This window comes from Poecilia mexicana, unplaced genomic scaffold (genome assembly GCF_051168715.1).
Source record: "Poecilia mexicana isolate PSO_F unplaced genomic scaffold, ASM5116871v1 scaffold_9, whole genome shotgun sequence".
NCBI lineage: Eukaryota > Metazoa > Chordata > Actinopteri > Cyprinodontiformes > Poeciliidae > Poecilia > Poecilia mexicana.
This window is the reverse complement of record NW_028263378.1, coordinates 20,390,097-20,534,275: the sequence shown is the minus strand read 5'-3', so window position 1 is coordinate 20,534,275 and position 144,179 is coordinate 20,390,097. Positions and strand designations below refer to the sequence as shown.

At 40.0% G+C, this 144,179-nt stretch overlaps 4 protein-coding genes across 7 annotated transcripts in view; 2 read left to right on the top strand and 2 right to left on the bottom strand.

Moving 5' to 3' along the window:
* The window catches only part of polr3g (polymerase (RNA) III (DNA directed) polypeptide G), a 3,722-nt gene extending 1,064 nt beyond the window's left edge, over nt 1-2,658 (top strand). Inside the window, exons 3-8 of the mRNA XM_014988702.2 lie at nt 709-838; nt 1,340-1,405; nt 1,488-1,544; nt 1,628-1,695; nt 2,059-2,181; nt 2,259-2,658. Coding sequence (XP_014844188.1) covers nt 709-838; nt 1,340-1,405; nt 1,488-1,544; nt 1,628-1,695; nt 2,059-2,181; nt 2,259-2,348 — 534 coding nt within the window. The 3' untranslated portion in view covers nt 2,349-2,658. The remainder of the gene's footprint in view (nt 1-708; nt 839-1,339; nt 1,406-1,487; nt 1,545-1,627; nt 1,696-2,058; nt 2,182-2,258) is intronic.
* Nucleotides 2,474-7,058, bottom strand: lysmd3 (LysM, putative peptidoglycan-binding, domain containing 3). Of its 2 annotated transcripts, none has more exons than XM_014988700.2 (3): nt 6,975-7,058; nt 5,032-5,308; nt 2,474-3,989 (listed from the first exon to the last, which is right to left on the bottom strand). In XM_014988700.2, exons 2-3 carry the CDS (start codon nt 5,296-5,298, stop codon nt 3,300-3,302), a joined length of 957 nt encoding a protein of 318 aa, XP_014844186.1. In that variant the 5' UTR covers nt 5,299-5,308; nt 6,975-7,058; the 3' UTR covers nt 2,474-3,299. The 2 variants fall into 2 exon arrangements, with proteins under 2 accessions (XP_014844186.1, XP_014844185.1); XM_014988699.2 differs by having other exon boundaries at nt 6,899-7,019.
* Nucleotides 7,059-28,864: 21,806 nt separating this feature from the next.
* On the top strand, nt 28,865-122,216 carry adgrv1 (adhesion G protein-coupled receptor V1). The gene is made up of 94 exons (XM_088008962.1): nt 28,865-29,050; nt 30,387-30,536; nt 33,274-33,369; nt 33,569-33,667; nt 33,749-33,862; nt 34,716-34,946; nt 35,125-35,462; nt 35,542-35,812; nt 37,510-37,836; nt 38,285-38,461; nt 38,583-38,806; nt 40,092-40,218; nt 40,955-41,140; nt 41,277-41,457; nt 41,674-41,837; nt 41,940-42,063; nt 42,185-42,445; nt 43,377-43,503; nt 43,645-43,868; nt 43,964-44,698; nt 45,911-46,284; nt 47,984-48,163; nt 48,572-48,752; nt 48,878-49,071; nt 49,190-49,319; nt 49,593-49,673; nt 50,645-50,784; nt 50,875-51,240; nt 51,335-51,578; nt 51,847-52,062; nt 52,170-52,385; nt 52,470-52,714; nt 52,810-52,991; nt 53,853-54,351; nt 54,444-54,750; nt 54,882-55,091; nt 55,975-56,105; nt 56,303-56,402; nt 56,491-56,670; nt 56,785-56,948; nt 57,437-57,524; nt 58,458-58,536; nt 58,625-58,763; nt 59,211-59,352; nt 59,801-60,066; nt 60,178-60,353; nt 60,494-60,621; nt 60,705-60,886; nt 60,997-61,143; nt 61,235-61,315; nt 61,438-61,702; nt 62,708-62,830; nt 63,425-63,647; nt 63,750-63,954; nt 64,043-64,189; nt 64,333-64,588; nt 65,396-65,598; nt 65,685-65,861; nt 65,962-66,144; nt 66,241-66,420; nt 66,592-66,756; nt 66,847-66,967; nt 67,176-67,299; nt 67,406-67,544; nt 67,668-67,850; nt 67,986-68,221; nt 68,307-68,455; nt 69,191-69,389; nt 69,519-69,738; nt 69,827-70,066; nt 70,146-70,295; nt 70,382-70,602; nt 71,152-71,431; nt 71,543-71,686; nt 73,114-73,285; nt 73,429-73,570; nt 73,658-74,226; nt 74,318-74,581; nt 74,931-75,048; nt 75,167-75,338; nt 75,428-75,670; nt 76,944-77,351; nt 77,746-77,918; nt 78,016-78,262; nt 78,427-78,566; nt 80,248-80,408; nt 80,596-80,696; nt 95,787-95,903; nt 98,345-98,523; nt 102,680-102,837; nt 108,599-108,720; nt 114,987-115,172; nt 117,760-117,937; nt 121,306-122,216. The coding sequence occupies exons 1-94, from the start codon at nt 28,865-28,867 to the stop codon at nt 121,422-121,424; spliced, it is 18,612 nt and encodes a 6,203-aa protein (XP_087865088.1). The 3' UTR covers nt 121,425-122,216.
* Nucleotides 122,217-136,969: 14,753 nt separating this feature from the next.
* The window catches only part of arrdc3a (arrestin domain containing 3a), a 7,667-nt gene continuing 457 nt past the window's right edge, over nt 136,970-144,179 (bottom strand). For 2 of the 3 annotated variants that reach the window (XM_014988691.2, XM_014988692.2), the window contains 8 exons: nt 143,889-144,179; nt 141,694-141,775; nt 141,426-141,573; nt 141,235-141,337; nt 140,836-141,092; nt 140,213-140,369; nt 139,990-140,132; nt 136,970-139,890 (listed from right to left, as the gene is read on the bottom strand). The exon at nt 143,889-144,179 is cut by the window's right edge. In XM_014988691.2, the coding sequence (XP_014844177.2) occupies nt 139,822-139,890; nt 139,990-140,132; nt 140,213-140,369; nt 140,836-141,092; nt 141,235-141,337; nt 141,426-141,573; nt 141,694-141,775; nt 143,889-144,168 (1,239 nt within the window). In that variant the 5' untranslated portion in view covers nt 144,169-144,179 and the 3' untranslated portion in view covers nt 136,970-139,821. Of the gene's footprint in view, nt 139,891-139,989; nt 140,133-140,212; nt 140,370-140,835; nt 141,093-141,234; nt 141,338-141,425; nt 141,574-141,693; nt 141,776-142,970; nt 143,865-143,888 lie in introns of those variants that run through there. The other variant, XM_088008960.1, reaches the window with a different exon arrangement.

Below are 144,179 nucleotides of genomic sequence, written 5' to 3'. Positions count from 1 at the left end.
TTTTATCTTTTACATGTTTTTTTTTTTTCCACACTGCACGGATTATGTTACTGTAGATCAAGGTGCTAGTCCTAAACTAGAGGCCATCATTAGTATTTTAGCTAGCTCTAGCTTTTTAGCTCGTTTTAGCTTATACACTGCTGCAATCTTACAGTTTAGCTTTGTAAACGGTGATCTGCATGAATTTCTAATACTCTTTGGGTGTGATTTCTGCATTAACTGAAAGTTTTCACTCTTCTACAGTTTTTCCCTTCGCGTTTTTGAAGGCTTTTGATTTATTCTGCTGCTTCTGGATGTTTCTTACATTTATGCAGTTGCCTTCGAATGCTTCTGAAATTTTCACTAAAAATATTCAGCTTACAGCATTCACACTGCATTTGTGCAGGAAATGCAAACTTTTGCCGTTTTATATTAAGGCCTAGGTTTGATTGTGAGAATCCCGATTTTCCCATTTGGAATTTGGATTCCTGAAGATCTTTTTGCTAATATTTCCAACTGCAAACTTGAAAATGTCAACTTCCTTGTAAAACGTTTAAGCATAATTAAATCTAATCAATAAAAAGAAAATCAAGCTCTCAAAAGCTAAAAGGTCATTTCACTTTTTTGCCGTTTTTGTGACGCATCTCAACAAAGTCATGTCGCAATACTTTCTGAAATGTCTGTACCTAGTTATGTTTTCATCATAAGAAAATATCTCAAATTCTACAGAACACAGACTTTAAACCGGTTCCACTGAAAGTCGGTGAAGACGAAGACTACATGCTGGCCCTGAAGCAGGAAATGAGAGGCGCGATGCAGCGGCTGCCTCACAATATCAAAGCACAGTCCGGCAGAGCAGGTGAGGAGCAGAGTGGTCCATTAGTGACCTGACGTCTCTGAGAATTTCTGTAGGAAAACAATTTGGACTGGTGGAAGGGAAGCTAATGCAGCTTTTATGGCCCAAGACATTTAATATGGGTCACATCAAGGAAAAGGGAAAGAGCATAATTCTGGCAGCATTGAGTTATGGCTGCCATCTCAGCTTGCAGTTTTAATCAGATTTCTTTGGTTTATCGTTACAAGCATTTCACAGCTACTGTTTTGAGCAAGTAGTTCAGTGTTTTATTTCTAAGTGTTATCAGGTGAATTGAGCTCATGAAGCCACAGGGCCTCACTTTTTCCACAAGTGAAAGCGTTGCGAACAGGAACTGAAGATGCAACAGTAAGAAATGCTGCCGACTTTTTAAATTACAGGCCTAATGGCCTGGGATCGATAATTGTGTTAAACACTTCAGATCTATGGTATGACTTTGCAGTTATCTCAAGACAAATTGAGGTTGCTCTTGTGTTTGTAAAACAGACGTGGAGAAATACACGGAGAGATACCTGAAGCACAGCCAGATGGATGATGAGACATGGACTCCAGGTTAGTATATAACACCACAATGCCAAAAAATGACCAGAAATGAAAAAATAAACAAATGTATTTATCTTTCTTGGTGTCTTAGACTGGAACCTTTTTCCAAAAGAACTGATGCCTCGGACAAAAAAACCTCGTAGAAAAGGTACGTTAAAGCCGTCGTGCGTGTAACAGATTTGACTTTGCGACTAAAACATGGACGTCTTTTTATATATTTCACTATTTCAGTCACTAAGAATAAGAAGAGTGGAAAAGGTTCAAGCAAAGAGGCAGCGGATGTTTTGAGCAAATTAGATGTGAGTTTATTTTCTTTTCCTTATGTCTACCTTTTTTGTGGGCTCTGAATTTGTGCAATGTTCACAAAAAAGCTAAAAAAAAATGGAAAGTTTCACCGTTTATATGTTTCACTGTTTTTATAATATAGATTAAAGGCATCATAGCAAATTTGTATGTCACACTTTAAAGTTATTAAGGTTGTAAACTGCTTTAAAACCCGCATATAAGCTTCTATATTATGCACCACATTGTGTCGATTTAACACAGAAAATCCTGGTGAGGCATTGAAATTTGCAGCTACGATGTAAAAGAACGTGAAAAAGATTACCTTTGAAAAAAAGACAGATATTCTTGAGTCTCAGTCAGGTGTGTTGACATGACAGGAACTGGAAAAGAAAGACGATGGCAATGCTGAAAAGTCAGACGACGAGCCAGAGAAGAAAACGAAAAACGAGGAAGAGGAAGAAATAGAGGAGGAAGAATACGAGGAAGAAGACCTCGAAGAGGTAAACGAAGAGCCAATTTGAAAAACATTTTACTTCATGTAACGACCAAGTTTATCGTTGCGCTTGCTTCCGTGTAGGACAACGACTACATTGAAAGCTATTTCGACAACGGCGAAGATTTTGCTGCCGACAGCGACGACAACATGGACGGAGAAGCGACATACTGAGGCGACGGCGCGCCCACGCAGACGTTTAAGTTAACACTTTTCACAGAGCGGTACTTTATTTTGTGCTACAGATTTTCTCTGAACAACATTGTAAATAAGAGTGTGTGAAATTTTTCAGAAGGAAATAATGTATTGAAAATATATTTATTTATGTTCCAAGCTGGACCACAGATTGAAGGCACATACTGTCATTTTTTTTCCAATTATGCTTTGTCAAAAAAAAAAAAAAAAAAAAATCAAGATAACACTGTGATGAAATAAAAGGGCTATAAAGCTAAGGTCTAAAATTTCACATGGTTACAAGTCAAAACATGTTCCCGACAAGCTCCAGTTTGCAATGGGAACTATGGGATGGTTCTCGATAGCTAGCAAAAAAAAAAAACAGAATCAAGGTTTCAAATGGAATTTCAATACTGATAGTAAAACTAAAGCTGCTTTCACAATAAGTTAATCATAATCACAGTGGAAGCAGTCTACCTCTGCAAAACAGTAAGTGGTTTAGTTCCAACTTTGTTTTGGGGAAAAAAAAAAAAAATTATAAAAAATGTTGCAATACATCAACGTTTGAAGATACAGCCACTGATTTATCATGGAATAAATATAAGGAAAACAATGCATCTAATTTCTTTAAAATATATATTCCTTTACAGCTGGCTTAAATGCACCAGTATAAATTACAAAGAAAAACATGTGATTCATACTGGGTACAACAGCTGACCTACCACTCCGATGTGAGGTTAGTTTCAGCCCTTCAATGCTCCTAGTTTCAAAAGCATCTAATCGAATAGACTGAAACAAAAATTATTGCAACACTACCCGTTTACCAGCCTTTACTGTTTTCAGTTCATCCCAGCAAATCTTACTAAACTATTTTAATCAATATAAGACCTTTTGAAACTGGGGAAAAATATTAATTCACTTAGTTTATGACGTGTGGGAATCAAAGTTCTGCTATGTTTCCTCAGGGAATGACTTTTCAACAGCATGGGCCTTGTCTGCACCGCCTCCCTCTGGGTTTACTTGGGCGGCCTGTTCATGTCCCTCCGCAGGATCTCCATCTTCGCTGAGAATGTCCAAAGTTTTACTTGTCACCTGTTGCCCGTCGCCATTGGTCTGGCCAGGCGCGCCGTGATGGCTAACCTCGGTTTTCACTAGAACCTCATAGTAGAGCAGATAAAACACGGGTGTGATGATGCCGACAAACAGCATGATGGCCACGGCCATCCACCATCTCATGCCCCAGTCCGCGCCGTAGTACGGGTCCTTTCTCTGTGCCGGTTTGTACTCCGCCTCCCCCAGCAGCGGCTGCTGCAGGGTCAAAGACGACACGACCTCGCTGAGGCTGCTCCGGGACGGGCCCGTGGATTTCACCAGCTGCTCAATGTCCTTGTCCTTCTCCAGGAGGAATCCTTCAACGCTGTCTGTGGAAGAACAGGAGTCCGTGGAGGACTCTGTGGGGAGAGGCGCGGCGGGTGAAACCTGGGCGACCCGCCTGACCCCGGTGGGCGAGACGGGTTTGGGAGGACCGGCGTTGTGAGTCTCTGTGAGCACACTGAAACGCCTCACAGGAATTTTTATAGAACGTAGCGCGAAGAAGTCCTGTTCTGTCAGGAGGTTGTTGGCTCGTTTAATGTCCGCCACCTACAAAACAACAATGGCATCTTATACTCCACATTGAGTCATTAATGTTTTTTAAAATATGTAAACAGTCATATGCAGGAGAAAACATTTTATATATTTGATGCCAAAAACTTTACCCAACACTTTGGTAGCAGCTTCCTACTTATGTCAGCATAATTCCTTTTTGAGAACAGACTAAATCTATTGAAATCGAAGGGCAAAAATTTAAACAAGGTTCTTTTTCCTTACCCCTCCTCCTCCCCCCCCCATCATGCTGGTCAGGCTCTTGCCCACACAGCTGCTTTGCTTATGCTGCAAAATTATCCAATACTTCTGTACTCGGATGGCTGCAAGCTTCCAGGACATAACTGCACTGTCTGAGGCAGGCTTTTACACAAGCAGTGCCGCATTTCCAGAACATCATCGTTTTCATTTTGGCTCGCAAGACAATACATAAGGGGCTGCACGAGAAACTCAAGGCTCTGTGTGGTTTATAGTGTAGTTTCTATCTTGGAATAATGGGAAAAAAAATTAGCTTAATATTTGCCGAAAACACTGAGCTCAGTAAAAACACCCCTTTCAGTTCTTTTTAAATTTACTATTAGCTACTTAACAGTGGAATTTTCTTTCAGTTAAGTGAGTGACTAGTTTCATTTTAGATGAAATCAGCCATGAATTACACAAAACATTTTCTACTTGAGACTGTCGATTAAACTGGAACAAGGTGAGTGATGTTGAATACAAACATGTAGCTGCAGTTATGCAAATTTAGCCATGCAAAGCAAAGCTACCGCAGCTGGTGTAAAGCCAGAGCGTCACACTTCTTCATCTCTTCAAAAACAAAATAAAAGTAAGCTTCACCACATAATGTGTATGTTCACTCTGAGATTAGAGAGAGACTATAATCCCATATTTCTTTCAAAAACATTCTGCGAATTAGATATCTTAAGTCTGAACTCATCCAGTAAATGTCACATTTTGCTACAAATCGAGAGGGAGAGGACAGTTCTGTGCTTGAAAATGGTTAAAAAAAACAAAACAAAAAAAAAAAAACAGGACATACTGAGCAGTGGTACTGCAGGGCAATGCTGTTCAGGGTGTCGCCCTCCTGGACGTCTCTGCTAAGGTAGATGATGTCATCCAGTCGCTCCTTAGACGTGCTCTTCCGCAGCCTGTCCTTACCCCGTGATCGGAGCTCAAAGCTTTCTCCATCCTCCTCTGACAGGTCGTTTTCTGAGCTGTTGGTCCCAAACAGGTAGGCATGGCCGCCGTTGGCCGGCTGCACCATGGTGGCTGACTGGAACCCATAGTGTTGACTTCTACTGGACATTTTCCTCACTCTGAGAAAAAGAGGGCAGACGCTTTACTTCTACATATATTTAGTTAATACATACCCGGACGATTCACTAACGCTGTTTTAGTTAAGGTGATGGATTAAAAGAATCTTAAAATCACAAAAAAGTTATTTGTTCACACAGCATGCACAAGCACATTTGTGCAAAAACAATTCAACAGATATTACAAAACATTTTTACCAATACATGAAAGTTAGGACCTATATAGCATAACAGAGAAATATCCTAACGTCCTTTAGTCAAAAGAACCCATAACGATGGAAAAATCTGATGTAAGCTCATAATATTGAATAAATGACACCCAGATTTATTAATTTATGCATTTATGGAAACAAAAGTCTGTTATCGGCGATAGAAGTGTTGTCTAGGGATCATTAAAAACCCGGTCCTAACTACATTATGTGTCCAAAAAGGGTGGGCACAAAGAGCACAGGAAACGGATAAGATAGTCTGGTATCAGACAGGTAAGAGCTATTGTGTCTCTTAACCTCTTTAAGTTGAAATAGTCATGCTGGTCTGTAATGTGATTCCATCCCTCATAAAATAAATAATCATGGCTGTTTGTGGCAGGGAATATAGGGGGGTAAAAAAGCTATCTGTTCCCAGGTAAAAGTTTCCGAAAACCAGAAATTGGGAGCAGACCACAAACTTATGATCCTGGCAACAGCTGCAAATGCAATCTTAAATGTAAACACTGCACTAAATAAAGTTACTTTTATGTTTATGAGTTCTTAAATGGATTTCAGTTTACTGATATACCACAACACTAAAAGCCAGTTTGTATAAGTTTTATGACAATTCAAGACCAAACTGGTAAGTCTCCTCTCTAAAAATAGAAAATTAGAGGATGGTAAAGACGCTCACCATATTCTTTTGATTGTGACAGCCCAACGAAGATAATAGATGAGTAGATATACCAGAACGCTTTGCCTATTTAAGTCCGCACACTTTGATCAGTCAAGGCGGTTGGTTGACATCTTATCAGATCAGGAGCCTGTCCTTTTGGACGTACTGCGCCTGATATCACAATCTGATACGCACAATCACTTCAAGTAAAAAAAAAAACAAAAAACTACAAGGCTAAGTAAAAGAGGAGCATGTTAGCCCACACAAAGCTGGAGGAAAAAAAAAACAATTCGAATGTGTTTACACAAAACAATTCATTGAGTTCACCGGACATTTATGGGTGTGATAAGCGCAGCTATTGTGTAAACGCCACATGAGAGAGTTGACGTTAACTTCGTGTTCAACGAGCCAATGACCGATTTTATCCCAATAAACTGAGTTGAGTCAATTAACTGAGCAGGAGACATTGATATGAAACAAAAACGCGCAACATAATGTTAAAACTAAAGATTTGAGTTACCTGCTGGGTTAATTTTTAAAACAACGCAGTGTACATTAATTGTTTTCTCTTTGGCTTGAAAGAGAAGTGAGGTCGGTTAGTTGAAGCTAAGCTAGGCTAGTACTACCCCGCGTCCACATAGGAATATTTAGTTGATGTTAGTAAGCTTTGTAGCTATTCAACAGCATTTGGAATTAGGTTTACAGATATTCATCAACAATTGTCTTTACCTGTTAAAAGAGAAACCAGTATAGCTAATGGTCCACGGTAATTCCCATAATTCCGCAGGATTATTTTCGGTCTCACCTTAACGCCAGTTGGTTTCTTACGTACGGTGCTGTTTCCACTGTTCAGGCCACGTCAACAGAATATTTACGTAATGACGCTATCGCCGCCTAAACGTAGTTCTCTATTTTTACCGCAAGATGGTGCCAAAAGCAATGTTTTCCATTTTGACTGGACTTTGTAAAATATATTTCAGAGGGTTTTACAAAAATTCTAGATAGGTGTAAAGAGAAAATGCACAACCATGCTGATGATTATAATTCGTGGGATTATATTTAATACCAACACCCCCCCACACACACAAAAACATATTTTTTTAATTTATAAAAATATGCAGAAATACAGCGAGCAGAAAAGGGAGAAGCAAAAAAAGAAAAAGCAAAATATCTATTTTTCTAGACAAAAACGCATGTTTAGGAGAAATAAAAAAGAAAATACATTACTTGACGGAAACTCATGTGTAAGGAAAGGGAAAAATTAAATATATAATTATGCTTTTATTTCTTATTAAAATGTATGATTTTATTTCTTATTATGTTGGTTTTGGTCCTCCATAACTTTACCTGTTTCATATAAAGGGCTCCATCTTTTTGCTTTTTCCTGAAGCAAAAAGATTTTGCCATTTTGATGGAGCAACCATTTTGCTCCATCAAAATGGTTGATTTTGATGGAGCAAAATCAACCATTTCTTGATTTTGCTCTATTGTTCCCTTTCACTTCACAAATCTTCCCATTTTGTCTGTGTTTGCATTGAACCAGCAATCAGAAAGCATGCCTCTGTTACATGACAGTTTACTGCTCTAAAGTAATGGGTTTCAAATGTTTTCTTCTCTGAAAAACACACCAGCAATAAATCTCAGGCTCTGAAAGGAGTGAATGGATTATTTAAATCCACAAGGGGGGGTCCTGAACTGTCTTACACTAAAGACTGAGCACGAAATAGAATTAATCCCAACCATAGTTATTGTTTTAGTATTTTGTAGAAAATATGTGACATTAGTTACACACAGAAAATGTACACTATTTGTGGCTTGTGATGATATAAAAATACAATAAATAAGCTCTTTGCTTGCTTATATTCTGCATTGTTAAATGGACTAAGAGACTGCTATGATTTTTCCCCTCCATGTTTGGGCAGTATTGTACTGCCATGACGCTGTGACATGACAGCTGAGAGAAAGTTCTTAGGGGGTCTGGCCGCACTGAACTGTTAATAGACAATTTGATCACTATGTTGTTTTATGCAACCACTGCAAATGATCAGTTCAGCTTTACTGCTATTTTAAGTTTTTTTTTTCAAAACACATTAGAGAAAATTGAAAAATGGAGGAAAATTCTGTTTTTATTTTGTAATTTTGCTACTTTTTTTTAAAGTAAGTGGTTCATAGTTAAGTAAGGGACTTGAAAGATAATAAATATGGTTGTAACTAGATGATTTTTTTGACAGAAAAGGGGATCTGACTGGTGGTTTCGCTCAAGGCCAAGCATCTCTGTTTCTGTAGCGATCACAGTTGAAGTTGGTAATGATCTGCACAGCTCTGGATTCTGACCAGTAAATAAAGTTTATTTAGTCCTACAAATTGCTTGTTTTTAAAGACCTGTTTGAAATAAATCAAATGTTTGTTAGTTTGAGTAAGCTAGAAGTACTTACAGAATAGTGCTGCTGTAATTGTGTGTGTGCTAGAAGTGAGCTAAGGTGGAATAATTTGTTGTAAATATTTATTTTTTTTGAAGCAGGTCAAAGAGAATCCAGTGCTGTAACGGCGGTTAATTAATGGAGATGCTCATTGTTGCTCTCATATCTTGTCTGTCAACAGTCGTCCTTAATAATAATATAAAAAAAAATAACCCGTAAAACAACTAACAGTCTCGTTACTCAAACAATGTTATCCAATGATAATATTTAACATTAACACAACCTGCTGTAGTTTTCGGTGTGTAAACATCACGGTAGAAGTTTTATTAACGTGGAACCGACAGACATAGATATCTATCCTCGCAACGGTAGGAAAACCTGACGAGGTAGCAGAGATACTCAGAACAGAACACCGTGACTGAACCGATGCTACGCCTTTATATTCCACACGGTGGCGCCGTCGGCGAACATACGGCGCACTACGCGTTCTCCCCGTGCGAGACGAACAGGATTAAAACATCGCGTCTCATTAGGCTTCACAGACATATGAGCTTGAGCCTCTGAGTAGCTATAAACTAATCTCATACAGTAGGAGCTCCCACATGGCGGCAGTCAGCGCGGAGCCGTGAGGTGTAAAGAAAGAGAGAGAGAGAGAGGGAGAGAGAGGGAGAGAGAGAGAGGCTCTGAAACACTCCGGAGAAGGAAGGAAAGAAGGGAACCCGCGTAGTTTGGCACATTGCACCCGGCTCCAGCCCCGTTAGGTGACAGACGCGCTTCATCCCACGCTGCTCTCGGGGAAGCTAAAATCAACATGCCGTTTTAAATGTCTGGTGATTGGGAATATAGGCGGAGCTGAGGAGTTTTTTGGAGCGCTCACCGATGTTATCCAGGGCAGTAAAGATATTGTCAATTATCTAGGACTGAAAGGACCAAGCAAGGTGTCAGGTAAGTTCACGTGATTTATTTTCACGCGCCTTGTTTATTTATTTAGATCTTGTCCCTTCTGCCGTTCTGGTTTTGGTCGCTAACCTTAAAAATCTGAGGCGACACACACAACTTTAAAAGATAAATTCTAACAAAAGACTCGATGATGACTTCCAAGACAACATTTTATAGATTTATTAAACTGGGGAATGAAACCTAATGATCACTAATTCAATAAGCGATTGTCAATGGTAGATTAATAGTGCAGAGAATAAAGGCACCAAATGAGTAGCGGTCCTCCTCATCAATTATGCCAGACGGCTCCAAGACAGACACATTGTGTGAGACTATAAGAAAACGATTAAAAGTGCTCGGCCACTGCTAATTTCTTTTCCCGCCCAGCCAAAAATACCCCTCGGAGCAGCTAATAAAATTGAAAAGCCTAAATATTGATTCAGCGCAATCAGTTTAAATGAATGACGGGGCAGCCCATTGAGGACGGAGACAAACGCTTCCATGGTTACATCCAGGATCTCCACTGTGATCACGGCGCTTTGTGTGAGGTTTTCTCTCTCCCACTGAAATAAAACAACTGGCACACACGGAGAGCAAAGGGAGGGGACCCTCTCTCATAGACCCAGCCGACTAATCTATATAGGCTTACCGGGACTATAAGTAATCTTGGCACACTTTGAGTTGCGCACATGTGCTGCTACTGTTAAATTAACGCCTATGGAGCCGCCCTTTGCGCCTTTGCCCATATGTTCAGGCTCTGTAGATCACGCCGGTTGTTCTGGTTGGGTTCTGCGAATTGTTGAACACGTTCTCCGTGCCTCTAATTGATCTGACGTGATGTCATCTTGGTGCGTCCCTGGCAAATCTCTATTGTTGCTTCATCTGTGGCGCCTCAGCGGAGTTAAATCCTTTCTCTCCCCCAGGGGATTGTGAGAGCCGCTTCTGTATCCATTCAGCAGTTACACCTGCTCCTCCTCAGCATCAGACTTCACATCTTACTCTATTGTTCATTTTATATTTGTGGACATTTCAGGCAGTTTTTCTGTTTCTTTGTTTCAAAATTAAGCAGAAGTTTTATATTCTCCACGCTTACGCACTCTGCCTCATTGAATTTGCCTTTACAGCTTTGGTGTCCACTAAGATCCTCACTTGCCCAGAGGCTTGGGTCCCTTTGTTTGTCAGTGTTTATGTCATTGCCTGGCAGGGGTCAGCCCCCATTCGCCTGTGTGAGGGTCTGAATGTGATTCACTGGGCGGAAACTGTTTTACTGCCTGCCTCGGTCCCCTTCTGTCTCACCCCCTCCCCACGGCTGCACAGTACAAAAGGGGGGCTGAGCCATAAACGTAGCCTGTTCATTATGAGAGGTGCTGAAGTGTTGCACGTCACAGACAGGAGGAGATTGATGTTTGGTGGAGATGCTTGGGGAGGAGATCCCATTGCCGGTGTGTGGCAATGGAGGAAACAGTGCAGGTCTGCAACAGGTTACCCTGACAGATCTGTGTGACACAGGTGCAACGTTGTTTGGAAAAGTTGAACAAAGATGCTCTTTACACTTCCTTGGAAAAGTGTTCTTAGCCCATTGGAAAAATGTAATGCAGGTTGAGTTGTGAAGCAACACCTGAAGCGCTGGACATCTCATGGAGCAGCGCACGGTTCAATCTGTCACTCAGAACTGGACACAATATGGCGGAACTGCAAACTGACAAAGACATGATTGTTCAGCAACTCTGGAGGAGCTGCTGAGACCCACAGCTCAGGTGGGGGAATCTGTTGACAACAGAGCTGTTCGGCAGGCCCTCCACAATCTGGCCTTTATAGAAGAGTAGCAATGAGGAAATCACTGCTGGAAGAAAACATCAAGAAGTCCTGTTTGCAGTTTGCCTCAAGACATTTAAAAGACGCATACACCGCTCCATATGTGGCACAAGTGAACCCTGCGCATCAGGTGGTGGCAGCACTATGCTGCAGGGTTGCTTTTCTTTAGGAAGGACAGAATCTGAGTACATGACAGTCAAAAACTTGAGGCTGGGGCCAATGTCAGGTCACCTTCAAGCAGGACAACAAGCCTAAATGTCCAGCAAGAACTACAAAGGAATGGTTAAATTAACATGAGACATGAGGAAAAGATAGCATTCATTTCCATGTAAATAATTCAGTTTGGAAAATAAAAGGCCAAAAAATGTTCACAGAGGCCTTCCATCAAGTATGACTGAATTAGAGCTGTTTTACATAGAATCATGTGCAAGAGTTTGTAGATGTGCAAAACTGGTAGAAACACATTAGCATTGTATCTGTAGAAGAAGAAGGTGGTTATGCAGAGTATTTACTCATGACTACTGATATTAGTAAAAAAAAAAAAAGTTAGTCATGTATCATTTCGCTTTCGTCTTTCGGAAATATACCACTTTGGAACACAAAATCATAACATTTATTAAAGTTTGGAGTGTTAAAATTACCAAATGTGAAAATGTTTTGTATAATTTGCTCCATGAAGAAGTAAACATAGAGTGGGGATGTAACAATGCAAAATTCCTACTGTTTTGTTCTGAGGTAATAAAACCCAAAGTTGATTTCAGAAGAACCTAACGAACAGTTCAGTCATGAATGAGTCTCTTGAAATTCCTCTCTTGTTTTTCTTTTTCTTTTTTTTTCATAATTATCATAATCGTATATTTATGCAGCATTTTGTGTTGATGACAAAATCAATTTCATTTTGTTATGTTTACGCAGTACTATTAAATCCAGCCAAACTCAAACAACAATGTCTACATTTTTGTTGCAAACAGCCTGGAATATGAGCAGCTCTGAAGAGCACAAATTGAGCGGATCACACATTTTGTTCATTTGGAAAGGCTTCATGGCCATCTGTCCTCCTACTGTTGCTTTTTCATTTTTTACCACTGCTTGCTCTCATTATTATTGTTGTGTTAGAGACAAAATTAGCATTCAAAAGCAACCAGAAAAACAGCTTACTTCAAGGAAACACTGTTGATACAGGTCATTATGGCTTGACCTAACGTTTCTTGAAAAGGACTTGCACTTTTAACATTTTGTCACATAATAGCCCCATACGTCAATGCTTTGGGGTTTTATATCTTATATCAAGACAATATAGTCCATAAATGTGAAGTGGATGGAAAACTACATGTGTTTTTCTTCTTTCATTCTTTTTTTATTTTTTATTTTACAAATAAACATAAAAAAAGTGTGACATTTTGTGCAGTACTTTTATCTAGCAGTATAGAAGCACTTTTACTTTATACTGCTAGATAAAGTGCACCTTGCAAAACTTACAGTTAATATTAATACACAACTGCTCTGTGAAGCCGGCCTTGGAAGTTTGTTAGAAAGCATGGTATCTTAGTAGAAGCTGCTAAGGGCCACAGCTCAGGGGCATTTCAGAAGCATCTGTTTTTTGTGTTTTTCACAATTTATTTTACAGAGCAAGCATGTGGAAAAAAGTGCTGTAGTCAGACGAGATGAAAACCAAATCTTTTAGCATTCATGCAAACATTGTACGGTTGTGTGTCCGTTGTATACTCTCTTTTGTGTGTGTGTGTGTGTGTGTGGGGGGGTGTGTGTGTGTGTGTGTGTGTGTGTGTGTGTGGGTGTATTGGTTTGGGAGAGGAGCTACACATACATCTCTGGGTGTTTGAGTTGAACAAAATTGAACCACGTTTCACATACTTCCATATCTGGATTGGATTTTCCTCTGTACTTTTTCCCACAAAATCCTCATCGGGGGTTGTAGCATCCACCCACTGAAATGTGGCCAAATTTGTTAGGTAGAAACAAAAAAGGTCATGTGTTTTATCAGAAACAATTGTTCATTTTCTTTCTTAAAAATAAGTCATGATCTATCTATCTATCTATCTATCTATCTATCTATCTATCTATCTATCTATCTATCTATCTATCTATCTATCTATCTATCTATCTATCTATCTATCTATCTATCTATCTATCTATCTATCTATCTATCTATCTATCTATCTATCTATCTATCCATCCATCCATCCATCCATCCATCCATCCATCCATCCATCCATCCATCCATCCATCCATCCATCCATCCATCCATCCATCCATCCATCCATCCATCCATCCATCCATCCATCCATCCATCCATCCATCCATCAGGATAATTCATTGTTTTATAACTGACAGATATTTTCCCAAGCTCAATGAATTATGTTTTAAATAACCAATTTTAACATTGATTTAGAATAATTTTGTTGAGAACTCAGCAAAGACAAAACCTTTGTCTAAAAAAATTATCCAACATCTGAAAGGCTACCTTTTCTACAAGAGTAACATTCAGTAGTGCAACTGTGTCACTAACTAGTGCACAATACTTTTTGCTCTGTTATAAAGCTCTGAAAAAAAAAAACAAAACAAAGAGATCACGGCACTGAACTCCATTGAAAACCTCATGGTTATTCCACCAAATATTGATTTCTGAACTCTTCCTGACTTAATACATTAGTATTGTTGACTGTAAATGAATACGCACTTGTTTTCTTCGCATTATTTTAGGTCTGAAATCACTGCATCTTTTTTATTATTTTGACCATATATCATTTTCTGTAAATAAATACTACATTTTTGCTTGGAATTTCATGACATGTTGTCAGTAGTTCATAGAATAAAAGACCAATGTTCATTTTACTCAAACATATTTATCAGAGAAACTGATTGTTTTAAGCATCCAATATGGCTGCTGCATTTGTTTTATATGTCTTTGTGAGCAGGTTCATGTTGCACATTTGTTCACAGGATGGAGAGAAATTTGTTCTTATGGGCATGTACCACTATCAGTGGCAACACAGTAATTAGCAAATATTCTCAGTTATCCCTAAGGAGGGCACATCTCACATCCAATGTACTAAGGATGTGTGTGTTGGTGCATGTCCTATGGAAATAGTTGAGTAGAGCTGAGACAAAAAATAAGTGAGTGTTAAAAGGAAGCTTTGGACTCTGTTGGAGAGGTGGCCAGTATGCTAAACATGATCATAGCTAATGGATAGAAAGCTGTGTGTGACAAAGTTTGAAACCACCATTCATAACAAAAGGGATCACAAGGGAACAAAAGAATGCTCCTTAAATTTGTGCACTGGGCACCGAGTTGTGACTCAAACCAATTTTCTCTCAAAATGAGCCTACCTTCTGTGTTGAACTGGTCCTTTGAACTCATTTGAAGAGTAATTAGCATTTCATCCAGATTCCAACCAGTTACATGCAATGAAGCAATACTCTTTCTAGTTTTTCTCTTTGGTCTGTGAGGCTATTGAGGACAAAACCTTGTTTAATCCTCTGGGAGTATTCTTTTTTCTTTTTTTTTCTGTAACTCTGTCATACATGCCAATCAGTCGGCCGAAACTGGAAAACACTCAAAATTGCTTTTCCTCAATTGGAACCACTTCCCTTTTCTTTATCCCTTCTTTCCCACTATACCAAAAGAAGAAAACTCCAGTTTTTGGTAGGAGATGAGATGTTATTGGCTGAAGTTGAGAGCAGCCAACCAAATCCGTGTGGACAATGCATCAGGAAAGCTCCAGCTCTCTCTCTGTTTCTTTTTTCACAGCAAATTGCACACTTGATTGGCAGTCTCCTGTCCCTGAAGTATAAGTGGTATAAGTGGTTGCTTTGAAAAGTATCATCTGACAATAGTCAAGAGGGCGGTCCTCATGGATTTTTCGTCTTTAGAGAGGTGTCCATTCAGTTGGTTTCTGAGTCCTCCCTGGTTTAATCGAACATTTTGGTTGCAATATATGACTCCAGCATTGTTGCGAAGAAAAAGTTATTCCCTTCTTGTGGAAGGATTTTTGTTTTCCCCTCTCAAAATAAATACAGCTCCAGAGCTTTTCCAAAACAAATCCAACAAGTAGGGAACTTTTGTCAGATTTAAAGATGCATGTTTAAGCTCTACCCAGTTATTAAGTTTCTTAATTTCTTCTCCCCAACGTTTTTCTTTTTTCTTCTATTCGGCGGGAACATTTGCTGATCTAAAAATACCAGTGACAGAATAACATGTGAAGCACAATTATGGACTGGGACGCTAAGTAGGAATGGCAGCCGTGGCCGCGCTGGGCTGAGAACGGGCAGTGGGTGGTTTCTGAGGTAGGGCCTGACACTTATTGGTCTGGTGGCATCACTTAGTGTGGAAAACAGCTCAAAGAGGACCTGGTTCAGTAAACAGCGCAGGAGGCTCTGTGGTTTGGTGCCAAACACGGAACATTAGGCAATCATGCACAAGCCGATCGAATAAACAGACGTTTTGTATTTTGCCTATAGCTATTGGACGGCACAGTGGAATTGTTTGTCACACTCTGTGTTTGCGTTTAGTTTTGTGAAGCTGAACATGTTTGCCTTTTCCTTTGAAGAAGAGTGAAGTTGACCTCACGAAGCTCAAATGAGCCATTTATATGTTCAGTGTTGCAGTAAATAACAAATTTGACATCCCACCACAAAGCACTTACAATGTGTATATGCCCCTGAGGACTGGCTTTGTACAGTTACCATTTACAGTGGCTTGTAAAAATACGCATACCCTTTTTCCATTCCATCACATTACAACAACCAACTTCAATGCATTTAATGTGGATTTTACGTGATGGATAAACAAAACTTACATCAAAATCATAAATTGGTGTGTGGGGATGGTGTGTTCATGGTAAAGCTCTGTTGAAAGTTTTTTTTTGTCTGCTGAGTTGTGGATCTTTGCAGCTCCTCCAGAGTTGCCATGGGTCTCTTGCCTGCTCCTCGGATTAATGCTCTTCTAATAGTCTAATAGTTTAGATTGAAATGCAGTGCTTTGCTATATTTGCTGTTGTGCCATTTATAGAGAAGTGGTTCATATTTGCCTGTAGGTAAATGACTGATCGCAATTTGTTGTACTGGATATTATTTACACCTATCAGAAGGTGCTGGATACAAATGTAGCTCAAAAATTTCAGCTTTTATTAGTTAAAATTGAGATGGAAAGAACCCCCTGTCCCTAATTTTCTTTCTATCTCAGTATTATGCACTTCTTATGTGTTGCTCTGTCAGAAAAAGTACCAATAAAATACAATGAAATGTTCAAGAGTTGTAAATATTTTTACCTTATAGTGTATTTCTTTCCCTCTGCCATGTCTTACAGTCTTTCTGTATATACCGCTGTCTATTTCTGTGCCTTTCCTTGTCAGAATCGGTTATTTTGTCCGATTGCATGACCGGTGTGAATTTGTGCAGAGAAGAGACACGCAAATGTCCTGGAGCCTCTGTTATAGTAGTCAATTTTAATGACAGAGTCGTTTCTCTTTGTGGGCAGACTGACTCCACTTCACTGAGTTGAGCTGTAAGATTGATGAATGAGATCCCACAGCTAGCCTCCCAGCGTTAGACCGTTAGGAGATAACTTTTCTACAAACATGTGTGTGCCGTTTGTGCATGTGACTGCCAGATATAACCACACACTCTTCACCATGGGCGTCTTAGGAACAGGGAAGCCTAAGGGTTAGGACGCCGGATCATGGGAAAGCCCTTGATTAAAAACCCTGCAGACTGTTATTCCACACACTCTCGACCAAAACGGAAGTAAAAGTATTACTTTCCACTTTTAAAGTTTGCAGTTTTTGGTAAAATGACAAGGAAAAGCAAAATCCTGGTGTAGGGTTACAGAGGCTTGTATTTTTCATGAAGAAGTTGCATAACAGAAGCTGCTCTGATAAAAAAAATAAAAATAAATAAATAAAAAATCAGACCTTCTCGTTTGATTAAAAAAAGAAAAAAATTCTCCATTCAAGTCAGTTATTCCAACCACTTGCTGGAGTCACCACATGGCTTCTGAATCTTGCACTGTCACGGTTACTACCATTCTCTGACGGCGAAGTCCTCGACCTGCCGTGAATAATTGATGCTAAAGATTACAACACATCGGCCACTGTCAGGAGAAACCTTAGAGGTATCACCGGTAAGCACTGACCCCAGGACCAGCTCTGCAACCAGACACCTTCTCAGCCGCTCTGATAGGGATACCCATTGGATCGCGGTTTCTCTTTGTGTGTGGGAGGAGTCTGCAAGGGATCTAATGTGAAAGGTTTTTGCGAACCAGCCTCCTCACACCAGCGTGTTTGCTTTAAGGTGAGCTGACAGGTGAAAGGTTCAGAATTGCCAAGAAAAGCACCTCCCTTTTCTTGGCATTGGGGAGTATTGAGGAGTTGCAAAAGAGGTAGTCTGTTTCCAGGTTTTATAACCTGATTAGAGGTCAGATTGCATGACCGGTGTGAATTTGTGCAGAGAAGAGACACGCAAATGTCCTGGAACTTCTGGACAACATCCCTCATGCTGTTCCAGTAAACCTTTTTGTGTTTATAAGAATGTAGCTTCAACATTTGATATTAAAGCCACCTCATTCAATGTTTTATGACCCCTTTAAGATAAAGTATAATCCAGCTGCACCGATCATTTTGGACAGTTTCTGATCATCAGTTTTGTAAAACTGACCTGGGACCAGCTTGAGTCAATTTAGATTTGAAGAACTCTAAGTAAAAAAAAAAACTTTTTCAAACTTTTTTGATACACTGAAAATTTTTCTTTTTTTTAATCAACAAAATCTTCTTGGTGATAAAACAGTTGCTTCTCTCAGACAGACAGATTAAAGCTCACTGACATTGACCTCAAGTTGAAGAAGTGGACTGTCACATGACATTTCTTTTCTTATAAGCCATTCAAATTTAGCAGACTTCTTAACTAATATGTGAAAGACAAAAGATCAATATTACCGTATTTTCCGCACTATAAGACGCACCTAAAAACCTTCAATTTCCTCAAAAGCCGACAGTGCGCCTTATAATCCGGTGCGCCTTATATATGGACCAATATTGAGCCACAACAGGTCCAGCAACGGACCTTACCACAGGGGCCGCGTTTCATTGGCTAATGCCCATTTTAGGTCACAGTGCAGCTACCACGTGCGTGACCGTCTCACAAACACAAGCTACAGTAGTAAACATATGCTAATGTACATTGTGGACCATCAAAACCATGAATGCCGACTTACCCAGCCTTGCAAGAACAATAGGCATCAGTGATCTTGTCCACAGCTATATTTATGCTGAGGGTGTGAGGATCTGCTGTTTTCCTCATCTATCGGTAGCTTTTAGCTGTGACGCGCACAATGTTGGAGGCATCCAGTGGCTCAAACACCTTGATGTCGTCCAAAAAAGATGACATGAACTTGTTGGTTCCCCTGTCCATTGTCGTGGCTGATATGTTGTGAAAATCCGGCAGAAATGCTACGCTAATTAACTCAGATCGAAATGAAAGACGTCATGTTTACACAGACATGCAGTAGGCTGCTTACGTAGTTGGTCCACTACGGTAAGCAGCCGCCAACTTCTTTTTCCCCGTAGAAGAAGTAGTGCGCGGTGCATGCTGGGATAGTTGTCAGAACACTGGTTTGTTAATAAAGTTTGATAATACATTTAAAGGGGGGGAGGGGCAGGGGAAGAGAGACAGAGACTGCAGCGGCAGCGTGTCGGTTGGTCTGTGTTACCCAGAAAGCAGTTGGGCATAATATCGCAACACCAACACCGTGAGTGAAACAACGACTGGGCCAGCCTACTATATAAAGTACTCGGGGACCATTTCTTTATTAATGTGGATGTGTAATAATAGAGTATGAAGCGTCTATTCTATGCGCCTTATAATGCGGTGCGCCTAATGTATGAAAAAAGTCCTAAAATAGGCCATTCATTGAAGTTGCGCCTTATAATCCGGTGCGCCTTATAGTGCGGAAAATACGGTACTCTAAGTGAAATCATTTAGTCTTTATGGTATAGACATTACCCTTAAGAGGCTTTGCTGTCGTGATCTTTCATTAATTACGTATTGGAAGCACCTTCACACCTTGTGTGCAATAGGCTAACAGCTAACATGTCTTAGAAGAAAACAAAGTTTAATCAGATATTGAAAAGAGCTACTGTATGTTTGAGTCTCCTTCCCTCAGTAAGGACTTTCACAAATATGAGTTTTGTTAGTGCAAAGAAAAAGAAGGAGCAGAATACCAGTGGTTTTAAGTTGTTCTTCAACAGTTTTTCTGCATTATTTTCCCTTTACTGTGGCGCACTGCACTCAATTAAAACAGTATTACCGACATTTCCAGTTTTTCTTTTGTTGACGGAATTATTGTACTGCGTTAGCGCAGCTATGGATGGCAGAATTCAAATGTGTGTATCAAGGCTGATAGCAGTCGTATGCAAGCGATGGGAATTTTATCCAACTCACAAGGTGTGGTGTTGCATCATGAACAAGACAAGAACTGATAAAGCAGACTGAGAAAGCAGACTCTCGAGTTGCTCTTGATTTGTTGATTGATTTTGTGTGCATGTGACACAAATACGATGAATTAGTACATTTTGAAATTTTTGGTTCAAAATCGCTTTTATTGATTAAGAAGTCTAAAGAATACTTAAAGAAGGACAGTGTAATTTAATTACTCATTGATACCAAGAGTGTTAACCTCATGTATAAGCCGTGTACTGTGTGTTTTAGCTTTCGTGAGCAAAAAAGGCCAGCTTTTGCGAGAGGACTGACATTTTGAAACGGCTGGATGATGAAAATCAAAAAACAGTGTTCAGCTGGGAAATCAATTTTCCAAAACATGTTTAAGCATAGGACCTAACAAACTAATATACTGTTGAAAGGGTAGCAGCTTGGAATTGTGGAACTTAAATGCAAACTTTAAATCATTTTGTTTTGAAACCCAATAATATGTTTACATTTGCCTTCAACTATTTGTTATGAGTACATTTGGCAGTTCTACATCAAGAAATACAGTAATTTTCTACATAGTAGGCAAATGATTCTTAGTGAACTCAGTTTGGGTTCCAGAAAATAAAGTAATGTTGTGGCTCAGGAGGTAAAACATGTTTTCCAGCAATCACAGGGCTGGTGGTTTGATCCTTGGCTCCTCTAAGTCTCCTGTGGCGAGATACTGAAGCCCAAAAATGGCTCCAGCGTATCACCAGTTTGTAGAATTAAATAAGGAACTGTTTTATGTTTTTATGTGTTCATTTGAAGATGTATTGTAGCTTGTAGTTTAAAGTGCATTAAGTGAAAAAAGGTTATACAGAGAAGCTTGTCTACATGTAATAAGAGGCCAGTTGGGTAAGGCCAGGAGTAAAGGGGAATGCCAGTAATGGGACTTTGCCCAAGTCTCAACAGCATGAGACGTTGAGATTGTGTCTTTGGTTTATGGTTTGGATTATTCAGATTAATAGAAATTCACACCACAACAATATAATAATCCACAAAAGGTATTTTAGTGCAATAAATCAATAACAATATATATCGTGACAGACACATGATCATTACCAATAGATTATTCATCAGACAGAATATATATTGAATATATAGAATATTCACTGAACTGAAATCCAAAAAACACCACAGCTTTCTGGGAGATGTAGGCGAAGGAAAAGCTTTGGCTGCTCAACTTGTCACGGCTTGGTTACCTAGCAACTAACCCATTGTCAGATTAACAGAGTATTTTTAACTATAGAAAAACCTTGATATAAAGACATAAGAGCATGAACATAGATAAATGTCTCTGAAAATGTTTCACAAATAAAATAGGAAAAATGTGAAGTGCATAATGCATAAGAGCATGAACATAGATAAATGTCTCTGAAAATGTTTCACAAATAAAATAGGAAAAATGTGAAGTGCATAATGCAGTCAGCCCTTTTTACTTCTATAAATAAAGGCTGGTGCAACAGCCTTTCGAAGTTGGAAGTTAAATGAAGAGTCCCCCTCTGTCTGATTCAAACATAGTGCGCATATACAGTTGCCATGCAAAGATTTTAGATCTTACGTCTCAATTTTAAGAAGTAAGAAAACGATTGTCGAAGCAAAGGCTTAAGATGTCCCATGTAAGATTTACCACTTCCCATGCAAGAGACACAGCAAAAGTATTGAAGGAGGTGCTCTGGTTACATTAAAAAAAAAATAAAAATTACATAAATAAAATTTTCTGGCCTATGTGCAAAACCCTATGTGAGGTGAGAAACCAACACTGCACATTGTCATGAATGCACCATCCTTAAAATCGATGGTGTTGCCAGGTGTTGCCAACATGCTGATCCTAAAAAGTTGACATGGATTCTTTGCTGAGATAGTAGGAAAGTGAACAGAGGTTAAAAATAGAAACCTTGGAAGAAGCTGTAAGAGACTGTAAAACGTTTGAGAGTAGGGTGGGAGTTCACCTTCCAGGAAGACAGTCACCATAAATGTACAATGAGATCTATGATGGACCACTTTAGATCAAGGCAGAATGGTCCAGTCAATCTCCAGAGGATTTGGAATTAGTAGCAAAACTTGAAAATAGCCAGATGAGCTTGAGCTATTTTGCAAATAAGAAAGTTTGAAAATTTAAGCATAATGCCCAAGACTTGCAGCTTTGACTGGAGTGTTGTTGTTTTTTTTATATTCCCCTTTCAATTCATGTTTTGAATTCAATGGTCTGAAGTATTCAGACTGAGACCTTGGCAGGTACTTTTTTGTAAACCGAAGAAGCAAAAAACTGCATCTGCTTATTGTAGCGGCCCTGAAACCCAATTCACATATTTTTGCTGATGTAAAAATTGGGTGTTTGCGTGTGTTTTTGTGTGTGTGAACCTCTCTACATGAACTCTGACTCTTGGGTTTTGTCAATGTCAGAGGTCTGCGCCAGGCGCTCCACGCCGCCTTTAGCTGTGACAGACAGGTCCTTGGGGCCCCTCTGATCCCTGGGGTCAGGGTTGGCAAAACGCATGACTTGAGCACAAAAACTGCCCCACCACTTGTAAAACAAACCTGTGCCATCTACTCAGCATCTGCTTTGTATCAAGCTCTCTGAAGGAAGTTCAGGATCTCAGCCGTTGGATGCAAAACGATCGCCTCTCTGTTTTGGCGTAGCTTTGTAGGAGGTTAGAGTGCTGCATGCTTGCTACCATCAATCACAGAGATGATCTAAATAATGAAAGGCTTTTTATTTTTTTTCCTTTTAGTGGAATAATTTGGGGTTGTGAAGCAAGCTGTTTTCCAGAAAAATGCTTAAGAGTCTGACCTTTGTTGCTAAATTGCATCTCATATGTTTAGTTTTTGGTGATAGAATTGTGGAGATACATTGCCATTACAACCTTTGAGCAGTTAGGTCTTACAAGGAGCTCTCAAAGAGCTGATGTGAAAGCAAGAGTTTGTAACATTTCAATCAGGCTTGTGAATTAAGAAAGTTTCTCAGTCCCACAATTGGGACAAGCAGGGCAAATAACCGGATTTACTCGACCCCAGCTCCTTTTTGTCCAGCAACACACTCACCTCTGTTCCCCTCACCCTCCACCCGTCCCCACTAACCACCAGTCTAAATCCTTTTTTGATGGATTTTCCAGCAATCTCTACAGTGCTGTGGCTGGGACATGACACACACACACACACACACACACACACACACACACACACACACACACACACACACACACACACACACACACACACACATGTCCTTGACTTCAGCTCAGCACCGCGGAACACTCACACACGTAATAAGCTCTTTCTTTGTCTCATCCGTAACTAAGTGTTTAATAGCTATATATTATTCTTGTACTATTCAGGCTTTTTCATCAAAACACAGACTGAAACTAAGGGTATCTCAGATATAAAACAGCTGGAATGGAAAATTTGAATAATTGGATATTTTCAGCATTTAGGTATTTCTGTGTTAAAAAAAAAAAAAAAAAAAAAAAAAAAAACAACTAGCATGACTTCATCAACCCTAGCTGCTGATGTTGATGTCAAGCCTTGTAATTAAGAGTAAATAGTCTTTGAAAGACCTTCTGTGTTTTTGCTGTTGGTGAAGCTGTGTGGTGTGCATTATGAATGGGATGGGTATAAGACGCGGGAAGGAAGGGAACGATCACGAGTCCAGCTAAGCTTTCAAACTGGCTCCACCCCGCTTGTCATGCTGTGATGTTTTGTTGTGTTAACCATGACAACTGCCTCTGAGGCTCCATCCAGCTTTAGGATTATTCTGGCTGAGAGAGCTAAGAAAGAGATGACAGATGAGAGAAAATGACTGGGAAGATAAGAAAGAGATACAACATTCGAAAGGTGTAGATAGGTGACAAATTGAGAAAAAACATTAAATATATGTGAAAAACGAAGGAACGATAAATGCTTCATACAAAAATATTTAAGAAAGCCTGAAACAAATCCATCAGGCAATCCCTTCTTATCAAAGTGGATGGGCATTTCAAAAACACACATTTATGACACAAACTTTAGAGATGCGTCCTCCAAACCTAATATGCATTTCCATTTAAGGCTTGTGATGTCATGTCTGCTACCACACCACCAGCAAACCCTTTTTAATGGGAAATTTGGTAACACTTTATTTGAAGGGGGTTGAATAAAACTGTCATGACACTGTCATAAACATGACATAACACGTCATGAACATGAATAAGTCTTCATGAATATTTATGACTGTTGTCATAAAGCGTCATTCGGTAAATAATGACACTTTTAATACAAAGTTGACATTATTCAAAATGTCTTCGTTATGACAGCTTGACATTATTCTAGACAAAATGTCTTCGTTATGACAATTTGTCATTAACCAAGAAATCATGATCTAACATAAATTTGTCATAATAGTAGTCATAATAATTTAATTATTACACTAGCAAAAGCTTTAACAAAACAATGATTAATATTTCCACTCCCTGAAATAAAGCAAAACAAGTAGGACAAGCAATAAAGATTTCACTAAGCTTTATTACACGGTCAAATGATTTAATAACAGAGTCATTAACAATTTCTTTTACATCAACTAAAGTGGAACAAGTAGCACCAGTTATGAATGTCATTAAGTGTTATTACAATGTCCTTAATATTAACTGTTACCTCAAGTAAAGTGAAACAAGTAACAACAGTTATGAAGACGCCATTAAGTGTTATTACAATGTCATCAATATTAACTATTACCTCAAGTAAAGTGAAACAAGTTACAACAGTTATGACAAAGTCATTAAGTGTTATTACAATGTCATCAATATTAACTATTACCTCAAGTAAAGTGAAACAAGTTACAACAGTTATGACAAAGTCATTAAGTGTCACTGCGGTGTCATTAATATTAACTATTACCTCAAGTAAAGTGAAACAAGTTACAACAGTTATGACAAAGTCATTAAGTGTCACTACGGTGTCATTAATATTAACTATTACCTCAAGTAAAGTGAAACAAGTTACAACAGTTATGACAAAGTCATTAAGTGTCATTACAGTGTCATTAATATTAACTTTTACCTCAAGTAAATTGAACCTAGTAGCAACAATTATAAAGATGTAATTTAGTATTACAGTGTCAAATGCAATGCTAACAGAGTTATTGATATTAAGTCTTACCTCAAATGAAGTGAAACACACTGGACTACTTATAACTACCATCATAACTGTAGAACAAACCCTTTGTACATTGGAATAAAACAAAAGATAACTTGTTCTAAGATAACATAGGGTTTAACGTATGGTCAGTATATTGTTACTCTGAAATGCTGATTGAAAAACTAAAACAGAATTACTTATTCTTTAACTTAAGAAAATAGGTTCTTTCAACAGTAGCATTTTTTGCTTTGATTGTCAGCCATCTCCTTCGTAATAGTTTTCCTGTAATGCTCTGAAAACAGGAGATCTTCTTCTTGTCTTCATTTCCTGGAAGCAGCTCTTTGAAGGTGTCCAGAAATGCTCAGAAATTACAGCTGTTCTTGCAATAGCTAATCATGGCGAAAGCCTTTTCATGAATTCAAACTTGGTGAATCTCTTCTGGACATTCTCATAGTCGGTGATGACTCAATTCATTGTGGTCACTTAAAAAAAAAGAACAAAAACAAAAAAACAATGTCATCATATTCCAGCATTTATTTAAATACCATTTCAAAAATGTCCCTTGCTGCACACTGTCAGAATGGTAGACTGGCAGACAAATGCCTAGTTAACATGACTGTTTGTTATAAAGTGCAATACAATTATCAGCCAAGTCGCTAAATAATGCATATAAAGGATAACGTTGACTAATATATTAGCTTTTAATTTGCTAGACTAAAATTGGAGGGGGAAAAAAACAATTGACCTGTCTTTAAAATATATTTAATATTAAGGGCTAACGTTACAGTAATTGTGTTTAATAACTTTAGCTAACATTAACTTACAGCAAGGTAGGATTGGCTTGAATTGCTTATAGCTAACATTACAGAGAAAGAGAACATAGTCAATGTTATTTTCTCAAAGAAAATGTAAAGTTAATAAGACACATACCTCATATGTATTAGGTATCAAACTTCGGCTTCTTTTTAAACAGGTCTGGCCGTTATAACTTGTGTTAGGTTTGCGCCACAATATGGAAGATTTCTTCTTCACCAACACCCTTCACGCCTGTTCGTGCACTGCTGCCTCTCACTGGTGGAGATGGTGTATTGCACTACTTAGCCCTTGTGTTTAGAAATGGGGTCCATACCAACCGACCCCACACACGTAAAACTTTTATCATTTGCCACAGTTCTCTACGTTTGCCTCAGTCCTCGCACGCACAAGGGTTAAAACAGCCTTAAATAATGTTTCAAATGCTAAGTTCATAAGTGCTTTGTAGACATCTTGCTGTAAAACTTTAGAATCAATTAAATTAAGAAAATTAAGACTAAACAACATGGCAGAGCTTTATAATATTACTACACAACGCTAATTTTTAAAGTTTAATCGGTAATACTTTTATAACAAATTTATGTCAGATCATGATTTCTTGGTTAATGACAAGTTGTCATAACGAAGACATTTTTGTCTAGATTAATGACAAGTTGTCATAATGAAGACATTTTGAATAATGTCAACTTTGTATTAAAAGTGTCATTATTTACCGAATGACGCTTTATGACAATAGTCATAACTATTCATGAAGACTTATTGATGTTCATGACAGGTGTTATGTCATGTTTATGACAGTGTCATGACAGTTTTATTCAACCCCCTTTAAATAAAGTGTTACCGGAAATTTTTCAAGTGGATGAAGAGTCAGAAGTCAGATAAACAAACTGAACCCAGGAGGTGTTTGTGAGCATAAAGTTGATCTAGTAAAAATGTTTTTAGCATGACTTTTATTTTTTTTTTAATGCATATTGTGAACCATCTGCTGCTGTCTATGGATCTCATTAAGAAAAGAAAAATCAAAACCAATTCTCCTCAGCATTGATTTCTCTTTAGTTCTGAGCCAAGTGAAAGAGAGAACATTTGATTGCAAATGTGGTTTGACTATTTTAGCTTTAGCTTGATGTAGCATTGTAGTGCCAAAAACATGTGGAGCGAAAACTAATTGAAGACAAATAAAAGTTTGAATGGCATGGCAGATGGGTCCTCAGAATAAAACTTTCCATCTACATTTTCCTCCCACAAATAAAACAAGGATTGATTATGTGGAGAAACGCGACTCATGTACAACCAATTCATATATCACAAATTTAATAAATGGTATGATAATGATAGCTTGAATATATTGGACATATTGTAGTACTGATGCCTGTAACAATACTGGTCAGAACTGGACCAGAACTTGTTATTCTACACTGTGGTGAACTGTAATTTGGTAACAGTAATTTGGGCTCATCAAGGAACATATCTAAATACCGCCGAATGGTACTGATTTGTTAAGTTTCCATGCCACTGCTCTCAGATAACACTTTCCCTGACCTCTTCCTCGCCCGATAAACCATCATAAAACTTTTTACCTCATAAATTCAAATTCCAGCTGGATATTTTACTAATGTTTTTTTTCAAATGCAGTGTATTTGCTTTTTCACAACTTTGAGCTGTGGGCATTCCTGTCTATTGTTTTATTTATTTATTTTTGTATACATTTCTCAATTTTATGACCGTGAGCTGCAATCCTAAACACATCTTACGAGGAAAAGTTGCAAAAATTATATTTGCTCTTTGGCAGCCAGTAAAAATTAGGTAATTTTAGATGTACAATCTACACATGACCTGTTTCCACCGGCTGTAGATGAAATTTCGTAGCGTCATTGTATTTGAATGTAAATGAACATTTTTTTTAGGGCTGTTGTAAACGAATATTTTAGTAATCGAGTAATCTATCGATTATTCTTACGATTAATCGAGTAATCGGATAAAAAAAATTATAAAATGAAATATTGGTAAATCTGGCATAATACCGGTGTTACTATCAGATATCAATATCAGTCCAATTTTTCATATTTGAGCATCCCTAACAGTTGCTTTTTTGTAGTTTAGAAAACTAACCTGTAACAATAATAGCTCACTTTCTAAGTTAACCAGAAGAAAAGTTATAGAAAAATCTGAAATTATATTGAATTTAATAAAGAGGCAGGCTCACAAATATGCTTATAAAAAATGTCTACAATCCAGCTTTTAGTTTATGTATTCATCTTCAGTGAGTTTAATAGATTAATTAAACTCACCTTGCCACCTAACCTGTCACGCTTTGGGTTTGAAAATACTGGAAATGCCGCCTGGAGTGGGAGGAGAGGGCGAATGAACGAACGTAAGATGGGGTGGAGGGGAGGAAATAGACCAGCGGACTGACGAACCGTTAGACCGGGGGACGAACACGGGGGGAAGCAATACGGGATATTTACGACACCTTCACTGGTCACACTCAGAAACTCATCTACCAGCCATGTACGATGCGCTCCGCCACCCGTTTTTTCAGACCGGGATATGAAATTTATTGTGCGGTTCGTCGGTAAAGCTACATTTACACGGTAAGCATCAGCTACTCAGCCGCCCGCCCTGTTCAGTCTATCCGCTCGCCTCAGCGCTCTTCCCGCCGTTCGCTTTCAACCAGCAGCCCCGGAGGAGAAATGCTGCCGTACTCCAGGCATTCCCCCAGTCATTTTAAGGATGCTTATTGGTTCCCCAAAAACGATAAAAAGTCGGGCATTATCATCAATCAATAAAATCCCCACGGGCCAATCTTGAAGATTGGACTTTATGCCGCTGAGACTTAGCTTTTGTCAACAACTCAGAGGCGGAAGTGAGAGCTCCGCGCAATGCAAATGAAGTCCCGGCCGGAACACGGTGCGCTAACTAATAAAACATAAATTAACGAAGCTTCGAGGCAGGTAAATTTTCCTCGAGGAATTTTAGTAATCGAGGTACTCGAATCATTCGAGGAATCGTTTCAGCCCTAATTTTTTTAAATACAAATCAGCAGTAAACAACACATTTTACTATGTGTATCACTCTTTGTGTGTAAAATATTTATTTGTTTCCTCTTTCTGCAGGAATGCTCCCTGTCCTCCTGCTAGCTGGGTTGATTCTGGCTCTGTCCATCCCTGGCACCTTGTGTCAATCAGCCACGCTGCGTTTCTTGGGGCAGACGGACTTTGTCGTCAACGAAACCAGCACATCTGTGGTCCGACTGGTTGTGGAGAGGTTGGGAGACCCTGTCAACGTGACAGCTTTGGTTCTTGTAGGTCTAGTATATCACCTTTGTTTCACTGTAATTGATTTTTTCTGCCCAGGAAATCCTGCAGCCTTACATGCAACTATTCTGTCTTTATTCAGATATACTGTATTTCCTTCTTATGAATCTTTCAGAACAAGTAAGACCTAGTGTTTTTAATTGGGTCAAGGACAGGATTATATATTTTTTGTCAAGAAATCAATGTGATTGTTCAGAAATTGTAGTTGTAAGGAATGTTTTGCTGGGTTTTATTTTAACCACATAGAGGAGGTTAATTTTCAGCTTCTCTTTCTCTGCATCTGTACAGCTAAGGCAGCCGTCCAATGCAGAATGATGAGGGGGGGTCCCTGCATTTCTCAATATCCCTACTTTATTTTTGAAACATGCTCATTATTGTGTGTGCTTTTGGACATGTTTAGAACATTTTGTCATCATGCCTACCAGAAATATGCATGGACCAGTACAAGATTCTCATCATAGTGTTAGCATGAGCTAAAATACAGGAGTCTCAGTCTAGTCACACAAAATTACAACTGTGTAATGCCATGTGACTGTTTTTATATGAAACAGAAGTACAGCAATTATTCCTACCGTTGCCAAACAAAAACCTTACATAGTGACTATTACAGTAATCACAAATTACTGTACTTGTGTAGCACTTTAACAAGTCCAGAAGAACCCGAAAGTACTTTACACAACATTCAACTATTCACACATTCTCACACGCATTCACACACTGATGGTGGTAAGCTACACTGTAGCCTCAGCTGCCCTGATGCAGTCTGAAAGAGGTGATTATCTTTGACACATATACATTTTAAAAATATATATATACTTATGTATGGGTATATATCTATACCTGGTATATTTACCAGAAAGTAAAAACATTGTTAATAAGAATGATGGCTGGATCTTTTTTGTCCCCAAATGATGAAAGGTCACGTTTTTCATGAAAATGCGGCACACCTGTTGCTGCATACATGCAGTGTATAAGCACATGTAGGTGGGGCTCCACACTGAGGTACTCTGATTCACCATCTCATTAGAAAGCATTTTAAACAGTTCTTCTTGTGACTTGAATCATTTTTAAGTCTATGAAAGCACAACTTTTTTAAACCTTGAAGATGAATCCGTATTTGTATTTTTTTATTTTCTTTGCTATATACCATCTCTGCACTTTCTAAAACTTTACACTTACATTAACTTTACGGCATTTTCTCAGCCATTTCCTTATTGTTCTATTGATATGTTTCTGTGGTACTCCTTCCATTTGTAATTTGCAATCTCAAATTTAATCTTGAAAATATTGTGACAATTTGTTCTTTTGATAACTTGTGTTCAGCTAGAGGGAGTAGACACTGGTGACTTTGAAGCTGTTAATGCTGCAGCCTTCCTTCTGTCTACTGAGTCCAGTAAGACCATTTTCATCGCTGTGAAAGATGATGACCTGCCTGAAGCAGATGAGACATTTACCTTCAACCTTAAACTACAGGTAAACACCCTTTGTTTGACATCAAGTTTAACTTGTGTATAGTAATCAAATGTGTACTTTTCTTTTTATTATTACTATCTCTTTGCTGATATGAAAGCTATTATTTTATCCGTCTAACACAGTGGTTCCCAACCTTGGTTCTCAAGTACCCCTGACCTGCATGTTTTATGTCTCTGATCCAGCATACCTGAGTCAAATGATTCACCTGATTCATCACCTCTCTAGCTACTAGAGGAGGTGATTAACAAGCTTGTTAATCACTCATTCATTTAAGTCAAGTGTGTGGAAGCAAGAAGACACCTAAAACATGCAGGACAGGGGCACATTAGGACCAGTTTTGGGAACCACTGATCTAATGCATTTTCCTCTTCATATCTTTTCGTATGTCTGGAGTTATAAGTTTTGTCACACAAACAAATTTTTCCTTTAATTTGGCCTTTGGGGTGCCTTTTCTTACTCACCCGTCTCATATGTCAGTTTTAGATATGAAAGGTCCCAGGCTGCAAGTGTGTGTGTGCGTGCGTGCGCATGTGTGCGCATGTGTGTGTGTGTGTGTGTGTGTGTGTGTGTGTGTGTGTGTGTGTGTGTGTGCGTGTGTGTGTGTGTGTGTCTGTGTTGGGGAGGTAATGTGAGTGGTCTCCATAGTGCATGTGTTTTGTAATGTATGGTGAACATTTCACTCTGTTCAACTGTGTCAGGGCAGTGTGACTTTTTGAATGACCTCAAAATTGGATGGATTTTCCTCATATAAAGAGCAAGTGAAAATTGGAAGATCAAAGGTCAGGGCTCTATGCACAATCCACGACTGCCACCAACATATGTGATCAGCTAAATTAATCAGAGTAGATCATGAGTAAGAGCTGCTTCAAGCATTCAGCATGCAGAGGTGAGTAAATCTTCATCAATGCAGACAGATCATCTGCATAGCGTAGTATGAGATTAAGTAATGATATAAACTGATCCTTGACGGTACATTTGAGTAGTGCTTATGTAACTTTTTTAAAGCAGTGAGGTACTTGTGCAATATGGCATTGCAGAGTTGAGACACTCATACTGTGGGATTTTTACACATCTCCAAAACAATTACCTGAAAAAAAAAAACCCATGTAAGACACAGCACAGTACTTTGCGTTCCAGTTACACTGAGACTGTTCATCAGTTTGATTGATTGCTTCTGAAAGTGTATTTTTTATATTTAGTTGAGCTTTAAGTAAAGTTTTTTTTCTGGTAATATATGCTGCAAAGTCTCATCACAGTATGGGATCCTTCTTCCTAGAGAGGATCTCCATGGTTTTACGCAGGCTTTGGCTGTCAAGCTTGATTGATGAGTTGGTGTCATCCCCCTCAGTGAAAGACCCTAAAAGATCATTGTAAATCACTAATTGTTAAAGTGGTGCATCAATGTGTAGACTGTTCAGGTTTGAACAGCTGGCTGCTTAAACATTTTTTTTCCCCACATCATTCTTTAATTGGAGTATTGAGTAACGTTTTGTTAAAGTCCAGAAGCACAAGTCAAAGACCAGATGAGGCCCAGTTTGTTTACACTACAGCAGGGACAAAGCTCAAGCCAAATGGTTGCCTATCATCTTACTGATGGGCTGTCAGGAGAATGAATGTGTGGCACCATGGGTGTCACAGATCAAGCAAAAGTGAGAAATAAAGGGCTGATTGGGTTTCATCCATCATTCCTGACAGTGAAATCTGTTTTAACAGAAAATGTTAGTCTGACTTTGGTTGACACATAGCAGCTTGGTCGTTAAGAAACCAGACAGATGCAATAAATAAAAGAACATGCTGTTGGTTGTACAATGACGGTAAACAAAGTTGGCCTCTAAGATGGAAATGTGTGCCTCTGTGTCTTTTTATCTTTGAGAATCTAGATGTTTAAATAAAGATGTGTGTGAACAGTTTCAAACCCACCCCGTGGGTCCGGAACTGTGAGTCGACTTTGGCATAACCATCTGAATGAAAGCACTGTGGCATGTTTGTTTGTGGAGAAGGATGAATAAGAGGTGTGATATATGTGTTCTAAATCTGCTTGACATGCTTTGTGAGTTGTGACAAAGAAATTTTGCAGGCACATCTTGAAAATCTTAAAAATATTAATTTATTAATTTTAAAAATTAAATTAAACTTGCTTATTAGAATCATTTTACACAGTGGTGCAGTTTGAAGGATAATTTCTAAGAGTGTTTTCTCAGATATTACGAAGTACAATTTTTTTAATCTCAAAATACTGAAAAATGGTTTTATTTACACTGCTAATTGCACTCAATGCTCATTTTGGGCTACCTTTGCCCGAATCACTACATCAAAATGATGTGGCATGAAGGTAATCAACCTGTGGTGCTGCTGACATGTAATAGAAGCCCAAGTTGCATTCAAGACCCATAAAATCCTAATGTAATGTCAAGAATGCTGAAACTTTAAGTGTGTTAGGCTTTAGTGCCAATTGACAGAGCACAGTGCAAGTCCTAAAAAGGTTCCCTGCAGAGAGATAACCTGACTGAGCATCTGGGCAGAAACCAGCACTTCCTGCCTTTGTGCTGTCTCACCAGGGCTACTCAGTGGGTGTACTGGAATGAAGCAAAGACAGCAGATAAGACAGGGACACTGGCCTTTCCCATGAGCATTGATTGTCCAGATAAAGTGTTTAGGGGACTGGGATTAAAGAGAATGAACATAAATACTGTACTTTTGCCCATTTTTAAAAAAAGCAATTTGTCTCTTTTTCCAGAGTTCATCTAATGGTGTGACACTGGGAACACCAAACAAGGCAACCATCACCATCCTATCCAATGACAATGCCTTTGGAATAATTGCCTTTAACTCTGTAAGAGCCGCATAATTATGTATTTTACTCCATTGTTTTAGCAAATGAATCATTATGCAGATATGAGAGTGAGACCTGAAGCTTAACACAATTTGCGCATAATTTGGTTGCTTTATTTTTGTTCTATTCGTCTTCTATTTCTCTAAAATGGCTTTGAGCGTACATGATTGTGGTTCTTTTTGCCTTTCCTTTTGTTCAGACTGAAGAGATTGTTGTTGATGAGTCTGGAGGAAGGAATGTGCCTTTCACTTTAATTAGAGAAAAAGGAACTTATGGGACTGTCACTGTGAACTTTGAGGTGGGACTGCTTTGCAAATATATTTTTGAGAATGACAAAGTACAGGAATCATTGTGACTCTGTCTGTCCCTGTCCTTCTAGATCTCTGATGGTCCCAATGCTGCTATTGAGGATCTCGTTCCAGACAGAGGCAGCATCATAATCCCTGTAGGACAGGCTGTTGCTCGCTTCAGTATCGTCATTCAGGATGACCAGGTATTAATCAGAATCCCTAATGTTCAAATTCAAAATTCCTTCATGTTTGTCTGCATCTCTTTGTCCTGATTAGAAATAGTAGGAATGTTTATGTGGCAATGTCGGACACTATGGTATCTGTGAAAAAAAGTCGAGCTCCTGTGCCTTCTCGCCATAGTCTTGCTGTCATCTGAACCACTACACGGCTCTGTCAGAAACAACCAATCAGAGCCAGGAGGAGGGTCTTAACGCTGTCAGTCACGTTCTGTGCTTCGCTACAGCTAGTTCATAATGACAGAGGCCACCATGAATGCTCTGGCTACTCAGCATGGCCACCGACGATGGCAGATAAATGTTTTTTTTTTCTGGAACGACAAATTGTTTCTCCGTGATTATCACATTTAGCAGCACATGCCTGAGGTTGATTGACAGCACTTAGACACTCCTCCTTGATTGTTTTTGACATGGTGACGGTTTTAACTAATATGTAAAACACATATTTTTTGTAGAAGTTACATACCGTAGCTTTAAGTGTCTTACCCACAGGCACATTGAACACGTGGCAGGGCATTTGGAATTAAACCCAAGACTTTCTCATGTCAAAACGAGTACACTTGCTGTATTTTTCCTGAGATTAAATTACAAAAAAATTACTCTTTATACTAATGATTAACTGAAGACAATTGGTTGCACTAGATTTTATTTACCAACAGCAGAGTAAAAAGGACTAAATAAAAATCCATGACAGTCTTTTTTTAGATTTTTCCTGTTTGTCTATCCTCCAACAAAACTAGTTAAAGTTTGTGGTTGCAATATGGCAAAGAGGAATATAAGATATCTAAGTAAAATGTCCCTGTGATTCTCTGTTGATTAGATCCCAGAGAACGATGAAGTGTTTACAGTGAGGCTAACGGGTGTGGCAGGTGGAGCCCTTCTTAGACCCAACGCCAGCAGTGTCCAGCTGAGAATCCGGCAAAATGACAGCCCCCTACGCTTCTCCCTCTCTGTCATGGCCGTATCAGAGTCTGCAGCCATCATTGGCCTCAATGTGACCCGTGGTCGACTGACTGACGATGGGCCACTTATCGGCTCTGTTAACACTGAGGTTGTGTTCACTTATCCCATTAACGTTTTGTTTTGCATGTTTCTAATGCTATTTTTAGGACATAGATAAAATGTTACTCTCTACATACAAAGTAACATATAGGTTAATATTATTTTATTATTGAAGAAGATGAATATTGAGTCAAATGAAATTAAAGCCGCTACTCTGTTTCTTCCAGGTGTCTGTGGATTACATGGTGGTGAGTGGTGAGGGAGTGGGCAGCGCCACTCCAGGTGTGGATTTCCTGGACCTGCAGCCGGTCAGAACCATCACATTCCCTCCATTGGCCTTCAGAGCCAGACTTCTGTTCAACATCAGAGATGATAATGTACCAGAAATTGCAGAATCCTTCCACGTTGTTCTGCTGGAGGACACTATCAGAGGAGACGCTGTTCTAGTGCCACCCAATGCAGTGCTGGTCACCATAGAGCCCAATGACAAGCCCTATGGAGTCTTGTCAATTAGCAGCGCTGCACTCCATCAGCCAATCATCATCAATGAAGACCTGACACAAAAGTAATTAAAGTTGTTGTATTTGCAAGTGATACTTGCAGGTAATGTAATTTAACTACATCTACGATGATCTCTTTTCCAGATTTGATGGAATTATCATAGTCCGAAATGGAGGAAGCTACGGTAACGTGTCTGCAAACTGGACAATCACCAGGAACTCCAGCGATCCCTCGCTAGTGTTGGATGACTTGACGCCCCAGTTTGGGACTGTGAAATTTGTTGCCGGTCAGGTGACGGCTGTGATTTCAATAAACATAGTGGCTGATGACCAACCCGAAGAGGCGGAGGCCTTTGTTCTGAAGCTGCTGCCCAACTCTGTTACTGGAAATGCCGAAATTGACGAACCTATGGAGGTGAGCACCGTTTTTGCTTTATGCCTGTGAGAGAGAGAAAAAAAAAACACTGCACTTGTTGGGAGAGACCTCCATGTGCTATGCATGTGTGTGTGTGACCTACTGTGAGATACAGATGCAAACTTGGCACATGGAGCAGGAGTCGACCCCCTTAGTGGGTTACTGTGCTCTGTGGGTGTTCCCTTAATGTGGCTAAATCAAAACAAAGCGGAAACAGCAGGCATCCTCTGCATGTGTGGCGAAACGCTGTGTTTTCTTTTTTAAGCATGGGTGAAGTAGTGACAGGCTTTTATTGCTTCCATCTTTGTCCAAGCTTCTTGGCTACGCGTGAAAGCAGTGGGCAGATCAAAGTCGAGTTTATTTTCAACACGTCACATACAAAATCACATCAGAAATTCATTTTCGAGCTAAAAGAATGAGAGGCCTGTTCACCCAAAGTGTTTAAGAATAAACACACAGCCTTGATGATAATTGATGGTGATCTAGAAGTCATAAAGATAAACAGATACTCGCTGTAGTGAGCTGCAGCTTGGACGAGTGTTCCAGGATAATATATGTTCCATGGTTTAACACTCATGGAAACTACTCTAATGGTCGTGAGCTGAGTTAATTAAAGAGAATACCTTTCCAAAGTTAGCCTGTGGCTCTGGTTTACTACAGTCACTCATGTAATGTCTTTCCTGTCCCAGTCTCCCTCTATCATTTGTTGTCTTCTTATAAATATGATACAATTTTAGTAACACAAAAACAATTAAGGCCTCCAGGAATCTCCAAGGCCAGATTGTCTGTGTTACCATTCATTTAAGAATAGGTATTCAAGTTATTTTCTTTAATAAAATTATTATCATGTTTCTGAATCTTGACTTGAGGTCATCATGAAAGATGAATAGTCAAAAATATTAATGGAGACATGCAAACATCTGGTCACCAATTATAAGAAGTTTTTCAATGCTGTTGTAACAAGAAAATTTACATTGATTATTGAAAAGGATGAAAATAATTTCATACCTTTCTGCCTATTTTCATTTAACTGTATGTAAAAACTGCCATTTTTTTTTTAAAAAGATACCTCTCGACCATTTCCTTTTTATATATTTTGAGTGTCATTTCCAATAAGAAATCATTTTGTTGGTTAAATGAAAATAATTTTCTAAATCAGACAGGAATCCTGGGATACAAATAATCTTAAGCCTAAAAGTCTACGGTGGTAACTTTAAAGTCCTGTAAATAATACTGTATTTATTGAAGGTTTCATACTTCTAAGCTCACTCAGAAAACAAATTCTGTTTTTCCAGACAGAAGTTGATATGTTGCTGACTCAGAGAGTATGTTACTAGTTATTTTAATGAGACTGAATTGATATTTTGGCCTTAAACATGTTTCAAGGCAGTTCTAGTTACACATGTCTGGACAAACTTGCAAAAATATATATTGCAGTTTTACCACATAATGACAGCTGTAAGGCAAAGTGTGCAGGGTTACATGAAACGGAGAGGAACTGAGCACCACTGTAAAGGTTGAAAACCAGAATGTTGCAGGGAGGCTGAAAACATAAATTCACAGACAGTATACACCCGGTATTGACAGGTGAATTTATTCAGGGGCTGATGATTAAACAGTGTGTTTGTTAATTTATTAATTTATCAGATATATTTGATTGATTAATTGTATTTTTTCTTTCTTAATTTTCGCCCAAGATGGTGTTTTACATTCAAGACAGCGACGATGTCTATGGACTTTTTCGGTTTAACCCAACCGAAGAACAGAGCATCCAGAGCCAACCCCAGGGACGATTCCTCTCTCTAAACTTTGTCAGAGACGGTGGCACACTGGGTAACGTCTCCATGACCCTCACTGCGCTCTACATTCCTGCAGGCCCAGTAGATCCTAACCTGGCCCGAGACCAGGTTCTGAATGTCAGCAGGTCTGTTAAGGTGACGTTTTCACGTCAGCGGACAGTCCACCTCATACTGCCTATCCGAAATGATGCCTTTCTGCAAAATGGAGCACATTTTCTTATTCAGGTAATTAGAAATTGCGTATAAAATTGTTATTCAGCAGCATCACTTTGCTTGGTGGTTTTAAGAAAATCTGTTCCGTCCATTTGAGGTAGTACTTTTGACTAAACTGCAGTCATCCAAAGTTTAAGTGCCTCATCTGCATGTGTGAATAGTTTTACATTGGCACTTGGGTTTGGCATGGCTCTATGGGACTTGCGCAACTGTCCAAACAAACAGCTAACCCTTAAAGCGATCAACAGGTGCTAGAAAAGCTTTCTTGATGTTCTATAGAACCCTAATTAGTGACACATATGAAGCTGTAGAACTTTACAGTGTTAAAGTGTGCAAGATATTCTTAGAAAATTATTGTAGGAAAAGTTACTTTTGTTTAATAAGGCATCACAGTAACATCTTGCCAGTGTTTTATTAGCTTTTCAGCTGCTGTAAACTGATACATTCCCCCTGTTTCCAGTTGAATAAACTGGAGCTGGTTGATATCACCCCATCAATCCCTTCGAACAGCCCAAGGTTTGGGGGGCCTCTTAATCTGACGTTGACTGTCACCTCTGACATTGCCAACGGGGAAATTGGCTTTACAAGTAACACTACAGTAGTGCTCTATGAACCAGAGGACAGCAATTCCAGTATGGTAAGATATGAGAGTTTTTTTTTATGTTGCTTATTTTTAACAAAAGGACACGCAAACAGTTAGTTTTGGATTTGTTGTATTATGCATTTGCTTATATTTATTTTGATGATGCTTTGTGCAGGTTAGCCTTCCTCTGCGGCGTGACGGGACAGATGGTCAGGCTGTGGTGTTCTGGAGTCTTCAGCCAACAGGAGCCAATCGGAAGGATGTAACTGCTGACGATCTGACACCATTTAATGGCTCCGTTGTCTTCCTCTCCAGGCAGAGCGATGCCTTTATTAATCTGACTATCATGGCTGACAATATCCCTGAGGTCAATGAAACATTGCTGCTCACCCTGGACAGGTGCGGAAAAGCTGAAATGTCGACTTGAAATTTCAAACAATTTAGATCCTTTGCTTAATCCTGAACTTTTAAAAAGGCTGCCAACATATTCAAGTCCTGCATGTCCAGAGACAGATAAAGAACGTTTTCTGGTCTGTTGTTTGGCCTTCCTATTATCTGCTAAAAGTCTCCTTCTCTCCTGCTGTCTCACAGCCTTAATAAGAGAGATTTGTGTTGATGAAAAATCAGAAAGAGATCTGGATTTTCAAATCTACCAAAATGGGAAATTTGCCATTTTGAAAAAAAAAAAAAAAAAAAATTTAAATAAAATTTGGAAATAGAAGTGCAGTTTTAAAAGGCCAGTATTGCTGTATTGCTGTGGCGGACATTGGGGGTTGCTGCATCTGCTGATCTGTGTTCTGATGAGAACCGTGGCTTTCTCTCCCTCCCACTCCTCCCCTGCAGGGTGGAGGCTGCACACTTTATAGTGTACTTTGGGTAAGTGGAGAGTGGAGTGAACCTGGGTCTTTGTGTTACTTGAATCAAGTCTTTCTCTTTTGAGACAAGTGCCTACTTCTGGATTTCTGGGGTATTGGTCTGGGAAGAGAATGTGTGTGCTCGTGGAGGGGGATGGAGGGGGTGGCTGTAGGAATAGATTAGGGAATACTGCCACGGTGTGAAAAACGTAATCAAACAGAGAGTTTTTTGTCGTGAGAGTATGTGTTTTGTGCTAATTTAACCAGCCTTGATTATGTAGCCTTTTAAAGATGGTGTTTTAATGCATGCAGCTCATTGGCCGAGGCTCTTTGAAGTGCTTAAATCCTTCTTTGTACACCATTTATTTGCAACGTCCATTATGCTTGCTTGGCTCCAATTTTCTCAGCATACACACATAAACACACACCCCTGTGGAGTTATACAGATTCACACACATACTTGACTGACATTGTTGTGAAAAGTGGTTTAATCAGTAGAGCCTCAACGTATGGAGTTAATAATAAATGCGCACCAGAAAAAACAAGGAATGCATTAAGAAGTTTATACTGAACCTTTTTAGGTATTGTTAGTTTTCAAAACGCCCAAATTAGATAAATAAGTAAAAATAAAACCCACAAACTTAGGAAAGTCGAAAAAAGTGCCGTGTCAGAGATTTCAACAGCTTTGCTATGAGTTTGATGTGACTTCAGCTCTCAACTGAAAGAACACAAAGATAAAATCTGTACTTAGTTCATCTTCTGCTGTGTGTCTGTAATCTGTGGTGTTTTGATACTTATCTGCTTCTCTTTATTTCTGATCACTTTCTAAGGAGTAACATGGAGAATCAGATCCTGAAAGCAGGCTTCACTAGTAGAGAGATCGTCATCTTGGAAAACGATGATCCTGGGGGCGTGTTTGAGTTCTCCCAGTTCTCCAGAGGCCCATGGTTTATCAACGTAAGTCTAAATGTAACACGGCGGCATAGAAAACAGCAATCTGCACTGTTGGTCAGAAGTTCAATCTTTATAAAAAATGAAAGTCAGATTCATCTTCATCTTTTAATACTAACTTTTTTTTTCTGGGAGAAATAGCTGTACAGTGGACACATGAAGTTGTGATTTTATTTTCTCATCAACCCAGGCTCAAATAAATAAATACACACCCACATATACTTGGGTAAAAAGACACATCAGTTTTGGAATGTAAAAAGTATGCCAACATTAAACTGGCATGAACCTGACCTCAGCCATATTAAAAAATATGGATTTTGCTTACGGTCATACAAACCAGACAGTTTAAATGAGCTTTAGCCTTTCTGAGAAAAATATTAGCCAGAGATCTAATCTTCATTATGACAAGAACTTGTAAATGTATAGTTTCTCTACAATTTTCTAAGGGGTGTACTGATCATTCTAATGTAGTGGAGGTGTATGTTTATATCTGAGTTCTTAAGTTAGAGCCTGTGTCGATAAAATACAGTCAAAAAACAAATGCATGTGTGTACACCTAAAACCTGCCTAAATGTTTCTAGAAAACATAAAATATTGTATAATTTAAACATTATCTGCCAACATCTGCCAAGATGTTTATGCATTCATCAGGGTTCTAGAGTTCCTCTTGGTATTAAGCTTTGATGCTAAATATTCATTTTTTTCTGGTGTGTCTGGTGACATTTGTCCAATTTAAACCAAGGAGGGTGAAGCTGTGGAGCTGCGTGTGGTCAGATCTCAAGGACAACTCCTGAAGCAGTTGATACGATACACAGTGACGCCATCAGGCAGCGCTGAATTCTATGGAGCTACAGGAATCCTTGAGTTTAAACCCGGGGAGAGAGAGGTGGTGGTGGCACTGGTCGCAACACCTGACGGGATACCTGAGGTGAGAACATAAAAGAGTGGCACATTTGGTGTCAATTATGCGTTTTATTTATTGTAGGAAATAACAAGGCAAGAAAACTCATTTCATTTGGGAGTAGAATTGTAAAATGAGTGTTTTTACACATATATTCATACAGCTGGATGAGATGTTTTCTGTGGTACTTAGTAGCCACAGCACTCCGCCAAGTCGTCTAGGCAACCACAGGGAGGTCAACATCACTGTCCGTAAGAACGATGACCCTTTTGGGGTCATTGAGTTTATCCGATCGGAGCTCACAGTCACCATCAATGAGAGCAAAGGAGAGGCAATACACCAGGGTAAGTGAACTAATGAGATACTTTTACTTTATAAGCGAATCTCCTTGACACACGGACCTAATAACTATATTGAATCTGCATTAACAAAGACTTTTGTGTGGCATTTAGTGGAAATGTGCTTTCGTCCAAACCAACGTTGTGTCAAACATTAAAGAGAAAATGCACAAATATGATAATATAAGCCTTGAACAGTGACACTAATGATCTCTCTTTCAGCTGTGTACCCTGTGGTGAGGAATCGAGGTCACTTTGGAGAAGTGTCAGTTTGGTGGGGCTTAGAGCCAGCTCTGCCGGCAGATGTTATGCCTGTCCATGGACAGCTTACCTTCAAAGAAGGAGAGTACTTGAAAAACCTTACCCTCTCCTCTGTGCCTGATGAGGTACATTGTTAGACTTGGGTCATAAAAGCTTGCAATCGTGCCAATTGAGTTTCTTTTTGGAACTTAAACGTGCATTGCTGTTGTTCTTTTGTATGACATAAGATTCCCGAAGACAAGGAGAACTTCACCGTCACGCTGTCAAATGCAACAGGTGGAGCGAGACTAGGAAACACACTCAGTGCCAGCTTGTGGATTAATAAGAACGATGACCCCATATATTTTTCTGGTAACAGTCAAACGACACATAGAAAATCCTTTGGATTATTAGTTTGTCGTGTTTCTAATGATACATCAATCTCTCCTCTTTGGTGTCTTTCCTCTCCTTTAACCTGACTCGCTCACCTCAGAACCATTCACTGCTCGTGTTCGTGAAGGAGGCGTTGTTAATTTCACCGTCCTGAGGGCAGGCCAAGCCGACTTCATGGCGACGGTGATGTATCGAGTGGATTTTGGTGGAGCATCAGCAGATGACTTCACTCTTCTGACAAATAGCACATTATTAGTGTTTGATGTGGGAGAATGGACAAAGAGCATCTCTGTGGCCATTGAAGACGATGACATACCAGAGACGGATGAACCTTTTTACATTGTTTTATATAACGCCACAGGTGAGTACAACAGTATGTTTGAAGTGATTAGAGGAAAGAAGGAGACACAGATGTATTAACATGTTTTCATCACTGAACAGGAATGAAAATAAATATATTCAAATGTTGAGTATGTTCACATTTTGTTATTGAAAAATTCAGTGTATTTTATTGTGAATTTATGGGACAGACCAACACAAGACAGTGCTTGTGAAGTGGAGGGAATGTTTGCATTCAGCTTTTTTGGGTCAATACTTTGTATAACCACCTTTTGCTGCAATTGCAGTTGCAGGGATTTTGGGGTACTCTTTGTAAAATTACTCAAGTTCAGCCAGATGGAATTTTGAAAATATAAAATGTCGTTGTTTTCCCAATTGCTAACCATGCTTATTTAGATTACATAACTAATATTACCTCACTTTGAAATTCATATAGATGCTATTTACTGTATGTTGTTTGAATAGACAGCTACCAAGTTAAGACATGTCATATCATTGAAAGTCTTGCTAAACGTTTCAGTGTAATTAGTATTAGTTTGTCTATGGTTTGTAGCAGGTCTGGTGTTTAACCCCAACCAGTTGCATGTTGAGGCTTTTTGCTCTTTATTTTGCCTGTTTAATTGCTAGTGGACTTACATGGTTACACGGTTGGTCTGATGTGCTCATAGTCTGGCAGCTTACTGTGTGGGCTTTCCACAGAGCAGCTATTGGAAAAAATAATTTTAGCTAAATATAGCTTGCAAGTTCCCTTTGTATGTCTTGTTTATTTATTTTTTTTTTCTAGAAAGGTTTAAAAGCAGCCTACTTATGTAACCATTTATTTTCAGACCCCTTTTTAAATCTTATTTTCCTTGGATGTGACTGTGGTTTATTATCAGTGGGTCTACATTTCTACTTTTGCGCTACATTGCTTTAGGTTTTGATCTAACCCAACGATATCCTTGTGCGCACAGGCGATGCTGTAGTTCATGGCGCAGACACAGCTAAAGTGGTGATTGAAGCCAATGATGATGCCAATGGAGTTTTCTCCTTGGAACCTGAAGAAAAACCTGTGGAAGAGGGCAAGAGCAACCATTTTTAGTAAGAAATGCATTCTGAGATCATACTTAAGTTTATTTAACTTATATATTCATGTGTTTTTGGTTATTTTTTTGAAACGCCAGAATTAATATCAATTTAGATTTTTAGAAATGTAATTTATTTGTTTGTCTTTTTGTCCAGTGTGCTACGAGCAAGGGGACACTTTGGTAACGTAACAGTGTTCTGGCAGCTGTTTGCCAATGACTCAGCCACACCTCTTGAAGAAAACCAGGAGTTTGTAAACACGCTGGGTTCCATCACCTTCGTTACTGGGGAAGAAACCAAACCAATTGTCCTCGAGGCTATTGCTGATAAACTCCCAGAGTTTAATGAGTTTTTTGTTCTCAAATTGGTCAATATCTCAGGTTAATATGAGCTAAGCCTTGAACAGTGACACTAATACATTTATTATTGCATCCATTCTTTTAAAATGTTTGTAACCTTATTTTTTTCTTTTTAGGCGGTTACCCGGGAGACGGGGGAAAACTTGCAGAGACCTCTCTGAATGCCTCAGTCCTCATTCCTTTCAATGACGACCCGTTTGGTGTTTTTGCTATTGCTGCCAACAACCTGGACCAAGAAGTTGCTGAGGATGTACTCGATGAAAACGATATGTCCTATGTAACGTCCTTCACCATTCTCCGACAGCAGGGCACTTTCAGCGATGTGCGGGTTTCCTGGGAGATCGTGTCTGCGAGCTTCCCGCAGGGCCTTCCTCTTATGGACGATCTCCTGCTGCAAGCCTCTTTCCCAGATGAGGTTGAGCTCAGGCCTCATGCTAGGAGACACCACTCAGCTACAGACACTTGGTTCTTCTCTGGTCTTCCAGGAGCTTACGGGACCATCTCGCCTGAAGATGCTCCTGCAGCTGTGGGTAACTTCACCTTCTCAGCTTGGCTCGTGCCCAGACTAAACACTGATGGTTTTGTAATATCCAAAGGAAAAACAAATGGAAGTTTGCACTATGGAGTGAAGGTCCACACCAATGAGTCACATGTCACTGTGATGCTGTACTATACAGTAATAGGTTCAAATAATACCCAAGTGGCAAGGGCCTCAGCAGAGAAGTTTTTGGAGGAAAATAAGTGGCTACATGTCATGATAACAGTTGATGACGGGCTTATTGAGTTTTTCTTGGATGGGACCTCTATACCTGGTGGCCTGAGGAGCATCAAAGGAGAAGGCATCAATGATGGTAGGTTTGTTTCTGAAACCTGTTCTCTACCGCTTTCTTTGAAATTGACTCAATATTCTCTGAAATGCAGTTGTTGCCACTTACGTTATGTCACATTATGATTTGGTTGTGTGTCTGCTATTATAAATCATAACTATGAAATACATGCACCAAGATAACAGTACGGTAAAGTATAAGTCAGTAATAGTCTGCAACATATGGCAATTATAGTGACTTCCTAAAGTAGCTTTAACCTCTGTGGATGCAAGAAAAACTCACAACGCACAAAACCCTGCACAAACCAGCCTCCTATTTGCACAACTGTTTTTAGAGCATTGCACTATGTTGCCTATAATGTGCTTGGCTTAAATGTGATTGTTAAAAAAATGTTTTAAGTTTTCACCTGAAACAATAATTGTGCATTGTCAGAATGTTTCAGAGCTAGAGCTATCTCCATTAGTTATTTTTACCTTCTTTCTCTTGTTTCCCAGTTAATACTGGAAGTCTACAATTTGTACATATACTGTTAATGTATGTGGACCCTCATTCGACCACATGCACCCTTCAGTTGTTCCCTCATTGTTCTGAGCTACTGGGACTCTACAATGCTTGAGTGGCTGCACAGCCTGTGCATTGTTGGATTTTGTTACAGTTCAAAGGAATCTGCCGGGATCTCCTTTTCTTTATATTCCCTTTAATTAATGCAGACAATAGGATGTGCTTCACAAATGGCTCCAGGAGGGGAAATACCTCATGCCTCTTTTGCTTCATACAGTTGCAAAATAGACATAAAGAAAAAAAAACTGTCAAGCGAGTTTCCTGTTTGCCCCAGTGAAATTTACTCAAAGATGTACTACGCAGTGTGGAATTTAAGTTTATTTCTGCCACAGACAGACAGGTTTGTGCCTCATGTATAAGTACAGGAGAGGTGTGAGAGGTGCAAGTGTATAAATGAATAATGAGAAAGAGCTTGAGCCGGGCATCTGGTGGCTTTAATCAAGATTCTGTTTGTTGCCTTAATCCAGTACGATAAAAGCAGCCAAATTAGTACAGAAACTCTAACATAAATTTAGACAATTATTGCTGTTTTCATTAAGTAGCAAAACTTTTCTTACTTGTATAGCTTTGTTATAACACTACGGACTACGTGCTGCTAAGTTATTAAATATTTTAAATATAAGGGTGTTACACAAATAGCATCCAGTAATTTGTTCTTGGGTTTTTCTACCCCAGGACCTTCTTCAGTGTTCATTGGGTCAGATCTTGAGGGCGAACAGCGCTACACCGGACTTCTCCAGGATGTGCGCCTGTACCACACGAGGCTTAACCGCAGCCAGATCCACGAGCTCCACACTCAGCCTGCCAAAGCAGACCTGCGAAACATCTCGGGTTACCTGCGGTACCGCCGGGATGAGAGACAGAAGTCATTCGTCGTGGAAACCAGGGACGACGAGGAGGAGGAGGGAGAGGAGGTGTTCTATCTGCAGCTGGTGGCTGTGCATGGAGGCGCGCGCCTCCCCTTTCCCAGACCCACTGCTGTTTTGAGAATTATGAAGAGTGACAACGCCAATGGGCTTTTTGGATTCACTGGGGCCTGCATACCTGATGTGAGTGCAGATGATGAGTTTTTAAGCAATCTCTGCACATTTTCAAAATGTGATTGTGTTTTGGCTCTCAGCTCACCCATAATAGATTTGTCCCGTAGATCAGCACAAAGGGGTGTATAGTTATGAAGTGGAGGGTAATTAACACGCTTAAAAAAGTTGAAAGTATGGTATGCATTTACTTCATCCCCCTTTAGTTGATGACCTTCAAATGTGTCTTTCATTTTCCCATGGGCTTTGTTTCTGTCAGCTTTGAACAGGTAAAAGTTAACTTTTTTTGAAGATTCTTCTTCAGAAAAATTAAACTTTTATGTTTAGGATTGTTCTGATGGAGAGTGAATATCTGGCCCGGTCTTGTATTTGCTGCAGCATTTAACATATTTTCTTTCAGTGTTGCACTGTGTAGCTCCAGCTACCTTCCCATTTATTCTCAGTTAAGCTTACATTACATTACTTTATCTTGAGTGCTAAGGAAAGGGATCCCCACAGCATGATTCTGCCATCACTAGATGCAACCATACAGATGGTTTGCTCAGGCTGAGGTGCAGTCTTGGTTGTCACTTCTAGTGGTTTTTATATGTAAACAAAACTTTTGATTTTGATTTCATTTGACCTGAATAGCTTCTTCTTGTAAATGCCTTTAGTTGGTATAGCAATGTGAACCTTTGCCGAAACACCAGGGTCGTATTTTTCTGCATTGGCTTTCTTTATCTTACACAGACTTGGACATGTCTCTATATCATGCAATCATCGTGCTAGACTATAGGGATGATGCTGTATGAAGGAAATGATCGGTTTTTGTCTTCCTCCAAAGTCGGTGACTAGAATTTTTTTTCTTTTAGAAAAGCCGACCGGGTTCATCAATTGAATTCTCAGTTTGCCGCTTTTCCTCCCCATAATGAGTTTCCCACTAAACCTGATTTCACGTGGTACAAATGGATGTATCTCTAAGCATTTCCGTTATTAGAAAAATACATATTTTTATGGTCACCATTAGTTTTTTTTTTTTGACTATAGGTGCCTTTGTAAAATATCTTGTAAAGATGAACACTATGAATTACTAACATTCATCACCATGTGTCATGGTTGGTCAAACTACTGATTACCAAAGTAGGGAAAGCAAAATGTCATTTTTAAGACTCGTCTCCATAGGACCTGTGTTGCAGAATTGCCAACTCTTAGTCTCCGCTCAGTAAATACATAGTATGCATGATACCAATACATGTAATATTAACCCATTGGGTTGTCAGTCTCTGTGCTGCTGCATATTTTATCAGTCTGACTGAGCGCGTGCTGTTCCTTTTAATTTTATTGGACGCGTGCGCTCTTGTGTTGTGCCGTCTGAGGTGGAGCGACAGCTGGTGAGGCAGCACAGGTCTGTCAGAGGGGGCATTCCTTTAGAAGTGGATCTGTGAAGTTCCTTCACTCGAAACGGGAGATCCTGCTCCTTGTTTCAATCAATACAACAGATGGCAGGCCTGGGGATGGCATTCCATCAGAACCAGAGCATCTCCTTTGTTTTAGACCATCTAGAGACAAAGAGTTACCTGCACTATCAGGTGCTTCCACAGTAGAGTTATTAGATGGTGTTATTAGCCTTAAGTATTAAGCTTACTCTTTTAATTCTAACAAACTGCTGTAAGTAAATGACAGTCTACAACTGCATCCATACATTAATAATGTTTGATAAATGTTCCAACAGACCACTGAGGAGGGCTCCACCATCTCCTGTGTGATTGAGCGTGTGCGTGGCTCTCTGGGTTTTGTCTTTGTGAACTACACTGTTACCCAGCTGGACAGCTTGGAAAGTGACAGCCCAGCACATGAGGACTTTGCTAATGCAACCGGAGCTGTGGTTTTCGCACCTGGACAGCGCTCGGAGGTGTGTCAGTGTCTGAGTCTTTCTGCGGGTTGGGAAAGAGCCTTATAGTGGAGTTTATTCAGGAAAAAAAATGTTTGTACATTGTACACAGAAAGCATGAAGGAAATGCTCTGCGCTATATTTACAAATTTCATAAAAATTCCTGATGTGCACTTTTAACAGAAGTCCTATACTCTGGCTATCTTGTTTCTTGATAAACAGCTCCTCCTAGAGGGCGCCTGGTAGGAAATTTGAAACTTAGCAAACAGGTGAAGGGAAGTTCTTATATTTAATGCTGCCACATAAACACTATTACTTCTGTTTGTTTAAAAACACACAACTCTAAAACTAGCTATAATAACGGCTACAGTCTTGACTTTTTCTTTTTTTTTTGATCTTGGAGATAATGTTTGCCAACCCTTCCCTCAGGTACTGAACCTTGTGGTGTATGACGATAACCTCCCAGAGCTCTCAGAGTCTTTTCAGATTGCTCTAGTGTCAGCAGAGTCTGCTGATGGGAAGCCAGGCTCCACCCCCACCAGCGGAGCCAGCATCGATCCCAATAACTCCGTTAATACTGTCACTGTCAGAGCAAGTGACCACCCTTATGGTATTTACTCTCAACATGGGTTACAGTTACAGACCCTTGCTTATTACTAAGTAACATATGACCCCTACGTTTACCTGTTTCATCGTACATTTTCCTTTCTTCTCGCGTACCCTTCTTTCTTTCAGGCCTGTTGCAGTTCCAGCCCAGCCTGCCTCAGGAAGGTCTGATTTTACCAGCTTTGCAACCTGCACACATCACTGTTCGTGAAGAGGATGGTCAGATCCAGCTGCCAGTCGCCAGAGCCCAAGGCCTATTAGGAAAAATCATTGTGGGGTATAGAACAACCCCCTTCACAGCGTCCAGCCCTGAAGATTATGAGGTTATTTTACATGTATTTCTTTTTTTTTTGTTTGTTTTTTTTGCTAATTCGCCTACACTGACGTTGTACCTAAATGTAAATATTACAATTTTTTATTTTTATTTTTTTTCCTCATCAGGACTCGGCGGGAATTCTAGAATTTCTTCCAGGTGACAGGTTGAAGTTCATCAATGTGACCATTGTAGATAATCCCGTCCCAGAGCTTGAAAAGGATTTTCGGGTGGAGCTCTACAATGCAGACGGAGGAGGTGAGAAGTTCAAATTTAAATCACGAGTTGATTTTTCTGAAAGTATTGTGCTTTTTAAACATCTGCTGAATTGCTGATGCATCCTGTCCCTTTCTGTGTGACCTGTGTGCTGTGCTCCTGTTTACTTCACCATACCCACATGTGTGACTGCCTGCCTACAACTCCTTCCTTCTTGCCCCTCAATCTCCTTCCTGGTGTGATTCCAATCTGGCTTGAACCCCTCCATCCCCAACACCAACCCTCGCTTTGTGATCCATGTGTGTGATCCATTAGTTGATCATTTTCTGCATGGTGAAGCGAGTGGTAGTGGGGAAAATGATTTTGACTTCCTCCCTCCACCCTATCAGCACCCTGGTAAGTCTCCCCCTCCTCTACTCCCCATTATGTCTCTTTTGTCCACTCCTTTATCATTACATTCCTTTAGGAGTGTTTGCCTTTTTGAGTGTGCTTGATATTTACATTACGCTGTGACCCTGGTGAGAAGTAATTAAGAAGATTGACATGGGAAAAGCAAATAGCGTTCCAAAGAGGCAAACAGAACACCCGTTTGTATGAACTGTCAGCAGCCCCACTGTCTTTCTGAAACTTTGGGGTTTACTAAGTAATTCTTAAAATAATTGGAGATGCAATTAATCAGAGTATTGTGGCCAGGTTTTTTTTTGTTAAAAGCTTTACTAGACAAATGTAGATTTGTCTAGTAACCAAATCTAAATTTTATAGAGCATCTTTCAAATTGGAAGGCTTTTCACTGTTCTGAAGTCAAAACAGCTATAACCAAGAACTAGCAAGGTATACCTTAAAAAGTATTCATGAGTGTCTATAAATTGGCAACTCTTTGTCAGCTTGATAATATGTTGAGTATAAAATGACTAAAGTAGCTTCCTGTGGTAGCAGGCTGTATGAACAGTGGGCAGTCTTTCCTTATTATAGGATCTTATAAGTTTTGCTCTTATGTCGCCCAGCTGATCTGTTTTATTCCTTACTTTACACAATCTACCTGAAGATTGTCATTGTCAGCATGACCAGACAGAACTTAAGGGCGATGCTTTTGCTGGTCATAAAACAAATATATTTTCTATTTTTAATTTTCAGGCTGAAGGTCTTCTGTTCACCAGGAAATTTCTCTGTACATCTCTAAAAATAATATCCACACACTTCTAAAACTTGCATTTTTATGTCATGTTCTCAATCATACTATTACTAAATTTTCTGTTCACAATAAGTTTATGCTAATCAAGTGACTTCTTTGGAAGTGCTTTCTTCACTCTTCTCTAGTAGTGTTTTATAGTGTGGCACGTCAAAGTCATCTGCAATTCTCTACACAGCCAACTTGGGAATTGCATCTCGTATTACTGTCACCATCGCCGCTTCTGATGACGCTCATGGAGTGTTTGACTTCAGTCCTCAATCTCTATTTGTTAATGGGACAGAACCAGAGGATGGGCTCAGCTCCATCATCCTGATGGTTAGTCAAGTGCACAGTTTACTATTCATAGAATGTTAACAGATTGTTGAACATCCTGAGCATTTTCTTTGGTTTTCTGTCCTCGTACAGGTGGATCGGTCTTTTGGAGACCTCTCTAATGTGACTGTGTACTGGGAAGTTGATCCCAGTTCTGAAGGAGAGCTCCTTACAAGGTTTGGCAACATCTCCTTTGGTATAGGGCAGACATCAGAGAATATAATCATCGGTGTAGCCCAGGATGAAATCCCCGAGTTGGACAAGAGCTACACTGTGTCTCTGGTTAACGTTTCAAAAGGTCGTCTGGGCGTCCAAACATCTGCCACTTTGACTGTGTTCGCCAGTGATAATCCTTATGGTCTTTTTGTATTCGCTAATGTATCGAGGTCTGTTCGTCTTCCTGAAGCGGATGTAAGTGTCTCACTCACTATCCAACGACTGAAAGGAACCATGGGTCAGGTGTGTCCAGTTACCACAAGCCGAATATATAGACACATTTCCATATGTGGCTGTTGTGTCATCCTTCAAAATCTTTTCCACTTTTTGCCATCAGGTGCGAGTCACATATGGGACACTAAAGGAGTCTGACCCAGAGCCTTACAGGACTCCTGGTGTGGGCCGAGCCACTGAAGGGCAGGACTTTGTTTCCCTTCTTGATTCAGTTGTGTTTTTGGCCAATCAGACTGAGGCAAACGTCACACTCAGAGTACTTGACGATAACGATCCAGAACGAGATGAGAGTGTCTTTGTCAAACTGATCAGTCTTGATCTCATCAAAGGAGATCAAAACAGACCCAGTAAGTTACTGTGTATAGAATTTTCTGATGGTTTTATTTTATTTTTTTTTTAAACATGAATGCAATAATGTCTAAAGCATTAGGGCAGTCCTCCAAGTCACTGAATTCAAATGGTTAAGTTATGGCTGCACAGGACCAACACCAAGTTAAACCAATACTGGTTAGATTGTCATTAAAGTTTGTATATCTAATATATTTCAAGAAGATAAAGTATTTTTAGTGACTTTATCATGTTTAATGCAGAAAATATGCTTTCTGTACCATTCAGTCTTGACGTCCCCCTCTCTGGGCCCTTTGACTGACATTGTTGCCCAGGTGATAGTAGAGGCCAGCGACGACGCTTTTGGAGTCCTCCAGTTGTCTGCTTCTGCTGTCAGTGTTGCAGAACATTATGTTGGGCCCATAATAAATGTCACGCGAGTTGGTGGGATTTTTGCTGACGTTTCAGTCAAATTCAGAGCTATTCCTGTGACTGCCAGAGTCAGTAAGTTTTGAACAAATGAAGCATGATGATGATGAAAAAAATCCAACTGACTGGTGCAGATGCAGGTAAGCCTGTGCATTATGGTGTGCTGGTGTGTGCTCTTGCAGGCGAAGACTACAGCGTAGCCTCGACTGATGTGGTCCTTTTGGAGGGAGAATCCAGTAAATCTGTTCCCGTCTACGTTATTAACGATCTGGTTCCTGAGCTGGAGGAGACCTTCATTATTGAGCTGATCAACCAAACAACCGGAGGAGCTCTGCTGGGAGAGCTCACACGTGCCGTCATCACCATATTGCCTTCTGATGACCCCTTTGGTGCCTTTGGTTAGTAGCAGCACCAATCCAAGTTCTTCTTTACTAGACTATTTATAAAAGCTCCTCAGTTTCATCTTTTTTTTATTTACCCAGTCTTCCAGGCTGTCCCAGTGACAGTTGAAGAACCAGAATCCACCTCTGCTGTGGTCACGTTGCCTGTTGTGCGCAACGCTGGCACTATTGGAACGGTGGCAGTCCAGTGGCGGGCAACTGTCAATGGTAAACTTGCAGAGGGGGATATCAGACCCACATCTGGAGAAGTTAAATTTGCTCCTGGGGAAACTATGAAGACGATCAGGGTTGAAATTTTACCTGACGATGTACCTGAAATTACTGAGGTGACCGAAGTAATGGATAAAGTAAAAAAAATTGCATAATGATATAGCCTGTCTTGTTATAAAAAAAGTATTTCTTTCTGCTCTGTGTGTTTTAGGTTATTAAAGTAGAACTAATCGGTGCCAGTAACGGAGGAAACTTGGGAGCTGATACATCTGTTAACATAATAGTGCCTGCAAATGACAACCCATATGGGACAGTTTACTTTGAACAGACTGTTTATCGTGTTCAGGAGCCACTGGAGGGAGCTTACGGTGCTAATATCACTGTCCGCAGGAGGTACTTTTCAGAATAATTTATAGCTTACTGAGCAAAAGTATTCACAACTCAGCCACAAATCTCAACATGTCTAATTTGGATTTTATGGGACTGGCAAAATTATTGTCCAGTTAAAAAGTGGAAGGAAAATTATACATACAGTATGCTTTTATTGCTAGACCACTGCATTGTCGCTCTGGCTGTACTTATTGTTGTTGTCTTCCTGGCAGGCGAACCTGTTCCCCAATATAGTAGAAATTATCCCAATATCTTCCTGTATTTAGTTTGATCCATGTTTCATTCAGCTCTGACAAGAGTTCCTGCTCCCACTGAAGAGACTTCTCCCCATGTCATAAAGCTGCCACAATCATGTTCCACTAAGGCAAAGGTCATTTTATTACGGTCTTCCATTCCGTAAGATTTTGAATATCAGAAAGTCAATATTTGGAACCATCTGAGTGAAGCACATTTTCCTGCATATTTCCCTGTTTCCACTATGTGGCTTGTAGCAAACGATAAAGGAAACTTCTTAGCACTCTGTTTCAACAGGTTATGAATCTTACTACTCTTCCATTAAGGCCAAATTTGTAAAGTGCATGACTAATATTAGCTATTTTAGTGTTTGAGTGTAAAAGGGGCTGAATGCAATTATACAATATACTTCTCAGATTTTTATTTAAAAAACATGTATCATTTTCCTTTCACACAACCATTATATGCTCTTTAGTGTTGACCTTTCACATAAAATCCCTATAAAATCAAATAAATTGAATGGTTGATGTGACAAGATCTTTTCACTGTATATTGTTTAACACTTATCCATACAACAACACTCTCTAATCTTCACTGCTGCTTTTGTTTTTCTCCTTTGCCCTCTTCCAGAGGAGGTCACTTTGGCCGCTTGGTGATCACGTACAGCACCTCTGAGCTTGACATTGTTGGCTCGGCTCAGGCTCAGGACCAAAATCTATTGATCTACTATGACTCTCCGAAGTCAGGTGTTCCAGCCAGTGGCCTGTTTACGACAGTGAACATCACAAGTCAAAGAGACCCTGTGGCTGCATGTGCCGCTGCCTGTTTGAGAGAACGGGCCTGCCAGGCCTTCTCTCTGTCGTCAGCCGTGACGCCTCCGACCTGTTCGTGGGTTACATCGGGGGCCGACCAGCTGACCCCTAGATCTCAGGTTTTGACTTATATTAAAAACACCACTGCAGCTGCTGTCTTGTTTAGTGCCCAAGCGGTGGCAGGAAGTGATTACACCCCTGTCACTACTCAAAGTGCCTTTATGGAGGATGGATCTGGGACTGCCAACCTGTCAGTCTTAATCTTGACTGACAAACTCCCAGAAATGGACGAAAGCTTCTCTATACAAATCTTAAAGGTAAGGCTCAGTCCAACCTAAACTTAAGTTATATTTCAGTCGACATACAAAAGCTCTGTGGTAACTAAATGTGTATCCTGTGTTGTTTGAAGGTAGAGTTGGTCAATTTGACCGTGTCACCAAAGAACTTGCCTACAATCGGTCTGCCAGCTAAGGCTGTAGTCACTATAGGAGTGAACGGAGATGCATTTGGCATATTTTTGATCTACAGTCTCAGTCCTAACGCCACTAAGGAAGGACTATACCTCGAGGTTCGAGAAGAGCCCACAGTTGTGCCGCTGGTCATTGAGAGAAGAGGAGGAAATCTGGGCACTGTCACTGTAGAGTGGAGATTTGTTGGAGGAAAAGCCACACCAGATGCTGATTTCATTGGGAGTGGGGGGACTCTGGTCTTTGATGGTATGTGCTAGCTTCTTGCCCATCTCCATAGCCTTAGGGTCATTAAAAGGTTTACCTTTCTTTAATTTGTTTTACTGTTTGAATTTGGATTTTACCAACGTTGCTTCTACCTTTTTCCTCTTTGCACGCAGGTGATCTTAAGAAGACAGTAGAGGTTGTAATCAGAGACGATTCGGAACCGGAGGACAGCGAGAGCCTCATGATTGGGCTTGTTAACACAGCTGGAGGAAGTCGCATCCTCCCAAGCTCAGACACTGTAACCGTCGTGATTCTGGCAAACGACAATGTGGCAGGAATAGTAGGATTCGATCCAGGCTCACGCTCTGTCATTGCCAGAGAGGGTGAGTATTGTACATAAATTTGCTAGAGCTGCTGTACCAGTACTGCTAATATCAATGTGGTGGCATAACTCTTTTTAAAATTCTGTCATTACACAAACCGCAGTGAATTTTATTGGGATTTTATGTGATTGACCAGCATTGAGTTGTTCTTTTTTTGTTTGTTTGTTTTACAAATGAAGAAAAAAATGATATGCATTTTTTGATTTACTGTAAAGTGACAACAAGTAAGTCATTGCCAATATCAAGCAATTTATTTTAAGTAGTCCAGTGATGTTCACTGCAAGCCAGATAAGGAAGACAGCAAAGATGTTGATGCACTACATGCAAAATGCAGCATAATTATGCAACACTTTATATTAATCTGTGACATAAAATCCCAATAAAATTTATTTAGTTTTATAGTTATACTGAGACAAAATGTGGAAATTATTTTAGCCATTTGGTCATTAACTAAATTTCCTGCATGTTTACTGTTCTCCTTTTGCCAGAACAGTTTAAGAAAGTTTGTATTGTGTAAATCAGTTTCAATCCACAATGCAGCATAGAAAGGTGCTATTCTATAAGGTCTGTGATTCTCCAGTAGCAACCAAGCACTCAAATAAGAGGAATTTCTGTAAGACGACCCTCGTGTCACTGGAGATGCCTTCTAATTATGTATGAATGTGAAAGTGAGAGTAAGCACTTATGGTGATGGCTGTTGTTGCTCCAACAGGTGGGCTCCGGCCTTTTCATTGTCATCATTCGCGCTTGAGTGGTTAAAGTCTCCATGTCGTTAGACAGACATCTTGAGAGACCTCTGATGTCATCTACACCATAAAAAACATTTTATTGGAAATGAAAAAAATAATTACTATGTTGCACTATAATATATTTCTTATTACAGGCGAGAGGTTGTCCCTATTAGTGTTGAGGTCAGCTCCAGGTTTGGGTAACGTCACGGTAGACTGGACTGTTCAAGGTCCTCTTGCTCGCCGCACTTTTGTTCAAACATCAGGGACAATTTTCTTCAATGAGGTAAATAAGATGTCATTATTATGTTTTTTTTTTCTGAAATATTTATTTCCTGATGCCTGTGTTTTTCTTTCCTAACCCCAACCCTGACCCCGCTTTATTTCACGACTAAGCATTTACTGGTGTCAACTGGTGAGCAGATTGCAATGAAATGCCATGTGCATGTTATAAATGCTGCATATTTATGTTGATTCCTGCAGGGACAGCTAAATGGCACTATAGTCCTGCAGCTTATGGATGATGCCACACCAGAGAACCAAGATCAGTACAGAGTGTCACTTTCCAACCTACAAACATTTGGTACGAAACATAATATTTCTTTTAGCGAATAAAGAGTCTGGAAGACCTTTGTGAATATACTTAATCTGTATTTAACACTTGCATGCAGGTGTTGTATTGACTGGCCATGCTGCACTGGACGTTCAAGGCAGTGAAGCAGTACTCACTGTCGACACCAGCGATCAGCCGTACGGGCTGCTAACTATCGCGCCGTCATCCCTCAGGGTGAGCACAGAGGAGCGGGACCAGATTATAAACATCTACGTCAACAGAGAGTTCGGCACCTCAGGTTTGTAAGCAAAGTATGAACACATACAACTGTAGTTACCTTTTAGTAGATTTGTTACATTTTCACGTACCATGAAGAATAAATCACAACAATTATTTTTTTTTCTGCTTGTAGGAGCGGTGAATATTACCTATGAGGTTATTAGAGGTTCACTACAAAATCTGTCAGAGGTGGAGGGTGCTCTTGCTGATCCGGGTCAAGACTTTGTTTCTGGCACTGGCTCTGTGGTCCTTCAGGAAGGACAGACTTCAGTTCCCATTCCGGTCACCATCAAGGAGGTAAAGCTTAAATGTCCCCCTACTCCATTTATCTAAACTTAACTGTAAAGTGCTGCACGTATCCTTGTGTCTGGATAAAAATTGTTAAACCCAGAATTATTCCTGCTCCTCTATTTAGATTTCAAATTATTTTTATTCAGGTTTCGTGCTAAGGAGAAATGTTACAGGCATATCTCAAAAGGTTATAAAACAATGTAAAAGAAGCATCAGTTTTGATAAATAATCAGGTTTTATTTACATTTTAATATTCATGTTGAAAATAATAATCATATCCAAGTTATTGGATTTATCAAACTGAAATAGCTGTTGCAAACACCCAAATATTTAAAAATAAAAATAATTAAGATTAATAGGGTTGTATGTGCCCCAAACGTTTTTCATATGACTGTGTGTATAGCATATGTTCATATTCTCTCCACAGGGCTTCCCTCACATTTATTTTAGCAGACTGGGTAGAATATTGCATTTACAGCTTCTTTTCTTATCAGGATGACATTCCAGAGCTGCGGGAGTTCTTCTTGGTCAACATAACATCTGCAGTGCTCATCACAACTCTTGCAACAGTTCCCCAACTTGGTGAGAACTCTCTACAGTTGTAGAGGCAATAATTTCAAGCCAGTGTGGACAGTCCTAAAAATGAACTTTTTTGTAGTTTCTTCCGATTTTGTTTTGTTGTTTTCCTAATGCATTGCAATAAATTTTCCTCTTTTCTTTCTAAAATCCTTTAACATGTCCTATTGTTTGATGAGCAGAGGTTGCATATTGTACTTTGCCAGGTAAAATACACATACGTATACATTTGAACTGCTTTCCATATGAGGAACTAAAATGCATGATGTACCCTCCAATTGCAATAAGCTGTTAAACTTTCAGCTCTCAAAATGGCTCTTTAGGTGCAGTTTTTCTCCCTTTTCTTTGAGATCTTGACCACAGCCCAATTTATGAATGAGTAACTTTAGAAAGTGATGAGTTGACAAAGTATAAGTACAACTACAACAGTGCTCGGAGGTTCCCAGAATACTATCAGTCCGCTGCCTGGAGACACATGGTAAACATGTTCTTTTGGCAGCAATCATTATGTGGCTTGGATGGTGAGACTGATGCTTTTTATGATTGAGGAAGTCTTGGGATTTGGTGGCAGCGCGTAGCCTTGTGTGGTGAGGAAGAAGAAAGCCAAACTAAACCCATAACTGGCCTCCCAGTGTCCTGGCCGCAAAGCAAATGGAAGAACACTGCTCAGAGAGTCATAAATCAGTCCATAAATACATCACGCTTGGCTCCTCCGCCTCCCAGGCTTTTCTCAGGAGATGCCTCCTAGTTGTAATCCTTTGCGATGGCCATGATTAAAGTTAGAGCCCCTGCACTTACTCCCTTCCCTGCTTTTTTGCTGCTTGCAGTTCAGATAAGCCTGGCGGAAAAACTATAGCACAATTATTAAATTATAAACCAAAGTAAGAACATAATTTCCATTCTCTCTCTCTCTCTCTCTCTCTGTTTGCACTCCTTTAGACACCAGTGGCTTGGTGGCAGAAGTCACCATTGTTGCTAATGATGGGATTAGAGGGGTCATTGAATGGACAAGCACCATGTAAGAAAAAACATCCAGAAATTTGTACCATTTAAATATACGCCTACGTTGTGTTAAAAAATTATTCGAAATGCGCTTTTGTCTGCAGGTACGAAGTGAATGAGACAATCGGAGCACTGACTCTCGTGGCGTACAGGAACAAGGGGACATACGGGAATGTCTCCCTTTTCTTCTTTGCTCAGAACTTGGAAGCCCAACAGGGACTTGACTACAACACTAGTGAAACGGTTAGCAATGTCCAGGATTTAAGTATTTATTATTACACACAAAGTCAGCACTCTGCACATGTATTTAGACTGTAAATGTCCTATTTGCAGTATTCTACTAGCTGTCAGGGGACAAACATGTGGAAAAAAAGATGCTCTGTTCAGATGAGACCAAACGAAAACTTAGTGGATTTTATGCCGTGTGGTTTAAAACCAACTTTGCCCACCATCCTCATGGTGAAACACGGTGGTGGGAACATCACTATGTGCTTTGTTAAAAGTGAAAACATCTGCATTTAATATTTCTCCAGTTAACATTACAAATGTACATACACTTGAAGGAGTTATTGTGGAATAAAGAAAGTATACCCTGACTCTAACCTTTTTCCTGAACTTAGGCTCCTACGGGCTTTTGTAAATTTAAGACTGAGTGTCAGTTTTCACTTTTAACTCCCTCTCTTTTCCCAGAGGCTCCATTTTGTTGACGGTGAAAGGCACAAGTTTGTGGAGGTGCTGATAATTGATGACACAATTCCAGAGGGAGCAGAGAGATTCCAGCTAATCTTGTCTGAGCCTTCACCTGGACTGGAGCTTGGCAGAAATACTACAGGTAGGAAAAAGGACAGCATCGAACAAAGTTTTTAAAAGCGGCCACAAAAGTAAGTAGTGGGGTGTTTCAAGACATAACTCGTAAAGAGTGTGCACTTTCTTCTTCAAACAAAAAGTCATTGAGCTGACTCTCTTCACACCAGTAAATTCCCCCCCTGCTGGAAACCATAATGCTCTGATACTTAATTTTCCCTCTTAAAAATTTTTTTTTTTTTTTTTTTGCAAAACCAGTCCACTAGCTCTCTAACTAGTGTCAAAGCTTTTCCTTTAGTTGTAGTTCAAAAATACAAAAAAAAAAATGCTGAAAGAGGTGGGTGAGATCAAGTCAACATCCCTTTCACTTTGTAAAACATTTGATACGTTTGTTGTAGTGATAGACTTAAATCATGTTTCATATTTAATAACCCACAGTACAATGTCTAACTTTCTTTGTCTGTCTGCTTTAACAGCTACTATAAATATCCTGGCCAGTGATGATGGACATGGTGTCATTTCCTTTAACACCAGTGATCATTTCCTGTTACGCGAGCCTACCTCTACGTCACAGCTGAGTGACAGCGTAGCTAAACTGTACGTGGTGCGTAACCCAGAGGAAGGCACTTTTGGCACAGTCTCTGTTCAGTTTACCATCATGGATGCCAACGGCAGCCTGGCAGAGGGTGATGTGATGCCAACGCAAGGTTTCATAGTTTTGGAGGATGGAGTCCGATTTAAGGTAAGTTAAGCAAATGTAAGTACCAAACGTCATTGAAAGAAGTAAAAAAATAATAATAATTCCAGAAGCTCACATAGATCAAGTGCTAATTTATTTTCCCTGTTGTTTCAGATGCTGGAGGTCCGAGCAATACGTGACGCTGAACCTGAAGGGAATGAAACATTCACATTGACCCTCTTTAACCCAACAGGAGGTGCACGGCTTGGGGACCAGCTCCAAATTCTTGTCACTGTCCTGGAGAACCTGGCCCCTTCAGGCTTGTTCCGAATCGGACCCTCTCTCAACAGGTCTCAGTGCAGTTTTATCAAAGGATCTGAAAGGAATGCTGCTGCTGCTGCTGCTGCTGCTGCTACTTACGACCAATCACATGTTTTAAATAGTTAAAAACTGCATTTCCTACATAGGGTTATTTGTTGTGTCTATTCAGAACCAGCGCAGCGGTGGTGGCTGAAGAAGGAAGCAGAGCTGTCTTCCTCACTGTCTCTCACAGTAATGGCTTGGAGTCAGCGGTTAGCGTAGAGTGGGAGATGCAGTCTGACACAGCTACGGCTTCTGGTGAGGCTAAAAAGTAAAAATCAATCTAAAACTCTTCTTGCGCTCTTCTTTGACTCAGAAGATGCTCTTCTCTCTTCCTACAGCGGGTCCCCTCCCAGTCGTTGGTCTGTATCAGAGCTTTGAGAACAACCCTACATCTGCTTGGTGCTCCATTCCAGCAGAGTCTTCCTCCCTGGCTTTAAGGCTTGACCTGAAGCCCGCGGCTGGGGCCATCCGCACTCTAGCGACTCTGTATCGGTGGCAAGGTGTTTTTGTGCCGATAGAGGTAACCTGGATATTCCACCAGAGCCAGCACAATATGTTCTCGCTCAATCTAGGAATGATTGGAATATGAGGGGTTGATTAAGCAACATTATTTTTCTCTGATTGATTTAGTCTGTCAGAATCCAAGACCCAGCCTCGTGTGTTGGGTTTGCAGTCAATGGTTCTACCTACATTGCCATTACTCATGGAGGCCCTCCCTTCTACCCTGCTGCAAACCTTAGCATCTTTAAACTGCAGAAGGACCTCAATATAACACTGGCAAGTATAAAATCAGTCATACCACGACATTGCTATATTATTATGACATGTCGCTTATATAACATGGAATACATTATTTTGTTTTTTGAAGGAACAAATCATAGGAGTTGAAGCCCTGGATGTGAAACACCTATCCACTGGAGGCAAAGATTACCTGATAGCATCTAGCCAGGTGGTGCACACTCTGCCACTTTTAAGACAATTTCAGTTGTTTTTTTTTTAAACAGTTGAAAATATAAATGTCTCCAGATTGTACATGAATTGATTTTCTTTTTTTCCCCCCCGATTCTTTAGATTTTTGTTTGGACGGGCAGCTCCTTTGCACTCCATGGGACTCTCAACTTTGAACAGGACATCCTGAGTCTGTCTCCATTTATTCATGCAGACGCGCTCTATCTGCTGGTGTGCATTGACAGCCAAAGTGGGAGCTGCCAGCTTCTTCAGTGGAGCAATGGCATATTTCAGAATCCACAAACTCTGCCACTTTCCGGCAGAGCCATTCAAGTGGAAGCAGTCAACACAAGAAGAGAGGATACTCTGCTGCTGATTGCTGTTGAAGGTGATCTAACTTGTATGAGCTCATAAAATATACTAAATTTCTAATGAACAGTAGACATTTTTTTTTCTCCATGAGCACTTCTTTTCTCTAATGCCTACCCAGGTTTTGGAATAGTCATTTATAGATACAGAGTCTGATGCTTCTTTAAAATCAATGCTGCACGATATTAGGGAAACATAACAATGCAATATTGTTTTGGAGTGCTGCGTTAATATTCATAACAACTGACCCACATTTAGCATGCTGTGGCACGTAGGTCAGGTATGAGCATTAAACACAAAGAAAGTCCATCCAGTTGGCTAAATACTAACATGCAAAGTGTGAATGAATCCCACATGAAAAAAGAGCCAACCAATTAGAATCAAGAGCTGATACTTGGATGTTTAAATATGTGTAGATATCAGAAAATAATATCTGAAGTTATTTGGTAATCCCACTGTAACTACAACAGCATCAGCAAATGGTCCGCAGATAAAATTATGTTTAGGTTCACTTTAAAAGCAAAGTCTAGGATGCCTGTGAAGTGGGACTAATCCACAGTATGGAGACAGGAGTGTAATGCATTGTATGTTTTCTTTGTTTTCATCTATATCTTCTTGGTAATTATGCTACAGTTTGATTTTATTACAGACTGCAAGCATGTTGGTGAAACAAACAGAAGCTGCTTATTGCTCACTAAACATCTTTGTTCTTTTGTTCCCTCTGTGATTGCAAAACTTGCAGTCTCGGTCTGGTTATATATTTTTGCAGTGCTCTGTTTATTATGAAATGATGTGATCCTTCTGAGTTTGAAAAAGTGGTGAGTTTTTGGTTTGGACCTGTTGTGGCTTTATGTGGAAAGGCCTCAATGTGCAGCAGAGCAGAGCCACAAAAGGACCCACAAGTTGTAATTATTCAGTCTTGGGTGTGTCAGTCAGGCGAGTGGTTACATAAACATGCTATTCTGGTGTGAATGAACGTATTTCTCTGAAGCATTCTTCGTTTGCTTCTGTTTTCTTCTTACAGGTCCCTCTCCATCCTGTGAAGTATTACGGTGGAGTTTAGCAGAACCTTCACCACGGCACCGTCAGTCCATTCCTCACCCAGGACTCGCCTCCATTCACTCCTTTACTGTGCCGTCAGGGATCAGTAAGCACTCATATCCCGATCAACTCTTTATGTAAAGATTTAACGCTAATGTATAATAGCGCAATATTTATAGCGTCATGAAAATTTGTAGATTTGTTGCGTTTTTACTTGTGTCACATCTTTTAGACCATCTAACAAAGTTCAATCTAAAAGATAATCAGATTAAATACAGAAAGCAGTTTTCTGTAGTTGGATTAATTTAGGGGGGAAAAAAGTGCAACCTATCTGACGACATAATGTGAGATCCTAAAAAGCATCCCCTCACTTAAAGAAATTCAACAACCTATGAGAAACAAAATCATTGGCATTTATCAGTTTGAACATGAGCGACGAAGTCATTTGCAAGGTTTGAGAGATCCAGATGAACACAATGAAATGTACCCTGACAGGAGTGGCCAGCAGTTAGGCAACTTAATCAGGAGGCCACAAAACAAAGAAGACCAGCAAATAAAACACCACAGGCCTCCCTACAAGAAGATGATTTCACACTCTTACGTTAAGCACACGGGGAACGTTTTGTGGAGTTATAGGACAAAAGTGGAACTTTCTTAAATGTGTGTGTTCTAAACAGAGATTTATTTTATTTTTTTTTAGCGTACGCCTTGCTAACTGGAAGAAATGGCTCTTCCATTTACTCCTGGAGATCTGATGTCGACCTATTCACCATGATCCTGAGGGCACCGAGAGCCAACAACTTCCTCTCCTTCATGGTCCAATCTCTCAACGGCACAAAGGCCCTTTTGGCTTCCTCTGAAGATAATAGCTCCACTATCTATGAGTTCACCTCTGTCTCAAATCAGTCTGACTTCATACCAAGGTATGCCCTGGATTACAAATATCAAACACAGGTTAGTTTTAACAAAAACAATTAAAATCAAGGGACAAAACGGGGTCTTTGTCTTTCTTCTCTGATATTCAGCTCCGGGGAGTTATACTTTGCTCCTGGTGACAGGGAACTTGATCTAGCAGTCAACGTCATTGATGATGACATCCCTGAGGTGGAGGAGGTTTTCGAGGTTAAGCTGAAGAATCCAAAAGGAGGGGCAGAGATTGGATTTGGCGGTGAGGTAACAATTATTGTCCCAACTAACGATGATGCCCATGGAGTTATTGGCTTTGCTCAGGTGAGAATTCATTTTAAAGTGCTCATTGTGTTATTGACTGTGTAAAGGTATTTCAAAGTGTTACGCTCTACTGTGCATATGTTTGCAGAACTCCTTATACATGGAGGTGGAGGAGTTGGAACAAAATAATAAAATTTCTCTCAACGTTGAGAGAAGAAGAGGAAGTTTTGGTCGACTGACTGTTCATTGGGCAGCTAACGGTAGTTTGGCAGACATTTACCCCACGTCCGGAGTGGTGAGTAACTTCTGCTGCGTACGCAAAGCATAATACATTAGCACCATTTCTAAAATGCTTTTTTTTTTTTTTAAGATAATCACTGCTGTTAATTTTGTGTTTAAATGTCGCAATTCAGTGCAGAAATGCAATTTCCTTTACAGGTGACGTTTTCTGAAGGTCAGACTGTAGCCATCATCTCGTTAGCCATAGTAGCAGATGGCTTGCCTGAGTTATCTGAAAGCGTCATAATCGTCATCCGGGATGTCACCACTTTGGGCCTTCAGAACATCCAACAAGGTGCAGTGATTGACAGGCAGCGGGCTCAGGCTCTGCTTACAATCCTACCAAATGGCTCCCCCTACGGCGTGATCGGATGGCATCTGGATTCCCTGTTTACTCTAACACAGGAACCACAGAGTAAGAGCTCAATAAGTGACAGATGCTTACATGTTAATCTATGAGAGATCATTGAGTTAAACTCTCTAATGTTTTATATATCATGTAGTTAACATTTTTCTGATATTTTCAAAGTAATCACTCAACCATCCTTTCATATTCTTTGAAAAACAAAAAGCTACTTTAAGATTTACTACAGCCAAGATGTTTTGATTTGTATGATGGGATGTAATTGGTTTGATTAATCCATGAAATGGTTAAATAATATTTATTAATTAAAGCATTGGAAAAAATATTTATTTAAATGTTCATACCTACTAATGTAGAATATTTGCATCCTGTCATTTTTTTTTTTTTTTTTTTTTTTGTGGAAGTTTTCCAGATCCATGCAGGGCCTTGTAAAAGTATTTATACAACTTAAATATTTCCATATTTTGTCATATTATCACCATGATCATTCATGTTATTGTCATTTTTCATATCAGGTGTTATAACAATGAATAGGTGTGCATGACATTACTTTTTTTATATATAAAATCTCTAAAGTCTGTGTTCAGATCTGTTTACTCAATAGTTTCCTCTATTGTTCTTTGCAAAATAAGAACAGAATAGTTCAGATCTGAACAACTTCCAATTATCTGCTAAAGAAAAGCATCAAATTTATGCTACTTTTCCTTGGGTTATCAGATGAAATGCCAAGAAAATGCATTGAAGTTTGCTGTTGCAAAAGTTAAAGTTGCAAGGCACTGTAGATACTGCGATTATGTGTATCATCTGGTTTTTTGGTGTTTATTACTTGCCTTAATCTAATTATTTTCCAATCTGTAGGAACTCCAGTCAATGTGACTCTTTCTGTAGTAAGGGAGCAGGGATCATCAGGTCAGGTGATGGTCCATTTCCAGACAAAACCAGCCTTGAACCAACACCCTTCCAATCAGGCTTCTGCAGGAGAAGACTATATAGCCAGAGACGACACCATTATTATGTTCAACGGTGCCACAGTGGCGCTCGTCTCTATCACTATTCTACCGGTGAGGATGGGTGATCAGTAATTAACATTCACAATCTTCTGTTGTTTTTTCACTTTTATTTAATGCACATGAACATATTATTGTAGGACAATGTCCCAGAGCTTGCAGAAAGTTTCCTGGTAAACATCACTGGAGTGGAGCTAGTAAGTGGGTCTGTTGGAGCGGGCCAGCCAAGTCTAAAGAGGCCTGGGATGGAAGTAGCAGAGATCACCATCCAGGAGAGTGACGATCCAAGAGGGGTTCTGCAGTTCAACATCTCTGAGGTGAGAATGTAAAACAAGGTGAATTAAGGGGAGGGGAAAATAGAATATGTGCTCAATAATCTGCCATAAAAAAAAACCCATTACTGCCAATCTTGTTCAGGATTTACCTGGAAGTGTGCTGGTCTATGAGATACCACCTCCAGACAATGTCCTTCATCTGTCTGTGGTACGACTTGCCGGCACAAGTGGGAGACTGGTTGCCTACTGGGAGGCTCAGCCGGTCACAGCTGACCTCAACGACTTCACCCCTGCATCGGGAAACATCACTTTTCAAGAGGGCCAGGTAAATCAAGGCGTAGTGTTCTGAGCTGATATAAACATTTCTGAGCATAATATTCAGCGCCTTACATCGTGGGTTGTATATTTCTTGAAACATTAGAAAGAGTCTACTATAGCCATCACCATCTTGGACGATGAACAAATAGAGGCCTCGGAGACCTTCAGAGTGGATTTGCTACGGGTGATCGGCGGCGCTCGCCTTGGACAAGTGACCTTTGTAAATGTTGTGATTCCGTCCAATGACTCTCCTCTCGGACGATTTGGATTTCAAGACTTGGAGGTGAATGTAATATATTTGTTCACCTAACTGTAAAAGCACACAATACACAGAAGAGGTTTGTAGCATCTGGAAAATCTCATGTTGCTGATAAATTAAGAGCTAGGACATTTTTTTTCCCCCTTTATTTTAGAATGTACTGATATGTGTGTTTTTTTTTTTTTTATCTCTCAGATTGTGGTTAGTGAGCCCGAGTTTGTGGATGATCCTTCAGCTGTGGCGACACTCACGGTGGTGCGTAGTTCAGGAGGTGAAGGTGCAGTGGTGCTGGCGTGGCAGGTGGAAGACCAAGCTATGGATGATCTCTCTCCTGTTAATGGGACACTTGTCTTCACTGAGGTTTCGTATAAAATTGCTATTTGCTGATCCACTGTTTATAAGAACCACTTGGGATAAAATTGCAAACGTTATCTACATTTTCTTTTACAGACTGAGCCTGTCAAGTCATTTGTGATCAGAGCCCTTGCTGATAATTTGCTGGAAGGAGATGAACATTTCATTGTTCGCTTGCTTCCTGCTGACAGTGGTGCTATCATCGACCCTTTACACGGTTTGTATTACATAAAAATGCCAAGCTAACAGCATATTAACTTACTGAGGAAATGTACTCAGGTTTATAATATGGCAAATATTCATTGTCCTCTTCATTTTCTGTTGTGTATTATATGGAATAAATTCTCTAACTTAAAAAAAACCCTGTTAAAATAAAGTCTTACTTTTTAATTTACTTAATAACTTCTCTAATGGATCTTATGCAGGAGTGGTCACAGTCACCATCAGGGCAGACAAAGCTGCACTAGGGATTATCGGAATAGCAGAGTCATCTCGGAACGTTATCATTGGAGAACCTCACGGAAACTACAACGGGACTGCCGTGGTCAAGTGAGATAATTGCTGTGCTGTGTCTCCAACTGAGAGAGAGAGAGAGAGAGAAAAAAGAAGTTTTACATTTTAGTGATGAAACACTTGTTTGTGTTTTTCTGCACAGCCTTGTGCGAGGTCCAGGCGTTTTTGGAGATGTCCAAGTGTATTGGAATATTACTCCAGCTTTGGTTTCTGAATTCGAAACCATTTCTGGGACCGTTGCTATGCATGATGGTCAGTCTGTTGGCACCATTACTCTTAAGGTACTTAGTGTTTATGGAATTCATTGAAAGAATAATTATGGTCTGTCATAGCATCTGCAAAACATTCAGCATTAAAATTGGCATTCTTTAATAGAAGTTTGTTCATATGAATTATGGTGACAGGTCCTTGATGATGAACTCCCAGAAGAGCGACGTGAGTACCAGCTCTCACTGACCTCTGCGACAGTAGGGCTGGAAGTGAGCCCCATTGCCAGGGATGCTAGGGTTACCATGGCAGCAAGTGATCTCCCCCATGGACTTTTCTCTTTCAACCAACTCCAGCTCACAACGAAAGAGGAGGAAATGGTGAGGTCATTATAATTAGACAGACGTGTTTTATTTCACTTAGGGAAATTTCTTGCAGCAGTGTGCTGATACCCTTAAACAACAATGGTTTAATTTTCTATTTAAGTTTTTTTATTGTGATTTTTTTTTATGCAGGTTAATTTGACAGTGATTCGCTCATATGGCAGTCTGGGGAGTGTGCTGGTGACTTATCAGACCTCGGGCTACACAGCAGTTAGCGGAACGGACTTTACTCCAGCTTCAGGACGATTACTGTTTGCGCCAGGCCAAAAGTCACACGATGTCACAGTGCATATCCGGGATGATAATCTTCCAGAAAGACCCGAACTGTTCTTTGTTAACATTACCCATGTAGAGCTGCTCAATCTCAGGTTATTACATTTTCTAAAATGTGAACGACTACTAGGAATGCCATTCTTACGTATTTCTTTTTCTTTGTCTCCCTCTGGTGGTCAGTGCGGTGGACTACACAGTGAGGGAGTCAGGACTGCAGCTGGACCAACCTCCAGCTATTGGAAACATATCTTCTGTTCTTGTGATTATACAGCAGAATGACAATGTTGGAGGTATCCTGGAGTTCAGGCAGGACTTCCTTAACATTACAGGTAAAACAAAAGCAAACAGAAACAGTTCTGTTATGAAATGTATAGACCCCGATGAATTAAATCTAGATAACTGCTTTGCAACTTTCAGTATGTTGGATTGTTATGTCAGTTTCTATGGTACACACAATTTCAATATTTTCTAAGTTTCAATTGCTTTTATTGAGAAATCCATCCAATAAAATAACCCTATTTATAGGCTCCACTTTGTATTGAGATCTGGATTGCCTTCGTAACAAATTGAAATATTTTGTCCCCTGAGCCAAGTTATAACTTTAGCTTTGTGGCTTGGTGTTCTAGAAATATTGTTCATCTCCAAGCTACTTCTGGAGGAATGAGGAAAAAAATACTCTATCAGTAGGTTTTGATACCAGTTTAATCATGGCTGGATTGTGAACCAGCTGTGTTAGATAAGAGGAAAGCTCACATATAAATCATCTCACTTTCAGCACGACACACAGTTCATTAAGTGGTCGCCTTTTTGTCAGATTTTGCCTGACAAAACAGCCAGAAAGGAGCTTGATCGGAAAGAACAACTTTAACTTTTCTGTCCGGTCCTGACTGTTGACTGATGACTGATGAGAAATAGCTTCTTTGCTGCCCTTACAATATTATTATTATTAGAAATGAGCATTTCCCACTATGTCATTTTGAGGATGATAAAACATTTTGGCTAAGACAGTAAAATGATATGTACAAGTGAGACAAAAGATGCATTTTGACTTGCTATTTTTCCAGTTGAGGAAGATGTGGGCTACGTGCTGATCCCAGTGGTGAGGAGAGTGGATTCCTATGGAACGGTGTCTGCCCACTTTATTTCGAGAGGCTTGAGTGCGACGCCTAATCTCGACTACATCCTGCACAATGACTCGCTGGTGTTTGTCAGTGGCCAGAATATAAGCTTCATCAATGTCACTATTGTAGATGATATGGACAGGTAAGAGAATCGGCTACTTGGACACTATAAAAAAAACAAAAAAAAAACACACTTAATAAAAATTTACATTTTATTTTTGATTCTAACTCAACCAAATAAACTAAATAATACACATTCTTCTTTTTTCAGTGAACCTTCTGAGATATTTGAAATAGTTCTGATTGGATCCACTGGCGGAGCAGTTCTGGGCTCCAATTATGTTGCAAGGGTCACCATTGGCAAGAGTGACTCTCCGAATGGAGAGGTCCGCTTTGTAAATGAAAGTGTAATCACAGTGGTGAACCCGGACTCTACTTTGAAGCTGAGTCTTGTTTTGGAAAGAGCTGGAGGCCTTTTGGGAAATGCAACGGTATACTGAATTATTCCGGAGGAGAAAGTATCTTCATCATGTGATCCTCAGGCAGATCTCACTTTGCTCACGTCTTTCCTTTTCACAGGTTGTCTGGAACATCCTCGGTCCAAACAGCAGAGACATTCTGCCTGCTTTAAATACTGACTTTAGAGCTCCTGTGAGTGGCTCTTTCTTTTTTAGAGATGGAGAGGAGAGTATGGGTATCATAGAGCTGCAGATTCTGCCTCATGGAGAAGTGGAAGTGGAAGAAACATTTGTTATAAAGCTGAGCGTTGTTTCTGGAGAGATGGATGTTGATCCTCAGGCCGGTTCAGTAACACTCAAGGTACTTTGCTAAATATTAGATCTATATCTCAATCCACACATGCAACTTCTAACTACAAAATTCTGTCTTTTTCTTTCAGATAGAGAAGTTTGGAGACCCTAATGGTATAGTCCAGTTCACTCCTGATGCTCTTCAACAACGCATCATCAATGAGTCTACAGAGGCAGAAGGCCCACTCAACATTTCCTTGTTGGTCACACGCAGAGAGGGAACCATGGGCAACATCACAGTGAGATTACACCACAAATCTACATTTTGTCCCTCTCTATCAAGCAAATGAGTAAAACTGCTAACACAACCATCATTTCCTCCCAGGTCCGGTGGCAGATTCAGAGTGACTCAGATACAACGGGTGACTTCCTGGCCTTAGTGGGCTCTGTGATGATTGTGGAAGGCCAAAGGGAGGCAGAGATCATCCTGAGCCTGATGCCTGATGCAGTGCCAGAGCTGGAGGAGATTTACATCGTCCAGCTTGTAGCTGTGGATGGTGGAGGGACTCTGGATGCCAACCCAGACCTGATCAGAACTCAGATAAGGTTTGACATTAGAACTATGTTAGAATCACTCTGGCACAATGTACTGGGTAATTTGATTAAAGCATACAATTCTGAAACTACTACAGATAGACAGTAAACTAAATAAAACCTATATGAAGTTAGCTTGAAAAATATTTGAAGGTGAGTTGAAGTTGATAATCTTTATAGCCTGTTATTTTCACTTAGTGAATGAACACATTGTACTTAGTGTCACTGAGGGAAACAGAGCTGCTCCATGTGACCTGGGCATAATGATTCACTTTTCTGGCCAAAAACGATGTCTGTACAGACCTTCACAGTGTAATATACCTGTTCACATGAAAGGGACAGAGTTACTGTACATAGATCATTATTGCAAAATCAATTATCCTCTCGTGAAAGTAAATTAGTTCACAGTTCACACTAACCAAAATTTTAGATATAGTATTTTCTCCATTTTTTGTGTTCTTATTGCTTTATATTTGTAAAGTGCTAAAACAAAATGTTGGCAACAGCTTTAAGAGAGAAGTCAAACATTTTAATTAAGTGTCCTTCCTTTTTCCCCTTTAGGGTGCCTGCTAATGATGATCCCCATGGTGTGTTTTCTCTGGACTCTGGACAGCAGGCTGTAGTGGTGGTGGGTTCAGGGTCTCTGCTCACTAGAGCTCTGGTTGTGAACGTAACGCGACTTGCTGGGCTGTTTGGCAATGCCAGTGTTGGCTATAAGATAAGGGGCAGGGGAACTGAGCTGATGGACATCCAGGAGATGCTGGGAGGCCGAGCTGAAGGAAGGCTGCTTATGGTAGAAGGCCAGCCCTATAGTCAAATCACAGTCCCCATCAGTAGCCAGGTAAGGGTCATAATACTTTTTGACCAAAAGAATTGACTTTTCGTCAAATGATTTGAGCATATACTGTTTTGAAGAATTAATTTTTTCTTCACTCTGTCTTTCTGTTATTAGGCATTTTTGTCATTGGGTGAAAGCTTTACAGTAGAGCTGACTGACGTTAGACTTGTCAGCGCTCTCCAAGGCTCTTCGCCGCGTCTGCTTTATGATGGCAGCTCTGCAGCAGTGACCATACCAGAAGATGCTGCGAGCTCAGAGGTGACTTGTGAATGTGTTTGTTTTTTTCTTTTCACATAATAAATCATAAGCTCTAACAGAATAGAATAAAAATATAATTCCTTGCCCCACAGTGGGAAATTGAGGCTCATTTGTGGAGCTAAGAGGATAATAAAAGCAGTGTACTTTTTAATATGATTATTTTTGGATATTATTTCCCTAAATTAATCACTGACATGGATCATGAGTTTCTGACAGCTTCTTATAAAAACAAATGAATACACACATGAGTACACACTTACCATTCAGGTGACTTAAATCAAGTAATCAGAAGTGAATGAATAATGAAGTGAACAAGTTTAATAATTTTCAGTACATTTTTATTTTAATGCAAGTCACTCACATTTTTTAATGTAGTTCTAAGTATGTACACAGGGAACATTATCTGAGCACTGCAGTGTCATTTCTCAGATTTATAACTTAAAAAAACATTGTCTAACTCATTAACCATTTCATTTTAAGCTAGGGTGTCAAGTTTTTCTTGCTTTAGCATTATTTTTATTTGCATAAAAATACGTTTTTATATATATTTTGTAAATAATCAGTGCAGAGTAGCATTACATTCTGCAAAAATAAAAATTGAAGGCCTTCAACTTCAAAATATAACAATCAGATGTCTGAATCAGTTATATGTCAATCATCTAGTTTTGTATGCATTATTCCAACCATATGTAGCAGAATAATGCTTTTTTGGGGGGGGTTCTACAATGGCTTTGATTTTATTTTAGTGATTTTAACATTTTATTTTTATCTGTTTTACATGAGTCTTCCTTTACAGCTTAGACTATTGGCACTCTCGAGAACCTGGTTTTGATTTAATTAAAGCATCACATGTATTATAAGACTAAATATTTTTTACATTACATTTGTAGCATTACATTTTCTGCAGGGAAATTCAGGTGTCACAGCAGAAGGTTCAGTGAGAGCAGCGTGGATATTCACAAAAAAGTAATATAATATAAAAATAGGAATAGAATGGACTGGGTGTCTCGGTGTGTAGTGTGTGTGCACAACATATGCAGAGGTTGTAGTCCTCAACATGGTTGTCCTGGTTTGTCTCAGGACATTTGCTGCATGACTTCCCATTTTCTCTCCCCTGTCTTTAATTATTCTTAAATAAAGGCCAATAGACCCTAAAATATCTTAAAGAATAAAAGACAAATATACCGCATAAAAAATTATATTTAAAATAGTTTATGTCTTATTCTTTACTGTAGTCTAAGTAAAATATAAATAGTTTAGGACCAAGCAAGTTACCTTGCGATATACCACATGTAATTTTAGAAAATCAGAGATTGTATTCTTTCTCTGTCCAAGCTGCTGTCTAATATGAAGTTAGCTGTTTATCCAAGACAATGTGATTAACTTAACCCCTGATTTATTGTCTAATTTCTCTTGTACTTATTCAGGTTGGATTTGCCTCACTGGCCTTGCAAGTTTTAAGTGTAGAAATAGGAACATGTGAGGCAAAGGTGACTCGAACGGGGCGTTTTGGTAACGTGACAGTGCAGTGGAAAGCTGGTTATCCTTCAGGACAGAATCCATCTGGGTTCAAAACTGGGAAAATAGTTCCAAACTCAGGTAGGATACTTTGAAATGGATCAAGTTTAGTAATAAAATATCAACAAATGAATCAGTATAATTTCTGTGTTTGTGAACCACAGATATTATTATGTCAAATCTTTCTACCGATTCTAACTGTTGTGTACTTTCATTGTATTTAGGTTCTCTCACCTTGGCTCACGGAGAAAAGACTAAGGCCATAGCTTTTACAGCTGTTGCTGATCCATCAGAGGCTGCTTCCTATGCTATTCACCTCGCCAATCCTACATCAGACATTGGTGGTCAGGGTGCTGTTAAGTTAAGGTAGTAGCTTAAAGAAGGCTTTAGGCAACACTTGAACATTCAACTAACTGTTACTGGACTCTTAAGTCTGTCTGCCTTTGTTGACAGGTCAGGCTTTACTGTGGCAGAAGTGGAACCATTGGGTATTTACCAGTTTGCTCCTGATTCCCGGCAACTTGTTATCGCAGAGGACATCCAGACAATAACACTTTACGTTCAGAAGCTCTACGGGTCTCGCAGTAACACGACCTACCTGTCCTACACTACATCAGGGGGCAGCGCCGCGGCAGGAGAGGATTTTGTCGCTGTGTCAGCTGGCCGAACGCTGTTCGACTCACCTCGACAAACAAACGCTTCCTTCCACCTTTCAATCGTTGACGATGCCCTGTCAGAGCCCGACGAGTACTTTTACGTCAACTTGACGCATGTTGAGATCCCTACTCCAAATTTAACCTGGGCAGATGCGCCCCCTCGCATCCATCCACAGCACAGGGTGTCTACTGTCACCATTCTGGCTAGTGATCTAACTGGTGGAGTTTTGAGCATTGGACCTGAGCTCGTCCAGGTGCAAGAGGACAGAGACGAGGCAAACCAGCAGGAGCGGAGGGTTGTGCTGCGGGTGCGCAGGTCAGATGGTGTCGCAGGGACTGTGAGGGTTCGGGTCCAGGCGTACGGAGGTCCGTTTTCTTTTACAGCAGCAATTATTAATGCCTATTAAGCCTGTAGTTTTTCTCAAGCTTGTGCTGATTGATATGTTACGTCACTCAGATGGAAGTACAACACGTCCTCCCTTCACTCTGGAGCCCGACAGAGCTCTCGCAAAGGAAGAGCAGGACTTTCGATTGGAGTCCACTGTAGTGTCTTTGGAAGATGGCGAGGAAGAGAGGGAAGTTGTCCTCATCATCCTGGATGACTCTGAGCCGGAGGGACAGGAAGTATTCTTCATCTACCTCAGTGATCCAGAGGGAGGAGCTCAGATCGCTGACAGACCGTCCCAGGGCTTTGGATCATTTGTGAAGATCACTATCCTTGGTAAAACATAAAACTCTTCTGACTTGTTTGTGAATTAAAAAAAAAGTACATGTGCAAATAAATAATCTTGACATAAGCTATTATTTAGTGGTGTATATAAATGAGTATTTACAGTTTTATTAGGTGTGTATTCTGAGCTCATTTGCTGTTGTTTGCACTTTGTCATGTATTTCCATGATTGACACACTAATGAAGATTAAGGTTTCAACAAATAGCCCACAATTTGTAATCTAGGTTTGAAGTTATACTTCTAAAATCATTGGGTTTTTTTAAATTATTTTATTAATTAGTGTGTGTTGCTCTCTTTTAATCCACTTTTATTTTTCATACCTCCTTCTTTCCAAATTAGGGAGTGACCTTCATAACGGTATTGTAGGCTTTACTCTCGGCTCCTTGACGGGTCAAGTTCTCGATGAAGATTCAGTGAACAGAACTGCTCTGCTCTACCTACAGAGACAGAAAAACAGGTAATGAAATAAAGCTAAATAATGGAGTTTTTCAAATTAGTAGCCCGAAAATGAATCTCGTCTACTGGAATTTGATTTATTGTTCATAAAGAACGATGTGTTTTCTTTTGCTGCTTAGAGCTTTTGAAGATTTGCAGGTCTTCTGGAGGGCTACCTTCAGTGAGGAATCTTTAAGCCTGGTTAAAGATGGAGTCAACCTAACCTCACAGCTTGTGCAGACTTCAGGAGTGGCCATTTGTCGGAGAGGAGAGATCCTCTGTGCTTTCCTTCTAGAGGTTCTGGATGACATGGTAAAATACCCTCAGCAAAAATTTGCATTATATCATTTTATTTGTGTTTTTCACCTTTGAATATGAGTCACACATCTGCTTTACTCCAGGAACCAGAATACCAGGCCTGGTTTTTGGTGGAGATTTATCAAGTGGGAGCTGGTGCCTCCATCAACGACACAACTCGTTTCGCCAACATCACCTTGGCGGAGAGCGACAATCCGCAGGGTGTTGTGTACTTCTCTGTGGGTCATAGACTGCCAGTCACTACTGTGATGACCACAAGGCTCAGCCTGCAGCTCTACAGGCAAGCGAGCACAGCTTCAGCCATGACTCTTCAATATCACACAGTGGTAAGAGATCATGTACTTTGTTTCTAAGGTTTATTTACCAGAAATGGTACTCAGGATGTATTGGTAAAGTTATGACATGACAAACCACATACTACAAACGATGCTTACATATTCAGTGTTTTCAACTAAATATCCACAGATAGATTTGACTACTTTTAAATCTTTTAGAAGTCTTTAAAAATGTTCAAGTAGATGTTTTTCTGAATATGTAGGTCATTTGTCAAGGAGTTCCAGTTATGCATAATTAAATGCCTTTTTTTCAAACTCTGCAAAAACCTTTGGCACATACAGCAAAAAGAACATCTTGGGGCCCAAAAGTGCAACCACATGGATTTTCCTGATGCATGTAGGTCTGAGGACATGAAACCAAAATACGCTTAGTGATTAAAATGCACTAGTCCCTCAGTCTGCAGGAGGATAAGCCAAACCATCTGACGCAAACATGTAACAGACAATACTGTATTTTAAAATATGTCATAACCCTCAAGGATTCATGATAAACTGTATCAAAAGCATGTCTGTTTTTGAAAGGGATCCACAATTAGTTTTAGCAACAGACTTCATTTGATGAGAAATATTTTTTTTTTAGATGTAAAAAGAATACATCCAAAATGTAGGCTGTTGTGTCTGGTCAGTTGTTCAGAGTCTGGTTGTCGGTTCGGTGCCGGGTCTGTCATTTTATATTCAGTACCAGCAGCAGTAGAAGAGCGTCCAGCGCTGCCTGTCTCTGATGTTTCGCTTGCTAGCTGCTGGCGGGGTTTAGGCGCTTTGTGGATAAAAACTGTCTGCACTGCGTTTGGTTTCCCAGTCATCATGAAATTCAAAAAGCCAAAGTTTTCCCCGTGTTCTACCTCAAAAATTACATTTTTCTGAAGGTTGATGTTTTGTTTTGTCTGCACCCAGATCAATTGCTTGCACTATACGAAGTAAATGCTTTTGATATTGGAGATTAAAGGCAGTCTCTAGTCTACTCCAAAAAAAAAAAAAAAAAAAAAAAATCCTTTCGGACACATTTGGTGATGTGCTTTCATCTCTTAGAGGATGTGGATGATAAAAGCCAGGAGTAGTGCAGAAGGACTTTCACCACAGATAATACGGTGTGGTCAGTATGTCTCATAAACAAACATTACAGAGAGAGTTCGGACTCGGTGAGCTCTGTTCTTCAACAGAAGTGCGTTTAAGTAAAAGTCTGATGTACAGGCAGTTCTAATAATCGCTGGTAATAATCACAGTGCTTCTTTGAATGTCAAAGACGTGTTTCATTCTGCTTTAGGAACTTAACAAGGAAGAGATGGTTGGTCCTTATGTCATCTGGCCTGCTAAAGCGGGCATGGATTTTCCTAAACAAGAGGGTCAAGTGACCTTTGAACCTGGGAGCCACGTGACAACACTAGACATCTACTTGACGCCGGACCTCGCCTCGTCTTCACCCACACCAAAGCGCTTCCAGGTGGAGCTTTACAGTCCTTCAGGAGGAGCCAGTGTTCACTCCCAGTTTGGACGGGCCAATGTGACTCTGGTGTCAAACGTGGCAAGTCAGTCTGTGTGGGCCTTGTTGGATCCGTTACATCAGCCTCTCAACCCAACAATAATAAATCAGGTGCTGCAAGGACTTAAGAGTAAATCCACATCGGCTCTCTCTCGTGAGCAGATGACAGCTGTTCTTGAAACCCTTGGGAAGGTAAGAGGTTACAGTAGAAACCAGCTGTTTTATACACAATCCATTTGATAATCTAGTAAAGACAAGACACAAGTGGCTGAAATACACTTTCTCCACATGGAGGAAGAACTGATCCTTAGAGATAATGTCATTCAGAGAGAGCTTGGAGTAGAGCTGCTGCTCCTTTCCATAAGAAAAAAAAAAAAAATCATCTTACTACTTTATGCAAAAAGGTGCACATTTGAATTACAGGTGTTCATTTTAAAAAGATTTCAAATGTCACTCAACATGATTCTAAGTGACTGAATGACGCTGAAAAGATACATCGTTGTAATTCAACATACATCATTTTTTGTGAAGTATTTCATTTGTTTTTATCAGGTTGCATTCAAAGCTGTTCTGTTTCTTGATGCAGGTACTTGCGGAGGCAGAGCAGACTCCCCTACATTCAAGCAGCCAAAATTTGACCTTTGACCTACTATGCGTTCTGGCCAATCCTAGCCGTATTGACACCCGAGGTCTCAGTCACCTTGTTGAAGTGGCAGAGCGATTCGCTTTCTCCCTTATCTCTCATCTCCAGTGTGAGATGTAAGTGTTTTGCATTAAAACTCAGCATTTTAATGAAATGCACAATCACAATCCTTAATATTACAAATGTTTCCTTTTTTTTTTTCATTTTCTACAGAATGGGCACTGTCATGGAAACATGCCCATTTATGACCATATCTGCCTTCCAGTGGTACCCAACCCAAATTAATGGACACAAATACAGGGGCCGTAATGCTGACTTCTTCCAGCTTCCAGATGCGCTGCTGCCTGTGCCAGCAGCCTCGTCAGCAGACTGCAGGAACCTCAGCAGGATTCAGCTGACCGAGTTCAGGACTGAACACTGGTTTCTTACCAATGATACAGTCACAGCTGTTAGTGGGAAGGTAGGAAACTTCTTGCGCAATTTGAACTAATTCGTGCGGATAATTATTTTACTTAAGATTTATTTTCAAACACGAGGTGGCAGCATTGTCACAAAAATATAAAATATCTTAATCGTTTTAGACTCTGACGCTGATCTCCCTGCCGCTTCTGCTTCTGTTTGCAGGTATTTTCAGTTAGTCTCCAGGAGAGAGGGTCACGACCCCTAGAAGACGGCAATGAGGTGATATATCGGGTCAACGCTCCTGGTCAGCAAGTTAAACCAGGAGCATCTGTGTGCCTTCTTTGGAACCAAACCACTGCAAGGTGAAAACACTTGTGATCAGAGTCATGTACTGATAGACATATGTTTGTCACAAAATTAGGGTTAACTATTTCAGGGTGCAATGAAAAACAAGTCTCTATTAACATGTTTTGGGACCTTTTCGTATCAGTGGGATAGTAGTTGTTGTGCAATAAGAAGGTTATTGGTTCCATTCCAGCTTCTTTTTGTCACATATGATGTGATCTGGCAAGACATTTAACCCTAAAAAACCAGTGTATAATTGTGCGAGTCTGTAGTGTAAAGTATTTGAGTGGTTAATGTGACTGGAAGGGTGTATATTAATTCAATCCACTTACCTGTAATTTGCTTGTACAGGCTTAACTTTCCATTAAAACCGTTCATATTATGTCATTACTTTAAGTCAAGGAATCCATCTTTAAAATATATGTCAGCACTTACTTGCCTGAAGGTTTTAGCCTAAGGCTGTTTAAGGTCCTCATTTACAGTTTGGCACTGGGCAGCTGGTTTGGATTTGTCTTTGACACACCAAATTATAATAAAAAGTTGAAAACAGTAAATGACAGGTGAATTTCTTATTTGGGATATAAAGCTCCTTAGAAATGTATTCATATCACTTATAATCATCCTAAGTGTGTTCACTACAAACTCTATCGTATGGTTTTATTCTTGCAAGTGAAAATCAGAAAAAAATGTGGTGTGTATTTGCAATTGATCACTGCCTTCATTTTTCAAATAAAGAAATTAGCAAAGACCAAATGAGGTAAACTGCATGAATTCATCTGGGTTAGGATCAAAATAGAAGAGGTTGATTATTTCATTGTGCGACATGCTCTACGTCCCCCCCCCCCCCCCTCACACATATAAACAACGCTTCAATGACATATATTCCCCACCATCGAAGCGCCAAAGTTTACTTAATTATGACTTTAGTTGCGCAGATAAATTCTGTACTGTTTTCCCAAGCACAGAAAAAGCAATGTTTTATGATATTTTCCCTTTAAATAGCCAGCAATGGCTGAGTTAGAGGTCACTGACTCCGGCTCTCGCTGCCTCAACCTCTCTAATTTCCTTCTTTCTTTATTTCTCAGCTATTAACTTTTATTTTGTGACAAGGAACAGTTTCCTTTCCGGTGAAAAGTCCAAGTTCGGTCTCTTATTAAGGCTCCTTAAAGGCCAGAGCATGTCTTTTTTTGTTCTCATATTTGGACATTCCAGCTGCTGCACTCTGTGTCCTCCCACCCAGAGTCAGTTTCTGGAGGACATTTCTAGGGCGTGGAATGGGAACACTTGGCTGGAACACGCTGTTACAAGTTAAAAATTGGCAGGTATGGTTTGGCCAGTGAAGCTGTTTGGGATGAATAAACACAAGGGAAGAGAAAATACATGTGAGGCCGAGAGTTCAAAAGGCTGAGAAGAAATAACCATTATGATTAGTTAGCTGTTTCCGTAAATCCCACACAAATCGGAAAAAACGTATATGTTCTCTATTTTCTTAGATTTTCATCGCTGTAAAGACCCTATTCCAGATTTTTTTCTTTGCTTGAGAAATCTTAATCCCCCTTGTGCAACTCACACATATTTTAAATTCTATTTTCAGGTGGGTGAGATCTAAAAATCCTCAAACATTAAAGGGGAAAAGTATAAAGAAATATGTAATCTCAACCTGCTTTGTCTCCTCTCTTAAACTCTCTTCTCTGCTAGCTGGTCATCTGATGGACACTACTGCAGGGTTGTGAAGGAAAGTGGCAGTTATGTGGAGTGTGCATGCTCCCACTTGTCTGTCTATGCAGCGCATGCAGAGTTTGTTGCACTTGCATCCTACAACGAGGCCTTCTTTGCGTCAGGATTTATTTGTATCTCAGGTATGAAAAACTGTTTTTTTATTTTTATTTCTCTTTCAAATATTTCATTTGTGAAAGATACATCAAATATGCTCCAACTAAAGGCTTATATTCAGGTTTTAGTTTGGAGTTTAATTTGTCATATTGGTCCCTATGGATATCTTAATAAGTTGTAATAAATTATCAATGCATTTTTCATTTTTTTTAGGGTTTGCATTGGCCATCGTATCCCATGTACTGTGCTCCCATTCTCCCATGTTTGCTGCCAAACTGCTCACTCACATGTTGGTGGCCTGCCTTGGAACTCAGGTAACGTTTTGGCTTTTTGATTTAACTTAACACAAATTCACACCTGATTTTTATGTTATCCTTAAAAGTCGATACAAGCAGGATAAATGAAATAGGTGCATTACTCTATAAACACACATCCCCATCGGGACTCATGACGCTCATATGTGTCGGCGTCTCTATGCCGTGGAGATGCTTTGTTTTCAACAGTGGTGCGGATAAAGACTGGTTGGAGGCTGGAAAAGACATAAAAGTTGGGTGCGAATTAAATATACCAAAGATTAAATCAAACATGTTAGTGCAACCTAATCCTAATCTGGTAGAGGAATATCCCAGTTCTAATGGAGTGTCTAAATAGTCTACCAAATTTTTATTTAAAAAAAAAAAAAAAAAAAGAATAAATACTCTATAATTGATAGAGGTTGTAACATAGCAAAACCTGAAAAATGTCCAGGGGTATGAATACTTCTGCAGGGTATTACAAGCAAAAAGGCTGCTGGATGTGAATAAATCATGATCAATGTGTTGATCTTGATCTTATTTCAAATCGCTAAATTAAATCAAAACGCAGACAGCAATTGAGAGCAAACACATGCACAGAGAAACACATGCATGCTGCCAAGCCATCTCTTTGGCCTGCAAGATATCTCACAGGTATTTTTCTTGGAAATGTGCATGGATGTGAATACACACATCATCACATATCATCAATTGCACAGTTTGCGGGCTGCTGCGTCCTGACAACGCAGCCATGTCCACCCCGCACCTGCGGCCATTAGAAACGCAACCATTGAGTGAGATAGATATGTAGCTACAGGTCAGTCCTTCATCTGGTTCTGATCGTGTGTGTGTGTGTGTGTGTGTGTGTGTGTGTGTGTGTGTGTGTGTGTGTGTGTGTATGTGACTGTGTGCGTCTGTGCGTGAGTGAGTGCGGGACTGGTAATTTTCCACTGATCCCCTCTGTCCTCATTGGTTGACAAACACAATCAACTCTGAAGTAGACTTCAGGGGCTAGCCTCCACAGTCTTGACCCGTTTATGGCCCAGGCAGAACCTGAAAGGGTTTTGGATGGAAAATTCCAGCCCGTTCTCTCAGTTTAATACTCGACTGTACTTTGAGGCTTTCTTTCCCCTCGATTGTGCCGATGCTTTAGCGGTCCCGATGGAGTTCTCCGGCTCCCGAGCCAAGATCCGTTAATGAAAGGGAGGTTCGATGTCCAGATTCACAAGCTGGAGCTCCAGCTAAATGTGTTATCACCTAATGAGGTGGACCCCTCAAGACAGGAGGCCGTCTAGCAGCAATCATTTGGAAGCGATGATGGCTGCAAGTGTGCTGGTGTGCTCAATAAGAGATCAGCCCACATGTTCCTTCACACAATCGCTTCGTCTTGGAAATGAAATGGGTGATACGAAAATACTTGTTATATTTAAATCAACCCCTCCCCAGTAGGTAATTTGTATATGCAGTTTTGTTCTCACTGTCCCCTGGTTTCCTTTCAGTCCTGGCCAAGCAGCTGTCACTGGTGTCAGGTTATTCTGTCATCCTTGTAGGCTAGTCACTGCTCCTCCTACACTTCCAGATTTTATATTTTTGGATTAGATAATTGTTTTACTTGTAAAAAAAAATGAGTGAACTTGAACTGGTAAAAAAAAAAGGTAAAAATGCTTTGATTTCCTTAAATCTTTGTAAAATGACCTCCTTTACCCCTACGCTCATTTGCATGAATATTATAGTGTAAAAAAGTTTAATATTTTTCAGATTAGAACAATGACCCAGTGATTACTTACAGTAGAGCATGTGTTAAAAATTTGAATTTATGGTCGTACCTACCTCTATTTCTTAAGAGTACCTTCACCAGTGGCACCTCTACCATAAACGTTTTAGTTGCTACCAACCGTCCTCACATTTCTTGCTGGATATTTTTTTTTCTTTTATACTTGATTACTGTGCTTGACCGAATTGTTCGAGTTCATTTAAGGTGGCTGATTTCATAGCATGCCTTTTAAGTACAAAGGCTTTCCCATGAGGTTGGATTTTATTGTTAGCCTGCTCTATCAATCTCAAAACTACTCTTAATGTGTGTTTAGGATGATTGTTTTACTGGAAAACCCAAATTAGTCCAGGTCTAAACCATATGAACCAAACAATCACCCGAAAAGGAAATTGGTCAGGATGTTCAAGAACAACCATAAACTGCAAACCACTGAAGGACTTCTGTTACTGTCCACCAGAAAGAAAGTAAGGTTTCAGTCACCGTGTGCCAGAGGGTTTCCGCCGTCTAAGCACCATTCTGAGCATCCGTTTTGCTGCCAGTGACACTGGTGCCCTAACCAAGGAGAACGGAATAATGAACTATCTCCAAGTGTAGCAACTTCACTGGTCTACACTTGAAAAGTGATAAATAAAACTATTAGGCTTCAACGAGGACCTTTGTAATGCTCTGGTCCTTTCATGCTTGGGCAAGGCTTAATGCTTAAAAGCAGAGTCTGTGCCAGGAGACGAAGCAGTTTTAATAAACTCCCATTTCTGTCAGTAGCGACACTCTGAGCTGCACCTGCAAGAACAGACACTTGTCGATGGCTACAGAAATTCATGATCAAAGTGCAGCTTGCTAAGGGCCATTTATTCAAATATTAGTAGGCGTGTATTATATTTATTTGAGCTTACATGTTGAATCCTGTGCAGTTTAGAGAAATGATCACTGAAGTTGTATGGTAAATTTGCAAAGAGTCTGAATAGTGTTCAGCTTTTTTTTTTTTTTTTTTTTTGTCTCTGGAAATAACAATAGGTCTGACTGCATTCCTCCACTGCAGAAACTTCCAGACACATGTTGCTCCTCATTGGGTTCACTCTGTTAACAAAACCAAAACAGAAAGGTTTTGGAGGACACCTGGAGACCGTGTTTGTGCTGCTGCTCTCACTCCGCCACCACAACTAGTCTAAATAACTTATCACTGCCGGATTATAGTCGAGTTTTTGTAGTTCTTGTTTATGAACTGTGCCTTGATTTTCCAGTGTGAACTTGAAGAAGCCATCGGACCTGCAAATAGCAGAGAAGAAGTCAATGACAGCACTGTCTCTTGCACTTCCGGTCTTCGGCCTCGTTAATGCTTCACTCCTGGTTTGGACTGTCAGCTTCTGTTCCAGCCCTGCCTGTGACAAAGAGGCCTCTCCTCATGTGGTGACTGGAGTTAGTCACTGCCTCTGTCCTCTGTGTGTGGAAAAAATTAGAGCTGCCATTAGGATTAATGTCTGTCTCCACCAGCTACAGCCACAGAGAGGGAATGGGAATGATGTCCCTTTTCTCTCTGAGAGCTTAAGAGTTTAAATCATTTGAAATTTGATGAAAATAAAACCCTCAGAGGGTTCCTCTGCATTATTTTGAATAGTTTTTAAATAAAATTGCCCTCTTTTTATTTTGCATGGCCTTTCTCAACCTTATCCAGTGATGAGTTAGGAAGCATCTCAGGCCTCGAGCAACATGGTTGGTTATTATTAGGAGATAATAAGAAGTAGGGATACAAGCAAGAGCAGAAGATAAATCGATCTGTGAATCAGTTATGTTACATCGGTTCCGGAGTAAATTGTGTTTAGTGTGTAAATGTTCTCGTTTTCTGTAAATCCTTATGCCCTTCTTAATCCCACATTTCAAATGTGTTGGTGCAACAACAATCAGGGTTTTAGCACGAAACATGTTAAATCAGAAAAGCGTGATCGAACGCAAACTGCTGGAAATATAATTCGCAATAAAAGGTTTCTGCTAAAGTCATGATTTGGATAAAAACATTCAGCGTTTTAAGACTTGTGATGTACTGGAAATGTAATATTTACTTTTTGATTACTTTGCTGAAAACCCCAAAGAGAAGCCTGTTGAGTTCATCAGCTGTTCTTGATCTAAAATGTCTGTGAATTTCAAAGATTTCAGTGATGTTAATTATTGAATTAACATTAGATTGGTTATTCACAAGCTGATGTTTTCAAGCCTCTCTCTTAATTATGAATGTCCACCTGCAGCCAATGAAAACACATTTAAGCCCTTTTATGGCTATTCCAAATAAATGAAATGCATTTGTTAACATGGAATATCTATTTCACAATCACATAATTGTGTTCAAAGTACACTTTGGGGTTTTCTACATTTTTAGCGTGAGATTAGGCTCTCACTGACTGAACAATGAATTTGTTTTTAGACTCTTTACAAATGTTTACCTTGAATGCCAATGAATTGGTCCATTCTGGTTCTATTTATTTGTGTTACTAATACAGCAGAATAGGTTTGCAGGTTTTATTGCTCAAAAAGTTTTTTTTTTTTTATTTATTGTGCATGTATTGCCGTTCTGTCTGTAGCTGTCAATGAAGTATTTAATGGAAATGTGGGTGTATAGCCACAAAATGCTATTGTGGGAAAGGAAATCTACTCTCTATCTCTCTCTTGCAAAATTTAAACTCCATCCATTGTGAGTACAGTGTCACACACGTCATGTAGTGTGTGAACGTTTTCCCCAGCAGTTTCAGTGTTTTATTCCTGCTTCTGGGAGGTGTTTCAGTGACTCCTATTTCCTGTTGTTAAGGATTTCCTGTCAGTTTTTGAACCGACTCCAGCATTGAGAAGTTTGTTCTGCAGACTCCACGCATGGCCAAACCCAACATCAAGTTCTTTCACTCTTATGCAACACCAGCCACCGTCGCTATCCCTTCCTGAGCAAAAATATAAAAGCCGTTTGACTGACAAAAGTTTTTATTTTCTATTTCAACCCAGAACGATGAGCTCAGCTATCAAGCGGGAAAGTTAATGACTGAGCGGTCCAAGACTTTACCATTTTTGTTCAGGAAATGAGATAAACGCCAGCATTAAGTGCGCTTTCCAGGGATGTTTATATGTTCCCATCATGACCAAATCCATTTAAATCCATAAACAGAGCGAGTTAGAGTGCCTGGGTTTTAGCAGATCTCCAGCTGACGTCAGAGAGCCCCCGTTATTTTTGATCAAATCTATGCTTGTGCAAAAATAAAGCATCAAGAATAGTAGAAAGAGGAAGAACAGGTACAGCTTTTTATGCCCTCTCCTAAAATCTCCTTACTATCATGATATTTATCAATGGTTCCCTTCTGCACTCCCTGCCAAAGAAAACAAAATGTCCTTGATAGGACTTTAATGCAATACTAAGGCCTCTTGTGTCTGTCAGGCTGAGCTATTGGCTGGCAGATGATGGAAGGGTATAAAGTATCAGCACTCAGGACCCTTTATTACTGCGTGTGTGTGCAGACAAGACAGTGGAGAGGTGAAGATGGCCTCCTGGGAGACTCACATTACGCTCTCACTAGCTACAGCTGCACGCCAGGTGCTTAGTGTTGTCCTGACTTGATCTGCTCACAGTCTGCAGCACTGTCCTTCTTCCAACATGTTCCTCGCTGTTGACCTTTCTTGTTCTCCCTTTTGTTGAAATGGGAGTCTGAACTTTGCAAAGTGTTGCGCCTCGAGAAAGAAGTCATGCCCAATCCATTTTCCACATTTTGTCACATTACAGCATCAGGCTTCGATGTACTTTATTCGAAATTTATGTGGTCAGTTCGTAAAATAATTCACAAAGAAGAACGGTCAAAACTTTCAGCCTCTAAATGTGAGAATCCCCAAAAGACTTGCAGCTGTACAAGCCACAGAATTCTGTTCTGCACAGTGTTGACTCAAGCGGGTTGAATACAAATGCATAGTAATCATTTCAGATGTTTGTTTGGGGGGAAAAAAGTAGAAGAAAAAGTTTAAGGGGTTTTAAAGGGCACCACAAATCATATTCATTTGGCCTTTCATGGCTTTATTTTCTGTGTAATTCGATCAGTTCTTTTGTTTGCTTTTTGCATTTTGTTGTCTTTTGACATATGTGTATTTATACCATGTGCTATTCTCGTTTCCGCTTATGTCTCAAGGTGCTGCTGGTCTGAACTAATGCAAAACAGTATTTTTATTTTTATTTTTTTATTGTTTGTGCATAATCTGTGTGACTTATCTATTCAACTTCTAAGAATCAGCTGCATGTAGGCCTTCAGTGACCAATAAAAAGTTGTATTATTGATCTTTAAACCATCAGGAGGGTTGAAACTCACTCTGACCCCTCTGGACTCTGGAAGTTACATATTTAGAGGTTTCCAAATGTGTGTTGTCCTAACAGCTGGTGACCCTTAAAATAAATACACTTTCCTCTAATTCCACATGAAGTAGGAGAGTTCAGCAGTTGTTATCTGACTGCTGTTAAAATATTAAGCTAAACCATATGAACTCTTACATATCATCAGCGAATAGTTGCAATAGAGACAGTTTTAAAGTTCTGATTGAAAGATCCGAGTCTCACAGCTTTTCAAAAGAAACGTCATCAGTTCATTACTTGTCCTTTTATTCGTAATCTATATCGCTTTGAAAGAGTTTTCACGCCCCTTTAGTTATTTTACAACGGTGCTTTGCACACAAAATTACAATAGTGAGAAATCTGAAAACATCAGTCAGCAAACATCCCGTTGCTGATGAGTCTTAGCAACAGGATCACGAAGACCAAGCAGCAAAACATGTCAGGTCAGGGATAAAGTTGTAGAAACATTTAAAGCGGTGAAAATAGGTTATAAAACAATATTCCAATCTTCCGACATCTCACAGAGCACTTTTCAGTCCATCACTCGAAAAGGAAAAGAGCATGGAAACCTAATGAGACACGACTCTCTGAAAGGAGAAAGTTCATCAGAGAAGCAGTCGAGAAGCCAGTGGAGATGGATGGAAGACTTTGTGGCATAACAGTCTGATATGCCACAAATCTTATATGTACGGAAAAGTAAAAATGAAAAAAACAGTATATGAGCAAAGCCATAAGAGTCACTACAGTAAACATGTGAATGTAGTCCGATGTTTGAGGCTGAAATCGTATCCTTTGGCACACATGCAAAAGACCATGTGCATTACAGACTCAGCACACCCCTCATTACGGGATCACACCATCCCCCCCGTTAAACGCTGGTGGTGGCTGCATGTTGTGGGACTGAAAACCATCCACACTGAAACCATCCCAGGTTGACCAAAGCGCTGAGGCTCCAAAAATTACATAAAATAAATTAAACGTAAAAGAATGAAGTTGCTGACGAGTACTGCAGAAAAACAGTCTTAGCAACATAGATAAAACACTTCCTTTGTCTCGTTCACTAAGCACAAAGATTATTAGAAATACCAATGGATCTTCTAATATATGCTTAATGTATTAATTAATGACGGTCATTAATGTTGAAATTTTCTTCTGACTGTGGAGTCATTTTGTTCGTCAGTGACCTGATGAACCAGGACTGCTGCGATACTGTCAATGAATTCAGGGAGCCTCTCTCAAAGTCCTGCTCTATTTTTGGTGTTCCAGTTTGTCTTGGCTGAGCTTCATGTGCCGAGTTGGCTGAACTTTGCAGGTTTTCACAATTGTTTACCATGAACTTGTCGAGGTCGCCCGTGTTGCCGCCTCGGACATGATGTTTTGCAGCAGCTTTACAAATGAAGCCAAGCAGAATGTTTTGCAGTTCTTGTGTCACTTGTAGTAATACGGTATCGTTTTTTTTGTTTGTTTGTTTGTTTGTTTGTTTTGCTTCATTGTTAAGAGTGACAGTTCTTTAAATGCAACTGAACAGAAAGCTTAAAGCTATTGAAGTGAGATGGGAAGTCTAACGCATTTCTAAAAAAAAAAAAAAGAGGAAGTGAAATTGTGCTTGTGGATTTAGGAGGGCCGACTCTGTGACCTAAAATAGACAATCGAGAGCCGCCAACTTCCTCAGTGAATCAGGAAGGCTTAAATACAGGAAGGAAACATCTTTCAGTGTAATCTAAGATAACTGTATCTGTAATGACTCCATTTTGTTTAGACTGGCCTTAAACTCTTTGTTTAGAGTTTCTGTTCATGAGCTTGATTTGATATTTGGAGTTTAAAGCTGCAGTATGTAAAAAATATATTTATAAATATATGTTTTTTACATATTTATTAGAATTGTCACTAAGTCACGGCAGTATAATGAGACAGATAATCTGTGAAAAAATTAAGCCCCTTTGCTTCCTCCATGAAGTTCTACCAATCAGAAATAACCAATCAGAGCCAGGAGGACGGTCTTATCTCTGTCAATCGGGCTTGTGTATGCGCTGCAGCTGTGCTTCGGACGGAGAAGCAACTTACCGTTACTGGAAAACTGTTTATCTGCCATCATCAGTGTTCATGCTAACTAGCATGAGCTCTGCTGTGAGGAAGAAGCTGTAGCACAGCAGAGAGCAATGTTTGAGCAACATGTACATGAGCAACATTGGCAGCGCTAAGACCTGCCTCCTGACTCTGATTGGTTGTTTTTGACTGGAAGCGCTGTAATTTTTGCAGACGGCAGGAGGCAGAGGAGCTGGATATTTTTTTTTTTTTTTTTTTTTTTTTTTACAAATGATCTGTCTGAAAAATGTCAGGACGTAGTCTACTGTCAGGAAACTATGTAATAGTTGTTTTTTTTAAATATGTAAAAATATTTTTTTTTTTTAGTAAAGCTACGTGCTGCAGCTTTAAAGTGATGTTCAGTGTATTCACTGGAAAACTCAGAATTCAGACAGGTCATAACAAGCATTGACACATCGTACATATACGCTCCGTCACAATCAAGTCACTCTGTTCACACAGCTGTTTTCAACGTTATCGAAAAGCAGTGCCAAAATAGATTAATGACTGGGCAAACAGCTTTTGCAAATTGATATGTGCCATTTAAATCAGCCTTTCAAACTGTTACTCACATATCTTAATCATAGTTGCAAACTCTTTTCAAAAGTAGCCTATAGGGGTCGCTAAAGCTCTACGACTGAAGCCCAACCGCAGCAGCTGTGAATGAAGTGGCTGATCAATGATTACCCTGAGAGCTGCTTCGTTTTATGACTAAACCCTTTTTGGCACAGACTTGGAAATAACTACATGGATAAAAAAAAAAAAATTGCACAAATCAACTGCTGCAGGTTTTGTTGTGAGAATAAATGCACCTGTGGAGAGTAAACTTTGGCAAACTGACCTCATATCAGCAAATTTCCCTGCTGGTAAGGAAAAAAACATGTAATAAATTAATATAAGCGGATTAAACCAAAATTCTCAAACAGTTGAAAGTTAGTTTAGTCTTTCAATCGACTTGTTCACTGAATCTAAGCCTTCTGAAGAAAAAGAAGAAGGCAGGTGTTTACGGGGCTCCTGGCGTTTCTGCTCAGCGCCAGTACTAATTAAATCTAAATCACACACCTCAGTAACCGTTTGGCTTCAAAGCCTCCTACTGACAGATGATGGTAGATGTGTCCCGTATAGATTGCCTGTTGATTGTTGTTGCTTCTTTAACAGACTTTTGGAAAAATCATCTACAAGCCAAAGGATTTCTAACTTCTGATTTCGCTCACGTATCGCGATCACAATAAAAGCATCTTAGAGTGGATACAATTGATGTGCTTTATAGCAGCTTGTAAAAGTATTCACACCCCTTGCTGTTTGTCACATTACATCCACAAACGTCATTGTTTTATCTGTGTTTTATGTCACAGTTCAACACACAAAGTAGGTCATAACTGTGAATTGAAGTAAAGATGGCATACAGTTCTTTATCAGATGAAAACCTTAAATGTCTGCATTTATTTTTCAACTTCCCTTCTTCTGATATGCCTCCATCAAACCTATGTGACCTAATGTCGTAAGAAGTCAGTCCAATGTTTCGTATGACAAATGTGAAAAGGCTGAAGTGATAGGAATGGTTTTTCAAGACAAATCCCTTGTCCTGATTGGGAATCAATGGAGAAAGGTCTATGCATCACTTAGCTTGATAAAGGAGCCCTGCTTACAGTACCAGCCCCAGCTGAGGTAGACACTTATCCATTGAGGTCTGCGGAAGGCCAAAGCAGACCCGCTGAGTGTGCTTGTTCAAAGAGTTGACCTTGAACAGCTGCTTACATTGTTTGTACAGCTGTGCTAGATGCACACCACTCTGTCCGCGTGGGTTTGTGTTGCAAAGAGATCTCAGTCTGCTTCCCTCCGGAGGTTGAGGAAGAGAAATTCTAGAGGCTTCTCAGCAGTGGTCCCGGTGTGATGGAAAATCAGGGAGGCTGCTCGTTGACTGTTGGACCAGGAGGAAGAGGAGGCCTACTGGAATGCAGCTAAATGTGCTTCATGTGGGTGGCTCAGCTTGGAGCGCGCATATGGAGGAGTGAGTGCTGCCACTGGCATCTAGAAGCGTGCAGTACAACAAATGGTAGGGTCACAACAAAAATAGCATAGTGGGCACTGTTTGTGTGCATGCACTCCTTGAAATATGCAATCTATAATAGAATGCATTGCAAAAAAAAAAAAAAAAACAACCCAGAACTGTGATTGGTCAAGATTTGTGAATATCCTAGAATAGAAGTATTTTCCACCAAAGACACGGTGAACTTGCTGACACTTTCTCATGTTTTGATCCTCTTTTTGCTGAGTCACACAAGATCAAAGAGAAACTTTCTGACTCCTGGCCTCCAATTTGTTCAAGAAATATATCAGCTGTTCCCAGAACCAAGGTGAAGGTTCTAGATATTGTCCCGCAGCGTTGCACGCTGGACCACAGACACGTTGTTCCGCTCCCGCTGTGTGTGTACTCACACAAACAAGTGGAGGTGCAGCGGTGTGCTTGTTTGGAGGTAAAACAGACCACAAGGGGGGTGGATATTTATCTGCCAACAGCTTGTTCAGCATCTGTGGCTCAATGCAAGATTCAACACAAAACACCTGTGAACTTTAGCTCTTCCGTCTTACACAACTGCTGCATAACATTTGCGATCATATGCACAGCATATGCACACATTATGATATTAAACTATTAATCCAGACGTGCAACTGCTTCTGCACATCCATGGGAAAATAAACACATTCTGCCCCATTTGCTCTGACTCACCTAAATACAACAAACAACTGAGCTGACACTGGCTGCATTTGTGACTCACACCGTACACTGCCCCCATGGTAAAATAGGGTGGGGAAAGCATCGTGTTGTGGGAATGCTTCTTTTTTTTCAGCAGGGACACAGAAACTGGTCAAAGTTGATTAGACGACGTGTGGAGTTAAACACAGGGCAATTGAAGAAAACCTGTATGAGACTCCTAAAGGCTTGAGTCAGTGAGGCATAAAGGAATAGTTTAGATCACAGCGTATTCAAGTGTTGCAGTCAACGTTCGGACTTAAAACTGTGGCAAGACTTCAAAGTTGTTGATTGCAGATATTCTCCTTCCAATTCGCTAATTCTGGGCTGTTTGGCAAAGAATAATCTACAAAAAAATAAATCAGTCTTAAGACGTACGAATCTCGTTTGGATGCACTTCCAGAGACTCGCAGCTGTAAATTCTCTGTGCTTGTAATATAAACAAACGTGAAACGATTTTGAATCGTTTGCCAGGCTCTCTTTGTAATACTTGCCAAGGACGGTCAAAATTAGAATTTTGCTGGGAGAGATTGTGGTTCACTGATGCCCAACGATTAGACGAAGAATGCTGGAATAAGAAAAGCATACATTTAGCTTTTCTTTCTCAAATCTTCACAATGACACAGTGCTGGGTGCTGGCTGATGCTGGAGCCAGCTAGATCAAACCGGTAGCTGTTAGAAAGAAGGGGGAGGTGAAGGAGAAATGAGGGGAAAGAGGAGGAGGGGAGATGAGATGTAAAGATGGAGTAGATGGGAAGGCCAGGAAAAAAAAAGTGGGATAAAGAAGGCAAGGTAGAAGAAGTCTTTGCAGTGGAAAAGGAAGCAGGAAGTCTTTTGGAAAGGCTCGGATGGACATGCAGGCAGATGGTTCAGACCCCTACTCCCTCAGTGATGTAATGCATCGGGTTTATGCTATTTTTAGCTGCACTAGTACGCTTTGCATGAGCGTAGGCCTATCGATCAGCCCCACAATTCACCAGGAGAGGGGGAGAGCTGCAACTAAGCAGCAGAAAATAGCTTCACTAATCATTATTTTTTTTCTTTCGCAAAGGTTTAGCGTTTGTGTTCCTCTTAATTGTTAGTGTCTGATCAAGGTTTGCAGAACTGTTTCGTCTGGCTTTACATTTCAGTGCAAATTGTTTTGTTTTCAGGGAGTTTATTTTCTTCCACCTTCTGCATCAAAACTGATATAAATTTGTTATAAAAGTATTACTGATTTCACTTTAAAAATGAGGTAACTTTATGTTATTAAAGGTAAAGTTTAAACAGTAATGATTTCTTGGTTAATGTCAAGATGTCATAACAAAGACATTTTGAATAATGTCAACTTTGTATTAAAAGTGTCATAATTTACCGAATGACGCTTTATGACAACAGTCACAAATATTCATGAAGGCTTATTCATGTTCATGACAGGTGTTATGTCATGTTTATGAAAGTGTCATGACAGTCTTATTCACCCCCTTTCAAATAAAGTGTTACCCTGGCAAATATTTGATGTAAATTTTAGGACATCATGTTAATATTGTTTGTACGGTATAACAGAGTAATATGTCCAGTGGTTTGAGCATTTCATCCCGTTTCAAACACAGATTAGATTTTATGTGATAGAACATATAAATACATAATTATTTAGTGGATCTGAAAAGCGTGGACATAGAAAGGTCCTAGTTCAGATATGAAATTATATTTTGAGCTTTGAACTCTCATTAAGTTCTAAGCTCTCTAATTTTGTTTAATCCAAAAATAGAGCAATTAGAGCTACTGCAAACCCACAAATACATTCTCATCCACCTCACAAGCTGGGAAAGGACACAGCTTCACATTTTCAGTTTCACATTTTCAGTTTCATATATTTCCGGAAAATGTATTGCTTGCCTTAGATTTCAATCTTACATCACAGTCATACATTACCAGAAGTTGTAGTAACCTACCCATATTTAGCATTTCCTGTTATCAGAGAGCTTGCAGGCAAACACACAGGACCATTTTCCAGTGCGTGTTTTGAGAAAGTCTGCAGCCTGAGGGTATAGACAGGTCGACTCCTGGTGAAACAAAGCAAAGAAGCAGCAGACAGGCACATGAGAAGTTTTACATCTGCGCCTGTGACCCCGGGCCCTCCCCCTCTTAGATTTTACTTTAATGCATACATTAAAAAAATAGGTTCAGTAATTGTACATGTTTTATATGTTTTCTCTTTCTCACAGGTTTAAAAACACTTTTTCATTGCTTTGATTGTGACCCAAAAGTTTCTTCTTTTGTTCTCTCTATTTAGACAAAAATATAAGGCAAGAAATATAAACTTGTTTTACTTTAGAACTCAATGAAAATCATACTGCTGTCATAAATAACATTAATGCATTTTTATGCAGTATAAAACCTTTGTCAATATTTTTATTTTTAATTAAATAATTTAGATGAATTGACCTAAGCAACAAATAAACACCTGTTAAATTAGTTTAAATTTTTAAGTGCATTTTGCACATAAAATATTTATATTATGTACTTTTACTCTTCATAGCAAAAGAAAATCCAGTAGCCAGGCTGCTGAGCAGACAGGCTGCTATTAGCGTTCTGTTATTCTGAAACATTGTCGCTTAAACGTGCTGCTTCCCTTTGCATCAGGAAGGGAAGCAATTTCAAACAGCCAAATTAGTCCTTCTCCTATAAGCTGGACCCTTATTTCAGCCAGCTGACCAGCAGCACATAGCAGCAGTTTGCTACTCCGTTCACTCTTTAACTTCCTGTGGTATTTATGCTAGGTTTTTAAATTGTAGGAACGATTCTTGCCTTCTGAAATCCACACTTTGTCTTATTGAAGGCAGTCCAATGCTAAAACCTCAGATCAAAATGTGGTAAAATGTTACGTCATTTATATGTAAAGTGTTTCCCTGGAGATTTCTTTCTATCTTTTTATTGGTTTTCTTTTGGAATAGTTGCGTGTCACAATTTTTCTTCTGTGAAATCGCCCGTCTGTGCCAGCAAACACAGTCTGTCATTGCACAGCGTTTGTTCCCATAACATACCTGGCCAGCCTCTCCACTAGGCACAACTCCAGGCTGTTCAGTCACGAGTTCCCGTCCTGTGCTATTCCTCCCACTCACATCCTCCAGGCACCGCTTGGAACATGCACAGGAAGCTGACTCAGGAGTTTTTAAGGGATTAAAAACATAGGGACAGTTCTTTACATTTCCACTTAGAAGCTGCATGCTAGGGCTTTTTTTTTTTTTTTTTTACGAAAGGTGAAGTTGGGTAATCATTTCGGGTTCTCAGAATCAGCTTGCAAAATGTGAAAAGATGTGAGTGAAAACAGAAGCAATTTGGAAAGAAAGGGTAGAAAACATGATGCAGAAAACTTGGTGTTTGTTCTTGCATAACCAGGCACAAATGGGGTTATGTAATTACCGTTAGGCTAAAACCAGGTAAAATACTGAACTGGGGAAAACTCAGTAAGATTAGTAAGAAGTTAACAAAGTCCCCTGTTGCTGCTGTCTTCCATTCATGCTCATTCTGCTCGGCTGAGCAGGCAATGAGCCAACAGGCGGTCGGTTATGTAACAACTGCCTGACTGCATTTACTCCATGAGTGAAGGAAGCTCTGTGACAGACAGCTGAGCAGCAGCGTTTCCTGCTGCCCTCCTGAGTTTTCCTCAAAGATTTTGCCTCTATTGTAAACAAGGTTTCACCTTGACCCATAACTCTTCTTTTTTTTTTTTTTGTCGCCGTCATCCTAATGTATTTTTTTCTCTCTTGCATACAGCGATGTGTTTTTCTGTGTTTTTCTAACGCAGCATGGAAGCAGTTCACTTCCAAGACGTGCATGAAAATCAACGTGGAAGGACATGAACATTTTATTTTTAGTGTTGTGTGATAACAAGTTAGTAGAAAATGATTTTAGTTCAGCAGATTCTTCTTTTGTTTGTTTCTTAATTACGTCAAAGCTTTAGTAATGTGTAAAGCAAACATCATAGTTTAACCATGAAATATTTTTCTGACAGTGTGAGAAGTTTCAGTCATGCAAAATGAGAACTTGGTTCCCAAAAGACACAAATCCTGCCAACGAAAAGAAAATCTGTGTGCTTTTCCTTTAATTAAGAAATGAAAGGTTTGTGTTTGCTAATGTGTCTTTTATCTGTTTTTTTTTCTGCAGATATGCTTTCTGGTGTCAGCTTTCCGTGGTCCAGTATTTTCAGATGACAGCTGTGCTACTCTGGCGCTATTCTGCCACTATTTCCATCTGAGTCAGTTTTTCTGGATGCTCATACAGGTAAAACATAAATACAACATCCTCAAAGCTGAACAAAATAAATGAAATGCTGAGAATTTTGTCACAGAGTACACATGTGTAAATAACTGAATAGAGTCATTTACACATATGTAAGCCACATGTGTTATTGGTGGAGTGTTATGTGATTAACTCCAGAACCATCTGAGGGGAACAGACTAAAGCAACAGTGTAACACTGGTTCACTGCAATGTCGACGTGCAGAACCTGCTTAATGTTTTTTCATGCCTGCTTGTTCACAGACTGTGACTTTGGAAGCTTTCATAAATGAAACCAAAATGAAATGAGCCGTGACTGACCAACAGGTTTTTAGACACACATGGTTCTCATTAATATGGCAACAGAGCTGATATAGATCTGTGTTATAAGCCAATGCTTAGCCCAGACAGGGCTTGGTTCAAGTATGAGGAGAAGTGTTGCATGGCAACAATTACTTTAGACTTTGAGTGGTTTTTTTTTTTTCAGCAGCCTAGAAGCGTCTCCGTTCATATCTGTACTGTCAGCAAATGCACTGGCTGAGAGGAGAAGCCCTGCAGACACTTGCTTTCATTAACATGCAATGCTAAAACCCAATTGTCCTCTTTATCAGTCCCGGTTAGCGCACACCGCTCATCCCCCCCCCACCCCCCACCTATTAGGTTGTTGCTTTCAGATAAGTGACTGAAAAGAGTGAGCACCATCAACAAGTGTTACACCCGAAAAAGTCTCGGATCAATAACAGCAGACTGTGTGTATGTGGGGATCTGCATGTCCAGCATCAGTTCAGAAGAACGCACCTCTTGGCACGACGACAGAAATTAAATCTGTGTCCACAAATGCAGTTTCGAGACTGCAGAGGCGTTAAGAGAGGCTCTCGGGTTACTGCAAATGTTCATAGTGTTTCATAACAACACAAGTATTTCAGCTGCAGAGAGAAGCCCTGCAGGCTCGCCTGTAGTAAGTGTTTTTCATTTCTCAGCGTGCCAGTTTGAAAGTCAAACAAGTACCTGAGGTACTAGTTTTACAGCTTTGTACACAATGCCTGTGAATACGTTATCAGCAGGTGAACATATTTGATCATAACAATGGGCAAGAGGTTCATTCAGTTTATTTAGTACCTTCCAAAAGTATTCATAATGTTATTATGTTGTTGTTTTTTTTTCATTTTACAATGCTTCAAATGACCTCAGATGTAAGAACTCATGGTAACTCTGGAGGAGCTGCACAGATCCACAGCTCAGCTACTGATGAGACAACATCAACATTTTGGTCTCCATTCACGATATGTGTGGTGGAACATGGTGGTGGCAGGAATTTAATGTTCAACCAATTTGGTACCTTCATTATTTAAGTGGATTTCAGTGGAAACCTTTCAACAACAATTAGAATACACTTCGTAGTTCCCCTAAAACTTTGATGTACTCTTAGTGGAAATCCGATCAGCTCTGATGATAATCTGGTGTTTCATTCTCCACCACTGGATATTTAGATTTAAACTGCAAGATAACTCCATATTCTCAGTTCAGTCTGGCCTTGAGCGTCCACAGGTAAACCTAAACTGATCTCAGTCAGTCAGCCTTCTGATCTGCATCCCAAGCCAGTTTGCCTGGCAACACAATCCTTTGCATCAACAGTCGGTGAGTGATGCAGCCACTGCAGTGGCAACAACTCAGCACAAAGTTACCTGTAATCCTCTCTCTCTCCGCGCTGCTCACAGCCAAGGAACATAAAGCTCTTGGCTCTGAATGACTCCGCTCTCCTGTGTCATTACACTGCAGTCAGATTGTTACACAACCTTTCTATCTGCCTTGTGTTTATTCTGAGAGGTTTTACGCCTGTTTTTTTAGTGATCATACAATATGGTGGAGAGAGCATTATCAGTTACTTTAAGAATTAGATCTCACTGTCGTTTGTTGCATCACGTTTCCCTGAGCGCAAATCTCATATCTGAGTGTTTGCAATCAGATCGTCACCAGTCATTTATAGCTGTTTGTGTATTATATAAGCCTGAAGTCAAACTCAAACTAATCTCGGCTCTCTGTTCTCGCCCATCTGGACCAAAAGCTGCTGAAGTCTTCCTGCAGGTAGAAGGCACTGTGTCTGCTTTGCAAGACAGGTGTTCAGAAAGTCTGCTTATGTAACGGTGCAAGGCTTAGCGTGTCAGACGGATGAGACGGTAAAACCCAGCTAAATTATAAAGCAAACACAGCTATTTTGGCTGTGATGCAAGCTATCACTTTCTATCTACTCACAAGCAGAAAATCCAGGAAAATCCTTGAGAAATCATTCATCATTTTCTGATCTGTTAAGGTTGTATTTATTTCTTTTTTCTTTTTTTCTTTTTTTTTTTGCTACTTTAGGATTTTTTTATTCACAATCATTTGTGCTTGTACTTTGGTATTTCTTTCCAGTAAATTGTCTGTTTCCCTGAACTGTTTTCTCAGGCTGTGAACTTCTGGCAAGTGCTGGTGATGAATGATGAGCACACAGAGCGGCGCTACCTGCTCTACTTCCTCCTAGGCTGGGGACTTCCTGCCCTGGTCATCATCGTCCTGGTTATTGTTTTGCTCGGTGGCTTTGGGTGGACCATTCATGCTGCGTATGGAGTGGTGCATGGAGATGTGTAAGTTTGAAAATGTATTGAAATGCATGCATAGTACCTACCACTCAGAATGAATGTAAAAATGAATGTTGGGTTTTCAATAATGCACTTTAGCTCCTTCTTTTGTTGAAGTTGTTTGTTTTTTGATCATAAAACGACTTCAGGGAATTTTACACCCGTCATTTGGAGCCAACTGTGGGTTTCAGGATATTTGACCACTCTTATCAGTACAGCTCATTTTCATTCTTCAGTTTCTCACAGTCAACCTGACCTTGAAGGTCCAGAAATTTTCTGAATTAAAAAACAAAAACTTCTTGAAGTTGTTTTATTATCAATCCACCCTGAAAGAATAACAATTAGAAAGCTTCCAAAGATCCCAAAGGAATCTGATTTCCATTGTCATTGTGCAAGAGAGCAAATGTCTGACTGATCAAAAGGTATTGTTTTGAACCAACATCAGAAAAAATAAATTAATCTGGTTTTAAAGAGCACACTCAAGTGTCCCTTTTTAGCACTTCTCTGAATCATGCGGGCTGACTGCAGTTTTCTATTTGCTCGGAGGGGAAACTCAGGATCAGCGTGAAAGGAAAACACCTGAGTCAGTGACGTCATATGAGGAGGCCTCTCGTCCAATCAGCTGAATGATTTAGGAAACGAGTCTCAGTGTTTGCATTCATCGCGCCACACAGAAACCTGACTCTTTGGTGGATTTTTTTATTTATTTATTTTCTGAAATCACTTCCTGTCTATCTATAGTTTTAAATAACGGACTAAATCACTTTGTAAAAAAAGTCCCTTTGATGGGTGTGTCTGTTTACCTATGGGTTGGTCTTCCTTTTTCATGTGCTGAAAAGGATGGGTTGAGCTCATCGCTGATGAAGCCTGAAACTTTGAATCACATCCTTAAACTAGCCGGTGGTCTTAGGTGGGGCTGTTATCCTTGGGATCGAGTGAGGGAGTGTGTTTCCTGTGGCTGGGTGTGAGACAGTAAGGGCACACATGAGGGATTTTAGGACACAGTGGAGGGTATTCAGTTTCCCCTGGAGAACATACCCTCCTATTTGAAGGAGCCTTTACATTCATTCACCCGTCTCTTTTACTCCCGATCAGAGTAAATAGGTTGCCTCTTGTTTCCTCACCAACCCAGCTGTCTCGGTTTCACCCTGTCTGCGTACAAACGAGCCTTAAGCTCAGGTTCTACGTCACAGAGGTGTTTTCAAGGTAATTGTATCTGGGAGGACCAGCAGTTGTTAAGTCTTGGGGAGACGCACACGAAGTGAGTGAAACTGATTGTGGATCATGCCGTTTCTTTTACAGCAGCATTGTAATACTTAGGATGTTAACAAGACCTTTGAAACGTTGAAATTAGAGGAGAAACTTCATCCTTAACTCCAAACCCTCCCTAAGTCCCAGAAGGGTGAAAGTACAACGGGCTTCACATAAATCTAACTACAGCTTTAAAAAGAGAAGCAAATACTTTTTTTTTTTTAGGTTACACAGACAATTAAAGAGAAGCTGCGTTCAAAATTCCACTAACAGCATTTAATATGCAGAATTAGTTTGAAATTATTTATTGGGTAGCTTTGTTATGACCCGTTTTGACAGGATTGTCCAGTTATCAAAATAACCCTGTACTACTGGATCCAGTATAGACCAATCCATGCTGGGGTTTGTTTAACACTGCCAGGTTGTCCTATGGGTTTTCCTCATTATTCTGCAGAATTTTAACATAAAACACTTATATAAAAGTGATTTCAATACTTAACATTAAGGCTGCGAGGGCCCAGGGGCAAAGCACAACCCATGCATGGAGGCCTTAGTCCTCGTGGTGGTGGTCACAGGTTCGATTCCCGGCCTGGCGACATTTACCGCACGTCTTCCCCCGTGTCTGATTACTCTGCTTCCTGTCGAACTACTTTCAAATAAAGGCCACTAGAGCCAATAAAACCTTAAAAAAGAATGGAACGTAATTCCCAAACGACTGAACATGTTCTATTTGTCTTGAAATGAATGATTCATCTACTCAGTCATAAAATTTCCTCATCACTTAATGCTCCAGTGAACTGTTAGTAGTAAGTGACAGATTGGGAGTAACAGCAGCCGATTCCCGAAGTGGGTGGGCAAATAAAATCACTGAGGGTGCAAAGGTCGCCAACAGAGTTTCGAGCTGCGGGTTAATTTAAGAACAGTTTAAATTCTCAAGCAGCTGCATCCAAAAGTGCATTGCAATACAAAGCTTTAGATGTAGTTTTGTAAAACAAGAGACCATGAACTGTAAAGTGGTGGAGATGTGCTCTCTAGAGTGATAAATTATGTGTCTTTCTGATTAGCCCAGGTTGACAGTTGCTAGGCAAACTTCACTTTCCTGACTGCCAAAGACCGAGTATAAAGTTCGAGACAGAGGATATTATGACATCCAGCTGGCGTGTTGTTGGTCCCTCAGCTCCAGAGAAAGGAACGCTGATCCTTCTGCATACCGAGACATTTTAGATGTTTCTTTTGTGTCTAAGGAGTGAATATGTGGGAAAAGTTTGGGTTTAGCCCCTACAGTTCTAACATGGATGAGCACTAGCGCACAAAGGCCTGGCCTAAACCTAAAAAAAAAACACCTTTTGGGATGAATTAGAGCAAATTGTAAGTCAGTTGTTGTTTTTTTTGTGCCGTATCAGCATTTGACTTTGCCAGTGTTATCTGTGAAGAAAGGTCAAACTGACCATAACCATAGTGTTGCATCTTGCAGAAAGCCATTCTAGAAGACTTGAAGCTGTTTTAGCTGCAAATGGTGTTAAATGTTGTATCAAAACCTTTTTATTAAGAATGGAGTGTAATTTCCAAATATGCACAAAGGCAAGTGTTTCAATATGGTGGCAATCTTTAAACCCAGCCTTTCTTTTTTTTTTTTTTTTTTCGCCTTCGGAAGAAGCTAATTGAAGTCTGATCAGGTTGGGTCAAACTGGGTCAAAGTTTATAACACAATGTTTGATGAAAACTACTCAAGATTTCGTCTCACCGTAAATCCAGTATTTGGGTCAAAAGACCCAGTAGTTTTTGTTCAGTATATACTTCTTGGCATTAGAGTTTCTTTAAGTCCTTTTATTGTCTTATTTGTTCAAATTTGAATTACTGTTATAGTCAAGTAAAATGTTACCATATCATGCCAATAATAAATGTACATTTCATAAACTTTGAGCTTGAGCTCAGAGTTCTGTCCATAAGGTCATTGGACTGAGTGATTCATGACCTCATGCTGTCTGGTAAATATAAAAAGAAAATGCACCGAGTGACCCTTACAGCTGGGGAAAGTTTCTTCATCCTCTTTAGGAATCCCTAGAAATTTTTATGTTATCTGAGTCTTCGAATACAGCTGGCTCTCCCCCTCATAAAAACAAGCAGCACTGACACCCATTTCCTATTAAAGCTGAATTGGTGGGAGGATATGACACACATATTTATTTGGCATACCTCCTTATATTTTGGCTAGCACAGCTCTAATTAGTTTACAGCACCAGCTCAATCCTATCAGTAACTCTTTGCTCCCACCAAACTAGTTTGTGTTGTTAAAAAAAAGTACAAAAGTCACGTGAGCATTCAGCTCTGCTCAATTCTCATATGGGCATGAAGGATTTTTCAGAGGAAAACGTTTAAAATGACAAATATGCATATACAAGAGAAAGATTATGGCAAAACACCAGCTGAAATAGAACCTTGCCCCATATAGATAAATTATTTCAATTTATCCTCAATCACCGCTTTTCTAGAGAGCTTTCAGTACATACATGGTTTTTTCTGGTGATTTTCGTCCAAGTCTTAAATAAGGAGAACAAGTGACCTTGTTGTTTATCCGCTTGCCGCACTGGGGTGGCCTTGTTGCTCAGCAGAGTTAATAATGAACATGTTTTGCTTTCACTGCTGTTGAACAGTAATCCTTTAAGTCTTAGGAAGGCTCAGAAGTCTCACTGAGAAAATCCTGTTCATGAAATATGAAGAAAAGTTTCAAAAATAGACACAGTGAGAAAGAGACTAAGAGCTAAAAACACCCGGCTCTACAAAAAAACCATGTGATGTGTGATTTCCAGACCTCCACGCTGAACACACGCTAATGTGTTTGTTCTTTCTTTTAAAAGAAGTACACAGCGTAAAACACAGTTTCTAACATGTTTCCGTATCTCTTCTCCAGATGCTTCATCCCAAACATCTATGCAGCTCTGTGCACGGCGGTGTTGGTGCCTCTCATCTGCTTGGTTGCAGTGCTGGTTATATTTTTCCACGCCTACCAGGTAACTGAGCAGTGGAAGGCCTACGATGACATGTATCGTGGAAGGACAAACAGCACAGGTAACCAATGTAATCATTTCAGTGTTTTTTTTGTTTCTTTTACTTGTTTCCAAATATGTGAAGAGACACACATCCATCCCCTGTTTACACAGGCAAACTGAGCTATGCAAAAACTATTATTCCCCTTGAGGTTTTCCACATTTTGTCACTCTAAAACCACAGTGTAAACTGGGGGGGTGGTGGTTATGTCTTAGACAATAAAAAATATTTAATTATAGACCTTCTGAAAGATTTTTATTGATTTTAGGTCTGACTTTTCTGGACTTTTTCGTTCTAAAATATGAAAATACTTTTCTCTAAACTCATTTTCATCTAATGTCAACAAAAGGCAGAATGTATAGATATTTGATTTGTACTTCCTAAGATTAAATAATATTTTACGGATTTTCACATTAAGATAATTAAGTACTATGCAAATAACTGACTTCATTTGACTGAGGTCAAGAAGGACACAGACAAAATAAAACTGTCTGGCTTTATGTTTAAGGCTGTTTTCATACTGGGATGACTCTTTCTCCTAACTTACCCCACTTGTATTCAGAAACATAAACAGAAAAAACCCCCCACTGAAAGTCATGTTGTTGTGAGTGAAACAATGCAACTTGTATTTATTCAGCCATCACATCTATTTGGCTAAGGATACCACTTGAAATCCCTTTTAACTACAAGTGGTAAATGCTCTTACTATAATAACGTACCAAGATGTGTGCAAACACTCTTGAACTTCTACACGATTAAGTTGTGTTGTCTGGATAGAAATAACTCTCAGCAGAAGTGGGAGAGGAGTGAATCAGAGCTACTCACTCAGTGCAGTCAGTCATTTTGCCCACTCATGAAGATCCAACCAAACATCTTCAGTCTCTCATCATTCAGGTTGTTATCACTGACAATCAGCAGGCTTTTTAGCTGCTTTGTGCTCAGTCACAAACCAAACCTGACTTAATGCATTTTGCTCTGTACACTTTTTTTCCCCCTAAAACTGAAGGAACAAGGTGATCAAATGAAAGGAGAGTAGATGGCTGCAAATGCTTTGCAGTAAAGTTCTCATTTTGTACTATGGACGCTACACTCACCCTATGTGAGCATCTACGGTCCAGTGCACCACCGTACCTTTAAATTGTATTTATGTTAGTTGAAGGCACAAAAACTTGGCAGCACTGACTGATCAAAGTTTAGAGGAATTAACCGTGTTGACTCTGCCTTCCTGTTATCTGGAAGACTCTGCCTTCCAGATAACAGACTCTGTTGAGTCTGTTATCTGGAAACATAATGACTCAACGGAATCCTGTTTGCACACAGAAACCATCCGTAAAGCTTCCACACTAAATATAGCGTTTTCAATTTCATTTTGATTTATTGGAGCCTCATGCAAAGAAATCTGTGGTGTCCACAGACTCTCTCACAAATGTCCAAAGTCCAAAACAAATTTTAAAAATAACAAACAAGATCTGGGAACATCCCTTGTTCGTTGCTTCCTATCGTTGCTTCATCACCAGCGGCTCACAGCACAAACAGCAAAGCCTGCACTTACGTTAACCTGAGGGCAGTCATGTTTTTGGATTGTGGCACAATGGTAGACTCCCTGAAGATAACCGGCAGAACATGCAAACTCCATGCTGAAACACCCCAGGGTGAGGGTCACATCTGCACAAACATATTTAGCAAAATTCAGCTCATTTTTGGGGACACTGACAGATTCCCAACCTCCGATATGAAGCAGCCTTGGAACTACTAATTTGAATTTATTTCTCTATCGAACACAGCTGAAGGTTCTTTCTGTTATCATCTATCAGACTCTTTATCGCTCGCGCACATTCACTTCAAGTTCAACCTTGACGTTTCCAATTAGCTGTCAAATTCGTAGGACTCTTGTTGCTTATACTGAGGTCACAATTTTCAAACTCCTCACTGCAGGAAACAGCCGGTGTGATAAGTCGAGGTCTAATCTTTCTACTGGCGCAGGAGTGTGAGAAGCCCACATGTTAAACTCACAGGACTATGTGAAATATAGCAGGACCGCTGACGTCAGCAGGATCGGGTCAGCGTCTGCCTGAGCACGCTGCGTAGCACTTGTGAACACATACCTATCAGAGAATGACTGGAACTCTCCCGCTGTGCCCGACGCAGTGCTGGGCAATGAGAAGGAAGCAAACTGAACTTGAAATTAGGGATATCAACATGTCATCTGAGAACCCTTATCGCAGCCCAGCTCAACCCACGAGGAGTGTTTATGAGACTTGATGTTCTTCCTGATACAAGCTTTTTACAGCACCAGTTGCTCCATGAACACACGCTGCTCAGGCATTGATTGGCCAGAGCAGGAATCAACAAATGCATGTGATGGATAAGGTTTTATTGCAAAGTGTTTTATTGTTTACAGTGCCTAGTGAGCGTACTTTACCTTTTGAACATTAGCAACAAACAGAAACTTGAATTCATTTCACCAGGATTTTATGAGAGACTATCACAGAAGTGTGAAGTGAAGGCTTTTTGTTTTGTAAAAAAAAAAGAAAAGAAAACAACAGTGTTGGTAATTTTTGATGTAGCCATCATTTCTTTGTCGAATCACCTCAACATTATGCTGCCGTCGCCGTGTTTCACCTGTGTTCTGGGTCATGTGGAGAGTCATGTTTCCGCCATATACAGCATTTGGCATTTAGGGCAAAAAGTCAAGTCTAGGTTTTATCTAACCAGAGCGCTCCCTCCCATGTGTTTACCCCACTTGGGGTATTGATTCAAGGGTTATGAATAGTTTTGAAAGTCCCTATGGCCTCGGTCATTGTCTGTCCAGTTAATTTATCAGCCACCCAGACCTATGTTTACAGTTTGAAACTCTTACATCAGTTTTTTCTCTTAATCTCTTAATGCTGATGCTGCAGATGTTGTAATGTTATCTTATCACCACGTCCTCTTTGCAGCTCACTGTTGCTACAGCTGCTGACCTGTTTGAGTCGCCGCTGAAAGTTTTCTTAAGTATTTTCTGGTTTGTCTTTTCAAGCCAAGACACTGAGCTAATATACAAACTGTAAGCTGGAAGTTGTGGAGAAGAGTAGCTCCCTCATCCAAACAGACAAATGAAACAAACCTTCACAGGAAGATGCATATATTCAGTTTCATCTTGTGCTCATATATACAGTTTTTTGTTGTTGTTGTTGTTGTTTTTTGTTTTTCTCTGTCTTGGTAATATCCAGTCAAACTGCCAGTCAGCGTTTTGCAGTCGGTCTCCATTTGGCTCTGGGAACCTGCTCTTACTGTGGGAGCTCTGTCTCGTCCAGAGAGTGGAATGTGCTTACACGGTTGGAAAAATCAAACTGGTTAGAGAGGAGAAGCAGACAGATGTGCTTGAGTGGAAGAAAGAGAGCAAATGAGATCGGAACAGTATGTGCTGCTGGAAGCAGCATAAATATCTAAAGAGCCAGCTGTCTTCAAGCTGTCTTCTAATACTGTTCTGATAAGAAATAAGACCACAGAAACGTCATAAACAATGATCAGTGTTTCGGGAGGAAGGCTTAAGGGAAATATGTCTCCAATGAAGGCAGCAGGCGGGATTTAGGAATAAGACTGAGAAAAGAAGCGGACACTGCAGCAGAGTGGAAACGACAAAACCAAGGAAGTGGCGCCTAAGTGAGGGCTTTTTGTGCAAACCTGGGCCCCGTGTTTCCATCCTACTTGTGAAGTGAAGTGGACTCTGCTGGACACTGTGTCCTACATAGCAGCAAGCTACAGCTAACCTGAGTCAGCGTAGTAGTTTTATATAAGGTCACCCCACAGGATTCAAAGATGAGTTTAGAACCAGATTTTTCTTTTCTTTTTTTTTTTTTATTCTCGCTTTTCTTTGACAAGGTAAGATGAATTAAAGTCTCATCAAATGTGCCCCATACACTCATGACAGACGCAGTGCCTTGAAAAGGCATGCATACCCTCCAAACATGGAAAAGGTAAACATAGTTTTATTTTGCATACAAACATCTGAAAAGTGAGTTGTGCATGGACTGAGGCTCCCAAAGTAAGTGTTTTTGCAAAACCTCTTTCTTTATTGTTGTGTCTGCAAGCTTTGCACACCTACGGAGAGAAGTGCCAAAAATGCACAGACGTCTATGGATGTGCTGTGACATAATGTATGAACATTCGAGGGTATGAATACTTTTTCAAGTTGCAGCACTTCCATGTGGATTAGATATGAAAAGTGCTAGGGGCAGATCGGGAGGATAATCACTTCTAGTGTTTTTTTTTTTTTTTTTTTTCATTTTACTAAACTGACAGATGTGTCTCAGTCCAAAAGCTGCTACTAACAATGTTTCCTAATAAGGCAATCAGACTTGGGTAGAGCTTAGGTTCACTCTGTCTGCTCGGCCGTCCTCTCTGGGGATTTTATCTGGAACTTTCCTGTTATGAATCAAAAAGCGTTATTAATACAAGATGTAGATTAAGTGTACATGTCCTCTCCTTAACAACTGAATTAATCTTTATCGTCTTGATAGTGGCAGACTGCTTTAAAGCATCAAAATAAGACCCATGTTTCTAAAAAAAAAAAAAAAAAAGTAGCTTTGAGAGAAACCTTTTCAGAAACAGGTTGAACTTCTAGTTTCATTTAATCTTAGAAACACAGGAAAACCTTTCAGGCAGACAGAACTTTTGTGTTTGCTTGCTAATATGCAGACAGGAAGTCCTTGAGCCATGTGGTCGCATGTTTGCTTTTACTGCGCATACTGTATTTCACACGTGCGTGGGCTTTCTGGGTGCTGTTTGGAAGCTGCAGGAAGTGTCGCGCCTTTTACATTTATAGGTCATCTGTTAACAGAACCTGTTGAAGCAGGCGAGTTGAAGGGTTTTCAGTCAGGCTACTTGCGTCACATCCACTCTATTGAGGTCTGCGGCCTTGATGTGCCTGCAGTTGAATTTAGATCAGGATCTAAAAAATAGACATTTCTTAATAATCAAAACCATTTTACAAAAGACCAGTTTATCCACTTCTCTTTCCCTCAGCCATATTAGTGATGACATGAGGCTCAACACATGAGTACAGCAGCAGAGCGTAAACGTGTGAGCGTAGAGGCAGGTCTTTGTGCGGTGGGGGTCATTCAAGGTCACTCGCTGCATGTCTGCTTCAGTGTTTAAGGCTTTAGTCTGGATCCACATGGTTTGTCTGCTTTATGCCACATCTTTTTCACTTGAATTTCAAATCTGCATTGGCACATTGAAATTTGAAGTCCTGCATAGCTTTTCAAATATCTGCATGTGTATGATGCGTTTTATCATCAGATGGCTTTTACACGAGGCCGAAACATAGAAGACTGAGAACTCAGGTAAAACTCTCCAATCAGTATCACTCTCTGATGAATGGATTTCACAAGGAAAATATACCCAATTGTTATTTGAGAGTATTTAAAGATTAGTTGTTGGAGTTAGAAAACTGCAGCGTTGATGTTAGCTACTTCATAGACACATTTCTGATGTTTAGTGCAGGTTTATCAATTAAGACAATATGAGCAGGCTGGAATTTTTCAAATCCGAGTCGGATAATTGATGTTATTTGTCACTCTGTAAGATAAATGTCCCACCAAGTGTACATTAAAAAGTAAGGCTGGGCTCATCCACACAATGACTGAGACCATGGCATCCAGCCAAAAAGCAGCTCAGGTGGACATTATGGTCTCTATAAGACAAAGAGACACATGTGGTGCGCTAAGTTTTTGGCTGTAGTTGTTTTTAACAGATGACGTTTTAAAGTCTTATTCTGTTTTTTTCTTTTGTGCTCCAGAGGTGCCGCTGGTCCTTTACTTGTTTCTGCTCATCTCGCTGGTCTGGTTGTGGGCGGGACTCCACATGGGCTACAGATACCTGTGGCTCCTCATCCTCTACGTCATCTTTAACTGCCTGCTGGTAAGACCGCTTGCTCCTTTCATTGTTTGCCGACCCGTTGATTGCTGATTACAAAAACCACCCGCTGGCAGCCTGCTATCATGAAAGTTTGTGCCAACAGTTGTGCTTCCCACAATCTGAAAACAATGCACTCGATGTGAAGAGGGGGCAAAGCTAACCAAAAGAATTGTGTTGCCGCATTCTGCTCTACCTAAAATCTGTGTCTTTTTTTCATTTTCTGAATTTGATCCTACACTGATGCCCAGCCTCAGAGAGCTGGTGGATGCCTCAGGAGAACGGTGGAAATCAGGACTGTATGGTGTCATATCTTCATATCTGTCCAGACTTTACTCCGATTCTGTTCTTCAGAAGATTAAACCAGGAGAGCAATGAAAGACTGCTGTCACTTAAACCTAAAACTGAACGGTGGAGGGGCAAAAACCTCCCCTAGGAAGCATCTGCAGATGTGACACCAGGTTTAGCAGCAATGTGGTAGGAAATAAAAACCTGTTTGGTGAAAACTAATAGTACAGTAGCATCATGATTCCATTCACAGCAATATGGAGTTCCCCTAAATTGCTGTGATCTGGCTATTTATTGTCAACTTTTATGTGAGTGTATGTGCAAGCCAGAGTGGTTAGTAATACTATTTTTTAAATGTGTGTATTGTTATGAAAAGCTGATATTACGCTAAAGGTAAAAAAATAATAAATACTACTTTTTAGCTTGTCTTGAGCACATATCTCACATTGGTTCTAGTGTCAGTAGTAGGTTTTTTAAAATATTTGTCTGCCAAAGATTCTAGGCCACTTTTTAGCCGTAAAGTGCACAGTCACAGGTCTGTGGTAACCCACGCTGATATGTGGCGTTCACATGCTAAAGGCAACAGTGTTGACCGAAATGAACTGGCCCTGTTGGCACAGTGACCAGGAAGACGAGATGATGTCAGCGCCAGCAGTCAGTGTCGCACTTTGCGATGGTTTGTGATCTCAGGCAAGTTTTGTTTGGTTCTGTGACCTCATGTGGATAGTTTGATCAGCTCACATTATCATGAGCTCATGTATGTGTATGTATTTATGTATGCATTATTATTAAAAATGAACAGTTATGTGGCAAAAAAACAGCTAATAAAAAAGTCTTAAAATATTTAATAACCAACTTTGAAATAAAATAATTAACCATAAGAGATATGACATAGCTATAGACTGAATAGTTTGTTTGTTTGCTTTCAGGAACATCCAAAATGTCAGCTGCTCTGAGGTCTTAAGGAAAACATTTCCACAGCTGAAGGGTTGTAAAAAGCAAAATATGCCCTTTTCCCTCCTTTTTCATATCAATATAAGACTTGAGAGAACGAAGGACATACGGGACAAAAACAAATACGATAAGCACCTTAAAATCCACAGTGATACGTGGCATTGATACTGTAGGCGCCATTGCGAAGGTGTTACAATAGAGCACATTAATTTCAGTCCTGAAGTGAACAGGTATGAAATACAGAGACTTTAAAATTATTCTGATTCATCTGACTTACAAAGAAGCTGGGATTGAGCTGTTATTCTTTTAGGAAGAATAACAGCTTCCTAAAAGAATAGAGTAGGTTTCTGCTTTCTCAGAAACCTATTCTGAGAAAAAGCAGAAACCTATTCTATAAATTTAACAATGTTGTACTCGCAGGATAAAATGTGATGCCCTTCTGATTTTAGATTGATGGATTCAACAGTTCTCCATGAGATGCTTAAAGGTTTCGACGGTTCCGTAACGTAACCCTGCTCTAAACGTCTCCACAGCTTCATCCCTGACCTGTCTGCTGCGCTTGACTAAAGCCACCAGAAGCTTCTTCATTTTCCACCTTCACTCTTCCTGCCACTGAGAGTCTGATGCACTCAGGGACACTGTAGCACAAAGCTGCAAGGAGGATAATGTCATTTAAAGGGTTCGTCGCAGTTTAATAGATTCCCTTTAGATTCAGATTGCCCTTCTCTTCAGGCGGGTCAACCTCTAGCGTCAATATGTGGGCAACGTCTCTCTTCTGTAAAAGAAAATAAAAACATATACTCGCTGTAGCTGAAGATTGATTTTCAGCAAAAGTGCAGCTTCAAAGCGCTGGGCCTCTGAAGTTTGACGCAGGAACAAACAAGGATTCATAAAAGCAAGAAGAGGTGAAAAGCCCCAAAGCTAAACCGTGTGACTGAAGATATTGATTAAAAGGAAAGTAAGCGTGGGACTTTGTTGAGATGCTGCTGAATTGAGGGGAAAAAAGGCTCTAATCTGTATTTTGTGGCTTTTGAATGTATGTTTATTCTCAGGAGATACACTAATTCATGCAGCTGTAGGTGGGGGGCACTGGTAAAGCTTGTGACAGTGGGAGATTTTACAGACTGAAAGAGAGAAGAAAAAATGTAGGTACAAAATTAGACTATGGTGGTAAAGACTGATGTTTGTTTACATCAAAAACTCTGGACACAATAAGCAAGTACATAATAAATTTCGAATTCACGAGCAAGGGTAAGTATATGTCTATCAATTAACGTAAATGATACATCGTCAGACAAGTCTGCTACGTTACCACCGCTCTCTGGCAGCATTATTATTCAACTTTCTGCTTCTAAACTCACAACCTCGTTTTTTTTTTTTTTCAGGTTTTCGTTTCCATTGTGTGGTTGGAAGTTATTAGAGTGTTGGTCACAGCTGCAAGGTGTTGCAGAGTGGTTCTTGTTTTCTTCATGCCGTGAACTTTCCATTCGAAGAATTTTCCATATTTACTTCATGTAGCTGTAAGGCACACCTCCCTGCTGCTAATTACGGAACATTATTAAACAGTTGCAGATGTTACAGCTGTGCATGCGTGTGTGTGTGTGTGTGTGTGTGTGTGTATTTGTGCTCCAGAGTATTCAGAGCTCTGCGTTTACTGAATGTCGTAAAAACGGGTACTGGTTTCCAGCTGCACAGTTAACGGTACTGGACTGAGAAGCTAATCGCATTCAACGTTACGCCGAAAATAACTGACCTTTAAATCTAAAGGCTGCACCTTTTCCTTCCTCCTTCCGACCTGTTTTTCAGCCGTACATCTGCGCTTCACCAGGCTGAATTAGAAGGAGATAATCGAATTTCCATAGCAGCGCCCCTCATTATCTCCTCGTTCTGCCCGTAAACCTTTCCTCGTTATGTCGGCAGCCGTCAAAAATAACAGTAACAGTTTTCATAATGATTTATTACCAATCCGCACTTTTTTATTTAATCTTTATCTAAAAATAGGATAACTGATATGTGTGTGGAAACTTCTTACAAAAAAAAAAAAAAAAAAATCACTGACGTGTCAGAGCCATGCAAGATTTAAGGGAAGCGATTATTTTTCTTTTATGATCATGGAAAATGTTTCATATCCATCATAATCACTTTAAGAGGTCAGGTAGAGTAATGCTGCATCAACAAGTGCAGTAAAGCCGTGTTTTTTTGTTTGCTTGTTTGTTTGTTTGTTTTTATAGTGCCCCTTGAACTTTTGTAAGGTTTCGTCACATTACAAATACAAACTTTATTGCTGTTTTATGAAATAGATACAGAAGGCATTGCATAACTGTGATGTGAATGGAAAATATTTAAAACAAATTTTTTTTACAAATATAAATCTGGAAAAGAGAATTTGTGTTCAGTCGTCTTTTACTCTAAAACCTTTTTTCCATTGCAACCAATTGCCTACTTACTAAGTAAAGTTCGTATCTGTATATTTTAATATCATTTGAAATTTGTTAGAGGTTTGTTTGAGAACAAACAGAGACAGGCAGAGGTTTAAAGCGGTGGTACGTTATAAAACATTGACCAAAGCATTAAACATCTCACGGCACACTGCTTGATCCTTATCAGAAAATTAGAAAAAGCTTCAAAACCATCTAAGATCATGACCGTCCAAAAAGAGCTCCACAAATCCACATCTTAGGCGAAAGAATCTGCCAACAACAACTATTAGTTGTGCACTTCTTCAATCTAAAACAAAAGAGTGGAAAAAAAATAATAAACTCAGCTCATCACATGCAACTATTACTGGGAAACAGGCTGGTGCCGGCGCCATGCTGTGGGGAGGCTTGTTGGAGCAGGAGCAGGGAAGTTGGTCAACTCTAATGGGACTGAGAAATTGTGGCTTAAAAACTAATTTATAGACACACCCTCTGTTTAATTTAATTGGACTTGAGGTATTTTGAATAGAGGAATGTGCGAAGCTGTTAGAGACATGCCACAGAAGACTTGCAGCTGTAATTGCAGCCAAATGCAGATCTGCAAAGAACTGATTCAAGGGAGTTGAACAGAAAATGCAGTTATTTGTTTTCAATCCCTTTAAAAACCATGTGTGTTTGTGCAACGTGTCAAATACAAGTTCATGTTTTTCCACTTTCCTTTCTATAAATAGTTTATACCCATCATGATATTCAGGTATGATTCTCTTCCCCAGATATTTATGTTCCTATTCCTTATATTTTCCTTCCAACATAAGGATTCGTAGTTTACGAACATCAAAAAAAGAGCTTTTGCATTTCAATTCATGGGGAAAAGTTATGGAGCAAGTTAAATGAGGGGTTAAAATGAAGTCAAAATTTTATGCAATTTAAAAGGAAATGTAAGGAGGTCGTTTTCACAAGATGTGTGAGAGATAGCACTAATGTGTATATGTAAATTGAGGCTAACGCATATGAGGGTGTGGGTGTGGATGCATATACTTGGACATATGAAAACCCAGATAAAATGGGAAATGAATTAACCTGTTTATTTTTATTTTGGATTGGATTTATTAATGAGGGTCCATCTGAAAACATCGTATGAGTTTTATGTGGTAGGAGTTCGTAAGTTTCTAACTTCTTCCTACTCCTTTTCGAGCGTGTTAAGATTACTGTGGTGCAAAAATATGACTCTTCTGCATTCCTTGTTATTGTGCATGATTTTATACTACTATACTATCGTGTTTGAAATAAATTTTTAAAAACGCCGTCCGTGCCCTCTGACCTTCTCTCAGCATCGTGCTTCCCATCTCTAAAGTCTCCTCTCACTCAGGGAACACTTACATAACAGGCCTCTGGTTGTAAAGCCTGATTCTCAGGCTGGCAAGTGCTCTGTGATAATCACCCACATGAAGATAACAAAATGAGCTACCAGACTTAAGCTCACATCTGACACCTTTTGTTTAGCATGTTTGATTTGATGATACAAAAGTGGGTTAATGTCCTTGTTCAGCAGGTATAAAGTATGGAAGAAGTTATGCTAGTTCAGTTGCTTTGCAGGCCACTGAGCACATCTTCTAACACAAAGAGATCCAATCTCCTGTGTTATTCTGATAATTATGTTAAATCAGTGGTTATTTTTATACGCCATGGATTAGCTCTTTTTATTTTTTTCTTATTATTATTTTAAGTTTGAACTTATAAACCGATGACCTGCGAGATCTTTCATGTGTTTTACATCTGTTTGCTGTTGTGCCGCGTTTCACAGTGTTCCCATAAATGAGCACTTTCCAGTTATGGTTATTGTTTTTTTCTTTCCTGGTAATATTGACCGCAACTGCCTATGATGTGTTTAATTCTGTGTCTGAGACCTCCGGGGAAGATCTAGCGATGTCGATTACTTTATGGGAGAGTTAAAGTCGCAGCACCAGACTAACTTTTTGTGCTTGGTTGAACTCAACATTTTTATTTATTTTTTTTTTTTTTCATGATTTTTCAAGATTTGAGCTTAACTCTCCTGTTGTCCTCGGGTCAAAATGACCCATCTTTACAATGTTGTCCTCGGGACAAAATGACCTGAGGACAAAATGACCCGAGGACAACAGGAGGGTTAAGGTGGATCGTTAAAAACCCAGACAAAGCTGTTCACCATGAGAGCCGGAAAGCGTACATTTTAAATTTAAACTTGACATTCTGCGTGTTTGCATGAGTTTCCTGGTAGAAAATGGATCCCGTCTTTGTGCGGCGTGCGTGCTAAGACACATTTACAGTTTGTTTTGGCATGTCGTGACCCTCTCAGCCGTCATCACATCTTGTTGAGTGTTGCGAAATGCCGGGAATACTTGTGGCATTTGGCGTTCTGGTGTTTTGCTGTAATTCCCAGCCCGGTGTTGGTGTCTGAGAAAATGTTGGTCATGACGTGGGAGTGGAGGAAACGCAAATGCCAATGACGTCATGACCCGCGGATGAAGTAACCCTTTAACAGAGTTAGGATAGAAAACCTTCCTCTATGTTTTAGCATATTCAATACAGTTTTCTAATGTTAATTTTCTTCCTTTTATTTTTATTTTTTTACAGGGCTTGTATGTGTTTGCAGTGTATTTCGTCATGCACAACCAGTTATGTTGGCCGACTAAAGCGAGTTACACTGTGGAGATGAATGGCCACGACCGCCCTGATTCGACCTTTCCAGCCGGGGGACCGACAGCTGTGGGAGGCGACATCAGCAAATCAACCCAGAATCTCATCAGCGCCATGGAAGAGGTAAACAGACCTTCATCTGTCATACCAAACGGATAAGACACACACACGTACGGGCCTCCTTCTTAAAGATGTGTAAACACTATAACTTTACACATTAATTAAAATCACCCTCTAATTTGAATAATTTATCCAGTTTAGGAGAAAGCCCTGGGTTTTTTTTTTTTTTTTTCAACAAAATGACTGGTTGGCACTCTTGATTGTTCTGAGCACATGGAACGGGCTCGCTCGTATTCCATTTTTCTTTTAGTTTTAAATTGATCAGATTTTATGGGAACCTCTAATTAAATTTTATTTGTACGAGGTAAAAATCTCCACCAACACGGCTATTTATTTTATTTTATTTTTACGTGCTGGCCACTAGACTAGACGAGGACTCGTATTTATTTATTCCAGCGATTTATCGCTGGTGGTGTTTCTCCAGGTTCTTGAAGCTGGACGGCTGCCTCGCCATCACCCCTAATCCTTAGGGTATGAACAGGAATCTGTTTTTTATAAAAGTGCAGCTTGACAAAGGCTTTACAGTAATTTCACTCTTAATCTAAGAAGACAATTTTGCTTGATTTCTCTTAAGTCTTATTTTGCTTTATTTTCTCTCATGGTTGATTTTCCCATGCCCTCATTGCCGTGGCTCCATTTGGTTATTGTTCGGCTCCACAAACAACGTTTCATACTTCCTTGCTGAAAGCCTCCCTTCCCGTTGCCCCTTGTTTCGCTACAGTCTGTACTCGCTGTAATGTGTGGATGTGTGTCTGTAAGTCTTCCCACATCGGCTCCTCCTCTGACCTTTGTGTCAGACTGGCACATTGCACACGAGCCCGTGTAAAAACACTCCGTTCACACAGGCGTGCAGCACTTCTGTGGCAACTCTTCAGCGACTTTTCCCAAGAGAATACCCTATAAGGAGAGATGGAGCGAGAATCAGGGGGTGGCGGGGGGGGGGGGGACGATGAGACTCCTGGGAACTCTCTCCTCCCTTTTTTCTTTCTCAGAGTCTCTCTCTGCTCACGCAATCGTATTTTATTCATGAGAGCACACACTGGCCTTCTGAGATTTGGCAACGACATGGTCAGAAAAAAAAACAACAAAAAACAGGGCAGACAAACAAGCCTTCAATGAGACAGTCTCATGAGTGAATTTAAAATAAGGACTAGAACGTTGTCTGATTTAAACAACTAATGGGAGCCGTCGAGTCTGCCTCTAATGAAGGGGGAATATGACACATTTGGGGTGCCTTGTGGTGCTTAATTCACCTCACAGGGAGGTTCTGTACCGGTCAGAACCCAGCGAGGCTTGCAGGCTTGTGCACGCAGTCATGGACGTATGAGGACCACAGTCAAACAAGATGGACGCAGTCATCTGATGGAGATTAAACGGAAAAAATGCTTTGATCATGAAAATAAAAATGCATTCCTCCTTATGTTGTCGTGTAAATGTGACTGAGTCTTCAAATGAAAAAACAACATGAAACATTTTTTTTTTTTTTTCTCTCCAATGTGCTGGAAATGTCCGTTTGTCATGCTGGGTGGACTCAGTGTGAAACCCTAAACCCAGTGAGCTTACTCGCCCTGTGAACGTGCTCTGACCCCGGGCGCCGGCCTGCATGCACTCTGCATGACCCTCACTCATCACTTTCATAATTACGCAACTGACAGACGTGGCCATAGTGTGACTCAAACTCCTGCCTGGGTTTTCTCTGTTGCTGTCCCACCTAAGGTTAAAATTTTACTGGAGTGTTTTTTATACTTAAACACATATTTATAATATGAAAAAAATATAATAAATGTTTTGAAAAATAATGATGGTAATTTTAAAGCTTTTCAAAGTAGCTTAATTTTTTTTCAATATGTTTTTTTAAGCAGCATTGTCAATAGCACCTCTATGTATCTTAATGTTTAATGTTTAATTATTACACATTTGGTCGTTGTTTTTTATAATGATTTACAAATGAGGATAAAACTATGCAGTTAATATCAAAGTTAACAATGAGTTACTTAGAAGGAAAACCTCTAGTCCGGTCCTGGCAAAGTGTTGAAATAAAGTGCAGAAAAATAGAGAGAGTAGAGCCTTAGCGTTTGATTAAACTTATTATGATAAACTTTAAACGAATGTCAGTAGCAAAGGAATCACAAACCAAAATTCACTTTTTAGCAAATCCATTATTTTTTCTGGCAAAGTGATCAGAACCACAGATTTGGTACCATCACCCGCTGTTAAGACCTTGATATCTTTGGACTCATAGTCCTCTGTAACATTTCACGGGTTTGGAGCACATAAAGACAGATCATTAACTTTCCTCCTGGCACAATTTCCTTAGATGGTCCAGAATTTAGGGGCTTTTAGTTTCTCTCCTCTCCTGCTCAACTCACAGGTTTTCTATTGGATTTAACTCTGGAGCCTGAAAATACTGTTGAGCAGTGTTTATCGTGTGTTAGATCAGCCACATGCATGTATAAAGGAGCATTTCCTGTTGAAATACTCTTATTTAAAATTCACTTTCAGTTTTCTGGTGGAGGCCTCCTGACATTTATGTAAAATGTTGTGGGATTTCTAAGAGTCTTCATAAAATGATGATGTTGTTACTCTGCAGATTTCAGCAGACTGGGAGCCGTCGTCGCTGCGGACCAGCATTCAGCCCACCAGTGCGTTCAAGCCGAGCCCTGCGATGGAGACGTACGCCACAGAGGGAAGCTTCATCAACACCAACCTGGTCACCACAGACGAGGAGTCGCAGGAGTTTGACGACCTCATCTTTGCCTTAAAAACTGGTGAGGATAATTGCCGTCAAAAGTTCTGCTGAACTTGCTCTGGTCTGCTCTCTTTGCAGTTTTTACCCCTGTCATGTGGAAACCAACACTTTTTGTGCTCAGAGTGGATATATTTTATCAAAGCTCTGTCCGTCGACCTCTGGCTGTCTGTTGGTTTTGCAGTGGAGGCTCTTTGATTTTGACTCGGTTGCCATAAATGCCGTTGGACCCATCCAGGTTATTTTTATAGCATTTTAACTGTGATTAGCTGGTGGTGTTTTTAATCAAGGTTGATCTGTGTTATTCTCATTAGCTTAGCGAAAATGTCTCATTAAGCACAGCTAACCATAAAAAAACTGGATCAAAATGCTATGGTGAATTATATAACACTTGGATGTGCTTCAGGAAACAGTTACTCAAGCCCTGAAGAATTTCCTCTCTTAAACGCAACTTGTGTTTTTTCATGAAAACATTTAACTAAGTGTGTTCAATAAGAAACCCGATGCCCTTTGTAAATAAAATCATCTAAACCGCATGAGCTTAGCCTAAATAATAAAACATTATGGTTCCAAAACATGAGCACCTCCTAGTATGACCACCTGGTCATTCGCACAGTGTCCGTTTTATCGATTCATCTATTAGAAGGAGCTCTGATATTTATCGGCTGAGTTACCATGGAAACGGTAGCTTAATGAGCGAAGGGCTCATCAAGCTGCAACACATGCACACCTTTAATCATTGTGATGCTTTCAGGGTTTTTAAGCGCAGCATTTTTCTCAAACCTGAAATGATAAGAAGCTTGAGGATTTGAAGGTCACCTGTTGAGAGTTTCTGGCCGTCTCACCTGAAAGGCTCTTTCTCTCTGCTGGACTTCACTCTGTCCTGGTTGATGTTAATGTCTGGGCTGAAAACCTACTCATTCTCGTTTTAATATGCATGGCTTAACGCCCATCACGGATCGCTGATATGCTTTTCTTTGTTGCTCTTTGAGAACTGATCTACAAGATTCAAAATCAGATTTTGAGCAGTTTTATCACTTTTGCTTTCTGACACAATGCTCCATCATGTAGAAAACCCCACAGGCCACCAGAGAGTGTCTAGGATTAGTTGCTCTTGGAAAACTTTATTTATTGTAGTTTTCTAGGACAGGAGGCCCATTCTGGACACCAGATACTGCTTGATTACAGAATCATTACCACAATTGTTTTTAAATAATATTGTAATTATAGTTATTTTAAAAATGTGTCACGTTGTTTGAAAAAATAAAATAAAATAAAATACTGTCTATTAAACTCCCTTAATGACATTTCTCTGAGATATTATTTTGAATTGATTTCACCTTAAAATTATTGGCAAAGTAATCACTGAACAATGACAAAGTGATAAGTCAGTGATTGCCTTGTCTCTAAGTTACTGACTGATTGACTCAGTGATTGAATCATCAGTTACTCTGGCACTGAATGTTTACTGAATGACAAAGTAATAATTCAGTGATTACTTTGCCAATGCTTTATGTGAGTATATATTTAAGCATCTTATTCATGCGGAGCATAGCTGTCTTTAGTCTTCTTCCCTCAGTTTAAGCACACACACCGAAGAGTGTTGAGGCTACAGCAGTCTGAAAGCTCTTAGGTGTTTGCCTATTTAACTGTCTGATCACTGGGTTTGATCGATGTACAAAGATGGTTCATACAGTGCGAAAGGATCTGACTGTTCGCCAATCTGTTCGTCCGCTTATGTTGAAGTTACTGTTTTCGATTCCGTAGAGTAGAAGTAGATTCTAAATAAAACAAACTCATGAGTCAGTGTTTTCCCACTGTTGACCTGCTTTAGACACAGACCACTCTTTGATAATTTTGAAATACACTTACAAGGTTTTATTTTGTTTGAGACATGCTATCCTGCGTCAGGAAAACGACACCTGTAACCATGGAGATAGCCAAATTAGAAGTCCTTCCTGGCAGGTGTTGGGTTTTAGAGACCAATGGGTGTTAATAAGTGAAGAAGGGTCAGAGGATAGTCTTACACGGCGAGTAGAAAAAACACGCTCCGACTCTCCTGCCCTCCTGTTTATTATGTGCTGAAAGAAACAGAGACGTATGCATGTTTTTCACTCGGTTGTCTCTGGGCTGTTTCTTTTCTCGAGGCATCCATGCTGCGTTCTGCTGAACTTTAACCTTCCAGGTGATCAACTTTTAAACATCAGCACTATAAATTCACTTTTTTCACTGTAGACAAGGCCAGTTTTCAACGGCTCAAAGCCGCGCCATTGGCTGATTTATGTAGAGATTAGGTTGTTGTTTGAATCAGTCGTACGTCGCAGCTTTTAACGGTGTGGCTGAACCAGCCGACCCCACCTCTCTGTGCAATCAAACGTATCAAACTGAATGTACAGCTACAGTTCATCTCAGCAGCTCAGTCAGCAGGAAAGATAATTTGCTAATCGGGGTTATATACGAGGCAACACCTGACAGGGGTCAGCAAGCAGAGCTGTAATAAGGGTCTTCAGGCACTTCATCTGGTAGTCAACCATTAACGTGCAAACATACAGAAGCTCGCACGTACAGAGTGACTCGTATATTGCATTCTTCAAACAGTAGACATATATTTAACCAGATACATTGTCATGTTGTCTAGTTTCTATGTTACGGTTTTTTAGTCCTTTTCACGGGAATAAAGTTTTAGTGGTTTTAAAAAAAATGTCCATTTCAGGGCAGAATAGCCCGGTTCAGGATCGAATAGATTATCTTGAGCAGTCATCGGTACAGACCCATCACAGGACAGCACAGAGAGTTTATGCTGTGCAAAGAAATCAGCATTAAAACTAATCAAGGCAATCATTTCATTTGTTGACATTTGGTAAATAAAACTGGTATCTTTTCTGTTTTACTTTATTCTATTACAAAGCATTTCCTTGTGAATTAGTCACAAGTATTATTTATCCTTTATTTACCCAGCTGAGATCTAGCTAAAATTACAGAATCTGTTTTAACGGGTTTTACAACACCATGTGTCAAAACCAGCCCTGCTTATTGATCGCTCAGTTCGTCAATGTTTTACCAGCAGGCCCGCTGCATGGCTTACATTTGACATAAAAGATCCTTCCTGTTCTCAATCAGGGTCCATCTGTCTGCTCTGTCCTCGTCTTGTTGCTATGGCGCCACAGGTACAGTAAAGTACAGTGTACTCAGTGATAAGGGTCATGTTACTTAACAGCACATCTGCACTAAAGGTACTCGCTAAACTGATGACACAGACATACGTTTTTCCGACCCGTGCAAAAATAATCTGTGCACAACATAATCTAGATTGGGCACCTGTGAAAATCCCTGCAGCTAAAGCACAATTAATCACGGTTTGCTTGTTCCGCTTTGTCGCCTCTGTCTCAGGGACCGGCCTTAACGTTAGCGATAACGAATCCATACCTGGAAGCCACGACGGAGGCAGCATTGCCAACTCCCAGATCGTCGAGCTGAGGAGAATCCCCATCGCCGACACCCACCTCTAACCCTCTCACTTCATGCAGAGACGTTACAAGACAGTATTTTTATATTGTAAAACCTTTGCACTAAAAAGTTTTTTTTTTTAAGTAATCGATCATTTTCATATACGTATTTGATACTGTACATTGTTTTTACTGCACCTCTGTTCACATATATACATAAATGTACTAAATTTATTTTGTAAAAGTTGGTTTCTTTTTTTTTTTATGTATATTTTGTTGACTTGTTTTTTTTTCCCCCTGTAGTTAGATTAATCATTGTACCTCTCAAGTAAAACAAGTTCTGCTGCTGAGAATGGAGATTGTGTAACACTGTCAATAAATAATGCAGCACATATTTTACATGAAGACACGCTGATCTCATTTTTGCAACTCGGAGGTTTTTGTCCTGCGACGCCGGCTCCCGGACGATTACGTAAGCAGCTTGCAGTTGGGGTCACTCGCTCATGACAGACGGCTTTGAAAAACGAGCTCACAGACTGTCTTTGGAGTGTGAAGCGTAAGAGTTTGAATCTTTTATAATAAGGATTTCAAGCTGATTTAAGACCATGAAAGAGACAGCTGACTGTTTTACTCAGCCTTCTGCCTCTGTACACATTTTAACCTCTGACCTCAAAACAGATCCATTACATCACCCATTGAGCTTTTTCCTTTTTTTTTCCTTTTTCCAGGTCACATCTACAAACCTATGAGGTTTTTTCTTAGAATTTATATGAAAGACAAACATGAATCAGTGAAAAAGTATGTATTGGTGGAAAGTGAAACTTTTTACAAATAAAAACCAGACATTTGTGTTAAGCCTGCCTGAGTCAATGTTTTGCAGAACCATCTTTCATCGCACTTTTGCCACTGTTTCTCTACCAGCTTTGCACATTCAAATAATTGTTTTTTTATATTTTTATGACTTCCAAAATACATCAAGTTTTCCCTTAGGTTAATTCTGCCACCAACATGTTTGTGATTTTTTTTTTTTTTTCTGAAGGAAACAAAAGACAAATCCACATAGCTCTATTGCAAAAGCACCATAGTAATTACAGCAACTCCAGGCCTGTGGAAGATGTCCAAGGTCACGATCAGATTACACTGAAGCAGATAGGAAGATTTATGACAGGGACACCAGTGAGAAGTGTTTACTTCTACTCATGGTTCTCTAAGAGATTTTTTTTTTTTTTTTTTTTTGTGGTCCAAGATCAATAAAATAAATTGATCCTGCTGAACACACATTAAACTCTCTCTTTTTTTATCCTCAATTGAGGCAGTTTTACAACCTAGAGAACAGGGAAAAGTTTAGTCCACTCTGAAAGGTTGGAGAAATGTTCTTGCACAATTGTAAAAAAATAAATAAAAAATCTGAGCACAGCATTAATTTATGAACAGTTATTTTCTGTCTGTTCTTAGGGATGATTAAATCACTGCATAAACGATTCTCCGTCTGTGTCCAGGGAGCATGCAGCACTAAGGAAAAGGAGCAAGTGCATCGTTGAAGAAAGCAGCATTCACCGTACAAACAGCAGCAGGCTGCTGGTTTATTTTCCCAAGCAGCAACTGTTCCAATGTCAGCGCAGGCCGAACTCTTTACGGTCATTTAGCATTTCCAAGAAACACTTCTAATTAAGAAACATGGTGACTTTGCAAGCTGATAAGTGCTCTGCTTTGTTTAAGCCTCATATCTATACGACTGTATATATTTCCATCATATATTCATTGCCATGATTTGTTTTTCATTAATTAGATATAATGCAGGCAATGTAAACAACGTTGCAACGTTTGCAGAACTGCGCTTAGAGAAAGAGTGTAAAGCATATCTTACGGCATACATTAGCAGTGGTGCGCGTTGTTACTTATGGATTTTGCGTCGGAGAAAGATCAAGTGTTGCAAACAGGGCTTATCATCTGAAGCTTGTAATGACCCATGATGAAAGCAGTTTATGAGCTTTGCAGATCAGTAACATTTTGTGTTTTCATGTGTGTTAAAGTGCATAAGCTCACATGTTCTGCACGACTCTCATCTTGTCTTTGGTAGAAATTTAAAGCTCAGTGACGCTTCAGAGTGCAATGCGGTTGCAGGACGAGGTCTTTAGTGCAATTTCTGAAATCATCAGCCCAAACAAAAATGGCAGCAACACACTTGATGATTCAACTTATTAATGATTAAATGATTCCAAGAGATACCAACTGTCTGCTTGTATGATTATGTTTGCATCCATTTTTAACTTGAGTGATGGTGACAGAGACAAGAGAGCAAACAACCAGTTAAAGCTAAATCTGCAACACGGCCTGTTGCTATGAACCCTGGGATTATGACACCTCTCTTCTGCCTCTCAGCTTATTACCACATCCTCAAGGGAAGGTGTGTCAGATACGATCCTCCCACAAAAAAATAGAAACAGAAAAAGACTCAGGAGACAGATGAGCAAAAATAGCTGCATTGTGTTATTGAGTTGTTCCAGTTTTCATGACAACAGTCATTGTAAGACTCACTGAAAAGGGTGTGAACTTCAGTAACCTGATAATGCCTGCTATTATTTCTTCATTCATGGACATTTTTTTTCTGTTACAACAAAAGACAAGTGCAATGGATATTATTTACACTCAAAATATGTGTTTCTATGAATACAAAGTGGTCAGGCCTGTTTTTATTTCCCTCATTGTTTCGCACAACAACTTACCTGAAGTTTGTTTTTTTTCTTTTTTCTTGCAGTCACAAACTTCACTGCACTGTACTGAGATTTTATTTGACAGTCAGACACTCGGTAGTGTGCACACAATGTAAAGTAAAAGAAAAAAGATGAGGCAATTTCTAAATATTTTACAAATCATCCATCTCCCATCTTACACTATGATGCTGGCACCACCGTGCTTCTAGGTGGCTATGAAATCTTTTTCTCATATATAAACCACCTTCTTCCACATGCGTGTCATGTCAAAGTGTACAGTAACTACACAGCTAGGTGTTGACAAGTTTGCAGTTGTGTTGCATCACTTGTTAGTCATATTGCTTTATAACCCATAACACCAAATCTCTCCACAACTTAATCTCTGATTTATGACAGGGACATAAATGATCTGATGAGCTCCCTGATATTCATGAAGTTGTTTGTTCACTGGTGTTCTCTACCAAACTTCTGTGGCCAATACAACCCCAATAAAATGGACCGAACTTGAAAGAAGTATAATGTCAAAATTTACCAAAATCTTAATCGGCAGTGGGAAGCTTTTATAAGAATATGTTTTTACATGTTTGCTAAAATTGTCACTATGTTGTGACAGCATAGCATGAGACAGATAATCTGTTAAAAAAAGCTTTGGTAACATGAGTTAAAGGGGGGGTGCATAAAACTGACATGTCATAAACATGATGTAACACCTGTCATGAACATGAAGCAGTCTTCGTAAACGTTTATGACTGCTGTTATGAAGCGTCATTCGGTAAATAATTTGCAAATTTTAATGCAACTTTGCTTTGAAAGTGTCATTATATACCAAACAATGCAAAGTTGACACTTTTAATGCAACTATGCATTAAAAATGTCATTATTTACCAAATGACACTTCATGACAACAGTCACAAATATTCAGAAATGCTCCATGATCATGACAGGTGTCAGTCTTTTACACACCCCTTCAAATAAAGTGTTACCAAAGCTTCTCTTGTGTCTCCCTGTGGTCCTATTCCTGTACGTCCATCTGCAGAAATGCACTCCTCAGTCAGAAACAGCCAATCAGAGCCAGGAGGAAGGTCTTAACTCTGTCAATCATGATCATGTACGCGCTGCTCAATGCACTAATGGCGGACAACCATAAAAATTAGCTGGAAAAGTGTTAATCTGTCATACAAACTTGCCTGGACATCCAGGGCCGGCTCCACTGTGGGAATAGGAACCAGGTGTATTTCTGCAGATGGCAGTAGAGCCACAGGGAGGAAGCAGAGGAGCTTGTTTTTTTTTGTTTTTCACAGAATATGTGCCTCACTATAATTTTAGAAGCTGCTTATAAATTTCTTGATGGCAGAAATTACTCTCTGCTCGTAAAACTTTGTAAACCAGCGTATTGCACACATGGCACCTTTTCTCTCAAGACATTCCCCACGCTCCTGACAGCCTTCCTGGAAAAAAAAAAAAACACCTCAGAGTAAAAACAGCTTTGACCCAGAAGGAGCCGAAGCGCCGTTCATATATGCAGAACTTTAATAATGTGCAGAGAGAGAACAGAGTGACTCCAAGAGCGTTGAAGTAAACAGGCTGACGTTAGACAGGAGCGACAGGATGAGTTTGCATATGTTTAGGCAATGTACCCAACACCACTCAGCCCCTCTGGAAGCAGAAACAGACAACAAGTTCAGTGGGGGTATGATGTAAATATGTACTTCTATCACTATGTGTATGCATGTGTGTGTGTGTGTGGACGTTATATTGCCCCTGACTTTTTCTGTAGTGACATCAGAGTGCTTTTCTTCCAAGTCGTTTTGTCATTTACCATCTCTTGCACGGCGCTCACGGTCGGCACACAGGTGTTCCTGACATCATCAACTACTTTAGGAGGATGTGTCAGGAGTGTCACACAGCATCAAAACTTTAAAGAAGTTTTTATTTTTAGATGTTTTTAGATGTCTTATTTTACAATAAGTTATAAGCAAACTTGGATGACCTAAGCCTTAGGCCCTAAGGTATGCTTCTGAAATAAAAAAAAAAAAAGATCAGTTTTTTCCACCAGAGACAACACATTATCAAAGTTATCTACCTGTTTGACGTCACACACAAAAGAATTTGACTGATTCTATTCTTTAACGTCGTACTTAAAGGCTTAACAAATTATGTTTGGCAAAACAGTAAGCCGAGCTAACTGTGATCAAGTTATTCAGAAATGACATCATTTATTTGACAACTTGGTGATGGCAGTGAGAAACCCAGATCAGATGATGTGATACTTCGCAATGTCCATGCAGCGTTTCCAGTAGTCAGGCAGAACATAAGAGGATATCTACGCATTGTGATGGCATGGCCTGCCTCGGCCCGTTGACGTAAACGAAGCAGGTTGTCACTCTGACCTCTCCGGCTTCAACTGCACCGGAGAGACGAAAAACAAAAGTACACAAAGACGCAAGGATTTTATTTGTTATGTTGTCGTGGTTTTGAGGTCCGTATTTTGTGATAGAGTGTGATTCAGCAAAGGTGAGAAGTGATGCGGTCCATTTTGGAGCTGCCGCGCCGACTAACCAGGGAGTGTAAATGCAGGATTGTGCCTCGCCAGCAGGAGTGCATGGAGCGGTTTGTGCCTGCCAATGACATTTGTCATGTTATCACTATGCTGTCGGTTTGGCAGGACAGCTAGACGGTCTCCTCTGTGTCTATGCATCATTATCAGGGAGTACTTTCATGTACATACGTTTGTGTGTGGGGTAACATCAAAATGTATTTATTTGTTTTGTTCGAATGATTTGTGCTTTGTCTGTTTCGTGATTTATCTATGAGGAAATACTGTTTGTAATGAGTTTAAATAAGGAACTAGAGTCTCCGATGTCGTTTTTGGAAGAGTAGACCTCACTCTGGGCCACCATCCAGCATTTATATAACTTTCTTATCCCACTCTGTTTCTGTCTTTGTCTCTCTCTGCGTCACTTAGTCCATCAGGCTGAAACCAGTTTTTGTTTATCACCCACAAGACGCTTCTGCTGTGACAACCCGGTACATGTGGGAGAGATATAAGCCATCTTGTCACGATCTCTGAGGAGCTCAGGAACCGCTGTTTTAAAACGATGGCATGGAAGAAAGTTGTTGTTTTTTTTTTTTCATTAAAGAAACATGTTTGAAGTTCCAAGTGTGTGTGTCATGAGAGTACCATGATACAAAAATATACACATTTTTGCATATTTTTAAATAATTTTATGTGATATGAAGAAACATAAAATCCAGAATTTTCTTCATTGACAGCCTATGTGTTCATAACATGATCTGTATACATTTTGCTCTCTGAAGTCTTGGGAGATCTCAAATTATGTGTGACACAACCTCCCCACTGTTAAGCATGGTGACGACAGCACCATGCTGTGGAGAGGGTTCTCTGTTGCACAGAGAGGCTGATGGTGTGAAGATGCGTAGACCTAAATCCTTAGAGCCTTTTGATCAAACCAGAACTAAATATAGTTGAGAATCTTTGGCAAGTTCTTGAAAGTTAGTGTTCACATGACGCGTCCTCATCCAGTCTGACTGAGCGCGAGCCTCTTGGCAAAGAAGAACTGACTCAGAGGAGGTGAATTTCTTTATTTGTGAAAACCTTTCAGTTTGTGAGAGTTTCACAGATGCTTTGTGCTTGGTCTCACGTGAAATCCTCCCTAAAAATCCACTGAAGCGCGGCGTCATTACTATGCCCCACATCAGTGAGACAAAGAAGAAGGGAAGCAGAGGAAGGTCACTTCAGAGAAGAGCGAGTGGTGACCTCAGTGAAAAGCTTTGTGGCCTTTACAAATCAAAGGAAGTGATACATCAGAGGGAGAAATTCACCACGTCACATAAGTTCCTCTGCGTGCGCTCAGCCAGATCCAGCTGGTTTGATCCAGCATCTGAGTGGCCGTGGGTCAGTCTAGGCTGTGAACAATGTCACTTATTGTTGGGAGTTAGAGATGAAATGTCAGAAACAAGGCAGTCGGGGTTGGAAGGGACGCCAGACAACTGATCGAGTCGGGGGGGGGAAAAAAGGCATTTGTTTGATGGAAAATAGTCAATGTTCTGTTTCTGATTCAGCTCTTTACTGTCACACCAAGATTGTTCTCAAATTATCCTGTAAAATGTGTATTGCTTTGAAAAATGCCCTTCACACTTAAACAATTCACACTCGATTAGTACCATGAAAATGTTTCCCAGGAAAAGTTAACGTGAGCTTTTTATATGCTGCGTGCTTCACAGGTCATGATGTTTGCAGACTCCACCTGTTGCTTCACACTTACAGCTTTAGAGGACAATGGAGGAAAACCTCCTGAAAGACGGATGTCCGAAGCTTTATGATCGTGTGTTTACGCAAAATAACACATTTAGAATAGAATCTTCAAACACGCATAATGTAATAGTGTTTTTTGACTTCATACATACTGTTGTTGCAAGACTGACTTTTTCATTCTCAGTCACGTGGTTTTCACTAATTCCATTGAAGTTTTAATTTTGTAGATTATTTGTGAAATTTATGGTTCATTTAATGTCTTCAGGGCTTGTTTAATGGGGCGAGTTGGACTCATTCTTTAAAAGTCAAACTTTATTTTTAGTCAGCAGCTACACTGCCTTGCAAAAGTGAAAAGCATTTTCACGTTTTGTCAAGTTACATGCATAAATTGCAACGTCTTCTGCTGGGATTTTGTGTGGCAGACCAGCACAAACAGGCATCTTGCGTGGTTTTTAAAAATCTTTTCATGCAAGTAAACATCTGAAACGTGTGGCATGCATTTGCATCTACCCTCCTTTACTCCAATACCTCTAAATGAAATGACTTTAAACCAGTTGGCACCTGATTAACGTGTATAATTTTATCTCAGTGACAGTAAAGTTATTCTATGGAGGACTCAGAGGTTTGTCAAAGAGCATTAGTGAACAAACTGGGTAAGGAAGATTTAGATCCACACCAGAAAGGGAAGAGATAATGTTAGAGTGTGAAAACATTTGAAAGATAAATCATTTTAGGCGCTTGTTTGTTTAGACTTAACTAGAATTCCTTGGAGATTTTTTTTGTAGAAATATAAATAAAAGATACAGGTGTTTGATTTTGATTTGATAATACTCTGGAGTACAAGTAGTGTAGACATGAAAAGATTACCTTCCATCTAAACTTTTACTGTCTATACCTTTTGCTTTTGCTATTGACAGGGATTCAAGCATTCCTTGATTTCTCCTTCTGTGATAATTTCATTTTGTGTTGCTCTTTTGGGTTGTGAGTGTGTTTGATTTGCGAAAAGAAATGCAGAAAATTGTCAAGAATAAAATAAAAAACGATATGATTAATGTGATTACTAAGCAGCCTGGATAACTAGTAGCTTGCCATGAAAAAGCCTGAACTTGCAGTGTGTGCGGCGTGTGTGTTGGTCAGGGAGCAATTTCATTTATGTGTCACACATTCCTCTCCGTCTGCTCAGCACAGCACTCGGTGCTGCAGATCTCGTTTGGAGGGAAAAGAGATGAGGTGCCAAAAACTGACTCAGATAAAATGAGACCTTTTTTTTTTTTTTTTTTTTTTTTTTTTGGAAGTCGCTTTAAGAGATTAAAATGAGTCACAGAACTGGTGTAAATCAGAGCAGGCTGCCCTTGTCCTAAAATTATTTGGTCTTTGTTCATGCGTGTATTTCTTAAACAAAGGAACTGGGTTATTATGACAACAACAAAAAAGAAAAAAACTAAAACTAAACGAACGACTTGTTGTGGATTCAGGGGACAGAACAAAATACACATTGTTGGGATTGCTCCCACTCTTTTCTTATTGGTTGATATATTTATGTTGAATGAAACAGAATCCCTGACCTCAGGATAACAGGACCCTCGAAATGCGGTCCTGATAAGTGGGTCAGATATGGGCGGGAGAGTCAGAAGTTGTATAACCCTGAGAGAGAGGGGAAAGTAAAACTAAACCAGGATGTTTTATAAGGAGTCTGATTAAAGAAAGCGACGTTATAAATGTCAGATAGTCCTTGGAGTGAGTAAGCTCTTTGTCTTCACAGCTTAATACAATTAGCCCATTATATTATCCCACTTATCTCTTGTGTAATACCAATGTGTTCTTTGTTGCTATAAAGCCAAATTAAATCCCTTTAAGATTTCAGGAGCTGTCTTTTTTTATATAATTAATATGTTTTGCTTTCATCAGACTGTGATGCTGCTCTTGGGTTGGTTAGGGACGATTTGGACCATGCTTACTTGCTTGTGCAAATCTTTTACTTTTGTTCCACATGTGGCCTCCTGTTCTTACCTTCTTATTGCTTCTCAAACATCGGACAGGGTGACTAAGTAGTTTATCTGTCAGTATAACCCAATGAGCAAAGCCGGATCTATGGGGAAATACTAGCCATGTCCGATCAGGTCCAGACCAGACAGTTGGAAACTTCTGGAACATGAGCTAATGTTAGAGGACATCTGGGAACAGATTTAACAGGATGAGAAACCAAAGTCTTATGTTTTGTTACCTTGCGCCCCATTAATAGCAGAAGTCTCTGGAACAGCATGATGAAGCCAAACTTAACCTCTTGATCCCTGCAGTTCTCTGGAAGTCCACTAACACTCTCAACATGGGTCTGGTTTTCATGCTTTGAATGTTTTCCATATTAGGATGAGGGAACATTTCTTGTTTAGCATAACGTCCATCATGTCTTCATGACGTCACGTGACACATGGTACAGCTATAATGTTCAACGAGACCTTACATCACACACACAATGCTTTGTCACATCACAGTTACAAGCTTCAATATCCAGGTCAACCATTTTCGTCATAAATCTTGGCTTTGCTAAGGTCACTCCAAACCCTTGATTTTGTCTTTTAAGGCAGTGAGAGTTGGTCTTGTTGATGTGCTTTGGATTATTGTCCTGCTGCTATACAACCCTAACATCCTTAATTCCAGGTTGGTTGACTTACTATGGAAAGTCTTCCAAATGCTGAAGCAGCAAAACAGCTTCGGACCATTACACTGCCACCATCATGTTTGACTCCAAGCTTGATGTTCTCCTGAAATGTTGGGTTTACACCATATGGAGCAAGACACATGCCTTACAAAAGTTTCTACTTTTGTCCCATCAGGAAGAAATGCTGACTTATATATGGCTTGTACTTGTACAGCACTTTTATCAAGTCCAAAGGACCCCAAAGCTGCTACATTGTAGCCCCAGCTGCCCTGGGGCAGTCTGACAGAAGCAGGGCTGCAGTGCGCTGGTGCCATTGGAACCTCTGGTCACCACCAGCAGGTAGTGAAGTGTCTTGCCCCTGCTCTGTCTGTCTGAGACAGACAGAGCAGGGATTCAAACCGGCATCCCACCTAACGCAAGATGATCTCCTACCACAGTCGCCACCGTAAGAAAAATTGATTTACGTTGATCTAAAATAGGGATCGACACATCAGTGTGATAAGTTTGTGTTGCACAGATTGTAGAGGACAATTAGTAATATGCCTGGGGGAAAAAATGCAGTTTGTTGGGAGGAGTGTGGAAAAAGATAAGAGCTAGAGAAGTAGAGAAGTGGCAGAGTTGGAGCAGGGGTGATCTGATAGGCAGACAGGGGGTTAGAGAGTTTAGAGCGATTGGAAAGAGGTGACAGATTGGATGCTTGGAGGCCGAGGGGTGAAATAACAGTGCGAGATGACAGGGAGGTTTGGACACGCTTCCCAGCAGACAGCCCGCCCTCTGCATCGGCCCTCCATCTGCACCTGTTGTTTTTCACGAGCGAGACTCCCAAGCTGGGGTGGGGAGATGGTCGCCTTTTCTCCCTGTGACTCAGGAGAATCTGAGCGGCTACAGAGAGCGAGGAATAAAGCTGAGCAGGGAAATTAAAAAAAAAAAATACATGAGAGAAGAGGGGCGGGAGGTGTTTGGAGCTATGCTATGAGTCAGCCATGGCTAAAAAAAGGAAGCTGTCACAACTTCCACTGGGAACCAGCAGGGTAAAATAAGACAAGTGATGAAACTGCACTCCTCAGCTTCGCCCTGTTGCTCCCTCGAATCAGAGCGTGCACTGACCAAGGACTCTGGGAAGACAGTTGCATAAAAACACTTGGAGTTTGACCCTCTGTGTTATTGTTGGCTTGCCACAGATTGAATCAATAGGACTTAATATTCCACCTCAAGGGGAATGTCGGATCATTTGAACCACGGGAGATATAAATCCACCAGGTGATGAGATAATTTCGCTCACTGCCTGGCTTCTTTTCTCTCCGGATGACTTTCTCTTCGCCTGATTGCACCAATTAAGGAATCTATATATACTATATAAAGCAGTGAAGGCAGACACATGATTAATTTAGTACTTAACAAGATATCAACTGGAGCATGTGGTTTGTATGTTGGCATTTTAGAGAACACTTGAGCCCAATAAGAACCCCACTAAGGACCAAGCCCTTGAACACTGGAGATTCGGAGAATCAACAACAAAGTTTTCATAGTATTAATACCTGTTCAGATTTCACTACCACAGTGTACCTTACTGGGATTTATGATATACAAAGTCACAAAGTATGACTGTGAAGCAGACAAAAAAAAAGTACTTATAATTTTCAATTTTCTTTAGATTCACAAATCTGAAGTGGTTTTTTTTTTTTTTTTTGCATTTGTCTACTGTCCCCTCTCACCAAGTCTACGGTGTTTAACCAGCTCTTGCTGAAATTACATCTATCAATATTTTGGAGCTTGCAGTGCCTGAAACCAGCTTCGAGCATCACCAGACTGATTTTCTTTGCATCTTCTTTGGTGCAAAATATGCTCAAGATTGAATGGCATGTGTCTGAACATCAATTATCAAGCCACAAATCTAACTTATCTCTACTCTAGTGCCTAAATATTTCTGAATTGAAGCCATTCCATCATAGAGTTTTTGGATACATAATTAGTTCACATGTACATGCAGATGTCAGTGACATTTGGGAAAAAATAAGCCCAAAGTCTTCAAAAGGAAGCCTGGGTTACTTCCATTCTCGGCTCTGAAAAGATTCTCAGAGCATACGAGGTTTGACAGCTGCTATTATCGAGCTCTAGCTTGATAAATAGGGCTTGCACAGTTTCTCTGATGCTGCAGGCTTGCACAGCTTAAATGCCAGAAATCAAGTTGACGGCAAGGAGTCACTGGCATTTCACATATGTTCCAGCGTCGACCAGCAGCTCCCACGAAGCTCCGTGTGGATTTGCAAGAACATGTTTGAAGATGATCGCACATATATATCTTTGCATAATAAAAAAGACACCCGATAGTAGCTTTAATGTCCTGACCTAGTAGGCATTAACTTTTCACTGCTTCTATTTTAATGACGGCCCACAGAGGTGCAAACTGTGCAGGACGTCTCTGGACTGTAGTAACTGTGAGGCCTGAAACGTCTGAAGCTGTGTTTGTGTTGCAAACATGCAGGCTATGGGTGGATTGGACTGCAGAGTGCAAGCAAAGGATGTTTGGAGGAAGGGAATGCTCACCATGCTGGGGGTGTGGCGTGGCAGAGACGGGGGTCCTGGCATGGGAACATAGCACACTGTCACTCTGGCTATCATGTTCCCGTCCCAGACTAAACACGAAGGAGCATAACAACGCCGGTAGCTACAATGGAGATGTTTAAATCTACTTTCAATTAACATTATCAAAATATTTCTTTTTATTTATTTATTTGCTTTAAAAAATCCAGGCAGTGTGTATATTTAGATCTCCTCACTACAGAGTTAAAACAAAGGGCATTTTCAATGCATTGTATAAATAATAAATCTGAACGCTCGGGTCGGACAGTCGAGACTTGGCTATCTTTCATAGAAGGACAAACTTAAGAGTCAAGCAAGAGGCCTTAAACTGATGAGTGAAGCATACTGTGCAGCAGCTGTTGTTGACACGCTCAGCTATTTCCATTTGACAGCATATGGACAAGTGCTGAGGAAGGCAGGACATAAGTTCAGGTTTTGTCCTTCTGATTTACTGTAAATTCCCCCTCTAATAAAGAAACAGGCAGGGATCCTGTTTGGCATCGTGGTGAGCTGGTTTCTCTTTAGGCTGACAAACATCAGATGTTAAGTTTGAGCACACCACTTGCTCGGAGCAAGGTCGAAGAACGGTCAACTAAACATAGACGTGCTTATGGATAAACTTCGCACAGACTGACGTGTTTACCTTCATTTCTATTAACTGTGATGAGCTTCAGGTTTAATACCAAAATATCAGCTTAATGAAAAGTGTGTTGAATTAATTCTTAAAGGGTTGTTATTAAGAAAAATTATAATTTATTGGAAATGATTATCACCTCAGAGCAAAATTACGTTTCACATTCTTCTCACTGGCTCCATCGGTTCTACTTTAAACATCTTGCATTAAAAGGCCGCTGTTGCTTCTCAGAGTTAACCTCGCTCTAAGTTTTATGTTCGAGTTGTTTGAGTTTATTTCGGCCTTTGTAACACTGCATAAAATGTCGTTTTTTTGCACACATTCATCCAGGCACTGTGCGATGATTTAAATGTGCTCCTAAACATTTTGGAGCCTGCAGCTGTACGACTTGTTCCTCTGCTTCCTGGAACACGTGAGCTAACGTCGCTGTGAGATTTCATGCTTCAGTACAGAGCTGCATGTGTGTATATTTCTATTATGTCACAGTGATGATGTGGCACCGGCGGGCCGGCATTCAGGGGGCCTCGAGCCAATCCTCCCCCCATCTACGCTGACGGTCTCTGGTCACGCCAAGCTGCTGGGACGTTCTGGATCACCAAAGGCTTCGTGTAAGTGGGATTAACTGGTGAGAGCTGAGGTTTATTTAGTGTCAGCATTTACTAATCAAAACTCTCGGTGAGCTCACCAACCACCACATCAGCCGCCCCCGTCCTCCGGTTCTTTTTCAATGTACAGGGTCAGATGTTCACAAAGGGCCCACAAAAGTCAAAAGGGGCCAGGGGATTGAGGCTGAGGGCTGAGGGGGGGCGGGCAAAGGCAAACCGAAGTGCTTGGTCAGTGATGCTGAGTCATCACAGAAGCTCCCTCAAGCTTTGGTTTGATTCGATTTGATTAAAAGTTCTTCACACAAAAAGTTTCTTTTAAAGATTAAGAAACATCATGCTGCATTTTGAGTGAAGTTTACATAGACTCATTTGACGAAAAAGAGTTTTTAGGTGTCATAAATGTGGAGAAGCAGCATTCAGCTTCTATGCATCATAAATCTGGAACAAACTTTCAGAAAACTGTAAAACAGCTGAAACACTGAGTTCCTTTAAATCAGTCTTTTGAATCTTAATAAATGAAACATTGACCAAACTATTTGACGTGTATGAATTTGGTGATGGCTCTCATCAAAATTTAATGTTTGTACGGTGTTATAGCTTTGTAATTTAATATTTTTTTATGATGCAAAGTACCTTGAACCGCTTTGTTTATGAAATGTGCTATACAAATAAAATTGACTGTTTGAGAAACGTCTCTGTTGAATTATACAATGAATATTAACTTTTCACTTAGGCATTTTGTTGACGTGCTATGCTGTCATTCACATTCTGGGAATATTCAAACCGTTCATGTGATGTGTACATAGATACTTCATAGCTTTCAAAAAAATCGATCGGTATTAGGCCCTGATGTGATATGTAGGTCTGTGTATTACGTGTGAAATTGATTGGCTCAGCACAGTTTGCTGAACATCACAAACGGGTCGCGGCTCACCAGACCCAGAGAAGCTCTATTTTTAGTCAGAGAGTTACAGCTTATGCAAGTCAAACATTTACTGCAGCTTCACAAAGTTAATGACTTTAAAAGTCACTTGAGGTCTGTTTAAAACGTTAGTTGCAGCCTATGGCGTGACGATCACATTAATAGCCAAACAAAGTCCAACGTGACACATTAGTCCAAACACGACAATAAATGTAAACTCTTCGTACATTCCTTCTGTTTGCATACAGAAACAAACTTTAGTGTATTTTACTGGCATTTTTATGACAGACCAACATCAAGCTGCACATAATAGAGAAACGAAAAGAGTGCAAGTGTCTTTCAGAAGTTTTACAAATATGAATCTGTGTGGTATGTGTTTGTAAAGAAATAATCCCCGCAGCATGATGCTTCCACCACTGTGTTTTTTCCACCATTCAGATGTTCAGGCTGACAGGCAGTGCTGACATCCCACCACACATCGCATGTAGACTCGAAAGTTACATTTTGGATCCATTTGAGCAGAGCACCTGCTGAAGCAGCAACAGCATGTTCTTTCTTAAACATGTATAATTCTCCACAAATGAGCGAACTGGATTTTTTTTTTAAGTAGGTGGCAGTGGATTGCTTTTACACAATTACAATTACATAATTTGCAAATACTTTATAAATTAAATTAAATTCTGTTTCAGATGATGTAGCAACAATAAATCACGGTCCGAAACGTTATGATCAACCATAATGTCAGCCTTAATATTAGCAACTCTTCTTGAACACCTCATGCATAAATATTTTCCCTATTAACCTAAAGCATAATTTGATCATTTGATTGATCATTATTATGTCATTCCATAACTCATATCCATCACTCAGAATGTAATGTTTAGTTTAGTAACTAGGAGTGTATTTTCATGCAACTCAGCAGTGAAAGGTGTTGTTTTCAAACCACCACTAGGGGCAGTGTGGCACCATGTTTCTGAAGCCTGGGGAACTAAAACTCTACCCACTTAAAATATTCCAATCTTAGTCAATCATTGAGAAATGATTAGTCATCGTTTCATGCCAACTCTGCGTTCCTATAAAAGGGCAGGGTGGAAATATGTTATGAATCCAACAAAAACTTATAATTATTAAACAGAAATATTCGAGAGTTCAAAGGTTTATTGGATACAAGAAAACTTGTCCAGGATATTCATGTAAACAAAAACCCGCCTCTGCTTGTTTTAATTTAAAGTTTTATTTAAATCAAAAGGAAGAACAAGACAAAGGTTAAATCATTCAGAACATAGTATATTCATAGAATAACTACACATCATCATGATTAACAGACAAAACAATAAGATACAAACAGAAACAAATGGAGAATAAAGAAAATTCAGTGAGTAATATTGCACTTCGTTTCTAAAATGTTTCAGACCCCTTCACCTAAGTTTTCTTCTTTTGTTTTTTTTAATATCTGAACATTTCAGTTCCTGCCTTTATTACTAGGTCAGGAGTTTAGCTTAGTTTTGACACTGGACTACTTCTGAAGCCCAAGCAAATGGACTATGGTACTGACCAAACCTGAAAGCTTATTCTTTACCGCAGTTTCCCCAAGATAAAAACAAAACAACAAAAAAAAATAGAACTGCAAACTGCGTTTAGACAAGTTTACAACTGAGGAATTGTTTAGTCTACAACCCTACGACTGCTAAATGTTTCTCCGGGAGGGTGGAGTGTGGGGAGGTGGGGGACACTGATCAACAGCTGCCACCCACAAACTGGGATGAGGGGTAAAATCAGGGAAATCAGGAGAAAAACTAAAATGGTTGTAAAAAAACCACAAAAAAAACCCACTAAGAATGCCCACGTAAATGGAAAAAAAGAGATAATATTCACCATTTATCATCATAGACAAGGTTTCATTCTTTAACAAACTTACTTTAACAAAAAAAGGACCTTTTTTTTTCTCTTCCCTTTTTCAACTTTTTGAATAAACATCGAAAGGTCAAAGAACGTACAGGCGTGGACGAACACAAACGAGAACACCGGTTAGAGCAGACGTCGAATGAAACGAGGAACCGTGTTACGGTCTTTTTCTGCAACAAGGCCACTAAGATAAGATCACTTTATTAACGTTCTGCAGTTTGTCCGTCACTGTCAGAAGCCGTTTGCTTTAGTTGCCAGAAGGATTTCGATAAAAGCGTGCACACGCAAGCTAGTGTTAGCTAGGTTTCAAAGAAAGAAAAAAAAACAAACAAAAAAAATGTAAACTTAAGTTTCTAACATTAAAACATAGTGAATAATGCTTTAATATCCTAAGCGGCACTTCCTTACTGAAAGCCCCTTTATTACATTGTTAGTACCGACGTGTTTTCAACCAGACCTTCACCACTGAACGCTAATTTGTATTTTTGTTATATAAAAAAAAAGTGCTGCTTTTTGTCTTTTATGACCATGCCAAACCTCTATTACAAGTGGTCTATTATATGAAATGAGTTAGAAAACCAATGTATTACTCATTTTTCCTACTACTACTTGTTCTGACCAGCCTGTATAGAGGTTTAGCACAGTCTCCGGCTTTCCGTTTGTGCTGAGTTTGCTTCTTCAGCACAGAGGCAGACATTCCTCTTACTTCATGTTCCTCTTTTTTTTTTTTTTTTTTTTTTTTTTACTTATACATTATTATTAGCATTGTGGTTTCACTGGTCTGGCAAAAAGTCTGTTGGTTGGGATGCAGTAAGCAAGTGCAGCAGGACAAAAAGGGAATGTGATTCATCTCAAAAGTTGTCTGCAAGACTGTTCTCTCATTTTGGTAGTTAAAAAAAAAAAGTTTGAACAGTGCAATAAAAAAAAAATCCACTTTTTAAACCACTTGGCAAGTGGAAAAAACAAAAACACACACCTGAGACAGTGCTTTTAGGGCAGTAATGCCAGTCGGATATACTCTGGCACAAGGACTGGAGGGGCTGCAGGCAGTTAGGGTTAAGTCTCTCTAAAATACACACTTGTCTTCTCGGCTACGTTTTGAGTGGCAAAAGCAGGACTGCAACCCCACCAGTCCGAAGCCAGAGCAACCCTGGAACCGAAAACTCAGAAAAAGCTTTTAGTAGTTCAAGATACAAAGAGAGAATAACAGAAACTACGCAACACAAAAGGAAGGAAGCTAGACGGGAATTCAAACTACGGAGGCAACACCTTACTTAACAGCTTCCACCAACACTTAGAGGAAAAAAAAAAAAAAAATCTAACGTAACTTATTAGTCGCCATGTACTGAAAAACGGAAAAATCGTTAACTGCTCTAAATAAATTCAGTGCATTTCATACTTTTCAGTCTTTTTTTTTTGTTTGTTTTCAAAAGTCAAACATTTTGCAGATGATACTCTTAACTGTTAAGCCTGTAGTCTGCTTTTTCCAGTCTGGTCTTTTCCAAAACTGAAAGCAAACCATTAGTGATTTGTGTAAAAAAAAAAAAAAAAAAAAAAGAAAATTAAACAGAGCCACCCAACTCAAGTAAAGAACAAAAATGTGCAAAACAAAAATCCCCCACATGAGGCAAAAGGAATTAGTCTTTGCTCTGTTTTGAACCACTGCTTGCAAGCCTTAACTATAATTGTTAGAACAGTTACTTTCCTTCAATCATCCCATGTTTTTAAAGTGATTCTGCTGAAGTCTGGACATGGTTAGTTTCCCCCCTTTGTGTAAGGAGCCACATCCTCAATGTGCCACAAATACAGAAGAGTTGAGGCTGAAGAGGAGCTTGGCAGGCTGAGCCTTGGTGACTCCTCCTCCTCCAACTTCTTCACCAGGGCTCCACTGCCAGCCTCCACGCAGGCTGAATATTCCTCAGGAAGATGGTGAAACCCCATAGCGGAGAAGTCTTTTTCTCTTTCTGAGGAAAAGGCGGAGAATGCATCGCCTCGTCCGGCTCGACGCTGGGCAAGTCTTTTGTAGGTCAGATCTCACGGTTTTCTCCAGATCTCAACAGCATTGTGTCAATGTCGTCATCCGAGAAAATGTTCAAAGTTCGGCCTTTCAAGGCTTTTCCTTTAGGTACCCTGACTCACTCGGGGTAAGTTTAAGGAAATGCTCAGCGTGATGGACAGGCATCGAGCCTGCGCTCCTCTGCACAGCCGGAGTGATCTGGGTTAGGATCAATCTGGAGGAAAAACGGGCGATTATTTAAGAGAATGGATGATTTCTGGAATACAACTGATCAGATGATTTTTTATTTTATTTTTTTTTTTTTAAGGCTTACCTCAGAGTACAGAGGAGGGGGCTGAAAGCGGAACTCGTGAATATAGGCCAGGAGAGGACCCTCCAGTTCCTCTCGGACCACTGGGGCATCCAGGCGGCCTTGCCTCTGCTCTTCTGTCACAATTTCTGCGTAGCTTGGAGGAGCTGCGAGTAAAAAAGAAATGACTTCCTGATTCATCTAAAGCAGGTGCGTACATTTCAATCACGACATCAAGTGAATCTACCTTCAGGCCTCTCTGGTAGACCCATGCTCAGCCAGGTCATGCTGCACTGACTGCTGACGCTGGAGGTGCGGGAGCCAAACGGATGGAGAGGAATGGTTCCGATGACCAGGGGTAAGTTCAGGGACAGGTTTATTGCCCCCGGGATGTTCACGTAGACCTGAACACAACAGCAGTTTAAAGATCAATCAGAGGCAAAGCAAACTAATTAGTTCTGTGTTTTGCAGTGGAGTGAACACTAGGTAATTAGCTTGACTTTACATTTTAGATATGTGTGTCAGTGTCTAGCAATCAGTTGCTTAGGCTGGAAGGATGACTGCTCGAAGGGTAATGAGATTAGGCGCCCAGAGGGCAGGTGTTGCTCCAAGGTTTCTGGGGTAATGCTCTTAGTGCCATGAGGAGGGTACAGTCCAAGCTCTGGCTGTCTAAGCTGAGCCAGGACAAATAGTGTCTACTAGGAAATATTGATTCTATACCGATAGCAGTTCTGAAAATAGGTCGTGGTGATAATAACGTTATGCAAGCAGAGACCCTTGCGTTTGCATGACTGTCATTTCTGGACACTTGAGCCGAATGCCTGGAAAGCGCGCGAGATGGCGCTCCACACACCGCAGGCCGGCACTCACCATGAGAGAGTACTCCACTCGGATGATGCTGCAGTCCAGGATGGAGGGCGAAACAGGAGGAATCTTCAGCATCTTGCCGTTCCAGGTCTCCGTTTTGCCAGACGACAGAGACTCTCCCCGCAGGTTGGCGACCAGTTGCTTGACCTCCTTCATCTTCCCTTTGGCATAGAAGGTCTGGGTCTGGTAGATGGCCGCCTTTGGCACCACCATGCGGGACGAGCAGTTCTCGATCTCGGCGAAGATTTGAATCGACTCTCCTGTGAGATGGGGAAAAAAAAAAAATTAAAAAAAAACATTAACTGGTGTTTTTCCAGTCACAAAAGCATCAAATGCATATGTACGCATGCATGATGTGAGGACAAAAACAAAACGTTGCATTTGCTACCATCTTATTCTCACCTGGGGTGTATCCCTTCCTTTCAATTTTGGCACTTAGGGAAATAGGACCTGAGGTGCAGAACCAACAGCAAAGCGTCTTGTCTGCAGTGCCAGCCTGTGGTGACTGAACAAGAAAGACCAGAAAGCCATTTAAAAATCCATTCGGCTTGTCAAAAAAACAAAATACTATGGGTCATTTCAGAAGAGCTCACCAGCAATAATGGAGTGTTGATGTCAATGTGCTCAAAGACTGTAAATTCCTTCTTGGTCTTCAATGGCAGCAGCCATGGCCTGTGCAGCTCTGCCTTTACCCAGTAGCGCACACTGCCATGCTTTCCTTCGAAAGAGGTAGCCAGAGGTCTGCAGGGAGAGACGCAGAGAGGAGAGAAAAGGTTGAGACGAACGCCAAAAATTCAAACACAAGTACGGTGGAAAGCGAACACATGGTCTCTCGGTTCCACGTTGTACCAGACCACTTACGTCTGTGGAAGCTCGAGGCTGAATGCGTACTCATGCCTTCCTGCATGGATGGTAGTGAGTCCTTCCTCTGAGTTGTCATCGTCTGAAAAACAAGGAGGACAATATTCCAAACACATGTATACCATACCTGGGCAAAATGCTCTACGAAGGCATCTGAAAAATCATATCAAGAAAGAAAACAAAACAAAACAAAAAAAACAAAAAAAACACAGGGTGGGGGAGACAAAAAGAGAATAAACGTGTTTTACAATTAAATTTGTCTGGAAAAAAAATTATTGTATTGAGAGACAAACAGCAGAGAAATGTTAAAAAAAGGGAGATTAAAGAAGTTGAATGATTAGAAAGAGGGTTGATTATGTATGATAGTGCTTTGTATGAATAAAAAACAAAATACCCCAGATAATTTACATGGCTTCTGAATATTTTTTAATCTGAAAGACCCATACTTTTGCCAGCTCCGTTTTCTAGATTGCTTCGTAATTTTTATATATTCTGAATGTTTGAATATGAAAAGTTTTAACTATTTTTGTAGGCGTTTGATTCATGTTTTGTAAGTCATGAAACTGCGCGAGTGGTAACTTTCAATTTGGGAGTGCCAGAATTAAAGTGTGACCTAGAAAAGCATAAGATTGATTCTTTCAATAGAAACTTAAATCCAACTTGAATGCTTCCGAAGAAACAATGCCGAAATCTTTCAAAAGCTGCTTGCCAAAGACGACTAAGGCCACCAGAGCAGAATTTGGTGAGACACAAAAAGACTACAAATCTTTAAAGATAAAAAAATAAAAATAGTTACGGTAAGCTTTTTAAAAATGAAGATATTTTGGGAAATCATTCTGTAGAAACACTTATACTGCATTATTATTTTAAGTGTATGTTTTGGAAGAAAAATTACATAATTGTTATTCAAATTTAAGAGGGTTTGAGTTATGTAAAGGATGTGATTTGAGTGCCAATCAAAGCCAAAACCACCTATGGAAATTTAAATTCTACCTCTTAGGAAATGGCACAAAGCACTGAAGCTAAAATATTGTTTTCCATACTTGCTTGTAGGCAAAGCAACGCACCATCACACAACAGAACCAGAAAGTTTCGGATTTTTGCTCCATAAAAAGGTGAACAGGGATTCACCTACGCTTGTAAAAACGAAAACTCAATGCAATTTTTAGTTGAGAGGATAGTTTTTGCTAAGCTGTGTCTGCCAGCTCAGCACAGCACACCCTCCCCCTAGCAGCAGCAGCAGCAGAGTGGTAAACAAGTGCGGATCTGTCACTCACACGGCAGCCTCCAACAGGAGGAGACCGGCCTAAACCGGTGCGAGCAGCTTCTCAGCGGCAGCGCAGGGCGCATTCACTGCGCGGCGCTGCAGGCTCCGGTACTGCAGACCCGCCACTATCACCCATTTCTAACAATTAACCACTTCATTGTTCACAGAACGCCTTTACAACGCGTTTAATTATTATTATTGTTTAGTTTAATTCCATTCATTGCCTCGTCTAAAGCCACTCCAGAGTGCTGAGGACATTTACATTAGCTACCGAGATGAAAACAACATCACAATTTCGTTTGAAAGTGGCCAACTTAAGTGTCCCACACATAAAAACGCTAAAAGACTTAATTGAAAAAGCTTCCGCAGTGATATTCTGCAGGTGTTCTCCTTATTGAAAAAAGTTGCTGAGTGGTCTGTCACTCTGCAAAACCATGATGTCATTGACTACACGTAAGAGCATCTCCACCAATCACAAGCGAGAAAAGGAGGGGATGCGCCGTGGCTCCGCCCACTCTCAATCCAGTTTTCTGAACAGGATTGAACCGCTTTGAACAATAGGGGAAACTTCGAGGTTGTTTCCCGATAAAATTTCTTAACAAAAACTTTACATTTGTCATCTTAAGTGCCCAATGTGCTCTACTGTGGCGGAACATTTCGTTTATTTACATTTTAGGCAAGAAGTACGTTAAAAACAAAGAAAGATGCTATAGAGATGCTGTCATTCATTCTGACACCTTGACTACAAACAAGCAAGCAAGGAAGGGGACATTGTCAAAAAGTAAAATACTCGACTACGTCTAACTGTAGACGATAGAGGCCACACAATTATCCGGTTATTTAGTTCATTTTATAGTCATTTGCCATGACCCCCGGGAAGCATCACTGCTGCTACCAAACTTTGCGAAAAATGCGAATAGAAACTTACCTCTCTCATGCCCAATTAAGATGTCTTTGTGATTCAGGTACTCCACTTCTTCCGTGTAGTTCTGGGTGTAGGCAGTGTTGGATCCAGCATTTCTCGACTCGGTCCAGCGAACTTTTGCGAAACCCTTCGCGTGGATTTTGAGAGACTTGACGCGGATTTCTCCGGTGACTTCGATGATCACCCTCCCTGAGACGCAGTCCCCGCTGGAGAACACGGGGACGTTGCTGTCATTGAAACAGTCGTAGCTTACAATGAAGCTCTTCACCTTTCCTAGCACCATGGCGGAGAAGA

Bases quoted from the DNA above. Each gene is read 5' to 3' on its own strand.
- lysmd3 (XM_014988700.2), bottom strand. From the start codon at position 5,298: ATGTCCAGTAGAAGTCAACACTATGGGTTCCAGTCAGCCACCATGGTG. The intron at 3,990-5,031 runs GTATGTCCTGTT...GTTGTTTTGTAG, and splicing joins CCCTGCAGTACCACTGCTCA to GTGGCGGACATTAAACGAGC.
- adgrv1 (XM_088008962.1), top strand. From the start codon at position 28,865: ATGCTCCCTGTCCTCCTGCTAGCTGGGTTGATTCTGGCTCTGTCCATC. The intron at 35,463-35,541 runs GTAATTAAAGTT...TCTCTTTTCCAG, and splicing joins AATGAAGACCTGACACAAAA to ATTTGATGGAATTATCATAG. The intron at 41,458-41,673 runs GTAAGTGAACTA...TCTCTCTTTCAG, and splicing joins AGGAGAGGCAATACACCAGG to CTGTGTACCCTGTGGTGAGG.